The sequence below is a fragment of the Terrapene carolina genome, unplaced genomic scaffold, assembly GCF_002925995.2.
Source record: "Terrapene carolina triunguis isolate 2854851 unplaced genomic scaffold, T_m_triunguis-2.0 Scaffold53, whole genome shotgun sequence".
Taxonomy (NCBI): Eukaryota; Metazoa; Chordata; order Testudines; family Emydidae; genus Terrapene; species Terrapene triunguis.
Window position 1 is genome coordinate 6,380,697 of NW_020664404.1, and position 127,303 is coordinate 6,507,999.

General features: G+C 44.4%; 1 protein-coding gene across 4 annotated transcripts; it reads right to left on the bottom strand.

The window, feature by feature from the left end:
* Positions 1-14,079: 14,079 nt before the first annotated feature.
* Positions 14,080-105,729, bottom strand: DPYSL2 (dihydropyrimidinase like 2). Of its 4 annotated transcripts, none has more exons than XM_024212159.3 (14): positions 105,376-105,729; positions 82,711-82,799; positions 81,314-81,498; positions 49,320-49,484; positions 47,139-47,200; positions 45,704-45,784; positions 44,762-44,830; positions 40,991-41,111; positions 29,186-29,342; positions 28,808-28,949; positions 27,569-27,739; positions 21,727-21,906; positions 19,508-19,673; positions 14,080-16,996 (listed from the first exon to the last, which is right to left on the bottom strand). In XM_024212159.3, exons 1-14 carry the CDS (start codon positions 105,712-105,714, stop codon positions 16,905-16,907), a joined length of 2,019 nt encoding a protein of 672 aa, XP_024067927.1. In that variant the 5' UTR covers positions 105,715-105,729; the 3' UTR covers positions 14,080-16,904. The 4 variants fall into 4 exon arrangements, with proteins under 4 accessions (XP_024067927.1, XP_024067926.1, XP_024067929.1 ...); XM_024212158.3 differs by having other exon boundaries at positions 19,496-19,673; XM_024212161.3 differs by lacking the exon at positions 105,376-105,729 and adding an exon at positions 86,733-87,049.
* Positions 105,730-127,303: the final 21,574 nt, after the last annotated feature.

Genomic DNA, 127,303 nt, shown 5'->3' on the forward strand with positions numbered 1-127,303 from the left:
CCATTATATGGCATGTTAGTAGTGCCTGCCAAAAAAAAAAAAAAAAAAAGAAAAATACAGCATCTTTGATTAATGGTTTCGAAAGCTAAGAGCGTCAGCAAGTCCTCCAAAAGACTGTCCCTGCTCTCCGACAATTTATGTCTTAAAGGCACATGGCCCTGATTAAAAGCTCTCATCACTGTAAATCTAATAGTGCCTCTAGGAAGAAAGGGGCAATTTTTCCCCCTTTCCAAATAGCTTGTGCTTTTCTGGCATTCAGTTCTGCATCCACAACAATAAGGAATCAGTGAAGATTATTGCCGTGCCTTGGGGGGAGCGGGGGTGCTTGGTCTGGCTTTGCAGCAAGATGGAGGGTTTCCTTTCAGGCCTGTGTGTTCAACTTTTATTTTACGAGATTAATGAATTCAGGTGCAGTCAAAATGGTCTACTGCAAACAAACAGCATTCCTCTTAGCACACTGGAAGGATAAAGAAAGTCATGTGTATAAGCACAAGCTAAATGCTATGCACTAACTCAGACTGTTCTGTGCTCATTGTAGCTATTTGGGGTAGTGTTGGTCTAGAACATCATAAGAACAGCCATACTTGTTTGCAGTTGTTGAACCTGCTGGAGAATATTCAGTGGGTTCTACTGACTCAGTGAGGCAAGTGACTCATCTAGGATCTGTCAGCAGGATCAGGGCTGAAGGGAATGCTATGGGTGGGTGATAGTGTGTCTATCCTACAGGAAGCCTGAACAGATCATAAAAAAGGGCCCATTAACTTTATAGGAAGCATCTGGAAGAGACCCCAGCCTGATATAGTCTCATGGCTGATAAAGCCCAGCTGTAGGAGGAGTGGGGCTAAATTTACAAAAGAGGGAAGTTGGTGACGCTGGTAAGGCTGTAAGGAGAAGCTCTGTAGTTGCTATCTAGAGAGGAGGAAGTTGGCCCTGGGAATTTGCTTTGTAATACAGACTCTGATAAGAAGCTAAAGGGGGAGAAGTAGTTTTGGGGAGCAGAGGATGCTCCAGAGGTAGGTTGGATGAGAGGTGGGGAAAGCCCAGGGAACAGTAGCAGAGTTTGAGCAGACTGTGGTTGCTGGGCATAGGGTCCCTGGGATAGAACCTAGAGTAGTGAGCAAACCCAGATTCCTCTACTGGCCACTGGGAAAGTGGCACAGACTTGGAGGTAGATCAGAAGACAGCCTGAGACTGCAGATAGACCATTTGTCCAGTGGGAATTTCCTACCCTAGCAAAGGAGGACTATAGTGAGCTGGCCAGAGAACTAGTCATGGAAGGGGAGCACCTTGAATGAGAGAGACACTATGGGGTGAGCAACTGGAGGAGGTGGCATCAGACAGGAGGAGAGCTATTCCCCAGATGTAGCCCCAAGGAGGCACCTAACTGAGTGTACCCCCATCACAGGGGGAAATCAATGCTTGTGCTTCTAAGCTTGCACTTCTTGTCTGAAGGGGTTAGGAAAGGATGTTTTCACTATGTACAGCTTTGCATCATGTAGGCATCATGGAATGTTTTCTACTTTTCTCTCTGAACCTGCAGGTAATCTATGGGCTCACCTGGTTTTCAACTATCCCCCTAGAAGACTTTCACAGGCAAAAAGCTTATGAGATACTGCTGGGGGGTATTTATTGTAATGTAAACCTTAAAAAGCAAAGCCATGCAACTGTTCAGGCCAATTGCTAGGCACCTCTATTGCTCAGTGTTGCCAGTTCTGCTGATTGTGTTTCAATTATAGTGATCACTTAGGAAAAAGCCAATTAGCGCTATGTAGTCTGGCAAGGTTCTGCCTCATGACCAGACCCAGAAGTTAGTTCTTATGCGGACCCCAGGATATGCATATGAGAGAGTCACACTTAGGAAAGGCGTTCTATCCTTGTAATATCTATTAGCACAGTTAGTCAAATGACAAACCCTCCAACCCAGCAAAGTAGGAAGAGATAATATAGAATGGTCAAGAGGTCTGGCATCAGCAGTTCTATACTTGCACCATCCTTGGTTGAATAGCCCAAAGTATTAGTCCTCACCCTCACCTTTATCACCACCCATGGTTGTCATCCTGGTGTCTCCCAAGGCACACAGGCTGGTTGTGCATAGTGTTGTGCTGACTCCCACTATGCCTAATGCATATTCAGTAGGCGTTTCAGCCCTTTTTGAGTCTCTGTATTTCCTCACCCTACTAATGGCAGAGTGCTCTTTTCTCATAGGTTACTAGGCCTTTTCTCTCATGCTTATTAGCATATATGTTCATTGGTTACCATAGTATTCTTGTGGTCAAACATCTGCTGATGTTCCTAATTTAAAATAGCTAAAGCTGGTATAGACTGGCATCTTGTGGTTACCTGTCAGCTGTTTAGCAACACTTGCTTATGACATCACTTTCTTGTGATCTAGAGTCGCTTATGGGTTAGTTACATCACGTTTTTATGCCTTGGACTTAGTTTGGCTACGCTGTTGTCTTTACAGGCTTGAGCCCTATAGGCTTTTGCTTTGCTGCCTTAGTCCATACCCATATCTTACCTACCTATAGGCTATTATCAGGCCTCTGCTTTGCTATGGAATCCAAAATAAAATGCAGCATTGGCCTTCATATAGTTGAGTCTATTCTGTATAGGTTCTTGTACTGCACTCCTCACCATCGCTGCTCTATGCTTGTTAGAGAAGGCCAGGAAAAGCCATGCACCTGGCACTTGAAGAGGGAGATGGGGGAGGCTTGTGATGGTCCTTCATGGGAGTTAGAGCCACAGTCTGGGACCGGCCCCCAAGATGATTCTGTGTACAGTGTAGTTGGGAGATCAAAGCTAGCTCAAGTAACTATCACAGTGAAGCCACAGCAGCTGCACACTGAGTGCTTGTGTAGTACCAGGGATCCTGAGCAGGTAGGGATAGCTCAGTGGTTTGAGCATTGGCCTGCTTAAACCCAGGGTTGTGAGTTCAGCCCTTGAGGGGGCCATTTAGGGATCTGGGGCAAAAATCTGTCTGGATATTGGTCCTGCTTTGAGCAGGCGGTTGGACTAGATGACCTCCTGAGGTCCCTTCCAGTCCTGATATTGTATGATATGGTAGAAATAAGTGCCACTGGGCCAGAGGAGCAAAGCTGTCATCCCAGAGCTTTAGCTGATTTTCTTTCTTTTTTTAAACTCTGGGCCCATGCTGCTGAATGCCTTGTTGCCAAACTCTTGTAAGAATAGGTGCTCCCACTACAGAAAAGTCCGCTGTGAATTAATAGGGATGAAACGGACAGGGTTCTCTAAGAATCACTCTGAACAATAGACTCTAATAGAACTATAGCCCTGCTGTAGAATTCTGTAGATCAGTTTGAGGTCAACTGTCTATTAAATTCAACAGGATTTTTCAATAAGAATCACATGATATTTCAGCTGCATTTAAACCAGAACCAAAAATATAAGGATCTGATCCAGGAATAAAGTAGAGGCAGAGGGATTCAGTGCTGAAAAGCCCTCTCTTCAACCACCTGCTTTGGGAAGAGGTTCAGATGTCCATCTCTATGTGCATATATACATGCCAAATCCCACTAAATTGCTCTTGTAAGTCATTTCACTGAAGTCAGTGGGAGTATGGGGAGGCAGATAGGGAGGCATCCAGGTTAAACAATGTATTTATGGTGCCCTCTTGTGAGGAAACTTCATACTTCAGTTTTGCTTGGCAAAGGCAGGTTTTAAGGTACCATAAGTCCCTGACCCAATGAGCTATTTGATTTTTTTTTTGTAAAGTGCCTAGCAGAGTACTGGCACTAGGCACTGCCACAATAAAAACAGTAATATAAAATATTAGCATGTAGTGTATTATGGGAGGGTCAGGTTACCTAAGAACATACAGTAGAATCTAAGTATGGTCAAATAAAGCTTCTGTTTGTTTTTGCTGAAGATGGAACAAAAGTGGAATTTATGCCAATCTTCATAGCTGTACTTTGGGTGGCTTCATCTCCTGGCAGGAAGAAAAGCAATTGACATAGTCCCTTTGGAAAGCAGTACATACCCTTGTGACTTTGTGCAGTCTATATGGTTTTATAAAAACATAAGTGAATATAACGTAACTAGAATATGCTTCATGCAAAAGGTCGCTTGTAAGGTATCATTACAAAGCTTATAATCTACTGAGTGTGATCATCCTATTTGTATAAATGTACCACTCTTGTATCTAAAACTAGAAATATAAAATATAACTCTGAGGGCCTATTGTAACTATGCAAAGTGTGGGCCATTAATGGTGATTTGGAATCTTTAGGACTCCCATTAACCAGGACCATTGTCTGCAGATGGCTGTGTTTTACCTGAGTGTCTTCCTGTATGTGTGTGCTGGCAAGTGGGTAATGAAGTCTTGCAGTGACATGTGATCATGTCACCTGAACTGGAATCCATCTTTAACCTGGTGCTTTTCCAGTGAGGGGGGGTGGAAACCCAGAGGGACAAAGGGTTCCCGCCTTATGCAAAAGCTATATAAAGGGGTGGAACAGAACAAAGGAGAGGGAGAGGAGCCATCATGAAGAATCCCCTAGCTACCACCTGAGCTGGAACAAGAGCTGTACCAGGGGAAAGAATTGTGCCCAGGTCTGGAAGGTGTCCAGTCTGAGGAAAAAACTTACTGAAGCATCTCTGAGGGTGAGATTATCTGTATTTAGTTTGATTAGACATAGATTTGCACATTTTATTTTTTTGCTTGATGACTTACTTTGTTCTGTTACTACTTGGAACCACTTAAATCCTACTTTCTGTATTTAATAAAATCACTTTTTACTTATTAACTCAGTATGTATTAATACCTGGGGGCGCAAACAACTGTGCATATCTCTCTATCAGTGTTATAGAGGGCGAACAATTTGAGTTTACTCTGTATAAGCTTTATACAGGGTATAATGAATTTATTTGGGTTTAGACCCTATTGGGAGTTGGGCATCTGAGTGCTATAGACAAGCACACTTCTGTGAGCTGTTTTCAGGTAAACCTGCAGCTGTGGGGCAAGTAATTCAGACCCTGGGTCTGTGTTGGAGCAGACGGGAGTGTCTGGCTCAGCAAGACAGGGTGCTGGAGTCCTGAGCTGGCAGGGAAAACAGGAATAGACGTAGTCTTGGTACATTAGGTGGCAGCTCCCAAGGGGGTTTCTGTGATTCAACCCGTTACAACCCTCATCTGGCAATGGTGTCTAATTAACCATACAAATTCAATTTGATCGAATCTATCCTTGCACTTCTATCATTTGACATATTAACTGTGCTATGCAAACAAACAATTACATGTAAATTCCCATTGACTTCAGTGGCTGTCAAACTCAACATGACGCCCATCACAATGGTTTTGTTTAAACTGTACCTTAAACAATCTTCCCATCTTATAAGGATCAGGAAATGTGAGCAATTTAAAGCTCTCATTTAACATTTTAAAAAAATGTATATTGCAGTAGCAACCAAGGGCCTCAATCAGGATCAAGGCCCCTCTGCACAAATATGTATGAAATGTGCTACATAATCCAACAATGTGCAAAAATAAACTCCTTTCTATGCACATACATGCACCACACCCTAATTACAGATTAATTACTGCAGGCCAATCAAGGTCTGACCCTGATCCATAGAAGTCCATGCCAAAATTCCCAGTGAGTTCATTGATTCAGGATCAGACCTTACTAAAGGACTTGCTTAGCAGTGATTTGTTGAAGAGAATAGCAGCATTTTGAACTTTGGGATTCACTTGAACCAGATTCCCAGCAGGACTGGTGTGAATGCATCATGGAGTAAATATTCCCATGACCCTCTGGGCCTCAAAACCATTGAGAATCTCTCAGCCCTCATAGCAACACTGAAATCTGAGTACTGAGATCTGCCAGGCCTGCCAAACGGCTGCTTCTGTCTGGGTGCAAGGAGAGACCACTAATAGCATCCAACACCTCCCTCTTTCCTCCTGGGCAGTGGAGACTAGGCAGAGAGAAATCCTTCCCTTTCCTAGCTTTGATTTTTAATCTGCCCCACCCAACGATCCAGGAACTTGCTGGCAGCTCCCTTTGATATATCAACTCAGACACCGATCCCCTAGGACACTTGCTGTGTCCTTCCCACCAGTCTCCTAATCTACCCAGGGCTGCCGAAAAGACCCTCATATATTAAACCAGTGTCTCATTACTCCAGGCTAACATCACTATAATTCAAAGAAATGAACAGTATGGGGTTTGCAAGCAGGAGTTCCAACCTTCATCAAAGTGCATCATGTGATGAAGCTCATAAATATTCAATGCAATTTTGGTCGCAGATCTATTTCTGTCATCACACAGTGTGGTGTTCATCTCTCTCCACAGCAGGTACAGAGTGGAATAAACCCAGAATTCTCCTCTCCTAGCTCAGAAGTTGAACCTACTTGATTCAAACAATGCTAAACTTAACTCCAAATAAAATATCAGGCTCCTTAATCCAGCCAGGAAAGGCATAACACAAACCAATGGCTAGACACTAAAGCCAGGCAAATTCAAATGAGAACTTAATTTTTAAGTGAGGGTGGCTTCCTTTGGTTCCTTGTTCTAGTGGTTTGTGGTGGACTCTCAATGTCTCCAGATCAAGACTACAGGAGTAGTTCAGTGGCTTCCAAACTTTTTCACCTACCATATGTGACGAGGTTCACTCACCACTACGGTGCTGCCTGCTGGCTATCCCGGGGATTAGTCTAACCACTGTGCCCTTCTGTTGGTGTCTCGCCACCGTCGCTTCTGCTCTAGGGCCCACCTCACTCCCAGGACCAGAGTCCTTTTCATGACACAGCCCTCCGGCCATGTCACACTCTGTTCTCCCCCCTTCTGGGGGAACTGCAGTCCGCTGTCCAGCCACTTGGCTGTGATGACTGCAGCCAATTGTCTGGCCACTTATTCAGTGGTGAGGTGGGGGGGAGTGGGCGGGCACCCACCTGCTACACCAGGTCCTGGTAGATGGCCACCATCTGCTACATCCCCTCCAACTCCTTAGATTATTTCCCTGGGCCACTTCCCCATGGCTCCCAGAACCCTCTTTGCCCTTACCTGTGGGCCTCGGCCTACGAATCCCTGTAGCCAACCAGGGGGCGTCTTTAGCTCCTCCCCGGTCACTGCTAGCAGCACTGCTCTGTCCAGGGTGCTAGTTCCCTTCTGCTTGGCCAGGAGCTTGATCTTCCCTCATTGAGTTTGTCAGCTACTGAACTTACTCTGCCCTGCAGCTTTTTTTATATGGGCCTATCCAGCCCTGATTGGCTGCTCCTCACAGCCCCTTTCCTATTGGCTGCTTTTTGCACAGCCCTAACAGGCCAATGCGGGGCAGGTGCCCCATCACACCATCTTAAATAATTAAGGGAATGGACGAAACATCAAGCTCACATCCAACGGGTGGTACACTTACTACAGCTTGGAAGCGCTTATCTAGTTCAACCACAAGTTACGGAGCTCAATACAGGAATACATAGATGAACTTCTCTGGCCTGTGTTCTACTACACGTCAAATTAGATGATCTAATGGTCTTTTCTGACTTAAAATGAATCTATATCAGCTTTAACTATTCATGGGCATCATCTTGATCTTCTAGATGAAATTGTGGCTCCTTGTGGTCACTGCAGATCCCACAGCACTTTTCAGTATTAGCCCAGGGTGGGAAGAGACACAGGACCAGGGGTGCTAGAACATTTTTTTTTTTTTTTAGTGGGGATGCTGAACCATTAAACCAAATTGTAAGCCCCGTATATAATGGAAACCACTTCAAGCCAGGGGGTGCAGTAGCACCCCTAGTTCCAGCACCTATGCACAGGACACTAGTTTAATGAAAGCTGGCTGAAAATGGTATGTATTTCTGGCTTTAAAAATAACACTTTAGCTTTCTCAAATTTTCAGAAAAAAATTGTTAAAGTAAAATTCTGAATTTTTCAAGGTTTGACTTTTCAGTTTTTGGGGAAGGAAACCTGAACTCCAAGTTGCTGTTTATTGTTTTAACACCCCCTCCCTCCAGTTTTAGAGAGCCTTTTGTTGAAGAAAAATTAAACAATTTTGTTTCTAGGAAAAAAGGCCATTTATTGTCAAACGTTTAGAATGAAAAAATTCAACAGGCTCTAAATTTAACTTTGTCAAAGACTGTGAACCCAGCATTACCTCACCCTGTTTTAACTAAACTGAAGACAATTTGAGGCCATGTCTTTTGGATTTTCACTCATGTTTTAGCACATATAACACTTAACTAAAACAATTGTGATACTACACACGGTTTGTTCCTAGCTGTGTTTAACTGGCTGCTCCTAGGGTTAAACATGACTAAAATCAAACTCCTGTATCCTGCTCACGCTAAAATTAAACCTAGTCTACATTAAGTTTTGCCAGAACAGTTATAGCAGCCCACTCTTCTAGCACAGATGCACTTATACTGGCAAGCATGTCTTTGGCTGGTATATCTTATACCAGTTCCCTATGTGAAATAAGCCATCAGGCTTTCACAGCATAGAAATGCTGCCAAAAAGAAAATTGCATCCCAAACAGACATTGTCATTCCAGCAAAAATCTCTAGTGTAGACCTGCCCTTACAATCCTGTTTAACACATGTTAAAGCATGACTCGGAAGTGAACATATCCTGATTTGCACTGGGAATGGTTTTTCATTTGTTTTAGGAATTATTCGCAAAATTCCTCTCTGGTCAGACACATCATATTAAGAAAACCATGAATCGTTCCAGAGAATTAAATAGCCTAGGAAAATGCGGTCTCTCCAGATCCATTTCACTTTTTTAGTCTAGGATTTCATCAGCCTCTCCACGATGTAAATGAAACCTTTGTAAACACACATCTCTTCTGTAACTAGTCTGATAGATAATGCTTATAGCACAGTCTTTATTTTATTATAGGAGCACACTGTTGGGGCTTAAATTCTAATAAAACACAAGGATATTAATCTTTCAACGCTGATCTACAATGATAGAATACTGTGCATTTATTAATGTATTCATATGTAATCTATGTCCCCGTAAGAAGCCATGTGCATGTTTCTGCATTTATTATGTACTAAATCAAAGGGATTCTAGTGTTACATATGCCACACTAACCTAGGTAATTTCTATTTTACATGTCTTGCTGCCATCTACTGGAATTAGTTGTGCCTACAAAATTCTTGAGCTGAGGAATACATCGGAATAGAAATCAGCTTAAAATATTAAATCGGTGTAGCTACATTAAACAATAAAGTGAGAGCCTGGAAATTAAAGTTGGAAAAATCAGGAAATTCATAGTTAAGGGCCACTAACTAGCACCTGGCTGTCATCATGGCACCAACAAGTAATCCTATGGTGTACGTACACATACCAATTGCAACGTTGGTGAGAGAGATCTGACTTGTAATGTTGCTCAGCTAGGCACTGATTCAGCAGCACGCCGAAAGTGCATTGCTGAAGTGTCATGAAAGTCGATAGAATTCAGGCATGTGCTTAAATGCTCTGCTGAACCAGGGCCATAGTTCATTGAGGTACCTGGCTGGATTGGAAAAGCGAGGTTAGATACATTCATTCTTTCTAAGTAATAAGTGTCAATCCTGCACTGTATGGGCAGGAGATGAGGCCAGAGCCCAGATCCTCAAAGGTATTTAGGTGCCTAACTAGAGGAGGATCTGGGCCCAGCTGTCTATTGCTGGGTGGGGGAGGGTGTCGGTGAGCCATGAGTGACATAGAAGGCTGATATATCTGCATCTATTCTATTTACGGTAGCTGAGGCTTTACAGTCCCGTTAGAAATGTGAGTAGTCTGGCAGGACTGGTTAAGGAGCCTGTGGTGAGTGCTTCACCTGGGCATGATGGGTAAATGTCAGAGTAGGCTTCCCTCATCCACAGTAAATGACATTCACCAAACAAGCACAGATTTCTCTTCCCTGGGAGGCAAGCCAAGCAACCAAAACAATGCTCAGCCTTCCCAGGCTGCAAACAAAGCTCTCAACAGCCTGCAAGCTTGACCATCCAATCTTCCGAGTTGTTGAGACTAGCATGTCCCTGGCCAGCTGTATCTTTCCTCTTCCTTCTCTAGGTTAGCAGTGCTGTAGCTGAAATGAGCCCCGGCTGGATGTGTTTTGGCCCTACATGTCTGACCCTGACCCAACCAATGGGAAATCTTCGGAGAACCAGATGGGTAATGTACACACATAGAGATAGTAAGCTATGGACTAGAACAGGGGTGGGCAAACTTTTTGACCGGAGGGCCGCATCTGGGTATGGAAATTATATGGCGGGCCATGAATGCTCACGGTTCCCGGCTAATGGGACCTGTGGGGGCGGTGCTTGGGGTGGGGCAGCATGCAGAGCCCTCCTCCCCCTCCCCCGCCGCTGCCCCACCGTAGGAGCCGGAAGGGGAACATGCCGCTGCTTCTAGGAGCCTCGTGGAGCCATGGCACATGTGGAGCAGGGCAAGCCCCGGACCCCGCTCCCGGCCGGAAGTTTGAGGGCCAGATTAAAACGTCTGACGGGCTGGATGCAGCCCCCAGGCCATAATTTGTCCACCCCTGGGCTAGAACTTCAGCAGCTAGACAGCCTGGCTCCATTGACTCCAATAAAAGTATTACCGATGTATACACTCTGGAACTGACCCAATGGATCAGTCTAATCGATCCATTGGTTTCCTCTACTATACTCAAACATTTCCCTGCCTTAGATTCACCGACAGTTGACTTGATTAATCCACATGATCAGAGAGCTATAGCACACAGCAGTGCTTATAGCATTACTGTTGTTCTAGTGGGTTTTTAAGCACTGTATTGATCTCTCATGGACTTTCTCTTCCTCTTTCAGAATGTTGAGCCCCTTTTTTGATCAAATAGTAACTTTATTGAGCTAGCAATTGAATTTTTCAGTCAATGCTGGTGAGATGAACCAAAATAAAGGCTGGCAGTCATGTTGTTTCCGTACAAATGATCTAGCTCATGATGTTTTCATCAAATCAACTGTCCCACATGACTATAGAGTTTCTTTAAATCAACACACTGAGACATTAAGTCTCTCACTGTTAAGCTAAACAGATGGAGAACTCAAAAAAAAAAAAAAAAAAAAAAAAAAAAAAAAAAAAAAAAAAAAAAGGCCTATCAAAAAAGATTGAGCAGTGACTTGATTAGTGCACAAGTAACTTCACAGGGAGAAAATACCAGGCTAAAAAGAGCTCTTTAACCTAGCAGAGAAAGGCATAACAAGAACCAGTGGCTGGAAGTTGAAGACATTCATATTAGAAATAAGGCACAATATTTTTAAGTGAGGATGATTATTAATCTACAGGAAGTGGCAGATTCTTCTTCTTTCTGACGTCAAGCCCAGTCCAGATGTCTCTAGATGTGCTTTAGTCACCACGGGTGCTGGGGATGCTGCTGCACCCCCTGGCTTGAAGTGGTTTCCATCATATACAGGGTTAACCGTTAGGTTCAATGGCTCTCAGCACCCCCACTGTACAAATTGTTCCAGCACCCGTTAATCACACATGTTGTTGTGCTCAGTACAGGGGTAATGATGATATTTAATGGCCTGTATTATACAGATCAGGCTAGATCTAAATGGTCCCTTCTCCCTTAAAGCTTCTGTCCCTCAGCTATTAATAGAATTTATTGAGCATGTCAGATCTTAGTAAACTCTCCAAATCCCATCCCAGCCTACACTGGGCTCATTGAAAATCCTGGGATGGATTCCCTGGGGCTAGCTTCTTCTGTGGTTTCGGAGACTGGAGATGAGAATCCCAAAACGACCACTCATTAGGTGGAAGCCCCATCTATGTGTTTTAACTAAATATTAATGCTGTGGGCTGGCTTCATATTTCAGCTCCATGTTAGTGTAGATACACTTCAAAAGTTGAGCCTATCTAAACCCAGCTTCATATAAATCAATCCCAGAAAAAATGGAAGGGTGTTTCCATAGGTTCTACTGTCTAGTCTAAGGAGGTAATGACCAAATTGCTGCGCTTCGCTGAGACAGGAGAACGTAAGCAAATTAGTCGAGGTGAAGGTCTTTGATAGAGGGCTTTTCCTGCCCACCTGCCTTTTTCAATTCCTAACAGAATATTGTCAAGCCTTGCTTTGCTCGTAGCAGTCCCTCTGTGCTTGATAACCATGGGACTGAGACTAATAGCAAGATTGGGGCGAAGTCTGGCCCTGCTGACAATCCGTGGAAGTTTTGCCATTGACAAAAATGAGGACAGCATTTCATGCTTGTGCTCAATTCCTAGGCTACCACTGCTATTATCCCGATGCAACAAAAATGATTAGGGGGCTGGAGCACATGACTTATGAGGAGAGGCTGAGGGAACTGGGATTGTTTAGTCTGCAAAAGAGAAGAATGAGGGGGGATTTGATAGCTGCTTTCAATTACCTGAAAGGGGGTTCCAAAGAGGATGGATCTAGACTGTTCTCAGTGGTACCAGATGACAGAACAAGGAGTAATGGTCCCAAGTTGCAGTGGAAGAGGTTTAGATTGGATATTAGGAAAAACTATTTCACTAGGAGGGTGGTGAAGCACTGGAATGGGTTACCTAGGGAGGTGGTGGAATCCCTTCCTTAGAGGTTTTTAAGGTCAGGCTTGACAAAGCCCTGGCTGGAATGATTTAGTTGGGAATTGGTCCTGCTTTGAGCAGGGGGTGGGACTAGATGACCTCCTGAGGTCCCTTCCAACCCTGATATTCTATGATTCTATATTACTGCTGTAATAAAGGGTAGCTGCACTGTCAGGGATGCTACCTTTTAGCTGAGACATTAAACCAGGATCCCTTCTTGCCCATGTGGAAGTTAGAGCCCATGGCGTATTCTGAAAGAGATGGAGAGAACGTAGACAACCTAAAGATGAACAGACACATCATGCTTCCCAGAGCTGCGTGGAGAAAGGTAATTGTTTCATGGAGGATTTTGAAATGGGATTTCATTCCCATTTGGAACGAAAACTAGAAACTTTGAAAATTCTCTGCAAAAAGGAAAGTGCTGGGGGCTGTGACTCAGGGCATTCTGGCTGCCCTGGAGCTCCATACCTTGGAAGCTTCCCAGGCTTATAGTTCCCCATCCACTGCCAGGGAGCTGGAAGCCTGAAATCCCAGGCTGCTGAGGAACTGGGCTGCTGAGCTGACACAGAACCAGAGAGATTTCACAACTTGCCTGGCATGCAAGGTTCCGTTGGAAACCTGCCTGAGTTCTACTGCAACTCTGAAATTGCAGCATCTCTGCAAAACAGTTCAACTTTGACAAATCAGCAAATTCCATTCAAAATGGCTCATCAGCATTTTCCCAACCAATTCTAACTCAGTTCTTTGTGTGGGTGCTTCTCTCTCTGTCTGTATCCCACATACGGTCCAAGTGGGCACACATTGGAGGCTTGAGAGCTGTGCCAACAGCTTTAATCTCGTTGGTTCCCCTTTGATTGCTTTAGATCATTGGTCACTGCTTAACTATGTAAACCGAGGGGGGTGTTTTCAGACAAACTATAGTGGGAATTCACACTTCTCTGCTGTGCTAGATGCTGTGTTCATCAGACACCTGGTATGAAAAAAGCAACAGAGGGTCCTGTGGCACCTTTAAGACTAACAGAAGAATTGGCGCATAAGCTTTCGTGGGTGAATGCCCACTTCATCAGACGTCTGACTAACACGGCTACCCCTCTGGTACTGGTATGAAAAGTCTCTTAAATATGGTGTGAATTTGCTTGTGAAAGAGGCTGGCTCAAGCACTGTGGAGACAAGGCCACTTGTTATACAGAGGCATTATAGTAGAACGGCGCAGGGAGCAGTGGTGCAAACTGTCCTTTACTCACATGCCTCTTAGGAGAGAGTGGTAGATTCAGTCTCCATGGACCACTCAATCCTTGGCTTCACCACTGAGATGACAGAAATGAGTGCCAGCAGGATGGGCTTGTTTTGGCAATTCTCGTTGGCTAGGACTCCATCCCTCAGGCTCCCTTCAGCTGTGATAAGCATGTCCTTAGGCATGTGTAGCATGGGGCAGAGCCTCAGCTGCTGTAAATCAGTCTTGATGTCAAACAGAGCTATGCCGATCTATACTAGCTGAGGGCTGCCCCCCCCCCAACCCCATGTACACTTTCACAACACTGATCACCTCAAGACACAGATACACCTAGTGGAACCACAACATTTTGTCTTTATTAGGCGTTCCCATGGTAATATAACACAGTTTGTAAGGAATAAAACACAAGACTTTGGGGTGGGGTTTGCCGTTGAGACAATGGTCAAATATCAATACTTTTGTCTACACACATGATCATCTTTAGCACTTACAGCTCCTCCTCTCATAGTTCACAATCACAAATCCAAGGGTTAAAATCCAGCTAGTATTAAATCCTACACTGTTTATTATTTTTAGAGCTTCAAGTCACTGCGGTTAATTGTCAGTCTCATTTTTTCTTTAAGCATTTACATATGACATTCAATAAACAGACAAAAAGCAAATGAGCTCCCACAGAAAAACATGCTTACATAGCCTGCAAAAATCTTTATATTTTTTCTTTTGTAATGAATGAACAAAACTATCTGAAAAGTCGGTCTGTGAAGGAAAAAAAACAAGGAAGACTTAAGTGAATACTGAAGAGCTGCAAATGTTTTGTAGAATTGAAACGACTGTTTCTTTTTTCTCCCCAACTTGTTCCAATTTATTTCAAAGCACAGGTGGAAAAAATACCTGTAATATATATTAGGTTTTTCTGATTACTTTAACAAAAAAGTGCAATCTCTTTTACGAAAAACAAAAGACCCAAGAGTTAAACCAAAATCAAACATGGCTGGACAAATAAACATGTGTGTTTTTTTTGTTTTTTTTTAAAGGCTGATATTTTTGAAGGAGACTGAAAGAGTTAAGTGTTGAGATCCAATGGGACTTGGGTACCTAAACTGCTTTAAGATCACTGGAAAATCCCAGCTTGGATACTTTACAAAAGCGGATTTGGTTTTTAATTTTTAAAAGCCTGCATATATCTATTTTCCTTAAGAACCTGTAAACATCATTTTAAAAGAGTTAAAACATGGAAAAATAAAGTGAATGCACATGTGAAAATACAAACCGAAGAAGCAGGTGACACCACTGAATACCAGGGGACAAAAAGACAAGGTAGGTGAGGTAATATCTTTTAATGGACCAAGATATTACCTCATCCACCTTGTCTCCCACATATCCTGGGACCACCCTGGCTCTACCAGAGCTGCAGGGGACAAAAAGGCAGTGAAGATAAATGTTGTGACAATGGGTGAAAGATTACCCTCTGTGCAAAGAACCAGCCCAAGGCCCCATGCCCTCAAAATACAGCTTGAGTAGGACTTAAATGATGCATGTGAACCAACTGCCATCTGGATCTGAAACCAGGATCATCCATCGCTTGAGCTAAAGGATCAGCACCCAATTCCTCAAAGGCATCTAACGCTCACTGATTTCCATGGGAGTTAGGCACCTAAATACCTTTGAGGATCTGCGCCTTAGCTCACAGGCACTAAGCAATCTCTATATGGGATTTAGCTAGTATATAAGGAGAAAGAACTACCACTGACCCTAAGTTAGGGTGGGTTAAATATAGGCCTTTTCCTGGGTGTTTCCGGTAGGATGAAATTTGCCCTTGTGCAATGATCTATTGTATAACGATGTCCCAGATCACTGGCAAAATCCTCAGCTGGTGTAAATCAGCATAGCTACCACAAAGTTGCCATTTACACTAGCTGTAGCTCTGGCCCAATAATTGGAATTGCCATTGGTAAGCCCTTTCTTGTATGCTTTCACGAGGGGTCTTTATACAATACTAACAATGTTTATTTCTATCTTAAATGACTGCTCTTGTGAGTTCTACTCTTTTTCTGATCATCAAAGGAGGGGTGGCTATTGAATTTAACATACTGCCAAATGAACCTAGTTTATTGACTAAAATCTCCGCTTATGGAGTTTCACCTCCCCAAATGAAAAGCCTGTTGAGGAAAGGTTTTCATGGGACTTTGTTCCAGATCCGCAGCTGGTGTCAATTAAGTGTGAACTTCAATGGCGCTAGATTGACACCTGATGAGGACCTAAGACATTTTGAGGGAGATCACAGCTTCACTTTGAGGCCTAGAAGTGTCCATGAACTAACACAAGTTTCAAGTGCTTGCTGAAATGATGCTATGAACTCCTACAACCAAATGATTGTGGTGACGGTCAGAAGCTAGGACACAAATGACGCTGGGGAAGGGAAGCGAGAATGGGGGAGGGATGTCCACTCTGAGATGAGACTCTGCAAACAGAATGGTACAAAACATTTTTAAAAGTACTCAATTTTTAAAATTTCCTCAAGGATCTAATTTGCAGAAAAATCCAGAAGGAAAAACACCACAAAACCTCAACCCAACTGGGTAAGATGCATCTTGTCAATTTCTAGCACAGGGTTCCTATTTGTAATAAGATACCCGGTGAGATCACAGAATGGTTGATAGGTGAGAATGCTGATACAAGTTTAGACTTGTGTTCCTCTGCCCTCCATTTAGTTGTCCTGTTGCAGGTCAGGACCCTAAGGAATATCCAGTTTAAAAACCCCTTGAATTACTGCTGGGTTGGATGTCTCGAAAAGCAATTTTAAATTTTATTTTTTTAAAAGGCAGCTCCCGGGAAATTCACTTTATCCTTCCTTTGTCAAAAGAGAGATGTTTAATGGGAACAGAGGCCACATCTCAAACATCCTCTTTAAACTGAATTTTTGCCTGTCCAGCGTATCAAACCGGGTTTGTTTCTTTAAATGTGGTGGGATCGGGGGGAAGGGGAATTGAGTGGGATCGGTGACGATGAGGAGGATGGATTGGGGGGACTGAAAATGGCATCATAGCACACTGGTTGCCCGCAGTAACTGTCACAGGCTCTAAAAGAATCAAAAGGGTCTCCAGGTACCCTGCCCCCTCCCCTGGTCCGCTAGGCGGCCTCAGAGAGGTTAGTTCCTTAACCCAAGCTGGTGATGTTGGCACGTCCACCGGGCGGCGCCACTATGCGCTGAGTAGTGCGGCGGGGGATATTGTCGTCGATCTGTGCACCTGGAAGGAGAGGGAGAAGAGGCCATGTCAGTGCAGTGCTTGAGTTGAGTATCTTTCAACGCAGTAACTTAGATCTGTGACATTTCCTGCTGTCTATGGGCTGCATTCAGCCCATGGGTCTAAAAGAATGCAGCTTCACTGGAATTGATAATAGCCTCTTAGGCCAGGTTGAATTAGGCCCTATGGCCCAGTTCCTCAAAAAGGCATTTAGGCACCTAATTCCCATGGAAATCAATTGATTTCCTGCCTTGGGGAATCACAAAACAGGCAGCTGTTCTGCAAGGTGGGGAATCATTATGCCCTGCTGAATTGCTCTAATCCAAACCCACAGGGACCAGCACTGGAACTGGAAAGTGTAGCGAGTCCTAGTTTTCTCTGCTGAGGCTGCCCTATTAATTAGGATGGTAGGTCCTGAGATGTGGATTAGATTGAGACCTCTAGGTAGGTTGGTGGCCACCAGCTATCCATGCTAATGGCTTTGTGGGGGAGTGAGCAGAACTGCCAACCTAGAAGAGAGGTTCTCTATCCCCGTGCCACAAGGAGGGAGCACTATCTGGCCCACAGTGAACAAGAGCTTTAACCTCCGCTCACTTGTTCTCGCTGCATCAGGTGCTCAATGGAAGGGCTCTAAATTGGCTGCTTGGGACGTAAAGCGGCGGAGACTGCTTAGCAGGAAGTTACGGCTCTGTGCCCATAGAATGGGGCTGGATATAGGACTGACCCCTGGATTGCAGAACAGCAACACTAAAAACAAACAAGACTATGCTACTGTTTCAGTGGAAGCTCTGAGCAGCAGCAGCTGCCCTGGGGCTGCCTGCAGATTCAGGGAAGGGGCACTGCATCGGTTCACACTGTTATGATGGTTCTTTGTGATCACAAAGGGCTAGGTTAGACTGTGCAGAAGCAGAGGGCACTGAGAAAGCTTTCAAGTGGTAGGCTGGTGAGTGGAGAAATTTGTTAGTCTTCCCCCCAACCCCATGCTAACTTGGTTTAATTGCCGATTAGAAGAATCATCTTGGGAGGAAAATCCCTCTCCTGGCTTCCCCTGTTTTAGCTTCTGCTGAGGCATGCTGCTGGCTTACTAGCCCTTTATCAAACACTTGGGCCACCCATTCCTCCCAGCTAAGTTAACTTAGTGGAAGACCTTGTCATATTTGTTGTGGAAGGAGGAATCTCATTAAATCGTCATTCTGATCCTCAACCTATTGCTTCAGCACAAAATGAGATAGATGTGTAACACTTTCCTATGCTGAGAACCTCAAGCCACAAGTGAGTTTCACTAGGACCATGTGAAAGTACTGAAATAACTTTTTAAATGCTTGCTTTCAAGTCCGCTAAAAGCACTACAAGTCTCTCTGAGACACATCTCTCTAAATAAAACGAGTGCATTCCTCAATTGCAGGCAGCCCAAACTGCTTTTGGTCAGGTGATTGCTTTGCTTCAGGGAGTAGAACCAAAGTAGCTGCACATTGTTCCACCAGCCAACATGAACTTCCTAGCTGTCTCATCAGAACTGCTGTCTGGTTTCCATAACTACCTCTCCAAGTTCAAACCCATCCTATTCTCTCATCCAGTTGCTCCAGTGTCCACCCTACAATTCTGGCCTTCAAGGTAGGTACTCTTATTTGACTCTCTCTGGACTAGTCACTGACCTGGACCAAAAAAAATTAAAACTTTCTTTATTTCCCCTCATTTTTGTCAACATTTTGGATTTTCATTGGAAAAAAATATATTTTTGTTGACAAATCCAAAAAAGTTGAATAAGTTTTGGCTTTAATCAAAAATCTTCCATGCAGAAAAAGTGAACTTCCTGAGCAGCTCTCAGTTTAGCAGTAAGGTAGCCTTACCCCCCTTCTCTGGCTCTGTCTCCCAGACACTGAGTCACTGTCTCTTCATACTTCACCATTAAACCCTCTCTTCCCAATTCAGGACAGACAGTCTCTCTGCAGTATCCTGTGATGCTACACAAAACTGCCTATGCCCTACAGAACTGCCTCGCTCTGCACTATATGGGTCAGATTCCACATATCTGATGTACACCAGCATGGCTCCATAGAATCTGGCCCTGAATGTCAATCGCAGGCCCTCTGTCTTTGGGCCACTCAATCCTGATCCATAAAGGAAGCTTGTGTGATTGTCTCCCATTCTGGCCAAGCTATTCATGGCTGAAAAACCTCAGCCATAGACATTGCAAGATAAAAAGTGAAATATACGAAGTGTCAGATCCATAACTGGCAAAACTCTACAATGGCGCTACTTAATTTGTATCCCAGCTTGGGGCCCTGCCCTTTGAAGTGGATGGAGATATCGATTCCTTTGCTTTGGCTCTGAAATAAATCAGAATTCTAGGAGGGCTTCTATCCAGATTTTTTTCTTCTGCTGTGAAATGAATCTCACTGCTGTAAACCCGCCCAGTCCCTGCCTTCTCTTGTTATTGCAACCGAACCCACGGCCCCACAAGAAAACAACCAAGATTTCAACGTAATAATTTAGCCATACATAAGTATGTACCAGACAAGCTAAATCCAGACTGGTGCAGGTTCCTGACAGGTGGGGCCTGCTGTTTGGCTGGAGACGTCTTAGCCGAGGATGCTGGTGTGACAGTCTTCGGTGTCACTGATACTTCGCAGACGGGCCCATCGTACAGGCCCCGGGGGACGCCCCGCAGCTCAGCCAGCTGGAGGAAACACAAGCAATGAGCCTCCAAACAGCAAAGCTAAAGGCAGCGTTAGGAAGAGACCTGAACTGGGACCAGATGTCACCAAGTCAAAGATGTTTGATTCCAGGTTCAGTTTTTGCACTAGAATGTAAAAGCCACGCCTCTGCATGGTGCTGATGCTGATTGAGAACTATGGCTGTTCAACTGCACAAGTGAAAGGGAGACCAGCCTTTTTCCCTCCGGCTGCAATAACTTCTTTTGCATTGAATGTAATTTCACTAAATTGAGAGAAGGTCAACCAGACCTGGAAGGGAAATCAATATTTCTGGTGACCAAGGTATCCCAAAACCATGGTCTCCAGTAGTATAAATCCATTGGCTTCAAAGCACTGCAAATTATTTCCCATCAACATTTCAAAACACATTCACTCTATTCATAAGGAGTATCGCTTGCAATGAATACTTTGACAAAGTATAATCCCAAGCAAACAACTGATTCTATCCAGGAGAGGGCAGTGTTGCAGATACGGCAGTACAGCGTGTAATATTTCCCTTCTTAAAGATTTTGACAAATTAACCTATACATACAATTACGCTACAGGTCCATTTTGAAACACTCTAGGGACCAGATCCTCAGCTGTTGTAAGTCTATATAGCTATGCTGATTTCAATATAGCTACGCTGACTTCTACTGGCTGAGGATCTCTCTAATTACTTCTGTTTTGGCTTTATACCTTTTTAAAACAAATGTTCAAATTTTAGCCTCGGACTAAGTTCAGTATTTTTCAAAAGTAGAAATGTTCTCACTATATTTGTTTCAATTCATAATAGAATGTTGGGCTGGAAGGGACCTTGAGAGGTCGTCATGTCCAGCCCCTTGCACTGAGGCAGGACCAAGTAAACCTAGACCATCCCTGACAGGTGTTTTGTCCAGCCTGTTCTTAAAAACCTCTAATGACGGGGATTCCACAGCCTCCTTTGTAAGCCTATTCTACAGCTTAACTATCTTTGAGAGAGATTTTCCTAATATCTAACCTAAATCTCTTTTACTGCAGATGAAGCCCATTACTACTTGTCCTACCTTCAGTGGACATGGAGAACAACTGATCACTGCCTTTTATCATTTTTGTTGCTCTCAATTTGTCCATCTTTCCTAAAATGTGGCACCCAGAACTGGACATGATACTCCAACTGAGCTCTCATTACTTTTGAGTAGAGTGGGACAATTACCAACCATGTCTTACATACAACACTTCTGTTAATACACCCCAAAATTTTAGCCTTCCTCCCCCCCCAACCATCACATTGACTCATTCAATTTGTGATCCACCTTAACACCCATTCCTCTTCAGCAGTACTACTGCCTAGCAGTTATTCTTCATTTTGTAGTTGTGCATTTGATTTTTCCTTCCTAAGTGTAAACTTACTAAATTTAAATCTTTCAAAACTTTTGAATTTAAACCAATAATGCTGCAAACCCAATCGCAAGAAAATCAAACTATCTGCCTGAAACAAGTGTGATTTTCATTGTTTGAAGATTGATTGATTAAATGGAAAGGGAACAAAGTAAACAGCATAATTAGTTTTACTTTAAAAGTGACAAATTTATCAACTTAAACACTGTTTTTTCTTCCTATTGGGACAGGATGCAGAGTCATTTTGTTGACTCACCCTGACCACCAGACCTAATGGTTCTTACTATGGTTACTAATGGTTCCAAAGAAGTGGGCTGTAGCCCACGAAAGCTTATGCTCAAATAAATTTGTTAGTTTCTAAGGTGCCACAAGTACTCCTGTTCTTTTTACTAGTTCTTATTACTCCTGTCCATCCCTCTAAGACAGAGGGAATTTAGGAGCAGAGACAAAGATTCTGCAGGGATAGCCTAGCTCAGGCTGAGGTTACTTAGGTTACATAGTTACTTTAGAAAATGAAAGCCAACCCAGGGAAGAAAGTAAATTTGGACAATACCAACTGTTTTCTCTACGGAAGAAGTGGGGTGGGGATGTCACCTGTCCACCAGCCCCGTAACATAGACCCTTCATGAGCTAACTAGCATTCATTGATATACTCACCCTGCTCCTTGCCTTGATGCGCTTGTAAACAAAGTCAGGGAATGGCTTCCTGGGGATGTATCGTCCAGAACCCTCAGTTGCATGGAGGTTCCCATCCTCCAACACAATCTTTCCCTGGCTGATAACCACCAATGGAGACCCACGGCATTCCATGCCTTCAAAGATATTGTACTCCAGAGTCTAGGACAAAAAGAAGACATCAGCATCAAGTGTTCATCCCAATGCAAGAAGCCACGTCTTAGGCTATCGTCTAGTAAGAATCCCCCCCCCCCTTTTTTTTTTTTTTTTTTTTTAAGTAAAAACCCATGCTGATTCCCAAATTTTAGAGTTCAGGTGAGAGATAGGTGATAATGTCGATGCACTCACCCCATTATATGTGGTGACATAAAAGCAATAGTAATTAATGTTATGAAGCTAAATCCTAAGGTCTTTATTCAGTTTTTACTCAGGCAAAACTCGCACTGAGGCACAAATTGTCCTGATGAACAAATGCCAACAAGTTCAAACTTGGATGCACTATAGTTTAACCTCTTAGGCTTGGATCCTCAAGGGGCCTAGTCCATGGCTGACAAAGGGATTTAGGAGCTTGATCCAAAGCCCTTGGAAGTCATTCACTATTAGGCCTGATTTTCAGAGGTGCTGAGTACCAGCCCTTCCTACTGACTCCACATTGTGGAACAGAAGGATGGGCACATGGTTACAGCCCTTGACAGGGACTCTGAAGGACTGGGGTCCATTCTCCGCTCTGCCACAGACTCCTGTCACCTGGACAAGTCACTTTAATCCCTCTTTTTGCTTCATTCCCCATCTGTAAAATGGGAACGGTAAGTAGTGTTGCTTGTAAAAATTCAATTTAAAAATGTTCTTGTTTTATTTTGACCCACTCTTAAGAAGTTTTTTTTCTCCCCTCCCACCCTTTCGTTGTCATGTTGGTTTAGACTGTAAGCTCTTTGGGGCAGACACTTTCTCTTACTATGTGTTTTGAGCAGTGCCTAGCACAATGCAGCCCTGATCTTATCTGGGGCCCTGAGGTACCACCCTGATATAGATTAAGTCCTACATTTTAAAATCTTCATTCAGACACTTTTTTTTTTTTAAACCAGATCGTGCCTGATTTAGCCCAGGATAGACCTTCCTACACTATCTATAGAAATTCCTGGTATCTTTCCAGGTTTTTTAAACTTAATTGGATATCATTAAATAGTATATAAAGCCCTGAGGGATTATCCTAAAAAACAATATTTAGTAAATCAGTCCCTCTGAAATATTCCTCATATATCAAACCTGAACAAGCTTTTATTCTAAGTACATGTGAATAAAAGACAAAGACCATGTGAGAGAAGCAAATAAGAGCCTGCTTTATGCTCAGAGTATTGTATGCATTATTATTAATCATATTTGTATTCTATTATTGCCAATCGGTCCTGTAACAGGGTATACCAAACCTCTGAGGCCCCCTGCCGCACCCCACCTCAAAAAAGGACAGTGGAGATGGTCCTCCAAGCTGCCTAGAGTGGCTGGCTGGGACACAGCCAATCAGGGCCTAGCAGCCTAGTATAAGAAGAGCTGCAGGGCCAGAGGGAGTTCAGTTCCTTGCTGGAGCTGTAGGAGCGTGGATGGTGTGTGGCTGGCTGATACAGCTACAGAACCCTGGACAGGGCAGCACTGCCAGAAGCTAGGGAGAGCAAGAAGAAGCCCTGAGCTGGTTGCTGGAACTCCATTAGGACAAGGCCCTGAAGTAAGGGTGAAAATGTGGCCCAGGGAATTAGAGAAGCCGTGTGACATAGTTAAAGGGACACAGCAAATGGCTGTGATCTACAGGGTCCCTGGGCTGGGACCTGGAGTAGTAAGTGGGCCTGGGTCCATTAGCCACTGGGGGGAAGTGGCCTGGACACTGAGGCACCCCAAAGGGGGAACGGAATTGTAGTGGCCCAGCTGGAGAGCTGTAGCCAGGAAGCCCCAAGAGGGTGAAGACATTGTCCCCAGGGAGGGAGCCATGGGGCAGAGCAGGGACAATCAGTGTGTGCAGGTGTGCGCACTTGGCCAAGGGGGCGCTCACGAGAGGGGAGTGCATCCCATTACTGGTCCCAACTGAGAGAAAAGCCCTATTGTTTTAGCTGAAATGCGTATCTTTGAAGCACATCTTCTGTCTAAGGTGAACAGGCTGTGAGAATTTGCTCCCCAGGAGGAGGACATTGATGTTGCTCTTTCCTATTGTACTGTTTTGTCTTTAGACAATAAAATGGCTAAGTTCAGTTATTTGGTGTTTTGAACGCTTAAGAATGAACCATGTGCAGTCAAACAATTGGAAACACCTTTGAGTCACTAATACATAGAGTAGAAGCAAACATACACTGCTCAGTGATGGTTTAAAAAAAAAATCTAATCCTAATCAGATTAAAGCTAAATTGAGGTTTACAAAATGGTGTTTGTGTCAACATTTTGGTTGAGTCAGGGACTAGGCCAATCTTATTTTACTCTAATAGGATTGCACATTCTCAATTAATGGGATTTGAAATATTTGATCGGGGAGGAGACGACAAACAGGCGTTCCAGAAGAACCACTAGTAGATGCTCCACCCCTTACCTGTACTGGCATGAAAGGCTCTACTAATATGTTATTTGGGAACAGGTATTCTTGTGATCATCGGAGAGGAGAGGGGAGAGATAGCAACTTGCTCCAAGTCACTTTTGCGGAGTTAATGATGGAGTCTGCTCCTTAAGTGTGTTTGAGTGTAGTGCTACAATTAGAATGGAGGTTAAACCAAAAAGCAAATGGGATCCAGTCTGAAAAACATTGCGATTGCCCAGAAGAGAGCTAGGATAAAAGCTCAGGACTTAGGTTAGTTCCAAGCACAACAGTTTCCCTCTCTAGCTTTAATGTTTCCTTGCCAGAGAGTGGCACAGCTGCGAAATCCTGGAAAATGCGTGTTGCTCTAACATTTAAAAACAACAGAACAAACTGGTGCCCCATAATCACTAGCTCTGGTTCTGCAGCCGTAATAGCTTCTCTTGAGTTTCAAACCAGCTTTGGTTTTATCTTTTAATAAAATGTTCCTTTAAAATAAAGGATGCTAATAATTCTGCACTTGTATCACTTTTGCCTCCATCGCCAAGTGCATAAAAGGTGCTACGGATGCAAAATAACTAACAGATGCTATGTAGGGCAAGTCCCTGACCTGGAAAGCTTAGTCTTATGTTAAGATGCAACTGGGAGGGGCAAGATAAACAGAAGAGCATTACAATCATGTACAATACACAGCAGTCACCGTTCACCAGGGCCTAAAGTCTATACAGCAAGTAGTACAATGGGAATGGGCTGGGGCTTCCAGTTGCTACTGTAACCCAAATAAGGGATGACAACCATCTAAAGAGTCTCCCTACAACCTCATCCTCTTTCCTCCACCCATCCATCTTTTTATAACCAAGTGTGGAAGCCTTTAAGGCAAGGGTCACCTCTTTACTTCATGTTTATACAGCACCTACCATGATGGGGGATTTGATCTTCCAACTGCAGCCTCTAAGTGGTATTGTAATATAGAAAATATTAATGAAACCTGGGAGACTTTTGGGGTGATAAACATGCTATTTAGAAATGAATGTCTATTTTAGGTATTGCTTGTACCTATCTGGACAGTGACAGGATCTCTGTCTGGATGGGTAGATACCTGCATGAAAATTAGATATTTGTTGCCTACAAGTTAGTGGTTTGTGCTGTTTGTCTTCAGTTGAAGTCTCTCCTTTCTTGGGGTTTTAAAAGGTAGCTTTTGAGAGGTATTGGACTAGCAGCCTGAGACAATGCGGTCCAGATTATCAAAGGGATTTAGGCACCTAACTCCCATGGATTTCAATGGGAGTTAGACACCGAATTACCTCTAAGGAGGTGGGCCTGAGGTCCTCCAGCTGCAGGGCTGATAGGGCAGTCCCACAAACATGCTTTAAGCTGATATTGAGAGGCCATCTTCGGGAAGAGGGTCACTCACTGAGTGCTTGACAGCCAACAAAGCCAGAAATTCACAAACGCACCCTAGTAAGTAAGGTGCATTGGTCCTGTTGAAAATCAAGGGGACTTGTGCTCCTAAATCAGTTGAGTTTTCTGAAACTCTCTCCAGTGTGGGCCTAATTCTCCTCTGCTCTATACTGGCTGTATACTACCCTAACTCTGATGGCACTGGCTAATTGGATTGAGTTAATCCTGATTATACTGGTGTAAATCCTAGTAAATCAGGTCCTGTGTGTTTTGTGATATGGACCCATGCCTTTTGGGAACCCACCATACTTGTATCACATAGACCAAAAAAAAGCCATCAGATGGCAAGAATTTTCACATGCTACCAACCGAAGCAGGACTTGATCCAGCCCCTTATAACCATCTCTTGATCCACTCAGTCCTTGTAAGCTTTGTTTTATATAGGATCTTTCATCCACCATAATGAAGTTAATAGCCCACTTACCAAGTTAGATAGCGTTAAGGAACACAAAAGCCAGCCAAACTTATTTTTAAAAAGCCTTTGTTAATGTACCCAGGGGATCCAATCTGTGTAGGAAAATTTTGCTGCTTCAGCAGTGGAGTGAATAAAGCCATTCATGGGAAAAGCACAAGGAGGTTTTTCCAAGGAAACATTCCCCAAGTTTTTAGCCAGCAGCTACACCAGTTGTAAACAGACCCACACAGTGGTTGTTCTCTCTCTCCTGCCCTACTGCAGGGTCAGGGGGAACTTCAGCGGGCCCTGCCTGCTGATAGTGGTCCACACTGTCTCATTTCGAATATGAGACCTACTTAGTCAACTGCTGGAGCGCATGCTTAAGGATGCATAGGACTCTCGGCTGCTGTAAATTAATATAGTATCAGTAGAGCTCTGCTGATTTATTCCAGCTGACAATCTGGCCCATAGACTTTCAGGCCAGAAGGAACTACTCTCATTCATCTAGTCTAACCCTTTGAATCACACAAGACACAGAAATCCTGCAGCCAGCGGAAAAGCTCCTGGTTAAACTAGGCTGCGTTTTTAACTGAGAGGAGTTCAGTCTGCAAAATGTGAATCTGTCATTCAAACTCTCCAAAGTTCAAGAGTCCGCTTGGATCCAGACGTCTGATTCCGCCCACTATAATGACTAGGGGTCATTGGCAAAACTTAAGTCTCAAAAATCAGCTCATAACTGTGCTCATCTTAGGTTTAAATTGAACACTTCCTCCCTCCCCACCCAAAAAAAGACATTGCATCATTTATTAGCTGAAAAATGATCCCCAGAATGCAGACCGTCCTAAGTGTGAAACCAGTGTTCCTAGTCCTATGTTCGTGGGCCAGTAAACACTTATTTGCTCCTTCACACTAAGGGTGCTGCTGTGGCAGTGTGCACATGGGGTGCATGGTCTCAGTAGGACTCTACAGGAGAGTAAATTGTAACGGTGGATGTAAGTGTGAAGGATGGGGCTTTATGGCAGATTTTTCATCTTCCCCTGGAGTGCCAAGGAGGGATCATGCATCAGAATCAGGTGTGCATCAAACACACTCAATTACCTTTCATCAGAGGGAGCTGTAAGGCACATTATGGAGAACGCCAGACTAGAATTCGCACTATGCATAGTGCTCGGCTACAGAGGCCTGGTCTAGACTTAAAAAAAATTAGCTCAACCTGGCTACGTTGCCTAGGGAGGTGAGAATTTTCACACCTGGAGCACTGTAGTTAGGTCAACCTAACCCCTTGTGTAGATGCGACTATGTCAGTGGAAGAATTCTTCCATCGACCTAACCGTGGGAAGCCTCTGTACTACAGCAGGCCGGCTGTAGCTCGGTGCAGAAGGGAGGGTAGGCAGGGCTCAGCTGCAAAAGGTACTCACTATGTTATGAGTCTTGGCAGAGATTGTTTTGATACTGTCAGGATCCCAGATGACAAGGTCAGCGTCCGAGCCCACAGCGATGCGGCCCTTCCGTGGGTACAGGTTGAAGATCTTAGCAGCGTTGGTGCTGGTCACAGCTACGAACTGGTTCTCATCCATTTTACCAGTCACCTGGTGAAGGAGCAAAGAAATCACTGCATTAGCAAAGCACAAACCTGCACTAACAGCAACTAGCTAATAGCACCTCCTGCTGAAAGGAGATTCCTAAGGGCCTTGTGCTAGACAGAGATTTGTTACCATTGGATGGAGGAGGGGGCTGGCTTTGTACAGACAACATTACTTATTAATTGTAACAACCAAGCTCTGTTACTATCTTTCCTTCAAAGATGTAAAAATGCCTCGTTCTTATTAGCAGTAGATCTCAAAACACTTGAAAAAAAAAAAGGAGGTCACTGCTATTATCCCCATTTTACAGATGGGGAAACTAAGGCACACAGAGGGCAAGTGGCCTGCCCAAGGTTACCCAATGAATCAGTTGCAGAGCACCTGTGTTTCCCAAGTCTGAATCCAGTGCACTATTCACTAGGCCACACTGCATCCCTATAGCAGTGCAAATCTTAATCAAGCAGCACACAATGTGCCTGTGGGATCAGTTTATTAGACAGTTTACAGATGAGGAATCGGAGGCAACACAGAGAGAATACAGGTGGAAAGAATTACATTTCCTCGATGAGGGCTGGAGAATTTTGAGCCAGATTTTAGTCTCTGATTCAGCCCCCTGAGAAGGGATATCTAGGACCCTACATTCAACTCCTGTGCAGCCCTGGCATAGTGGCATTGTTGGGGCAGGGCCAGAGGAAACATGCAAGGGACCAGAGGAAGAGTCACCAGCGTGCTCTACACTGGCACTTCTAGGCTACAAAGCAGCCTGTAAGCAGCTATTAAGGGTGCTCAGAGCAAGTGCTGCTATAACTCACTCCACACCCCAATAGCAGCCCAGAAGTGGGAAGGTGCAAAGGTGGGTGATCCACCTCTAGACAGAGGCAGACAACATTCACTAGATTCTGTTTTAAAAATCACTTTCACTTTTTTTTGTTAGTGCCCTTTTTAGAGGCTAAACAGGGACATCAAAAAAAAAGGGGGTGAGGGGTGGGAGGGGCCCAACAAAATGTAACCCAACCATGTAACTGACCACGTCAACTAGAGAACAGATGGGAATCAGACCCCTGAGTGACATACCACAGCCTTATCCCAGATGATGGACATTCTTTCTTCAGTCCCATTGGTTCCTTCAGGGATCAAGGTAAAGTTGTCCTTTCCAACAGCTTTCTGGGCAGTGTTGAAGGTGCAGTGGGCACTGCCAGTTACCTGCAGGTCTCCGCTGAAACCCAAACAGGAGGGGACAATTACTTTATCTTCACAGCAAATTAACAACTCATGTCCTCAGAGAGCCCAGGACCTTCTGCATCATCGCACAGCACTCTCCCCCTTGAGCTAAAGCTGGAACTCTGTTAGCAGGCAGCACCAGGAAGTTATCTTTGGTGACCACCCACTAGCAGAGAATGCGTAACGTGCTTAGGCAGCATGTTCTATGAAAACGCAGCCTCGTCTACTCACCAAGCCAGCAGGGAGTTGAGAAAATCAGGAGTGGTTGGGTCAGGGCTCAGTGGTGGGGAGGTGACAAAGGCTGCAGCCTTGACCCAGTTCTTACTCCAGTAATGAGATCCATCGGTCCCCAAGCTTGCTGTGATGGGCTCACCATAGACCACGGTGCCTATGGGGCAGAAAGACACCAACAGGACAGCTGTAAGCATCACAATGCCAGCAGAGCAACATGCATCTCCAACCTCTCTGTGGGGGCCCTGCCATCCTTCTAATTAAGGGAGAACAGGGAGATAACTTGCTCCTAGGGACATTATGCCATAACTACAGCAGGATTTCTTACATCTTCCTCTGGCGTAGCTGATAGTGGCCCCTGACAGAGGCAGGATACTGGATTAGCATCGCAACTGTCCCATTCTATCCTGCTGTTAGAACCCAACCCAATCTATTTGTTACAACAAATTAGATGAGGCCAGGTGCTATAAATGCCCCAGAATTAAGGCTGGTGAAATCTGAACCAACACAAACTGTATGGTTTGGCCAAAAATTTTATCTGAAACAAAATTCTGCCTCTGTTACCCCAAGCTACCCCCACCCCTTGTTTGCAGTATCTCCAGTATCCTGGAGTGTATTCAAATGTTAACATTTCATTGGTATGGACAAATGGCCACCCCCTGCTAGTGGAAAAAAACGATGTAAAAAACGAGGTCAGTGCTGCGTATGAAATGTAGATTTGCTGATGAGATGACAACCATACAATTCCCATTTCCACGGCATCTCATGCTTGAGGGACCAGCTTAGATCAGCGTCATTAGACAAGATTGCCTGGTTAAGAGCTCCCTCAGAAGTACTCATGCTACCACTGCCTGCCATTATCTTATCTATGACCTAAGTTTTCACAAGCCACTGGTGATTTTGCGTGCCCAGCTTGAGAAACCTTAATAATGATACCACCACCTACCTCTTATATAGAGCTTTTCATCAGGAGCTCTCAAGGGTCAGTATCATGATCCATTTTACAGATGGGGAAACTGAGGCACAGAGCAGTGAAGTGACTTGCCCAAGGTCACCCAGCAGCCCAGTGACAGCAGAGATGGAAACCGAGCCCATGTCTCCTGAGTCTCAGTCCCCGGCTCTATCACTAGGCCTTAGGGTGACCAGACAGCAAGTGTGAAAAATCAGGGCAGGGGATAATAGGAGCCTATATAAGAAAAAGACCCCAAAATCGGGACTGTCCCTATAAAATTGGGACATCTGGTCACCCTAGGCCTTATGGCCTCACAGAGGCCTGATTTTTAGAGTGTGGGTACTCAGCATTTTCTGAAACTCGGGGCCATTTATGGCAACTCGAGTCAGGCACCCAAAACCACTAGTTACTTTTGAAAACATACGCCCTTCAGTATTTGTGAGTTAACAGTGAAAGTCTTGTTCTTGATGAGCATTTAGAGCAGCAAATGTTGCCAGTTTATTAGATGCCTCATAATGGGACCATAGAGATAAGAGCTGGGAGAAAAAACAGAGTGTCTGAAGGCCCATTACAGGATAAATCAGAAGGGATCTGATAAAAAATGTAGCAGAATGAAGATTTTGTTATATTTACAGTAACGCTGTCATAAACTGAGACTGGGGCCCATAGTGCTAGGTGCTGTACATACACACAGAGAGAATCTCTGCCCGCAAGAGCTTAGAGTCTAAATAGAAAGGACAAAGGGTAGAAGAAAGGAAGTATTATCCTCATTTTACAGAGGGGGAACTGAGGCACAAAGAAGAAAGATGTTTTCCTCAATGTCTGTGGCACAGCAAGGAAATGCAACCAGATCTCTTGAGTCACAGTCCAGTGCTTTAACCACAAGACCTCTTTAGAGAAGTATTTTTAACCACAGGCAGGAACAGCCCATGTTTCAGGGCATGATTCTTTACATGGGTGGGATCCACTATCATTGTCTGCATACAGAGCACATACTGGAGGCTGCAACTTCAGAATCCCTGACAGCTGCTAGTGGCACTGAACTATTAACCAAATGAACCCCTCTGAGCTCTATCTAATGCATCCCTCACTGTGGCATCCAAGCACAGATCCTTATTGTGCTACTACTCACGTGCAAAGAAGGCATCTGGGGCTCTGTGGGTTTTCAGACACCAAGAATAGGCAAAAAGCGGGGCAAAGACCATCGAATCTGGCCACTTTCCTGTGACAGAATGCTGAAGGTGCATCCTAGAGAACAGGCCTTAAGTGTGGATCATAATGGCTTGGCCTCCTACCCTGTCACTGGGACTGTTTAAGAGACAATTCTCCAGCAGAAGAGGAGCCTGCCAGGGAGTACTCGCAGCAAATAGGTTCAGGGGTCATGAAACCGGAACAAGGCAAAGGGCACGCTGGATATGAAAGGGAAGCCTGTTTATACCCAATACATTGGAGAAATTGTTCTCGCAAGCTATCTTTCATCTTGCAGGGCTGCCAAGGACAGTGTCTGCAGGGAATATTCACCATGCAATTGCCACCATGTGCATCTGGCTTTACATAAAGTTCTTCCCCCCCTCCCCATTAAGAAATCAATTACCTTTTGTTCATTCATCTGGACGTTCTTCAGTGACTCACTCTCTACCCTCTCAGGGTTGTGGGTGCCAGCTGTGTGGCCCGCTCTCTGTTGTGTAACTCTGCTTTGCATGCCATGTTTTTAAGCTTGTGTAACTTGTACAAAAAGTCACCTACTAGGGGCAAATGCCATTTTGCCCTGGAATTGTACATAAGCTACCACCAAAGAGAGAGGATGGCCTAGTAGTCAGTGCTCTCTCCTACAAGATGAGACAGACCACTTCAATTCCCTGCACTACCACAAACTTTCTGTGTGACCTTGGCCAAGTCACTTAGCCTCTCTGTGGCTCAGTTCCCCATCTGTAAAATGGGGATAATAATTTTTCCCTACCTCCTAGGGGTACTATTAAAAGATTGTGAAGCACTCGGAGATCTACTGAGAGATAACAAACAGGAGCAGCAACCAGGGGAGTTTTGTGAGGAGCGACGATGAGATCCTTGGCGTGAGTTTGAATGGTAGCTTATTTGTTGCGTGCTTGCTTGCCGTGTGCCTGCTTGACTGAAGATTGTAGTGTTGTCTGTTGGTGGGGCTGGGTGCTAGGCAAGACTCAGAGCTTCCTAACAAGGCAGTAGCCATCCATCCATTAATCTCTACTGCCTTTAGGATCCCTTGACAAGAGGCCACGGCTAACTCAGGGAAAACAGGGGCTTAAAAAGCCAGCTCTTAAACAACCAGAGGAGCTAGTGAACAGGTGAGTTTTATGGGGGAGTTTAAAGGAGTGGGAGAGCCAGATACACCTAAAAAACACACTCTAAACTTAGGCCAATAAACAACACAACCCCAAAAAATAAACAAAAAACCCTGCAAGAGTCAAAATAATGCAGGCAGAAGTCTAGCAGCAGAGTGGGGACTATCCGGTTTATTGCAATGAATGCAGCACATACGATTACCTGCCTTGTGGACAGGTGGCATATGTCTGCATTCAGTGCAAGCAACTCAAGGCCCTCAAAGACCACGTACGGGCTCTTGAGAGTGGCTGAACTGGAGAGAGAGAAGTACATAGATGAGACCCTCCTTCCAAATGATGTCATGGTATCCTCTCTCACTGAGGATACCCCTCCAGGGGAAGGGACCTCAGTTATTAGGAAGAGCAAGGTAATAGTAATGGAGGATTCGATCATTAGAAAGAAAGATAGTTGGATTTGTTACAACCGGGAGAAATGCAAGAACTGCCTGTCAGATGCAAAGGTTGTGGATCTCATGAGATATCTAGACAGACTTATGTGCAGTTCTGGGAAGGAGCACTGTAGCTACACAGAGACATGGGGAAAGATAGAGAGATCCTGGAGGCCAATTTAGGCTCCCAGGCAAGAGATTAAAATCCAGGACCTCCATGGTAGCATTCTCTGAAATGTTTCCAGTTCCATGTGCAGGGCCAGTTGGACAGGCAGAACTGCAGGGTATCAATGCGTGGATGAGATGATGGTGTTTGGAGGAGGGATTTAGGTTTATGAGGAACTGGGGAACCTTTTGTGAAAGAAGGAGCCTATACAGGAAGGATGGGCTCCAACTAAACCAAAATGGAACCAGATTGCTGGCATGTAAAATTAAAAAGGTCACAGAGAAGTTTTTAAACTAAGGGCTGGAGGAAAGTCGACAGGTGCAGAGGAGCACACGGTTCGGACAGACATCACTTAGGCAAGGATTTATTAAAGGGGATGCTCTATATCCTAGTAAACAGGAGAGGATAGAAGCTGATAAAGTACAGGTAGGAACTGTGGAGAAACAGTCAAATGAAAGAGTCCCATTCAATATTGACAAATTTTTAAGTGTTTGTATTCCAGTGCTTGAAGTCTAAATATTAAGATGGGTGAACTTGAGTGCCTGGTATTAAATGAGGATATTGATATAACAGGCATCACAGAAACTTGGTGGAATGATGATAATCAATAGGGCCCAGTAATAACAGGGTACAACATATACAGAAATGACAATGTAGGTCGTGCTGGTGGGGGAGTGGCACTACATGTGAAAGAAAGCATAGAGTCAAATACAGTAAAAATCTTAAATGAATCAAACTGTATCACAGGATCTCCATGACTAGAAATTGCATGCTTGAATAAGCGACAAAGGGTCCTGTGGCACCTTGTAGACTAACAGAAGTATTGGAGCATAAGCTTTTGTGGGTGAATACCCACTTCGTCAGAAGCATGTGGTGGAAATTTCCAGAGGGAGATATAATATGCAGGCAAGAATCAGTCTAGAGATAACGAGGTTAGTTCAATCAGGGAGGATGAGGCCCTCTTCTAGCAGTTGAGGTGTGAACACCAAGGGAGGAGAAACTGCTTTTGTAGTTGGCTAGTTCTGTTAGTCTATAAGGTGCCACCGGAACCTTTGTCGCTTTTTACAGATCCAGACTAACATAGCTACCCCTCTGATGCTTGAATAATACTTGATTGGCACAGTATAGCAGTAGGAATATATTACTGAGCTCCTGACCAAGGATGGTGACAGTGACTATGAAATGCTCAAGGAGATTAGAGAGTCTACAGAAACAGAAAACCCAATATTAATGGGGAATTTCAACTCTGCCCAGATTGACTGGGTGCATTGCCAGAAGTTGCGACTGGATGACAGAGGGAGGAACACTTGATAAATTGCCCTGTTCTGGTCATTCACTCTGAAGCATCCGGCATTGGCCACTGCCAGAAGACAGGATACTGGTCTAGATGGACCACTGTTCTGGACGGTATGGGAGACTAGTAACAGCCTCTAGCACCTTTAATTTGTAGGTTGTTGGTTCAATTCCAGGCCAGTTCCACAGCAACTGAAAGACTGTTTAACAGCCTGAGTGCAATGAATAGGCAGTTTCTATAGTCTATCAACCAGATTTAAAAACAAGTCTTAATCAGTTAGGCTAACCCATCAGTTAGAAAAATGTCATTGCTATCACGTTAGGCACATATCGGGTGGTCCTCACCAGAGTGGATGTAGATGCTAGAAATGGTGCAGTTTTTCTCTGTCATGTAATGTTTAAATGTTGTCGGGAATTCTATCTGAAAGAATTGTAAAAATCACAAAAAAGGACCACAACTCGAAGAAACAGTCTAATTTTGACCGAAATTGGTAGAAAGCTTCTAAATACAACTGATAATGCAAAAAATTTGTCATTATTTGTAGAGTGGACGGATTTGAGAAAAAGTCCAAAGACTCCTGCACCAGCAACTGCTGTTAACATGGTGTACGCCACAATGAAATATTTTCAAGATACATGTCGCTCTCTGGGCCAGGACTGAACCTGTAACGCATATGATGAAGGAATCTACTGCAAAGCACAGTTGATTAAATGGAGGAATCACAATGAATTTGACAATGATCACCTTGAGATGGAAGGCATGCATCATGCAAAGAATTTCATAGGTCATACAGGCAGTGTAATGCAGGAAAGTGAGTTTCAAGACACCCATGTGGAAGTCAGCATCCATGATGCTTCAGTCATCAGCCATGCTTTAAGAGGAGAAGCATATAACCATGGTGTTAGAATCCACAAACTTATGAGTGAGGTAATGAGTTGCTTGAAATGGATGGAACTTAGTGATTCCATGAACAACGATGTTCTCCCAAAAGATGCAAAGAGATGCATCTTAGAGAAAGCTTGAACATGAACTAAAGCATTTGAAGATGTGGAGAAGGCACATATAGGAACCAGAGTGGAAGCACAGAATGATCTTTCAGGCCTTATGAACCATCATTCCACCAACTCATGGACACTTATGTTACCCAAGGAAAAAACTGTTTAGATATATTTCTGTTCTGGAAAAACTATATAGCAGATTTCTCCTTTTTACTGATAGATTTCATAGCAGCAAAAATAAAAAATAACAAGTCCATGGAGCTTAAGACATTTGCAGAGATGATTCCACTTAATATCCAGTGTGGTCATATGAACTGGGCTAGATGGGATTGTGTAAAATGTAGCAGAAGCCAGACTTCTGGCAGAGGAGATGTATCATGCCCTGGTTAATAGTCAAGAAGCAGTATACTGGACTGCCAGAGCCTTCAGAGGTGTATGGTATGATATGGCCATAGAGCAGTCTCTCAACAAGGACCGTGGGAAGCATCAGCATCTTTGCACAAAGGATAAGGCTCTGACCAGGGAATACCTGACTGCACATTTTAAGGCAGCTGTAACAACTATGGCCAAACAAACGGGTGGAATACAACCTTCAGCAACAGAGTTCCACAAAGAAGCTGCCCCAAAGTGCCTGGCTGCAAATGAAACTGCTGGCCAAGATATTATAAAAGCCGTGACTGAAAGAATGACAAATCCGTGTTGCACTGAACCTGGAAGAAGCCCAGACAATAGAAAGCCGCTTGTGAACATTGCAACATTTTCTGTGGCCCACACTTGAAACTGCACGAAGTTTGTGTGTGATAAGAGAGAATGGCACACAAGGAATGAAGCAGCTTGTAACCAATAGGCTGCAAAGGGGTGAGGCAGGCCTCTTTGATTCCATGAAAAGGCATCATCTCAAATTGTTTGGTAAACTCAACAAAACAGATGAACAAAAGAAGACGCAGACAGCACAATCAATAACTATTGATAGTCAGCAAGCTGACAGGTATTGCCCAGTTCAGAGATGTTGATATCCAGGGTTTGATGAAGTATGTCCTGGCACCTGTCCCACTTTCCCTCTTCAACTTGGATGGATCTCTAAGAAAGACCCAAAAGAGCAACACATTGTCTTGGCTGGAGAAAAATCTGTCAATGGTTGAGTTAGCCAACGTTAGCTATTATTGACCTCCTGATCCTTCTGCAGATGGTGTGCACTGATACTGCCAAGTGCAAAACTTTTGGCGAGCTGCTTGATCAGCTGCTAAACATTATCCCTAGACTAACATGTCAATTCACTGCTGCTGTTGGTGACAACTATGCAGATGAAGACTCAATCAAATCTGGTGAGCAAGCCTATGGGAGGAATGTCCAAATGCAAGAAGTTTGAAACCCCACTGTGTTAACACCATTACCAAACCAACGCTTGAAGAGCTCATCACATTCAAAGAACAAATCTAACATTGCAAACTTCCTCCTCAGTGACTGGATCGTGAAGTGTGAACAGAGTTTGTTGCTTGATGCTGAAGCATACCTTGCTGGTGGGTTTCACGACCTCTCACGAGCAGTGAAAGTAGTGCCAGGCCACCATTCTGCAATACCAGAACTTGAGGCAGATCACGAGGAAGCAGATTCGCGCATGGTTTTTGCACATTGCTGATGCAAAGCAAACACTTGGAGTAAACTGGGTGCTAATGCAGAGCTTGGACTCAGAGGTTGCATCTACGTGCCCAAGACATTGCTCTGTTCTTGGGGTAGATGAATTCTATTTCAAAACTGGAGTTGGCCCAAAGAAGAGATTCGTTCCCATGCACAGCGTAGCTAGGGAATGGGGAACAGACGTGTGTCTTGTGTCACCATTCATGCTGTCAATGGATTTGACTGTACTTCAGCTTTCAGTGACATGGGAAAAAGAGATGGCTGAAGCTAGCAGCTGAGCCCCCGGAGAAGCGGGTGGCGAAGGAATTTAGAGCTCCTCTCTCCCTCCCCCCCCAACCAACCCACCCACCCACCCTGAACAGCAGGAATGTGCGGGAAGGAACGCTCCAGAATTTTTTTTATTTTTTTTTTAATAATAATGGAGATATCCTATCTCCTAGAACTGGAAGGGACCTTGAAAGGTTATTGAGTCCAGCCCCCTGCCTTCACTAGCAGGACCAAGTACTGATTTTGCCCCAGATCCCTAAGTGGCCCCCTCAAGGATTGAACTCACAACCCTGGGTTTAGCAGGCCAATGCTCAAACCACTGAGCTATCCCTCCCCCCCCCCCCCACACACCCCCATTTGGACATCCCAACCCTCAGTCTCGGGGCTCTGTGTCTATGGCAGGCATTGAGACTGCTTGTTCCCAGTCCCCCACTTGGTCTTGGGTGCAAGGCTGCAGCCTGCGCTGATGGGATCTATTCTGCATCCCCCCACCCTGTGCTTGTGGCATTCCCCTTCTCAGCTCTCTTACTGTTAGTGATGTGTCTGTGGTACGAACCAAGCACATCCACCCTCAACAATCCCTCTCCTCTGGCCTCAGGGCTAATACGTCAGTGGCATGCCCATTCTCAGCTCCCTTTTGGCCACAGTGCTCTTCGCAACGTCTCTCCCACTGGATCTCCCGCTGCATTGCGGACTGTTATGCTCTCTCTGGCATTCCCCCACCACCACACCGGGAGTCATGGCCCCGAGGGCTCATGCCGCCACGGCCGCTTTCCTTGTTGACTTCCCGTGGCAGGACATTGGCCGGGCGGCCACTTGGTCCTCCGTCCATACCTTTACAACCCATTGTGCCCTTGCCCCTGCGGCGGATGCGGCTGTTGGCCATGCCGTCTTTCAGACTGTGACTTCTGGAGAGCCCTCGTGCCCACCCCCACACTGTGTACTGCTCGGCACTCTCCCACCTCTGGAATCCACATAGGGACCAGCACTCAAAGAAGAGGAGAAGGTTACTTACTGTAACTGGAGGTTTCTTTGAGATGTGTGGTCCCTATCTGGATCCCAATCCTCCATCCCCTCTGTTCCGGGCTCTGCTCCTGCCTGGTAAGAGGGAACTGGAGTGGCATCGACCCTCATGGCCTCTTAAAGCCTCGGACGCACCACGCGGTGGGCGCACGACATACGTGTGGGTCAACGAACACCACTATGAACAGTTGCGGCTCTGAGGCACGGCGAGAATGCTCAAATACATTTGTTAGTCTCTAAGGTGCAACTCTTGTTCTTTTTGCGGATACAGACTAACACGGCTGCTACTCTGAAAACCCACATTTGGAATCCACATAGGGATCATCACTCGAAGAAGAACCTCGGACCATTACTTTGAATTCATGGCATGGACCAAGCTGACCTAACCAGAGAGTTAATGAAGAACCAACGAGCAGCTGAATCAAGTAGTCCTTGCTCAGTAGCACTAGCAAGGGCAGTAACTGAAGACCAACCCAACTGCAGCTTTTTCAAAGTCAACAGTGGTATCTTTTCTATATTGTGGTAAGAAGCTAGTATCTAGATAACACGCGCTACGAGTTGTTTGCCAAGAAGAACAAAACAAGTGAGAAACCCTTCAGGCTGCACAATTATGTGCAAATCATCAGCTATACATATGGACTCGTGCAACAGTTCAGTATCTTCAAGTGTCCCCTGTCAAAACCAGATGGGTGACAGACAGCAAGGGACATCTTGTTCCTCAAATGATGGTCCTCCACCTGCGCCAAAAGTCATCCTCGCCTTTGGGCAGCATTGCTGAGGAGATGGAAATGCCGCAGGGAAGATTTGATGTGATCCTATGCAGGCAACTGTGACAGTGATGAATATAGGAACACATCAGACACAGGTTGTGAGGGGCAATAGAAAGATTTCAACTATCTGACTATTTTTTTAAGTAAATTATAGCTCAAAGTGGTGTGGGATTAAACATTTAGTAACTCATAGTTAGTTATATGTAGGGATTACATCAGAGTACGTTATTCACACAGTATATTCATGCAAAACATTCTACAGATCTTCTGCTAAGAATCATTACTGTAATATAAATAGTTTACATTTATTGTCATTGTATTCAGTGATACTAAGAAGATAATTACAGTTATACCATGTGGGCATTAGACATACAGTTTTGATGTTGTCTGCTCGGCCTGAGGCATGTTTTATAATTAGGAGGTAGGGGTCTTATTACCTGCATCATTTGATAAAAGCAGCAGACAGATATCAGTCAATTCTACAAATAATGACAAATATTTTGTGACAGAGAAAAACTGACCCACTTCCAGCACCTACATCCGCCCTGGTAATCACCACCAGATATGTACCGAACATGGTAGCAATGAAATTTTTCTACCTGATGGGTTACTCCTTAATGCCCAAAATGGGTCTGGGCTGGTAGACTGCTAGCCCACATCCCAAAAACTACCACCTCTATTGGCTGTCTTTACAATTGTGACCAAGGGTCGAGGGATGTTTTTTGTGGTTAGTGCACATGACTAGGACTCGAAAGAGCCAACTTCAGTTCCTGACTCTGCCACAACCTCCTTGGCCAAGTCTTTTAATCTCTCTATCACTCAGTTCCTGGCCTATAAAGTGGGAATAACACTTCCCTATCTCCCAGGGGCGTTCGGAGGATAAATTCAGTCATTGGTTGAGTGCTCAGACATACAGTCTCATCATTGTGTGAATTTATTCTCTCATTTCTAGGTATCTCTCTCGGTCCCAAATGAGGCCTGATGCTGCTTGTGCTGTCCCAGTTCTGTGGCTAAAAGAGAACCCCCTCAATCCTTCTGACCAGCTCTGAATTAATTTAAACGGGAATCATGGGGTCTAAGCACTCACGAATTCTCTCCCCCCGCATTGGAGTTTGCTGCAGTAGGAACTAATTCTTCCAGCACCTTGCCCCCACATGGAAACTGATGTCATTTGTGTATTTGTTTGGTTTTTATTTAGATTGCATCAAATTAAATCCAATCCTTGAGTGCAAAGGGAAAAAAAAAATCCTCCCACTTCAACGCCCACCCTGGATGATTTAAATGGAAATTAACAAGGCTTTAGTAGCAGAATAAAGGGATGAAACCGGAGATCTCTCCGCTGTTTAACTGTAATTCCACTGAGGCTGGAAAGCAGTGATGTCATTTGCTTGCCCTGCTTAAGCTAATGCCCTTCTTAAGAGCAGCACCGCTCACTTTTTCCTCCCCCATTTGCCCGAGAAGCAGAAGATAATGAGCCAATGCCAGCGTTGAATTTGGACCAACGCAGCAATGTGGAGTATAGACATCAGGAAGGTGAGAATACTTCTCTCTGTTGAAGCTGCCCCTGGAATATTGTGTTTATTTCTGGGTGTAGAAGGGAGCCGTACAAAAGAAAGACAGGGGAGTTGGAAGGAGTGAGTTACAAGGAAAGAGGTTTGTGTAATATGACTAAATGATTAAAGGCAGGGCACCTGATAACTGTCTAATGGAGGAAATTACTGAGGGTAATGGGATAAATATTCAGAGAGAGAACATTTGGGCTGAAGATCAAGAAAAACTTCCAGACAGCCTATCAGGCTTCCCACGGGAAGTGATACAGAGCCAGTTGTTTGGGACATTTAAACCCCAACCTGGACAATACTAGAAAAACGTCCTTCAGCGAACAATCCCGGCTTGGCAGGGAGACAGGCTGGATGATCTCATAGGACTTTTCCATCTATGAATAACTTACCCTTTTTCCTGGCCTGAGCAATAACATCTGCGGCACTTTTGCTCATCACCTTGGTGATGTACAGAGGGCAGTTGGTCTGGTTGGCGATGGTTATTGCCCGGTTCACTGCTTCGGCCTCCACCTAAAAAATAAAGCCAGCTGTATGTAAGAACAAGCTCGGCTTAGCGTGGCCAGCTCTTCCGACTCACCCAGTTACAACTTTGTTTTCTTAAGAGCAGAGGGTGCGGGGGACTCAAAGGAGTGGGTTTGGTGGCTTTAAGCCATTTAGATTCCAGGTGCTGTCGGGATTGGATTGGTCCTTGCCATAAACTGGGGCAGCCTCGAGAGCTGCTCCAATTTAGAGCCTCCATGCACACAGGCTGCTCTGCAGCATCTCAAATCCCCATCGCTGGTCCAGTCCTGCCCCCAGCTTCCTCCTACCCTGCCCCCTCCGCTGGGAATTTTCCTCAGTTCCTCCCCAGGTTGGATCCAGGGTTTACAGCTTTCACGGCACTCTGATCCCTTTACCTGATTTACAGAAGCTGGAACCGCAATGCCAATTTCACCCACAGGATTTTTCCGTACAAGGACAGATCACATGCCTAATATTATCGTTATTGGTTGAGTGCACTCAGTGTGCTCAGCACTGCACCGAGATGGTCCCTGCCTTGAGCACTTTACTATCTAACATCATGTCCTTCTATCCTTCCTCGGGAAATACCTGAGGCATTGGAGAAAAGCATGTTTCCCCATAAATGATCCACCAGTCATTAAGTGCTGTACATGGGAGAAAATTCCTTCCTGACCCTTGCAGGCAATACACCCTGACGCATGAGAATCAATTGTCCTTATTATGCATTACTACACATTTTAGTCAGTTTCTTTATTCAATCATAGGCATATCAGTGAAATTCACCCTTATGCAGAGGGCCAACACAATGCCAATGCATCAGTTAAGCCCTAAAATTTCATCCAATAGGAAAAAGGACACCCAACAAAATAAACAGCAACCCATCCCCTTAATGCCCACACCGGGGAAAGGGACTGGCCTTGAACACTGCAGGCTCTGGTAAGCCGGTGGGAGAAGTCAGTTCTAGAGCTGACAGCCCTGCCACCAGATGGTTACATCTTGCAGGAATTAGGCCTGTTAGATGTTGAGCCCCTTCAATTCAATGGAAACTTCAGCTCCACTGCCTCTTTCAGGATCAGGCCCTTCGCTAAAGCTTTGTTGTTATTGGGCTTGCAAGGGAGCAGAACATGGCCAAGGCACCATTAACTGCATTGAAGCAGCTGACCTCAAGTGAAAAGGTGGCTCTCTATGACTTGGGCTGATTCTCATTTTAGGCAGCAGCATCACATGCAATGTATCCTAATTACGCTGAAGGAGGAACGAGCGTCTGTGCATCTACTTCAAACTGCAGGAGGGAGATGTAACAAACAAGCCAAATAAGGGAACGGCCCCGTCCATTACATCAGAGTCTGATTCCTGCTTAGGATGCACTTCGGAAGACTGAGCTAATCCTCCATGATGCTGGGCATCCTCTTTTCCGTTTGAAGTCAACGGGACTGGAGGGTGCTCAGCAGTTTGAGCCCAAGTGTCATGCAGTTTTCCTCCAATGCCACCATCTGTTATTGTTTTCCTTATGCAATCAGGAAAATATGTCAAGGAATACAAGGGTGGATGGGAAATTTGGATGCAGATGTTTGCGCACAGCATCCAGGAAACAGTCCCCATCCCCAGAGCCAACAATAGGGGAAAAAAGGAGAGGATTTGTGTTCCAGTCCGGCCGGGCATTGTTCCTCTCAACCCACAACAGCATTTGAAACTGAAAGATTTATGGCTGGCACTAAAATGCCTTTGGATGCTGCTTGACTGAACAAAGTTGAAGGGAAGTAAATAAAAAAGGGGGGAGCTGTGAAAATGATCTCACCCACTGGGCTTTCAGCAGCACCACATCTGGCACCCTTAGCAAAGCCCTGAGACTTTGGAGGAACAATCAGAATCTCCTTGTACAGAAAGGACGGCCCTCACAGAGCTAAGATTCCATGGTGCAGTGTCCAGCCCAGAGATACTGAAAGCTCAGAGGAGTACAATACAGCGGGAACAGAATTTAGGACCAAATCCTGTGTTGTTACTTATGCAACAATTTTCAAAAGGACCCTAAGGGATTTAGGTATCCATCTCCCACTGAATGTCAGTGTGACATGGGCACCTAATCCCAGCGCAATCAATGGGAGAGGAAGGATGGTCCAATGATTAGGACACCAGCCTAAGTCCCAACTCCACCACAAACTTCCTGTGTGACCTTGGTCAAGTCACTTGGTCTCTCTGTGCCTTAGTTTCCCATGTGTAAACAGGAGCCTTAGCACTTCCCTACCTCACAAGAATATAAATACCTAAGATAGATAGAACTTTGTCCCTATGTACAAATTCCCACTGACTTCTAAAGAAGTTTTGCCCAAACAAGGACCAAGTAAACAATGAACAACAACTTGAGGGTTTGGAGCACAGAGAACTCAGCTAGAGTGAAAATCCAATGCAGAGTCAGATCCAGAAACCTTTATTCAGACAAATCTCCTGAGTTAATGGGAATTTGCTGAGGTTTAAAATATGCAAGAACCCCAGGATTTGGCCTAAGTAAAATCAGAATAAGGGCTTCAAAATCAGGGCCAGAAGGAAAGTTCTGAATAGTTTCACTTTGCAAGCTGCAGATAGCAATTCCACTTATAGCTCAGCTTTCAGTGAAAATGAGGATGTTCCAGGAGGGAAGAGGTTCCAGTGTATTGAGGATTCCTTGGGGACTACTGTGACATTTTGAGAAAGCACAATCCAGTGGCTGAACCAGAGAGTGATGAGTCACGTAATCTGGGTCCTCCATCATCTACAGCCCCCGCTGTGTGACCTTGGGCAAGGATCTCAGGCCAATAAGTGTCCCCTAATCTGGGCCTCCCAGTTTGAGGCACCACAGGCCTGATTTTCAGAGTTGCTGAGCATCCACGACTCCCATTGACTTGAGAAGTCGTCATGGGCTGCAGTGCTTCTGCTAACGAGGCCAGGGCATTTCAAGTTGGCTACCTAACCGGTGAGCCACCTGACGTTAGTGAGCGTTTTTGAAATTTGGAGCCTTTCTGCTTCCCAATTACCAAGGGTACGTCTACACTACCCGCCGGATCGGCGGGTAGTGATCGATCTATCGGGGATCAATTTATCGCGTCTAGTGTAGACGCGATAAAATCAATCCCCGATCGCTCTGCTGTCGACTCCGGAACTCCACCGTGGCAAGAGGTGGAAGCGGAGTCGACGGGGGAGTGGCAGCGGTCGACTCACTGCCGTCCTCACGGCCAGGTAAATCAACCTAAGATACGCCGACTTCGGCTAAGCTATTCACATAGCTGAAGTTGCGTATCTTAGGTCGACCCTCCCCCCTCTCCCCAGCGTAGACCTAGCCCAAGGCTGCAAGATGGGGCTAATGATACTTATAAGGGTCTTCAGCTTGAGGTCTCCAGACATATTTCTGTCGTGTCAGATCTTTGTCATAAGCGCTACAGTAATTCAAATAAAATATAATGGTCATCATCATTATCTAGTATTTATTGCACGGACAGAACAAGCAAACACGAACTTCCAGTCGCAATATCCTCTCTTCCCTTCCTCCCATCTGTCTGTGAAGCCAATATTTCCTAGGGCACACGATGTGAACCATATTCATGGCCACATTAATCGAGGCATGAGGCAGTATATGACATGACCCAGAATAGGGGGAATTAAGTGAAAATGTGTAACGTCCTCACCTCTTCAGGTCTACTCAGTACATGCCCTTCAGGGCCTGTGATTCCCAGGTCCAGGATCCTTTGCTGCTCCTAAGGCAGGAAAAAACAAGAAGATGGCTCAAAACAATGTCATTTCTAATTCCAGGAGCTGGAGAGATTTGGAAGAGATGTAAAACTGAGATCCCGGTCATCTGTGCTCTCTAGATATCCCACGGTACTTTCACAAAGGCAGGAGTAGTAGAACCAGTGTTCAGACTAACTCCCAGTGTCTGGGTAATTACCAGAGCTCTGCAAACCCTTGCCATTTCATTCGCAGTGTTGTCATGCCAACCTTTCCTCTGATTTCACTTCACAGCCCTGCAAGTTGCAGGTTTGAAAGAACAAAAGAAACTTCCCCCAAAACTATCAGGCTACGTGCTGAAAACCTATGCAACTCCAAGTTGCGTGATCTAGGCATGACGCATAAAATAAGTGTGACCTCAGCCTCAGTACCCAATTATTTATTTATTTATTTATTTATTATATTTCTATTGCAATAGTCCCTAGAGGCCAACCAAGTCCAAGTCCTGTTGTGCTAGGTGCTATACAAAACGTATAGTAAATGTTTCTTCACTTCCTGTCCTAAAGTGCTGTGTAATATTAATATACATAGTGGCCGCCTTCCACCCCAGAGATGGCTGCATTTCAGCGATGGGTGAAGAGATTTATGTATCGTTCGCAACTGTTATGGAATAAAACCTGCTATATAAACCTGAGGCATTGTTGTTCTCTTACTGTGAGCTACAGGGGCTGTAATCTTGAAGTACAGCTCTGTTTTCTATATGGAAATGTCTATGCTACTTGATACAGCGCCTTGACATGTCTTAGTGATTTCCTGCTGTGGGTTTTAAGAGAGGGATTTGGAGTTTGAACACCTGACAGCATAATGCCACTAAAATTCCACAGAGCAAACAGATAAGATACCTCAGCAATGATGTCACCGTTCTCAGCATGAACTTGAGCTATGGCACCTATATCACGGATTACGCTCAGGACCTCGTATATCTAGGAGAAAGACAGAACACCATTTGATATATACCTTTTGGTCTTACAAATACTCCAGTAGCTTAAATGTCCTTTAGCTTAAACTGTTATGTAAAACCGAAACAAAAGGAAAGCGACCGAGACAGACAAGCTCTCTTTAGCTTGCCATAAAAGATAAGGCAGTAGACTGGGACTCAGAGTTGGGTTCAGTTCCTGCCCCGGCCATTGATTTGCTGAGGAGCCCTGGACAAGTCACTTCACCTCTCTGTGCCTCAGTTTCCCCATCTGTAAAATGGGGATAACAATAACGGCCTCCTTTCTAAAGCACTTTGAGACTCACAGATGAGCAGCATGATATAAGAGGTAGTATTATTAATTATTATTATTATTATAATGGAGCATAAAACAGGAATTGGTAGGTTCTCCAGGGCATCATCAGTAGAAGTTCTAAGGGCCCAAATTTTCAAAAGTGGCATCTTTAATGCCTCACGTCATGGGTGTCCAACTTGCAAAGCACTGGCCCTGATTCTCAAAGCTGATCAGCGCCCACAACTCCCACTGCATTGATGGGAGTTGCTGGAGCTCTGCCCCGCTGACAATGAGGTGCATTGGGTCTCACGCTAGCATCCAAAGATGGGGCTCACAAAATCCGTGACCACTTTTGAAAATTTTGACCATGTTCTTAGATAAAAGAGACAAATTTTTCTGTCACCTCTTACTCAATTCAAAGCAAACTTCCGACACTGGCTATGTTTCATTGTTGGGATGTACAAACTGCAGAAGGTTTTACTTCCAAACGTGATGTGATGGAGATTTTCCTCAATGACTGACGAGTGCAGATAGAATTGCCACAGGGAATTTTTTCTTAAGGTCCCGGTGATTGTAATAGTAAAACCAAGAAGTGCTTTCCCAGTTAAAATCAGGCACTAGGTCCCAGAATAGCGTGTGTAGCGCATGCTAACCAGTGTGTCTCCCTCTAATGGCTAGACCACATAGAGAGGTTTATGAGTCTGGTCCTGCCTCCAAATTAAAGGGCCTGGGGTAAAATCGTGGCCTCGCTGAAATCAATGCGCATTTTGCCATTGACTTCAATGGAGAGAGACTTTCAGCGCTGCTCTTTTACCTCCATCAGGAGAAGCTCTTGCTTTTAGATCCAGAGGCCTCCGGTTCAATCCCGGCTGACGGCACAACCTGAGTCATTGATACAGGCATAGAACATCGATTCATAGAGTTTAAGGCCAGAAAGGACTATTAGACCATCCGGTCTGACCTCCTGTGTAATACAGACCATTAAATGTCATCCAGCTATTCCTCTATTGAGCCCAAAAACTTGTGTGTGGCTAAAGCATCACTTGTGAATGTAAAGCCCTCCTACCTGAGAATCTGTTAGCTGGAAGTGATCTTTGAAGGCCATGTAAACCAGGAAGGAATTCACACCTAGCAGAGACAAAACAAAGAAAACGCCCAGGATGTACAAGTAATAGGCATAGATAACGTCCACCTTGAAGTTACAAGTGAGCCAGCCACAAGTTACATAAACAAAGTGATCCATACAGAAGTTAAATTAATAGATGGGCTGTCTGGCCATAACAGCTCAAGAGCCTGATTCTCCTGCCACTCATGTTGGTGTAAATCAGGAGGAACTTCAGTGAAGCTAATGGGAATACACTGGTGTGAGTGAGAAGAGACTCAAGTACAAGGTTCTTAGAGCTAAAACTGACTATACGGTTTGGAAACTGCAGAATAAGACAGTCCTGGCCCTGTAAAATTCCACCTGTCTTGAGTAAGGAGGACCCTCCCCTTCCTGCCAGAGTGGACAGATGCACCATTGAAACAAGTATAGACATTGGCTGGCTTTAAGAAACTTTTAACCTCTTCCCAACAAAATGAACTGATTTTGCATCTGTTCAATGGAACGGTCTGCTACAGACGGCCCAATCCTTCTTGGCTCTGAGGGCCAGATCCTCGGCTGGAGTAAATCAAGGTACTGCCAATCAAATCAATGGAGCTATGCTAATTTACACCACCTGAGGATCTGACCTTTTGTGCCTCCTGGGAAGTGCGCAGCATCCTCAGCTCCCGTGAAAATGCAACATCAGGTTAAGGTGCTCAGCACCTGGCCGTACCAGCCCCTTAGACTGTGCGCTATGCATGACAATGGACCTACCCCCACTGGAGTCAATGTGAGTTTCTCACTGACTGCACTGGGAGCAGAATCGATCCCACAGTTTAGAATGTACTGAAATACACCAGAGTATGACCAGACAACTGACGAGCCCTGAAGATGCTCCTGGAAATAAGATGTGGACCTCTCTGGGCTCTCCCAGAGAGCAGAAATAATAAAGAAATAAATTCAATCTGCTGTGAAACAACACAACACTTAATAAATCACAATTAAAGTCCACCATCTTCTTAGCCATGTGGCATTTAATAACTCCGCTAGTAAGAATGATGGAACCCACCCTGTGGCAGAGAAGAGAGCTAAGCCTTTAAAGCTCCACTCAACACCAAAAAGGAATAAATCTTTTGGATTCAGCTTTGTGGGAGGCTGAGCAAAAAAATAAGCAGAATACCTGAAAAATGGGTACTGGCTGCCTGGTTTCCCAACTCCTCCTGCTAGACGGCTGGGGAATTACTAACAGAGCGTTTCTACAATTCATGCAAATCGGCCTCCCCTCCCCTGCACTCTATAGCACATGACAGGGTAAAAATTCTTAACCAGGATGTGTAGGAAAACCACCATTAGGATGTAAAAGTTTGTTGGTGGTGGTTTTTTTAAACCATAAACAGGATGGAAAATCCTTCCAGCCCAGGGATGAAAGGTCAAGGAAATCGGAGATTGGAAAGACCTATTCGATCATCTTATCCTCTCCCCTACCTTCGCTGGCCATTGAAGGATTGTTCTTCCTGAGCCAGATTCTTTTCTCGCTTATACTAGTTTAACTCCAGGCGTTACTCTGGACTTACACCATTGCAAGTGAAAGGAAAGTCAGGCCGCCTCTATCTCCCCTGGATGACTTACAGCTCTCTTGCTGACACTGGCCAACGGGGAGAGAGACGTCCTACAAAAAAGTGTCGCTATCACTCCTTTAGGGAGATGCCCATCTCCAGAGAAGGTCCAGATCCTCTGTTGCTGCAGCTCACCAAATCTCCATCGAAGACAATGCAGCTATGCCAGTTTAGACCATCTGAGGATCTGGTATGCCTTGTTCTGAATGACATGGGCAGCGCTCCACGGCAGCCATGGGCAGCGCTCCACGGCAGCTGTCACATCTTACCCCCTACACATGGTCAGTGCAGTCTCCCTGCCCAAACGCCACTCCAGAGGGAAGGATTCAGAACGGCAACACTGGATTCCATTCCCACCCTATACACTAACCTTGCTTCTCCAGCCCCCCTACAACACTGCCTCCTGATGTACCAAGCCCCAACAACAAAAAAAAAAACAGACCCCATTCTGAACTCTGATCTGGCCGTTAATTTGACCAAAACAAATAAAAAAAGAATAAATTTGAATCAGTAAAAACATATCGATTTAAATGATCCCGAAACTTACCGTGGTCTTTCACCAGGGCTTCCATCTCCTCCTGAACCCCTTTATGCCACTCCGTGATATCCACATGCAGAGAGTAATCGCAGCAAGACTTGCTATCCGCCCATTCTCGCCACTGGTCAAATGCCGTGATCAAGCTGGTCCCTGGTTCCGGAACTACGTGATCAACTAGAAAAGACATAAAACATTTGCACCCGTGAACGTGTGTCCAAAGGCCTTTAGCAGCCATCCAAGACAGATAGCACTTTCCACTGACTCTCTGAAACAGGATGTTTTCCCCCCTCTCTAAAGAAAAATTGGAGTTTGAAAAGATCTGTGTGTTTCCAAAAGCCCAGGGTTCGAGAACCCACTCTGCCATTCGATTACAAGCAAAAACTAAAGAAGGAAATCATTCAGTTACTAGAGTGTTTCACTGCAAGTATATGTGAATGGAGCAGATGAAACTCCTAGTTCAAAGCCAGTGCAAATTCAAACCATTGCAGTTATATGTACAGTTACTCCCGTTTCCTATTAGGGTTACAAACAATGACAGAGAATACCGCCCCGCCCCCATAAGCATCAGTGAGTAGCTTTCCAGTCAAACTGAGGGACATCTTTGTCTACTCTGTGCCCTATTAGACGCTGGATAAGGTACCCCAAAGGGCTTGGGATGTATTTTTGTATTATTATAACACCTCGGAGGCTCCAGTTACAGACCAGGACCCCACTGTGTTCAGCACTGTACAAACACAGACCAAAAGGACTGTCCCTACCCTAAAGAGTTTTCAGTCTAAATACAAAGATGAGATATTAAAAGATCCACTTTCTGCACCTATTCTCTGATTTGCTGCTACCATAATCCCACAGTTAACACCAAAAGAGGGAGCAGCAAAGCTTCCAGCGAGCAAGTTCAGCTCTTCTTTAAATCCACCAAAATAACTAAGGCTACAATTGTCTTTAAAACCTGCTGATAGACCCCCAATTTGCATACTGCAGTCAATGCAGAGACCACAGCAATCTGTATATATTCACACATCCCTTCAATGAACTTCTTTTAAGGTGCCATTTGTAGATCCAGGGTGATAGTTACCCGTGTGCAGAGGGGCCCAGCCAAGATCTATGCACCACTTATGTCCACCTTCAGCCCAAGGTTCAAGTGGGGCTTAAGTGGTGCACAGTAGACCTTGTGATTGCTCTTGGCACAAGGGTGAGCTTCACCTCAAATACGTATGCACAAGGGAGGCCTTCTGAGTGTAATCTGAAAAGGAGCCCCTAGTCTACTGTATTGATTTTTTTAGCACCACCTGTATAACCTAGCTGTTAAAAACAACAGTCAATGCAAAAATTTCAGATTAAAGCCCTGTCTGAGCTGCCGATATTCTGATATTAGCCCACCAATAAGGACTCCAACACAACCCCCCTACATCCCAGTTCATCATCTCCCCAATGCCCAAGGTGGGTTCTGCAGCATGGCCAGGGAAGTTGGCAAATCTGGGTTCCGGTGGATGAAGAAGGGGCGAGTTCTAAACACCTTCAAGGAGAAGGTGCTGCCAACCACCTCTTCTGAGAGTACTCCATTTCTAGGGCCTCCACTGATTGCAACTGGAGCAGCATCACGTGAAGGAGGGAAGCAGGTCTGGAGCCATTAGGAACTTGACAGATTAGAACTAACACCAACGTCGTAGGTACAGGCAGCATGGTCCAGTGAACTAGGAGATCTGCATTCTATTCCTGGCTCGGCCACCCGGCAAATCACTTCCCCTCCCTATGCCTCAGTTTCTCTGTCTGTAAAATTGGGATAATATTACCACCTTCCTTTGTAAAGAGCTCGGAGATCAACAGGTGAAAAACCCTAAAACCCCGAAGCATGACGTTTAATATCCCCTCCAAAAATTGTTTAAAATGTAAGTACTAAGAGGAGCTCTCTCTTGAGTCAGCAAGCCCTGAGGACCGTGCAGTCAGAAGGCTCCACATCCTGGAGAAAAAACACAAGCATGGAACAAGGCCACAAAACCAGAGTCTGAAAGACTGGGCAGCTGCTCAAGGGAGAAGAAAAAGACATATAATCTCATGGCTTCAGAGGTCACAAATTGAACTTGTGTTGGGGCTAGGGGAGGGAGGAGAGCTTGGCTGATTGTACATTGGCCAACAGGGGGGGGGGAAATACATGAAACCTGCTTAGTTATCAGCAGAGAAACCAGAGCAGTTTATTTTTAACTATATTGTTAAATAGCTGGGTTGCAATCAGCCCAGCATTTGGCTCTAAATCGTGACGGAACCGCTGAAATGAGAGACGGAGTCCTCAGGCCCTGTTAGCCTTTGCCGTATCACAAACCATCCCTTTGCTCTTACTCAGAGCCAGACAAACCATCCAAGATTTACATGAGCAGCTTGGTAGAAACAGCGTCGCTTCCCTGAACGCCTCATTAGCCGCAGCCAGCCGTCTGAATAAGTAACAATGTCCCCAAACTGCCTGAGACGAGCGAGTGTTCCAGGAAGTAAAGAAGATTACGTAAAGCAACCATCTTTGTTGCATGAATTAAAAGCTTTGGCCATCGCTTCCATTTTTGTGACGGTGGCGACGTGACTGTCAGCACTTCACGGTTACAATATTTGTGCCCTTCAGATGAAGTTGTGCCTGCAGCTAAATGTAGCAAGTCATTCTGCAAGGCGGGAGGGTGTGACGCAGAACAGTTTGCCTCCGCATCGCAAGTTCAACTCCAGCTTAGATCCGTAGCCACAACAACTTCAACGGCAGCCTTTTGTGAAATTAGTTGGTGGGTCTCAACCCGTCGTGAAAACCAGCTGCTTCCGCTCTGAATAGCTTACGCCATATCTGAAAGCCTCGTGAACATTTAAGAATGTAACCTCCAATGCCCTGGTGAGATTGCGTCCCCATATTGCACATTGGGAAATGAGACACAAAGAAGTTAATTGACCCAGGTCACAGAGGAAGTCTGGGAAAGGGACAGAAATTGCACCATAATCTCCTGAGTCCCAGTCCAGTGCCCTTCCCACAAAACTGCCCTTCCTTGGGCCACTTATTTATGTGTCTGAATATGGATTTGGGCATTTTACTTTTAGGCACCCAAGTCTTAAAATGTTGGTCGGAGTCTTCCTGAACCTCAGTGTGCACAATAATAAAAGGGCACAGTTACCACCTAACACGCCATGATGCTGAGAAGCTTAAATTGTTGAATGCTTGGATGGAAAGGGCTACAGAAGTGCAAATTAGAGCACAAAGGGATCATTAGGAAATCTTGCCTCCTGGCCTGAAAGGGTTAAACACCACACAGCTGTAAGATCCCGGCGCAAAGGATCGACTCTGGTGTCTCGATCAGAACTTTGTCGCTCTCTTATTTCATGTGCTGTCCAAGTATGAGTAATGGGGGAGGGAGATGGAGAATCTCCATCTGATCTCTGACAAAGTCAAAGCACAGCTGGTTATAATAAGGCTATAAAAATGGAGATGGTGGCACATCTGTGAGAGAAAGTCAGCACTAGGGATTAGGAACATCTAGCGTGGAAGCAGCGTTGCTGACGCATCGTGTACAGCTTTCTTTGATGGTTTAAGACCATGCAAGCCGAATCTTGCTCTGTTTATGCACTCAGATCAAAAAGCTGCTGTCAGTTGATCATCATCATCGAGAGAATACAACCCCTTTTGCAAGAGTATCTCAGGCTTCTTTGCAAACCACATATTGCTAATTACCACAATGCCTAAGGACCAACTGAGACTGCAGTCCCACTTCTCTAGGCCCTGCACAAACACAGAGTGGTAGATGGACTCGGCCCCAAAGAGCTTACAATCTAAATAGACAAGACAGACACAGGGTGGGGGAAAGAGGTATAACCCAGAGTAAACAGTGTGATAGTAACATGGGTATGGTAGCAGTCAGAGACTATGGTAATGGGTACATTATAAACACTGGATAGATTTAGATTAGACAGCAACGCCAGACAAGACATATTTGCAAGCAAGCGCAGCGTTACAACTGGTCATTACGGCCAGGCATCAGCAACAAAAGGGCAGAGACGAGACAGATCCGTTGGCTGTTTATTAGGATGGTGCCCTTTCCTCTATTTAAGGTCTCAATTAAAAACTATGCCCTCTGCCACAGTGGAGAATTGCTAGCACCGAACAAAGACCACATTTACTGCAGGCTACCGCATGATGGTCTGATTGTTGTAGAGATGCAGCAGGAAATAAAAAGGCCCCAAACTCGGAGTGGAAAACAAATCTAGAACCCCCTCTGAACGAGTTTCCAGTAGGGGACGGGAGTGGAGACTCAAATCTACCCTTACAGTTTTGGTTCAAAATCAGACCTACGCATAGCCTACACACAGGTTTGTACTGATGTAACTATTTTGGTTAGCGGTGTGACATTTCTATCAAAATACACCTCTACCTCGATATAACACTATCCTTGGGAGCCAAAAAATCTTACCGCGTTATAGGTGAAACCGCGTTATATTGAACTTGCTTTGATCCACCGGAGTGCGCAGCCTTCCCCCCTCCCCCCCCGCCCCCAGAGCATTGCTTTACTGCGTTATATCCGAATTCATGTTATATTGGGTCGCGTTATATCAAGGTAGCGGTGTAGTTGAAATCAATACAGCCATACTGGCCACACCGTTATACTGGTATAAAGGTGCCTTATATTGGCATCCCTGCAGGTATAACTATAATAGTACAAGGCAGCTTGAATGTGTCCACACTGGTGGGGAAGGAGAGAGATCCAGCATGTTTTGTGCTTTTGGGAAGATGGCCAATTGAAAACCAGACCAGTGAGGTCATGGCCCAGTCCCCCAGCCTCTAGGGGCTCCCTCAACTGTTCTTTAAAATGAAAATGTAAGAGCCAAAGCTCCAGCTGGTATCAATGAGCCTATGTCCATCTAAAGGGTACGTCTATACTTACCTCCGGGTCCGGCGGTAAGCAATCGATCCCGGATCGATCCCGGAAGTGCTCGCCGTCGACGCTGGTACTCCTGCTCCGCGAGAGGAGTATGCGGAGTCGACGGGGGAGCCTGCCTGCCGCGTGTGGACCCGCGGTAAGTTCGAACTAAGATAGTTCGACTTCAGCTACGTGAATAACGTAGCTGAAGTTGCGTATCTTAGTTCGAAGTGGGGGGTTAGTGTGGACCAGCCCATAGTCTTTTAGATATCAGGGTCAGACACCAGAATCAAACAGGAAAGAACTAGGCACTGTCCCTGGATTAGTGAGTTGCAATTGTCCCTTGCCAGATGACCCCCCACTCTCATTAGCACTAGTGGGAGTTGTGTACATGCATCCAAACAGGAAGATTTACTTCCAGGCCTCAGACAGAACTTGCTAGCACGGAGGGAAACAAAAGCTTTTTCTTTAAGGTTGCCATGCTTCACATATCTACAGAGAAGTTTATGAAAATCCATCTGCCTCTTCCTCCCTTTTTCCCACACTTCTAGCTTCCCGCATTGACCTTTGGGTATTATCTGCTAGCAAACCACGGATGCAAGGGCTCCTGACCCACTAGAACATGTAGAAAACCCAGTCTCGCAGATCACCCTGGAAGCTTCACATGTGAAATGCAGCGTCCCGTTCTGACCCTACTGAACAATTTGTCTCTTGGGAACCCCGCTGCTTGTACTGTTGTTAGTTTCTTTCCTTTGTTTTGGAAGCATGAGATGTTCAATTCCTGAAGCAGTGTGTGGCTTAGCTACTTCAGGATGGATTCAAAAGAAACTCTCTCAGCAGATGCTGTTATCACCCCCTTACTTTGCATTTGTTTATTGCTTTGATTTTCTCCCTTCCCTGACCCAGATGTTTTCATCCTGGTCTCCATTATTACTACACAAACAATGCCAAATTCTAATCTTTAAAGGGGAAGCTGTCGACTGTGTTTAAGCTCAAAGTTGAAAAAAGTGGCTGATGACACAGCCCTAAAGCACTAAAGTTGAAATTCTCCCCTGTGAAACACATAACTGCCTGCAAAACAGGACCTGAGTGATGCATAGACTTTGTGCTGGCTCTCTGAACTGGAGTCAATGTCATCCCTAATCCTGAAGGTCGAGATCCTCAAAGGTATTGACGGCACTTAACTCCTATTGAAATCAATGGGAGTTGGGTGCCTCAAAAATTTCAGGATCTGGGATGAAGTTCCTACTCGTTTGTAAGTCAGGTCTTATTCAGGCCCATTTTCAGTGAGGTAAATGGAAACCCAAGGTAAGGACCTCAAAAAGTGGTCCACTATGAACAGAAATCATTTAAATTTTAACCTTCTCCAAAGCAGAATTGGGAACCCCAAATGCAATAGTGTTGGGTTACTGTGTGGGAAGCAAACGGTGAAACTGACCAAAATCAAAAATGAAACTGACCAGTCTCTTCTTACCATTGCTGAAAAGAGCAACACCACCACAATTCTACACTTAAGTGCTTAAATATATACATATGTGCCCAGATATCTGTCTAAAGCTCCTAGGGCTGAATGCTCAAAAGAAGATAGGAGGCTAAATAGAAGCTAGGAGCCTAACTCCTTTTGAGCATTCGACCCCTCAGGCTGATTTAGCACCCTAATTTAGGAGTCTGAGAAAATTGCTCCTTTGAGATGGAGAGAGTGACTTTTGTGAGGCACAGCTGGGGAAACTGCAGCAGAAAGGTGAAGAGTGTCCCCTCTGAAGTTAATGGCAAAACTGCCATTGACTTCTAAGGGGCCAGGATTTCACCCGAAGTGTCTTGCCAAGGTCACAAAGAAGGAAATTTGCCCTAGCGCAGAGGGCTAGCATGGGCCTATGTGCACCACTTCAGACCTCAAAATAAGGCTTAAATAGGAGTTAAGTGGTGCGTCGGCCTTGTAACAACCCCATCCACAGGGGTGAAATTTCACCCACAATAAGTGGCAAATTTGGGACCAGAACACTGATCCCCAGACTCTAGGCTGGTGCATTACCAGCCATCAACTCGTCCTTTTTATCCATGTCTACAGCATTGAGAATAAGCATCTAGTTAAAAAGATTGAATTGCTAAAAAAAAAAAAAAAAAAAATGCTTTTCCCTCTCTTCTTATGGCAAAACGAAGACATCAAACAAAGCACCAGCTGCTGTAACCCAGTGTAGCTCCGCTGACGTCAAAGGGCAATGCTTTTTTACACCATCTGAGGAGCTGGCTCAGAGATGATGGTGTTTTTGTTTATAGCATCAGAGAAGTAGCCATGTTAGTCTGTATCCACAAAAACAACGAGGAGTCCGGTGGCACCTTAAAGACTAACAGATTTATATGGGCATAAGCTTTCGTGGGTAAAAAAAACCACGTAGTCTTTACGGTGCCACCGGACTCCGCGTTGTTTTTGTTTATAGCAAATCTTTATATTTTCCCCCTATGATCTTGGGGTGTTCAAAAGCCTCTGAATCTGAAGCATATTTTTCCCCTGGGCAAACAAGCTAGAAACCCAATTCCCATGGAAAATCAATGGGATTTAGGCACCTACCTGCTCTGAAAATCCCAACCATAACCCTTAAGACATTCTCTTTAATTGCCCAGGTCTTCTCGGTCATTCTATGCGGCTTACAAGGTGCATCTGTTCTTACTCCCAACACATTCTGACCGCCACCCCCCTCACCCGCGTATCCACTGTCGCCTTTCTGTCTCTGTCACGCTCCCTTTGCTCCCTCCTGGTACAAATTAATCAGCTCAAGATTAAAACCAGACAATAAGCCAAAGTGAGACAACAACACTAACCACTGTTAGCTTATCTGTGTGGCTTTAATGTGCCAGAGCTGGCATCTAGCCATGATGAAATGTTGCGTGTCCTCCAAGCACCAATGGTGGAACGCTGTGGGGGGAGATGACAGACATTAATGTATCTGACAGAGCAGAGCCATAACAGAGCTCTGTGCTACATAAAGTGGGAAAGCAGAAAATAAGAGAAGCTGATCTGAAGGGACATTTCAAACACAACCATTTACAGTGGGGGGAAAAAAAGAAAACATAACCACACATGAGCATGAAAATCCAAGTAGGACAACTGAGTTATGATGGCAAATGTGCCCCTTTGCTAAATATTGCCATGTACTTAATAAGGCATCGATCAGTTAAAGTTCCTTTTAACAAAACTTGCAATTGACCAAGTTGCATTGTTTTCCCCCAGCCCTATCAAAATTTTCAAAGACAAAGTGATCAAAGGGTTAAATAACATGCTAAAATAGTAAGGATACGTCAGTCTGTTTTTAAAGCATTCAGCTCATAATGTGTTACATTCTGGTTCCACGTCCTGGCTCTAACACAGAGTCCCTAGATCTTGGGCAAGTTATTTAGGGATAGATTTTCTCAAGTGCTCAGGCTCAGAGATCTCTCATATAGGCACCAAAGTAAACGGCCTGATTTAGATCGTGTGTGCCAGCCAACTCATAGAAATTCTGGTCTTTAGGAGACACTTCTGAAGATCTGAGCCCCATTGTCTGCTAGGTGTCCATCCATGGCTCTCAAAGTGATTAATGAATCACCCTGCACTGCACCCTGGCATTCTCTCCAGTTCACAGCTAGGCATGGGGGGGAGAAAGAGGCAGAAGTGATCACCAAGGCTTTGCCTATACTAGCACTTTTGTCGGCAAAACTTTTGTCAATCAGGGGTGTGAAAAAACACCCCTCTGCCCAACATAAGCTTCACCAACAAAAGCACTGCTGTGGACAGTGCTCTGTTAGCGGGAGAGCATCTCCCACCGACATAGCTACTGCGGCTCGTTGGGGGTGGATTATGATGGCAGGAGAGCTCTCTCCCACAGGCATAGAGCGGCTACACGGGAGTCCTTCTAGTGGCACGGCTGTGCCGCTGTAAGGTCTGTAGTGTGGACATGACCTAGGGTAAAATTTTCAAGAGCACTAAGCAACCTAGAAGCCCAAACCACCCTGACTTTCAATGGGACATGGGGCTCACCGAAAATTAGGTTTTAATTTTTAGAAGAGCTGAGAAAGCCCAACCCCCACTCCTTAAATCAACAGGATCTGCAGGTACTCTGCAACCCTGAAAAAAAAAAAAAAATCAGGCCCTTAAGCATCTCAAGTTGGACACCTCCCCGCCCTCACTGAAAAGAAAACGGGAGGCATCCAAAATTAGCGGCCACTTCTGAAAACGGCCTTACACACTTTGCATCTTAGTTTCCCCAGCTGAAAAATGAGGCCAACAACACTTCGCCCTCTCACAGGGCCTTTGGGAGGGTTAGTCAATATTTATAAAGCCCTTTGAAGAGGGAGGGGCAAATTCATTCCTGAAACAGCCTGAATCTATTTGGCCTGGAAAGCGCCAGCTAATGCAATCTTCTTCTGCATGGCAGTGGGAAGTGTTGGCTTTCTTTTAAAAAAAGAAGTTTTATTCAAGTAACTGGTGCACTCTGAATGGAAAGGCTAGTTCTGCACAAAGACATGGATGTTAATCTGATCACATCTCCGGCTGTGTTTTCAAGATGCCACAGGCATGACTGTGCACCATTCCACCCTGTATGAAATGGAACAACTCATCTGTGCCATCACAGAAGGACTGCCGAGAATCATCCAGCCCTCTGTCTACTACCACATGCTGTTCTCCCATGTGGGCACTAATGATACTGTAGGGTATGACCCCGAGCAGATCAGAAGTGATTACAGGGCTCTGGGTGTGAGGGTGAAGGAGCTGGAGGTGCATCTGGTGTTCTCGTTGATCCTTCCGATCAAGGGTAAGGACCCAGGCAGAGACAGCCACATCCTGAAGGTGGATGCATGGCTGTGCTCACGAGGAGGGCCTCAACCACAGGATGCTGTTCCGAGAAGAAGGATTGCTGAGCAGAGATGGGGTCCACCTATCAAGGAAGGAGAAAGTATCTTTGGATAGAGGAGACTGGCTAACCTAGTGAGGTGGGCTTTAAACTAGGTTCTACAGGGACAGGAGACAAAAGCCCACAGGTAAGTCCAAACCATGGAGACCTGTGAGAAGGGTCAGAATTGGGGGGGGGGGGAGAACATGGGCAATCGTAACAGGGACAAAGGAGAGACAAGAGGGAATACAGAGGGGAAATCTAATGAACACCTTAGATGTTTGTATACTAATGCAAGAAGGGTGGGGAATAAAACAGGAAGAGCTAGAAATACTAGTGAATAATCCCAACTTTGACATAATTGGCATCACAGAGACTTGGGATAATTCACATGACTGGAATATTGGTATAGAAAGGTACAGCTTGTTCAGGAAGGACTGACATGGAAAAAAGGGAAGAGTTGCTTTGTATATCAACGATGTATTCATCTGAGGCTGAGCTAGAGGTGGAAGGCAGACCTGTTAAAAGTCTCTGGGCAAAGGTAAAAACAAGGATGATGTCATGGTAGAGGTCTAGTGTCGAGTCAGACTACCTAACCTGAAAGAATAGGTGGATGAAGCACAGGACTTGGTGGTGATGGGGGACTTCAACTATCCAAATACCTATTAGGAAAACCACACAACAGGGCATAGATTATCCAACACGTTCTTGGAATGTGCTGAAGACAACTTTTTATTGCAGAAGGTGAAGAAAAAGATAAGGGGAGAGGTTGTTCGGATTCTCACAAATATGGAGGAACTGGTTGAAAATTTGAAGGTGGAAGGCAGCGTGGGTGAAAGCCATCATGAAATGATGAGTTCCTGATTCTAAGGAATGGTAGAAGGGAAAACGGTAGAATAAAGACAATGGATTTCAAGAAGACAGACTTCAGCACACTCAGGAGAATTGGTAGGTAAGGTCCCAGGGAAAGCAAGTCTAAAGGGAAAAAGAGTTCAGGAGAGATGGCAGTTTTTAAAAGAGACTTTAGTGAGGGCACAAGGGCAAACCATCCCAATGTGTAGGAAAGGCAGTTTGGTAAGAGACCACCTAGCTTAACCAGGAGATCTTCAATGACCTGACACTCAAAAAAGAGGCATCCAAAAAGTGGAAACCAGGTCAAATTACGAAGGATGACTATTAAAAAAAAAAAACACACAACACAAGCATGTAGGGACAAAATTAGAAGGGCCAAGGCCCAAAATGAGATTAAACTAGCTATGGACATAAAGGGTAACAAGAAAACTTTTTACAAACACATTAGAAGCAAGAGGAAGACCAGTGACGGGGTAGGCCCATTACTCAATGAGGAGGGAAAGACAATGACAAAAAATGCAGCAATGGCCAAAGTATTACATGCCTTTTTTTGTTTTGGTTTTCACCAAAAAGGTTAGCAGTGATCAGAGGACTAAGTCTAGTCTACACTACCGCCTATGTCGGCAAGACACATATTGCTCAAGGATGTGAATATTCTACCCCCCTGAGAGACATACGTTATGCCAGTGTAAGAGATAGCGTGCACAGCGTTATGTCGGCGGGAGAGCATCTTCCACCACACGCGCTGTAAGAGTAGCCATACCCTAACACAGTGAATACCAGTTTAGGTGGGGTAGGATGTGAGGCTAAAATAGAGAAATATCAAGCTATGAATTACGTAGACAAGTTACATGGCAGGCCCTGATGAAATACATCCTAGAATACTTAAGGAACAGGTTGCTATAAAAAGGAAGGTGGTAAATTGTTCTCCTTAGCCACTGAGGACAGGTTAAGAAGTAACGGGCTTACATTGCAGCAAGGGGGATTTTGGTTAGACATTAGGAAAAACTTCCTAACTATAAAGGTTGTTAAGCAAATTACCAAGAGAGGTTGTGGAATCTCCGTCACTGGAGGCTTTTAAGAACAAGTTAGACAAACACTTGTCAAGGATGGTCTAGATAATACTTAGTCCTGCCTCAGTGCAGGGGACTGAACTAGATGCCTATCAAGGTCCCATCCAGGCCCCATCCCATAGCAGTCCTACATTGCTATGATTCTTCTACACAACAGCATGGATTCATATAATGGTGCTAGGCTATTTCTAGACATCACCTACATCCAATTCATAAACTTAGCTCCAGGGATTTGTCTCTCTAAGGCCTTGTCTACACTTACCAGGGATCGACACGCAGCGATCGATGCATCGGCGGTCGATTTAGTAGTTGACCACAGATTGCTCTCCTGTTGACTCCTGTACTCCACCTGAACTAGAAGCACAAGGGAAGTCGACGGGAGAGTGTTTCCAGTCGATATCGCATAGCGTGGACCCCGCGGTAAGTAGATCTAAATACACCAACTTCAGCTACGTTATTCACGTAGCTGAAGTTGCGTAACTTAGATCGATCTCCCCCCATAGTGTAGACAAGGCCTTTGGTACTTATGTGGCCACCTTTACCATAGTATCAGAGTACCTCACAATCTTTAATATATTTATCTTCACACCACCTCTGGGAGGCAGGTCAATGCTATTATCCCCATTGTACAGATTGGGAATTGAGGCACAGAGAGGCTAAGGGGCAGATTTTTAAAAAATATTTAGTCATCTAACTCCCATAGTCATCTAAATAGCCTTAAAAATCTAGCCCTAAGTGACTTACCTAAGGTCCGTGGTGGAGCAGAGGTATCTGGGTCTCCCATGTCCTATGCTAGCTCCCCTAACCACTGGACTATCTTTCCTTTCAAGACCTAGTCTTGGCTGATCACAGAAGCCACACACTGCACAAGTGTAAATGACAACACAATGAGCAAAGCAGTGAGGAATCTAGGCCCCAGGGAGCGACACGTTTTAGGATCCAAGCTATGTTCGATGTCTGTAAAGCACTTTGAAGTTCCCAGAGGAAAAGTAGCATAACATCCAGAGTGTTTTCAATTGTGCTGCCATCAGTTAGCTCACGAGAAGCCCGATGGCCTCTCCAAGTCTTAGAGTGACAGATATTCGGCTTCTTTCAACCACAGCCCTTTAATCAGCAGCACATTTTTTTGTGATGGGTGGGGAATAATGGTTTTATCGTTTCCTGCTATTGTGGCGCAAGCATTTTTATTTTTTAGCACCCTGCTTCATTTTTCAGAGATCTTGCTTTGCCTAACCACCTTTTCCTGACATTTCTATTCATAGCGTTCAGTTCGAATTTCCACCCACAAGTGCTTTTCAACAGGACTAAGCATCTGTCTCATCTAGAACACATGTGAAATTTCCCCCAGTGTTGAGCTAATGAACAATACTGAAAGAAGGGGGAGGAGGGACAGAAACTGCTCAATACTAAGGTATAAAGTCCAGTTAGGATCTTCAGTTAGGGACCATGTCAAAAGTTCTGCACATAATAAAAACACGACTCTGAGTTTCTAACTCCCATGTTAAAGACCTTCCTCCTAACAAGCCAGATTAAAGCTCTAACTAACTAATATGTGCATATTGCTTAAGAGGAGTTTATAATGTGTAAATCCTTAACAGGAATGAACTAAACTATTACCAGGCATCCCGCCCCAAACCAGATTTTAAACAGTGGCTTGGTCATTATAACATCCACATTTAAGACTGAATAATGCTGCTTAATCTTCCCAGCAGCAGTTCCTGCTGCATCTGATGAAATTTGGTTATTTTACTGGGTTGTACATCTTGCTGCAAGCCACTTCATTGAAAAGCGTAATTAAAAGCTCTATTGCGCCTACAGGCACGATACTCACGAAACAGGTGCAACACCCAAAAAGTTAACAGAATCACCCCAGCGTAAGTTAGAGCAAAACTGGGCCCCCACCCCCCAGTTTCTAAAGCGACTGCTGGTTTAAGGGGTCTCAAATTTTTGGATGCTCAGCTTGACTCACCTTACAGGAGCCAGATTTTTGGAAAGTGCTGGGCATCCACACCCCTTTAAGGTATCTGACGTTGAGCACTCAAAACATGAAGTCCCCAAAATAACTAGTCCCTTTTGAAAACTTAAGCCAACATCTTTTTTCATACCATGAAAATACTTTGCACTTTTAAGACCAAATTCTAACCTAAGATTCTTTCATGGGCACCGAGTACCTTTCACCCAGACACTTCAAACTCTGTACTAATACATCTTCACAGCACCTTTATGAGGTAAGCGAGTACCACTATCCCCATTCCCCAGATCAAGAAACTGAGGCATGAATAGGTTCTGGGCCTCGTCCAAAAATCACACAAATTAGCACAACAGCCTGGAAAACCTCTCATATTAGCCACTGGAACATGATTCCCTCACAGCGCCATTTAGCTCCACAAATACTGTGAACAGGGAGAGATTCAGTGACGTTTGACATAAAGAAGTGACAGAATGGAATTTAGCACAAAGTCTCCTCCCCGAAGAATGGGCAACTCGGCACGGGGAGGTGTGCTAGGGATGAAGCAATAGGACGTCCTCCAAATAAACCCACAAAACAACCACGGTGGCACAAACATGATGTTTGCTGCCATCACATTGTACACGCTGTGGTATACCCCTTTCCCTCCTCCTATGTCTGCCTTGTCTATTTAGACTGTAAGCTGTTTGGGGCAGAGACTGCTACTCTGTATTTCTGCAGTGCCTGGCACAATGGGGGCCCATTCTTAGTGAATTCTTAGGCATGACTGTAATAAGCATGATTAATAATACACTTCAGAGACTTATAAACCACAGGCCTGACCCTCAGCTGATATAAATCAGCTTAGTTCCAGTGACTTTAGTGGAACGACATCGATTTACACCAGCTAGAGATCTGGCCCAATATTTCTTACGATGCTTCCCAAAAGTTTTCAATGCTCTGTTACAGTTGCAGCCTAGAACGGAGATGGCTTTTTAAGTTTATCTAGATCTTATATATTTTACTCATTTACACCGAATTCCACAGTGGAGAAACAGACCCACACAAAACTGTCTCAACATACCGTACCTCAAACGCTTCCCACTAATTGACATACCCCCACGGAGGTCCTGCCGAAGGTCTAACATAAAACAACAGGGATTTTTTTTTCTTGCACCTTTCTATTTCCAAATCCTTTTTTAAAAACGTTAACTGCTTTATCCTAGAGTCCCATGAGAGTTTATTAAAAGCCCTACACACAGTGGCTTTCGCTGTGCTAATACAATTGTGATACAATTGTTTGTTTGTACGTCTCTGATAGCTAGTCCCAAGGAAAGAAAAATAAATGATGTCACTTTGTTTCGTGTCTGCCTAGAGCCAAAATTAGACTTTTTTTTTTAAATCAGGAACTGGACCAGATTCAGAAGAATAAAACGTGTCTGAAGGCTGAGAATGTACCATAATGTTCTGTTATCCCCTAGCCGACAACATAGAGGGCAGTGGATATTTCATTTGTCTTTTCAGTTGTCTGATTAGATCCAAAATACAAGAATAATAATGTAATGCCTTTTGGACCCAAATTGAAAGAGTAATAGGAGGCCATATGTCCAAACAATTAATTACCCTTTTCAGCTGTGGAAATTATTAAACGTTCAGATCACAGGCCAAATAAATCCCTGGTTTCTTTAGAGTAGGAATGTATAGTGCCTCCGAGTAGGTTTTATATCTCAGGGAGTGATCATGCTAAAAAGAGCAGGGGAGGCAAGTTCAGATGGGACCTGCAAGGGCTTCAACTATTTCTTATTTTTAGGCATATTCCACAGTTGAAGCTCATGAAAAAGCACGTAACACTTCAAAGGATAATTCAATATATAAAATGGTCTGCAAAACCTAGAGGGGACAAGTGGGAGAAAAAGCAAGAGATTTACTGTTTGTGACCTTGGATTTAAAGTCAAGGTAAAATACACTTAACAATATCCAGAGGGCAAAAGTTTGTTTAGAAAGAATCAGCTGGTATAAAAGTCAGTGTAGCTCCACTGAAGTCCACAGAGCTTTGCCAGCTTTTTCCCCAGCTGAGAATCTGACCCTAATTTTGCTTTCCATCAGTGCAGTTGTTCTGGATTTAAGGCAGTGTTAACAAAAACAATCTCCTTGGATTCTGATCTCTATTTCATTCTCTGGTGTTGCCTCCTGGAGCATTTGAGCCAAAGCGGGACAGACAAGCAAGACAAGATTTTTTACAACGAGAGTTTTAAATGGTTCTGACAGGGTTTTAGTTCTGCAGGAATAAGAAGATCAAAATTATTTCTAAAAAAAACCCAAAGTCTCAGGGAGATCTGAGGCACATATGGCATCGCATTTTATTGGCAATGTAGGAGATGCTACAAAGAGATTTTATCAGAACATTCCTTTGTCTCTGTACAATCTCCACAGAAATCTCCCCTCACCGCACAAAGACCAGAAAATTCCTCTTTCTGTGATTTTGGTTAAGCGATATCACACTTTAAGAAGGGGGGCTGGAAATGTGTCAATATCAATCTCTGCTTCTGTTAACAGATTCAAGGCCCTGGTTCAGCTCTCAATTAAACTAGACTTCAGTGCAGTTAACATCCCATTTACACCAGGGAAAGCCAGAAGATGGACCCAAATTTTCACATGTGCATGAACGTTGGCATTTTGGTAGGATTCCAGCTGTGGGTGCAATAAGTATACGCGGTATAAACAAAGCACAATTTTCAACCAGGGGGCCGTAGGACAACGTTCAACCCAACACTTTAGCATAGCGAATACCCATTTTCTGCACCAGTCAGCGTTTCCATCGCCTTCTGACTTATAAAGCCCTAAATGGCCTGGGAGCTGGTTGCTGAGGACATCCCCTCTCACTCCATGCAACACTGCCACCATAGTGATCTTTGGAGGCACTTTAATTGGGGGTGCCCTCAGTTTAAACGGAAAGGAGTTGCTGGCAAGACACTTTCTGTGACATGCCGTTGACTTGGGAACTCACATCTCCCTTTTCTGAAATAGCCTGAATCTCTTGACCTTTTGAGCTCACTCGTGTGTTTTCTCAGACTCCTGGGGAATTTGAGGAGAGAAACTTCCATGATTTTGGGATGGGAAGAGGATTTGGTCCTGCAATTAATTTGATCTGATTGATTTAGGGATAGAGTTAAATATGGATGTGGCTCTTTCAATTGATGTACAAGCCCCCAGACCTGCTGGGTAGAGCGTAAGCTCTTTGAGGCAGGGAATATGCCTTCTTCACCCATCTTCTCCCACTTTACTTTTTGCTTGGGTATCTCAGACTATAAGGCGACGTCTCAGTTGTGGCTCAGTAGCCCTGACTGATTAATAGCAGTTCTGAGCACTCTACAAAAAGCTTTATTTTATGCAACTTTGATTCTGGATGAGTTGCACCAGTTCTGTGTAGCCTCCCCCAGCATCTCTTTAGTGTTGCAGACCTTCATGCTGATGCCCATCTACTACGATCCTGGACATCTCTCACACATTAAAGATGATCAGGCCGAGTCAGTACCTGGATGGAGCTACTGGATCCCCGTTTCTGCAGAGAATGGTGCTAGCCAGTGTCATGTGGTTGATGGTACCATCTTTTTATATGTGGCATAAACCAGAGATTCCAAGTACTTTTAGGAACGAAGGATGCCATGAAACTTTTCACAGCAGTAGCAGGCATTAGTTCTGGATCCTGGCCAAATTCCAGGTTGGGTAAGTACAGATAGCCCCTCTAAAGTTTCCCCCCAACCTAAGCTGCACCGTAGTGATATGGTGTACTGATAAAAACATTGCTGTTTCATGTTAATGCTGGATGAAATGATCCTTTTGCATTCCAGAATGTGCAGAACCTAGGGCCCCATTTGGAGAAAAGATACTAGATAATGGGCTTAAATTCTCCTCGCTTACACTGATGTAAATCATGAGTAATTTACCTGAAGTAAATGGAGCCATGGGGGGGGGGGAGGAGAATCAGACCCTTTGTGCTACATACAGCTAAGGAATTAGGTTTTTAGAATAATATTACATGACTCGATTCCTCACTGTGAAATGCTATTGAAACTCTCCCCGCTTCCTTTACACAAAGTGGTGGTGTGTAACAACACAAAGTGGTGGTGTGTAACAACAGAGGATCATCCTCAAGGAACTCTGACTGACTTACCCTCACGTCGCCACTACAGCGTGCCAGAGAATTTCATTCATTTGTAAAAAAAAAATCGCAGTGTGCCCAGGATTCCAAATATATACACCACACATACATGACAGTGCAAGCTGCAGGGCCAGATGGGTGATCTGCATAGAGCACAATGCAGGATAGAGGCCTTCCACTGTAAGTTTTTAGGGGAAGGGACCTTATCTGATATATATATGCGTACAGTGCCTAGCATACTGTGGCCTGGTAAGTATTTCCGCCGTGCAAACAGTCAGACCCCACCAGTGCAGCTTGCTGACTTCAATGTTTCCTTGTTCTTCCTCTTCTGTCTGTACCCAAGTGCTGTCTCCTTTCATCTGTACAGCACCTAGCACAAGGTCCCAATCCATGACTCGGGTTCCTCGGTGCTACCACAATAAAAACAACTGATGTATAGTAGCTGCGGATCTGGCCCAAAGTCGGCAGAATGGAAAAAGTACCCTGGAATAGTGCTGCTCTAGCTTTCTACCTATGCTCCATATTGTTCATAAGGAGAGGGCAGCAGCAAAAGTACTTGAGAGCAGCTCTCTTTGAATAACACAGCATGATCCACCCCCCTCCCCCCCCCCCCACACACACACACCACGCAGTGAGAAAGCAGCTTTAGTGAACACTAGGGATTAAGTGCTATTGCATAAACACACAACATCGGTTACTTCTCTAGAGCAGTTGCCAAATCCCTCTTTTCGGATGCATGGAAAAATCTAGGTTAGCTATCCACTTGCGTTTGCAGGGAGGCCGCTGCACTGTCAGTAATGTTGCCATTTCAATTGTTCCTAGCTAAAAGCAAAGGTCCAACTACAGCACACATGACACAGATTTCGGTCATTCCTTCCTATTCTTCCCTATACAATCAGACAGAGCCGCACTGAGTCCTGAACAGAGCTGGGCCAGTCAGAAACTGAATCGAGGTCACATTCACCTGCTCTTTAAAATTTGGTTACAAACCTAAAATTGGCCAAAGGAGTCGCAACACCTTCAGAAGATTGGGGGGGGGGGCAAGATTCCAGGCTAACTGAGGGCAGTGGGAAGGAGGAGAGGAAATTCGGGGAAGGTAGTTGCTGATTTATAAGCAAATCACACTAAACTCGGTGGTTTCACAGGATTTTGATCCGAAACCAGACGCTGTGTTGTTTTCACAGGAGTTCAGCTGAGCATTCCAGAAAGGAAGGATGCTCCAATGGTTAGGGTGCTAATATAGGACTCAGGAAACCTGGGTTCAATTCCCTGCTCTGCTGCAGACTACCTTTGTAACAGAAGACAAGTCACTTAGCCTCTCTGGGCCTCAGTTTCTCATCTATCAAATGGGGGAGACTAGTACTGCCCTGCCTCACAGGACAGGGTGAGGATAAATAGATTAAAGATTAAGAGGAGCTTAGATATTACATTAACGGGGGGCCAGATAAGTATCTACATAATTGTGGGGTTCAGCTCCAACCCAAAATTCAAGGCAAAACATGGGGTATAAAGCCAGGCAAAGTGAAAGCATAAGGAAACGTTGCACTAACCCCAAAAGGCACCTGTCGTCAAGTTCTATTTATCTACAACTGCCTTCAATGCCGGTAACCACTAAGACAGACTCTCTGATCCCCTCCTCTCCGTAAGAGCAATGTTTGAAATGGACAGAGTCCTCGCATGGCAATATCTGACGTGCTGCCACCGTCCCTTTCATATGAGCAGCCTCCGAACTCCTCCTTGCAGTGGGCTGAAGGATGGAACCACAACAAAGACTGCACATGGCCCGATGCAAGAGAAATACACACAACGTATGTTGAGAAATAAACAGCTGTTCCCTTCTGTGCTAACTGGCAAGAGCCTCTAAGGGCTCGGTGGATTAGTACTTTCATTTCCAGCGGGGCCCCTCATGGAATCCCACCATTAGAATGATACATACAATTCCACAGGCTGGAAACTAAGTAGCCTGAGAAATATTTGGATGCACAAATGGCCTCAGCAAGTACTCTGCTGTCTTTGCACGAGCTGTGTTGCTTAAAAGCAGCCAGAGACTCCTAATAGACGTGGCAGGGTTTAAAAGCTTGAGGCTAGGTCTACACTACGGGCGGGGGGGTCGACCTAAGATACGCAACTTCAGCTACGTGAATAGCGTAGCTGAAGTTGCATATTTTAGGTCGACTTACCTGGCTGTGAGGACGGCGGCGAGTCGACCACTGCCGCGCCGCCGTCGACTCCGCTTCCGCCTCTTGCCGCGGTGGATTTCCGGAGTCGACGGCAGAGCCATCGGGGATCGATTTTATCGTAGCTTCACTAGACGCGATAAGTCGATCCCCAATAGATCGTTTGCTACCCGCCGATTCGGCGGGTAGTGAAAACATGCCCTGAGACAAAGAGCTTACAATGGGGAGTGCCCAGGTCTGGATACAGACAGGCTTTGGTAGTGAATAGCTGAAGGCTGCCATGATTGAAAGTAACACACACGTCAGCAGAACCCGGAAGTTAAAAGTCACAGCAACAGGCAAGGTTGAGTGTGAATCCATGTGGAACCCAAATGGAAAGAAAATGAAGTCACCCTGCTCCAGTCAATCTGGGATCTTCATTGTTCTACACTTCAAGGGACACTGTCCAGATAAGTCTCAAAATTTAGCTTCTGTACAGATTTTTTTTACCCTCAGAATAAACATTTTTAGGCAATTTATAGAGGAAGATTTAAAAGTTTCCTTTCAGCACTGGAACCTCAAACATGACAACGCAGTGCCGGTGCACAGCTGCCAGAAAGTGAACTGACTGGAAAGTGCAGGCCAGTGTGTATTAGCTACCGGTTCCCCCTGGACACTCAGCCAGTTCCTCTCTGGTTTCTGAGCGTCTACCAGGCAGCAACAATGCAGAGAAAACAAAGAATGTTGGTGAAACACTGCAATCCAGTGGACAGTGCACTGGACTGGGACTCAGGAGAGCCGGGTTCTATTCCCAGCTCTGCCACTGACCTTCTGTGTGCCCCTGACCAAATCACTTCATCTCACTATGCCTGTTTCTCCACCCACCCTTTGTCTCTCTTACCTATTTAGATTGTTAGTTCTTCAGGGCAGGGAAGGACTCTTACCATGCGCATGCGCAACACCTAGCATGGTGGGGCCCAATCTTGGTCGGCCTCTCTAGACTCTATCATAACATTATTAACACCACCCTTGCTTAGGCAAAGACTCCCAATGCTTTGCTTGAGTAAGGTTGCAGGATCAGGCCCAAAGGGTGAAAGTGACCAATCTAGTTTCGCTGCCCAAGTTAAGTGACGCGCAAAGATTAAAAAAAAAGAAAGAAAAAAAAGAAAAACCAATTAGAAACTTTTCAATATATAAATATTGGGTGTTTATTAATTATCTATGGTAATAATAATTTCATTCATAATCTAAGGTGTTATTAGAAGCACAGGCCAAAATATATATATATGGCTTATTAATACACTGCCTTGCATATTGTGGAATCATGCAAACTTGTGCAAAAACACTGCCGTCATTTAACAGGGAACGGCATTTACTATATATTTGAACAGTGCCTAGCACAATGGGGACACAACTTGTGTGCTACTGCAATAGCAGTAGTATTTAATATTAAATAAGGACCGTTGAGTGATCGCATTTTGCACCCTGGTGGAAGGAAGTACATGCAGTGCAAAGTAGGGAAGAATGACACCCATTACTTTTAACCTGACAGTGCTCCTTTGAAGCTCTGATGCCACTGTGCATCAGCTCTTGTAAAAGCAGATGCTTCTGCCCCCACTTCAAACTTTTCATCTTCATTGACCATTCTACCCCTGGAAGGAAATAGCTCAGAAGTGATTTAAGATATTAAAATGGTTACGTTTAGTGACCGTTGCACTATCAAGATTAAACCTGAGAGCTGATCCTGCAACCCTCACGCACACAACCCAACCCTCTTTTGAGCAGTCCTTCCCAACTTCGTTTGCTTAGCTGCTGGCTCTCGCTGCTCCCATCCTGCGTTTGTCCCTATTCCCCATTGCTTCTCAGATGTTCACCCTGTTAGGCTATTAGAGCCTGATTCTGAACTCATCTGGTGTAACTATATTCACAACAACTGAATTACTCCTGGTTGACACCAGTAAAAGCTAAGGGAGCATTCAGACTTAAAAATTACATAAGAACAGCCCTACTGGGTCAGACCAAAGGTCCATTTATCCCAGTATCCTGTCTACCGACAGTGGCCAATGCCAGGTGCCCGAGAGGGAGTGAACCCAACAGGCAATGATCAAGTGATCTCTCTCCTGCCATCCATCTCCACCCTCTGACAAACAGAGGCTAGGGACACCCTTCCTTACCCATCCTGGCTAATAGCCATTTACGGACTTAACCTCCATGAATTTATCCAGTTCTCTTTTAAAAATTCCCTTGCCACTGGTTAGATATTTAGGGATTTTCAAAAACAGCCTAAAGGATTTATTGCAATTCAATGGGAGTTGAGTACCTGACTCTTGAAAGTCACTTCTTCGAGGTACACCGGCCCTTTAATTGGAAAGCAGGCTACAAGCCATTTGAAGTGTCCATTCATTTTATAAACCTCCTAAAATACAAGAGCTCATATCCTAGTGTATTTTCTCCATATTATTAGAATAACTGGTAGTCAAGTTCAAAAGGCAGCTGGCTTCCAAGTCGCCAAGCCAGAAAGAGCTATAATTCCTACTCACTGTAATTCTTCCCTGTGATTATAACAGTGGTTGACTGAGTCAATGCATGGAATGTCAGCAAATGATTTCACTCAAGGACAGCAAAGATACAGCAAGAAGTAGAGACCTCTTAAAAAAAAAAAAAAAAAAAAAACGGCCTCAGCTGAAATATGTGTGGGGGCTGGACTGGATAGCTTCAGTTCTCGTCAGGATATGAAACAGGCCAGGTTTATCAGACAAGCAATAAATAGATGTAATTAATCATAATACATCAGAAAAAAATAAGTGTGCCAATAAATAGGGTGAAATCGTACCATTTGAAATCAATGTCAAATCCCCCACTGATTTCAATGGAGCCAGGATTTCACCAATAAAAATCAATAGGAGTTTGGAAAGGAATCCTTTGAGCCGATATAGAATCTTCTCAAGACGAACCTTGTTCTCAGTGTGTAGTACCTTATTCCATAAGTAATCCCATGACTGTTGTCGTAAGGTCCCACTCAATCTCCGAGGGTACAATCTGGCCCAAAGTACTTTGCAAACAATGGGCTGAATTCTGATTTTAGTACATTCAGAGTAACTTCAATCAAGTCAATTGAGTTACTTCCAGGTACCCACCCTGGGAGCTAAGATCAGAGCCTGACCTGTTAATTGCATACGCTTCCATTTTACAGATGGATGAACCAAGGCCCACAGAATCCTCAGGTGGTATAATTTGTCACAGTGAAGTCATCAGGGCTATGACACGTTACAGCAGCTGATGATCTGGCCCCCACACAATAAGTGACTTGCCCAAGATCCACAATGAATCAGTAGCTGAAATGGGAATACAACACTGGAGTCCTGACTCCTTCCTGTAAATACTAGACCAGTGGTTCACAACCAGGGGTCCGGGGCCCACTGGGGGGCTGCAAGCAGGTTTCAGGGGGGCCACCAAGCAGGGCCAACAGGGTAGGAAGTCAAAGCCCCCACGCATAGGGCTGAAGCCAAAGCCTGAGCAATGTAGCTTCATGGGAACCCCTATGACAAGAGGGCCTGGGCAAATGCCCTGCTTGCTACCCCCTAACGCCGGCCCTGGCTTTTATATGCAGAAAACCAGTTATTGTGGCACAGGTGGGCTGTGGAGTTTTTATAGGATGTTGCGGGGCAGGGGAGAGGTCTCAGAAAGAAATAAAAAGTCTGAGAACCCCTGTACTAGACTATGCTGGAACCATTCATCCAAACTCACGAACAGATTAAGAACATCTAAATGCTATTTGGTAGCATTTGAAAAGAACAGTAGTCCAAACCGCGACATGGGTAAACACACCCTATAATATGTCTGATAGTCCAGTGTAGGAAACAAAGGCAATAACATATTCCACAAAACAACACGGGTGCAGCCAGAAAAAAAAACTGTGCAGAGAGCATCTTTTCACGCCACCGACCTGCTCCAGGAGTGTGTGCAAATCATACCACATATGCTTTTCCATCTATTCACCCTGGAGAGTGAACACAGCTAGGGGAGAGCAAGCAGTATTCTATTCTGCCTTACAACACCAGCAGAGGACTCGTCGCGAATCTTTGCTGCTGAAGATGTCAGAGGCAAAAGGACCATAGCCGGACTGTCAGAGCCCACATGATACATCTGCAGGACCAAAAGCTAGAAAAAGACATCTTTGACTTTCACACTGAGCAAACTGGATCAGGGCTCGGGGAGAAGGAAGAATTATGGAACCCTACAGTGGTCTTTGTACAGTCTGCCTTCAGCACACTGTATGGTAGAAAGGAAAGGGCCAATTCAGAGATCATTGCTATTAACCATTCTTCTTCCTTTCTACTGACTTGTGGAGGAGCTGAGATGTAGAGAACTAGAGCCAGCTCCCCAGCTGGTGTAAATCAATGGAGCTAAACCAATTTATTCCACAGGAGGATCTGGTCCTTAGTGCTGAGACACTATAGTAAAGAGTGCATTTAGAAAGGAGAACAGAAATCTATGAGAAGACAGTACAACCTGGAAACAATGCATTACATTTTTGAATTTGTCTATGCTTCCCTTGTACATGCTTCATGTGAAAGCAAAAGGGACATTATCAAAATAAATTTGAGAGGAGAGGAAACTTCAGTTCAGTGAAACCAAACCAAACACACAGGGTGAAATCCTGGCCCCACTGACATCAAAAGACAGAACTATCATTGACATCACTGGAGCCAGGATTTCATCCGCAGATTTTACAAAACGCAAAACCAGTAGAAATTTTTCCAGGCTTTTTTTTTGTTTAATTCCACTGGAACACACAAACACACACACTCCTGCAGTGTTTGAAACAGATACACTTCAGCCTTGGGGCACCCTAAGTGCATGAGAACTTGAAAGTGAACTTGACATGTGAAACTGACCGGTCTGTTTTTTTCGGCCAAAGCTGTTGGATATGTATAAAAGGAAACAAACAGCGTAAGTGGCCAACAGTGAATTAGACTTCTGCAATTATTTCATTTTTAATCATCTTGGATGTTGTCTATAGCATAAGTAAGGATATTTAGGTGATCTTTAATCTAGTTTGGGTCCCTTGAAGAAGGAATTTCCAAAGGAAGGAAAAGCAGTTAGACACCCAACTCACTGAAATTTAGCAGGTGGCTAATTTTCTTAGGTTTCTTAAAAAAAATTCTCAGGCACAATGCTTAAAATAAACAGATAAAATTCTTGCATGGTATTTCAGACTGAAATGTGTTTGCAATATTATATATCTGGTTTATTAAACATAATCCAATTTAAAAGGAAATCTTGAAACGAACAACGGCTCCCACCTGCTTTGGAAAAAAAAAATCAAAGGCCACCCACAGGGAAGATGTTCATGAGGGCAGCAATTCCATGCTTCCTTGTGGAGAAAACTTTATGCGAATGTATAATTTTGCAGAGACGAGAACAGCTGAAGCAAACCAGCATCTACAAAGCTTTGAAGTGTGGTAAGATTATTCATCCTTTTTTCCACTGTTCAGCTCCAGTTGCTTAAGTCTGCCAATTAGAAATGTCTCCCTAGCCTTAAGCTGTATGAAAATATTAGTGCAGGGACAGGGACAGAAATGATGCAACATCAGCCATTCTTTCAAATGTGGCCATTGATTTTGGGTGCGCAACTCAAGACACTTTAGGAGGAAGGACGGCATAGTGGAAAGGACACTGGCTTGGGCTCAATACATAGCTCAGCTACAGACTTCCCAACCATGGGCATGCCACTTAATCTACACTGTGCATTAGCTTCCCATCTGTAAAATGGAGATAATACTTCCCTACCTCACAGGGTGTTATCAGCATAATATAATGAGCATATGAGCATCAGTGATTGTGAGGCACTCAGATACTACACTGATGAGGGCTATATAAATACATGGCTGTAATATAATATGGGCTTACGTTTCAAAAATATCGCTCCCCTTCACTTCTACACAACTGTCGGTTTGGGGCTTTTCTGAAATATCAGATCCTAGGTATCTCAAGTTGGGCCCACAAAATCAGTAGCCATTTTGGAGGGGGAAATATTTTTAAATAACTACGCAAGCTAGAAGTGCTATTTAACATTTGTGTTATTACATGAACAGTCCATTTAACAATCTAAATGCAAAATGTTATTTTTTTACCTACCTTAGTTTAGCGAGAAAGAATGATATAAAACAAGCAATAATGTGGACAAGGTAAATCAAGTGCTCTCATAATACAAGTGAATTTAAAGTCAACAAATATGAACCTTAAAAGGAAACACCATTTCATACAATATATAATTACCCTGTGGAACTCATTGCCATACGATATTATTGAGGCCAACAGCTTAACAGGATTCAGAAAAGAATTAGGCATTTATATGTACAAAAACATCCTCAGCTGCTTTAGATAGGATAAAAATGTATACAAGATATAAGCCTTTATACTTCACAGCTTAAGTCACCACACTTAGGTATAGGAAGAAGTTTTCCCATGGGCAAGTTTTCCCACTGCAAAACTCCCAGTGACAGCATTTCTTGCACCTTCTTTGAAGCATCTGGTTCTGACTATGGTAAGAGACCAAATACTAGACATGATAAAGCAGGGGTCTCATCTGGTTTGGCAATTCCTGTGTTCTATGTATGGCATTTCCAAGATATTAGCTCCTTGGTATCTAAATTCTTTGGGGATCAGGAATTTGGTTTTTTGCTCGTCGTGTTTTTACCCCTGGTGCGTGCGACTATGCAAAATAAAAGCAACATCAGGATTCTGTTCTCTGTCTCCTTGCCAGTCTGCAGGAAGGCAGTGCCATGAATCAGCGAGCACTATGGTCACCCCTACCCCACTGGTGACTTTATATTGGTTCTTTCTTGGCCGTTTTCCTTCGGCAGAAAGGAAAGTCACTCCTACTGAAAGCCCATGTTTCGCTTTGGTGCATGGGGAATAGACAGGACAATGAGGAAGATTTTCGAAGGCATAAATGGCAGCTAGGTGCCCAATTCTCATTTGTGCCTTTGAAAATCCCCCTTGATATAAGTTGTTATAATATCTTATCATTACTGCCAGTAATCATCTTCACATCCTGGCTGCTCTGCCCAGGTCAGTCTCCTCAATCCCGTCCTTTCAGCGCCCCCACATCAACACAGCTTTGTAGAGCATCGCCCCATCCCAGCCCTCACTTCCTCCTGCTTTCCCTCTTGCGCCTCCCAAGATTCCCTCCTACTTTTCTCCCTTGGTCTCCATCTCCTACTCTTGTTTCTGTGTCTGCTTCCATGCCTTCCATTAAGCCTAAAATACCCTTCTCCTTTCCTCACACCAAATGACCCACCTCCATTCGGAATGTGCACTAAGCTAAACCCAGCCTGTACCATTCACTACCCATATTACAACATGTTCCTTACACGCTGAAATGGCAGGGAAGACTTGCTTCTGGAGACAGGGAAGCGTGATTGCGGCTTTTGCTCGGTTTAACTAACTAGTTGCTTAGGATCTAATGGAGCACCTATCCCTGGATCTATATTCAAGGAAAGGTGAACAACCACCCATCCCTCTTCAGTAGGGGGCATTCCTGGCCTAGAGATGGATCAGCAGGTAACCGCAATAGAGCCAGTCTCACATTTTATTAGAAGACCCATGAGAAGGATTTAGAAACAATTGGCATTCCCCTACCCCAATCACTTGCCCTCTGCCCATCCCCTCCACCATAGGAAGCAGGTGGAGAACCCCGGAGTCCTGCTTCCCAGAGACTGCAGCTAGCCACAGTGGAGTCAATGAGTGTGTTATCTCAGTAACAATCAGGCATGTTTCTTTGATCTTTACAGCTACTTCTATATCAAAGTCAATTTAAAGCGTATTAAACAAAAGGAGAGAGGGATCAGAAAAGGAGGTAATGAGGCGAACCACAGAGGCTGAAGATGGGACAGGCCTACCAGGTCACACCAAGTACACCCAGCCTTTCACACTGAACCACTCCCCGCCCCTTGAGCTGCATAACAGGAGAAGCCACCAATAGATATGCATGTATAGGGGTATGTGAAAGAAAGAAGCTGAAAGATCAGGCTCATGTCTGAACCCCACTTTGTGCCAGACCGGTTTGAGGATCTATTTATATACAATTGCATATTTTGTCAAAGATGCTGGCTTCTTGCCCCATTCAAGGCTTGAATGGGGAAGGTTATGAATGGAGCCGTAGGCTGCATTTCTCCAAATCCATATTCCACAATGCTCTCATTGTCGAAGAGGAAAATTTGGGTGAAAAGCTTTGTCTGATGACAATAACATTACTTTGCCATGCTGACATGTTCCCTTCATTTTTCCTCCAAATGAGGAGCATTACCTATACTATATATGTTACTATTGGGGTTAGTGCAGAGCTCTGGGAATCAGGACACCTGGGTTCTATTCTCAGCTCTGGCCCCAACTCACTGTATGACTTCAAAACAGGTCACTGGGGAGAGTATGGGATTCTCACTGCACTAGGGCAGCCAACTCCCACTGAAAGTCAGCAGGAGATGGCACTAACTCCAATTCATGCCTTTGAAAATCTCATCTTCTCTGTGTCCGTTTTTCCATCTGCAAAATGGATCTAATACCAAATAACTCTTAGCTACCCCCAAATGCACATTCTTTCTGGTACTTACATGGACCCCATTACTGTAGTATCTGAGCACCTCACAACCTTTAATATATTTACCCTCACACCACCTCTGTGAGATGGTGGAAAAGGCTATTATCCTTACTTTACAGATGGGGAACTGATCCACATAGAGGCCAGATCCTCAAAGGTATCAATGGTTTCAATGGAAGTTAGGAACCTAAATACCTTTAAGGGTCAGGGCCTAAAGTGGAGTGCCCAAGGTCATATAGAAGTCTGTAGCCTCCCAAGTCCTAGGCTAGTGCCCAATTATTATTCATCCCAATTAATCATCTGGGGAGAGGATTAATTAATAACATGAAAAATAGCAGGTTAAAAAAGTCACCCTTTAAAAGGCAAATTTCCTTACCTGTGTCTCCAAGAACTCATCAGGTAAACAAAATCAAAGAGAGTTCTGTAAATGTAATGTTCTCCATGTAGCTCAGTTTGTGCAAGGAAAATAAGACTAATAATATTAGTACTTAGCCCTGATCCAGTGTGTTTCAACTCATGGATCTCAAAGCACTTTATGAAAGGGTGATATTTTCCCAACAGGAGAAATGGAGGCACAGATGGGTGAAGTGGCTGGTCAATGTTAGGGGAAGAGCTAAGAACAGAACCCAAAGCCTCGTGATTCCCAGGCCAATGCTATACCCACTGGGACCACCACTGCCTGCTAGTACAATCTACCTAGTCAGTGTTTCTAGTGAATGATTACACAGCTGTTAAGCCATGACCACTGCTTCTCCTGCTGACCGGTATCATCTCATTGTTAACTTATGCTCCCCTTTCTGTCTATGATCAGTATCCATCTGTTGTTTCTTGCCTTATACTTGGACTGAAAGTTACTCAGGGCAGGGGCTCTCTTTGGGTTCTGTGTTTGTACAGCGCCTAGCACCATTGGCCCCTGTTCAGTAACTGGGGCACACAGGTATTATCACGATGCAAATTAATTATAATAATGGTCAGTTTCACTTTCTGGTTCTCAAATTAACTCAGCGCTGCTCTGTTTGGGTTGCAAACATGGCAGGGGCAGGTTTAAATCCAGACAAGAAAGCTGTTTTCTCTGAGACTGGGTGAAGATGAGGGATGGAGGGGAAGGATGGTTTTGTGGCTAAAATGCACAGTCAGGACCACTGGGTTGTATTCCCAGTTCTGCTACTAACTTGCTGCATGCCCTCAGGCAGCAGCAGGGATGCTCTGAACCAACACCTCCCACTGGCTGATTTCCCACTGGGAATTTTTTAAAGAACACTCATGATAGGGGAAAAGGAGTGGGTTTATAGGTTCTATATGAAAATAAGTGCTTGGGCAGCTTTTGTAGGACTCAAGAGACCCTGATTCAATTCCTGGCTCTGTCACAGACCTCCTATGTGGCCTTGGGCAAGACACTTAGGGCTTGTCTACACTACCGCGGTAGTTCGACGGCTGGCAATCGAACTTCCGGGTTCGATTTATCGCATCTGGTGTGGACGCGATAATTCGAACCAGGAAGTGCTCGCCGTCGACTGCGGTACTCCACGTCAGCGAGAGGAGTACCGCGGAGTCGACGGGGGAGCCTGCCTGCCGTGTGTGGACCGCGTCTGAACCGCGGTAAATTCGAACTAAGGTATGTCGACTTCAGCTACGTTATTCACGTAGCTGAAGTTGCGTACCTTAGATCGAATTGGGGTGTTAGTGTAGACCAGGCCTTAGTCTTGCAGCTCCTCAGACCACCATTAGAACAATGGGGATAATACCATTTCCCTACCATAATATCAGAGCATTTCACAATCTTTAATGTAATGGGGGCCCACACAGGTACCTAAGATAATCATTTTTCAGCCAGTAGTGGAGCCTCTACCTGCATGCACTCACGGTCACAGGAAGTGTTGATCTCATTCATAAGTTTTGTTGCAGAATTCTCTTTCCCTTTCTAAAAAAAAATTTTGTTCCGAGAAGCCAGAATTCTGGCAACGTGAAACACGTACGCTAGCACAGGGGTTCTCAACCTTTTTCTTGCTGAGGCCCACCCCAACATGCTATAAAAACTCCACAGCCCACCTGTACCACAACAACTGGTTTTCTGCATATAAAAGCCAAGGCTGGCGTTAGGGGGTGGCAAGCAGGGTAATTGCCTGGGACGCTGCCAAAGCTACGTTGCTCAGGCTTCAGCTTCAGCCCCAGATGGCGGGGCTCTGGGCCCCAGGATTCAGCCCCATGCAATGGGACTTAGACTCTCTGGGGCCCAGGGCAGAAAGCCAAACACTGGCTCTGCTTAGCGGACCCCTTGAAACCTGCTTGCAGCCCCGGACCGCTGCTCTAGCGTATGCCACAGCAGTAACCAGCAGAGGCAGTATAGAAGAGCTTGCAAAGCCAACAATGCTCACATAGGACAACAGACTGCAGGATGTCCGATGGCAATTCACAAACTAATCAGTTGAACTGAACTATATTTTACCTTTTTTTCTCAACTAGAACAACATACATATGAATGATTCGTGTATAGGGGCAGATCCTCAGCTGATGCAAATGGCCACAGGTACCAAGAACTACAGCCATTTAGACCAGCTGAGGATCTGGCCTAGAGATTTTAGTCAGTTTCACTTCCTGATTCCCACACACTAATATGATGGTGTAATTCCAAGAACTAGAAAGAAGGTTTAATTATTTGGAGGAAGCGGGGGTGTATTTCAACTGAATTTTTAAAATCAGGAACAAAACCTAGGGCCAAAACTTTTGAAACTTGGATGCTTAAAGCTAGGCACCTACCTCCACATTTAGGCACCTAAAAAAGAGGTCTGGTTTTGAGAGCTGCACAGTACATGTAATTTGCATTGACTCATTGTGCCTCATCAGTATGATCAGCCTCTACCTCCCATGAGGACTAAAATATTTACCCCAAGAGGTCCATGTGAAGTGCCCCCATAGTATACTTATACCGCACAGCACCTCACGCCCAAGAATGACAAAACACTTTACAAACAATACACCAATTAAGCCTCACAACACCCTTGTGAAGATGTTGTCGTTATAGCAACTACAAAGACAGGGAGACTGAAACCCAGAAAGGATAAGGTCTGACCCTGCAGCCAGTGACATCAATGGCAAAATCCCCACTGAAAATTCCTCAACGTCCCACAGCCAGCCTGGGTGTGATCCTATCCTCATGGAAGTCAATGACCCATTGACTTGAAGGCTACATGATCCAAGTAGGAATAGAACCCTGGAGTCCTGTATTCCACTTCCCAGCCCTGAGAGGGAGTTTACCCAAGGGGCAGAGGAGGGAATAGAACCCAGGTGTCCCAACTCCCTGTCCCCTACTCTAGCCAATAAATGACACATACACTGGGAGGCGAATACACTGATATTTTTCATAAATTATGTTCCCTGCTTATAGATATGGTTTGTTCGAAAGAGCAAAGGGAACCCCCCCTCCTAACTTCCCAGGGAATACATCTCTCTCAATCTTACTGAGCATCGTGGTGCCTCCAGCCAGGGCAGCCTTGGTTCCATGGAAGAAGTCATCCGCAGAGATCATTCCCTGGCCTGGCATCTGGAAGCGGGTATGGACATCAATTCCCCCAGGGATCACCATCCGGCCATGGGCTTCAATGGTTTTCACTCCCCCTGGCACAATCAGATTCTCTCCAATTTGCCTGGGTAAACAGGTGTCAATCAGTGAGTGAGTTACAAATGTTAGACCACATGAATATAATGAGAAACTTGTCTCAAGTGAGCAACATGTTCTGCATACAATACCCTTTAACAGGTGTCACTGATACAACACAACACAACACAGATACAAGACAACACAACAGAGCAATAGCAATAAGCAGGTACACTGCTGTGAAGCTGGCATTCAGTGTATCACATTTTCTTTATTTTCTGCCTAGTCAAAATCCCACTGGAGTCAGTAGGAGTCTTGAAATTGACTTCAAAGGGAGTTGAAGTGGGCCCTTAACTACCAGTGCAATAATTCATTCTGGGATGAAACAGTGATTTTTAGATTTTCATGATTTGGAAGGGACTGCAAGAATTTCTGCATGTATCCTATCTACTTTATTTCACACTAAAACATATGTACAGCAACCACAAAAATAAACCTGCACATATGTTAGTTACCAAGTTCCTGATGAGACTCCAAAGCCCCTCAGTCTGGCTTTTGCAAGGATTTATTTTTAAACACCGAACTGTGGATGGCACATCACAATTAATTAGGTGTCTTTCACTTGCTCCTCCAGCTTCTATCCCTGATTAAGAAAGCAGATGTGCTGATTATATAGCCAGAACAAGCAAAATTCCTGGTTTGTAACCTTTGGCCAGTCCATTTTTCCCTAGGAGTTTTATTCCAAGGAAATGTGTAATACATTTAATGTGCCAGAATTACATGCGTAAGGACTATAAACATAAAAGGTGAGCCTGAAAGGGGCCTGATCCAATGCCCCTTGAAGTCAATGAAAGTCTTTAACAGGAAGATTTGAGATTTGGTTTGGGCTTCAAGTCAGTTTGCTAGGCTCTGGATTGAGAATTTCCTAGGCCTCAATGCAGCAAGGTACTTAAAACACATGACCAGCATAAATTAAGCATGTGAGTAGTCCCACTGAACTCAAATCATTCAAGTACTTAAGTACCTCGTTAGAACAGAGCTTTAATGGCTATGTTAATTAGAATGTATAGTACTTTTTTATTATTATTTAAACACCTTGGTTTTAGAATCCCTCCAATCAAGCACCCCATTATGCATTACATATTCATTTATTTCTGCACTCTAATATAGCTCTCAAGACTGAGTTATTCTTGCAGTTCTGCAGTGCATTTACATTACATTTGCTAGTTTCAATCACATCATTGTATCAGGCTGCACTCACTTTATCAACCCATCTTCCATGTAAATGTCTGCATAGAAAGACTGGTCATCATTAACTATTTTACCACCCTTGATCAAAAGACGATCGCTCTGAAACAAAAAAACATGGAACAATACATAATTAGTCTGTAAGTAAACTGACAGTTTGCAGCATCAGTTCAGAGATAAAAGAGGAGAGGGAAACAAGCTTTGCATTATTCAAAGGGCATGTCAAAAAACAAGTCAATTACAGTACTTTCAACTGAAAAGATAAAATATCATTTCATTTGCAAGTCCTTTCATCGCTCTAATGATCCAAGAGCAAACTATATTCTCTATGTAAAAGAAGTTTGGTTTTGAGGCTTGTTTGTTTTAACTACACCAGCAACCAATTAAAACAAAATCATTGACACCCCCCCCCCCCACAAAAGCACTAAACACCATTTCCCAAAAAGCAGAGAGTGGTTTTTAACCACATCTCTTATTTTTAACCTTGTTGTAGGCGTAACTGCCTAAATCCACCCATCCTAAAGTCACTACTTGGCTAATTGAGTCACACTTGCAGTCTGGAGAAATTGACCAAAAGTCTGTTGCCATGGGATACACAACACAAACAAACCCATTTAGTCCTAGTCTAGCAAGATTTTAGTTCAGTGGATCTTTTACTGTGTTTCTACACAGCTATTGCATAATCTAATGAAAATAAACACACATTAGCAAATTAACTTAAAGATAAGGATTTAAGAAGCCATATTATTAAACCTCCCTCAAATTAGATTGCTGTTTGGTAGAAACAGAAAGATAATTCCAATGAGGCAGCTTTCAAGCCATTCCTTCTAGATATTCACTTAGGTTACACATCTCCTTTGCAGCTACGGTAAGTGAAAAACAAATGCATCATTTTGTAGTACTTGTGCACAATATCAAAATACATACTCTAAAGATCTTTAGGTGAGAAGGAAAGTGGGACATTAGCATTATATTCATCCTCTTTCCTCAAAACACTAAGTGCATATATATTTAATACTTAATTCAAAGTGCACATGTATCATGCAGCACTAAATTTAAACCTTACAAGTTCTCCTTTACCTCTCAGAAATGTATCTGCACATATTCTGAAAAGAAACTGTTTATACTTTCCCCGTTTCCTTTATACAGAATCAATGACATTTCATAACCCCAGGCCTAACATACTATTGTCCATAGAGGAAATCCAAGGCTGATTTAAAAGAGGGGAAAGTGCATGACTTTAACATGTGGATGCACAGACCATAAAATTAGAATACATGCTTTTAGCTGCATTATTTATTACTCTTATAGTGGCAGTCAGGGGCCATAGTCAGAATTGGGGCTGCACTGTGCTAGGAACAATGCAGGCATATAGAAAATGGCAGTACCTGCCCCATAGAGACTACAATCTAATTTAAGATAGGGGACCAGATTTCTCAGGTGTTATAAATTGGCATTGCTCTTTGGAAGTCAATGGAGCTCCAATGATTGCACCAGTTGAGAATCTGGCCCAAGGCATTTAAGATTCACATTTACAGCTAGTTTTATATCATTGTACAAAAATCGTAAAAGTTTTTTTTCATTTCCAGTCCTTTTTTCTTATTTAAGGCAAAAGTTAATGGAGAGCTTTGGCTTTTGGTAAGGATGGTAAAATAAGCTGTGCCAATAACGCTTAACGAAGCAACATGGGGCTTGAAAAACTTGCTTGTTTTAAATGCCAGGTTCTTGTACACGACAACAAGTTGTCCCACACCTTCATCATTCCTAGAATCACCTCACTAATTCCCTCCAATTCAGCCTTCTTGTGCCCTTCAAGGCCTGATCCTATTGAAATCAATAGGAGTTTTGCCACAGATGACAATGAGAGCAGAAGAAAGTCCTAAATCCACTGTCACTTGGGAAACATACAAATAATGACAAAACTGAGCCTTGGACATTGTAATGCTGTTCTATAACCTACTGCTAGTAAACACCTTTCTCTGAAGCTGATCCAAAGCCCACTGAAATCAACGGGAGTCTTTCCATTAACTTCAATGGGCTTTGGATGAAACTACATATGCAGTTTGTATTTGTCGGAAGGACTGGTACCACACTTGTTCATATTTACCTTGCTGATTCGGGTGAAAGTCCCCTACCCATTGAGCCAGATTCTGATCTCTTTACACAGATAGATCTCAGTGGAGTCACACTGTGTTTATACCAGAGTAAATCAAATCAGAATCTGGCTCATCTCCTATTCTTTGTCTTAAGCAACAGAGAGTCCTGTGGCACCTTTAAGACTAACAGATGTATTGGAGCATAAGCTTTCGTGGGTGAATACCCACTTCTACATCTGTTAGTCTTAAAGATGCCACAGGACTCTCGGTTGCTTTTTACAGATCCAGACTAACACGGCTACCCCTCTGATACTATTCTTTGTCTTGTTATTCACCCCAACCCAAATAACTGCAATGTTCATTCATGAAAAAAAAAATACACCAGTTCACTTAAAACCCACAGCACCATCCATCAGTAATGTTCACCTTTCTCTAAATCTAGACTAGCCTTTTTAAAACCTTAACACACCGGACTCTCAGTGAGAGGTGACTAATTTTTCTACCAGTTAAAGATTCAGTCTTATCACATTCCAATCAGTAAAATACACTGGCCTGCATAAATGCTATTTAACATAGCTACCCAATTCAACAGCTCACATCCAAATGTCATACTTAATATCATCCATCCACTACTGCTGATCTTTCACTTTTCCACCTCTAAGGCTCAGGAACAAGATTTACGATGGGTGTGTCCTTAGGTCTAAGAGGAAAGCTTTTACACTGATACAAATAGTGCAAACTTGTATGTCAAAAAATAAACATGTAGCATTTTTAACTGCCTCGCTTATGCTGCAGAAAGTTAGTATCCCTGAATCTGTGATACCTGCACTGTGATCAGTTCCCATAATAATGGGGAAACGTAGGGTTTTATGTAACTGCTCCTTTTCTTTTCCCTTCAGATTTCATTTAGCTGTGGACTGAATTGTGTGTTGCGAGAATATTCCCGGTGCAGAGAAATAAATCCTATTTCATTTCTAAACCTAATCTTAAAGAGGGGAGTTTCTCATATACCAGTACAAAAAACACAACCACCACCACCAGCTCTTTCTAAGCATTGTTTTCGCTGCACTGGGAAGAAGGATGGAAGATGAAAAGAACAAGCCCCATCTGCTCATCTCATCGGAGCAGCGCCATTACCTCCTGGAGGAACAGCACAAACACTGTCCCCAGCTCCTCACAATCACAGCCCTCTTTGTATAAGCAGAGGGGGGGAAAAGCTGCTTCAATCATAGGGGGGGGGACCTCAGAGTCCAGCCAAATCTCCCCTCTCCTCCCACAAAACCAGCAAATAGAGGAGAAGCTCTGCCCTGCTGATATTTCTATTCCTGAGCCATATTTTAAACCCAGATTGTAAAATCTGGTTTATGTTTAATTTAAAATCTCCTCCATACCCTCTTCCCTACCCAATCCTACCTTCTTCCACCCCAACCCGCTGTCATTTTGTATCTACCATTAACTTCCTCACCCACCCCCATCCGCCCTTTTTATTACAAACAGAATGGATTGCCATAAAATATCAGATACATTTTCAACTCCGCTATTTTTCCCCAGTCAGTGCTTATGAAGACAGCCCCATCTAGATCATACACCCACGAGCCAGCTTTTCTTAGTCTATTCTTCCCACCCATGCATATATAAATCTGCCATCCATTTGCTAGGATCCATGCTAGGGTAGCAGCATCCCTGAGCTGATAAAACACAAGACCAGATCCGGTTCGACTTTTATTAACTCATGCAACTTCCAGGCAACCATTGTTAGCCCCACATCCTCTTCTTTTTTTGATATAAGGCTTCGATCGATGCTGCGGCAAAGGAAGCTTTTTGCACGAGAGCGTGATCTTATTATCTTTCTGCAAAACCCCTGCAATCACCTCCCAAGCACACAAAGGGCTTAATCCCCACCACCCCTCCCCCTCCTTCCCCATGTAGCTAAACTCACCGTGATCCGTGGAATATTTTTCTTCCCCTGATAAGACATGTCTCCTGGCAAACAACCCCCAAAATAAAAATTGGGCTGGGTTTGTTTTTTCTTATTGCAAACGTTTTATTGAAATAAAAAAAATAATATCAATTGCAATCAAAAGGAAGTGGATGGGGAGGGTTGGGTCTGCAGGGGAGGAAAAGTGCAATCGGTGGAGCTTGCCCGGCTCTTTGCAAATCGCAGGAACGGGGACAAATCGGAGCCCCTGCGTGTCTCCCTTTCTTTGCTCCGCTCCAAGCCCAGCCCCAGATTTAGACCAAAGGAGAGAGCGGAAAAAAAAAAAAAAAAACCCGTTGCAATAAAAGCCTGAGCACAAGGAGGCAGCGGGAGCGCATGCGCCCTCAGCCACTCCCTTTTACTCTGTCGACTGGGGGGAGCCACCCGGCTCTGGCCTGGATTGGCTGGCAGTCTCCTGGATATGCAAACGAGCCCCGGCCGCTGTGCAATGGGAGGGGAGAAGAGAGGTAACATGCAAAGTGGCGCAATGAAGGAGCCGCCCTTCCCGGGGCGGGGGCGAGCTCGGAGCTCGCGCCGCGGCGGTGCACAGCGCCCTGCAAGCGGGGAGACAGGCAGGGATGCTGCCTAGGCTCCAGAGGCGGCAAAGCCAATGGGGAGCGGGGGCTTCGTTGCATCCCCCCTCCCTGGATGCTGCTGAGCCATCCTGGTCCTAACAGGGCTTTGCGCCTGGGCTCCCCAAGATCCAGCCCCCTTTGCCTGTGCAATGCCCAGATAGCAGCTGTCAGGAATTGGGCAAAGCAAAGCCCCTTGCACGGGGCCAGAGCTCCGCAGCCGCCCACGCCCTTTTCCACCAGCCACAGCGGAGTGGGATGATGGTGGTGGTGGGTTTCTAAACCTCCCCCCCCCCCCGCCTTTTCTGCTGGCGTGGCTGAAGATGCTGCTGCGAAAGCTTGCACGCTGGGCGGTTGCTGGATGAGATCAGGCAGCAGGTTTGCAAGGGAATTGGGGGAGGGGGTTGCATTTTTTTTAAAAAGGGAAAGGAAAGATAATGCATCACCCTGGGTTAAAGAAAGCCTTGCCCATCAGAATAGGGAGCTGGCTTCTAACTGAGGTCTGGCCTGATGTTCAGGGATGCTGAGCACCTGCAGGTCCCAGTGGGAGCCACCGGATGCTTGGTGACTTTGAAATTCAGATCATTATTTTGAAAGGAATATGCATGTGGATGCTACTATTTTGTTTCACACACACACAGCCCTCCCCAGTGCCGAGCCAGTAAATCAAATAGGAAAATTCTTCCTGGAGAGCGGGTGCAGCAGGAAATACGGCACACTCTGTCCTTTGGGCTAAGGAGAAGGTGCTGCTTGAGACTTAATAATAGCAACAGGGCTGGGGAAAGGGGGCTAAAGGAGGGACAACTGTACCTGGGGCCTGAGCTCAGGGCTCTCCCAGAAAAATCTGTAACTGGGGTGAAATGGGAGGGGGTGGGGCTCCAGCAAACTTTAAGTACCGTGGCTCCAAAATTCTTGACAGGCCTGAATAGCAACCCAAGGAAATACAGGGTTCAGACTTGACCAGGCCTTCCCCTTTTCCACCGGGAACACCTACATCGTCTGATGCCCTTTTCCACTCTTCCCAAAAAATACCCAAGTAGCTAAGGGGCATCCACATTCTGCATCTCTGGCTCCCTGGAAATCTTCAAGAAGCAGGGGTTACGCTAAGGGCCATTGGTCCATCCAGATCACATTCATTATTACAGCATTGCCAACCCCAAGTGTTCAAATACTGTGAATCAAGCCTCAAAATTCGTGAGATTGGCTTAACAATCATGAGCTTTTATAAAACAATAACTCCACTTAGGTTCTATTTCTTTGCTTCTGGTTTCTGAGTCTTAAGACCATTCTCGGGTCATGTTTTCAATGTTTTCTCTTTGCCTGGGAGCTAGAAACTTACTTTAACAAAAAATGAAAGCTGAGATTCTCGCATAACCATCAGACTCCGGGAGTTGGCATGCGAAGGAAAACAATAACTAGAGCAAGTGCTGGTGACACTGTTGTTACGCACAGCATGCTCAGCACTGTACAAGACACAAAGGAAACATACGATTCCTGTCCACAGCATCTTACTATCTCAAGCCATTGGAATCACCATTCCATATCATATCAGTGGTCTATCTAACCATCCTAGCCACCATGGATGTGGAGGCTCTCTACACAAACATCCCACACACAGATGGAATACAAGCTGTCAGGAACAGTATCCCTAATGATGCCACAGCACAACTGGTTGCTGAGCTTTGTGACTTTATCCTCACGCACAATTATTTCAAATTTGGTGACAACATATACCTCCAGACCAGTGGCACCTCTATGGGCACCCGCATGGCCCCACAATATCCCAACATTTTTATGGCTGACCTGGAACAACACTTCCTCAGCTCTCGTCCACTCACGCCCAGTCTCTACCTATGCTACATTGACGACATCTTCATCATTTGGACCCCTGGGAAGGAGACTCTGGAAGAATTCCACCACGATTTCAACAGCTCCCACCCCACCATCAACCTCAGCCTGGACCAATCTACACAGGAGGTCCACTTCCTAGACACCACGGTACAAATAAGCGACGGTCACGTTAACACCACCCTATACCGAAAACCCACCGACCGCTATACCTACCTTCATGCCTCCAGCTTCCATCCCGGACACACCACACGATCCATCGTCTACAGCCAAGCGCTGAGGTATAACTGCATTTGCTCCAACCCCTCAGACAGAGACCAACACCTACAAGATCTTCACCAAGCATTCTCAAAACTATGATACCCGCACGAGGAAATAAGGAAACAAATCAACAGAGCTAGACGTGTACCCAGAAGCCTCCTGCTGCAAGACAAGCCCAAGAAAGAAACCAACAGAACTCCACTGGCCATCACCTACAGTCCTTAGTTAAAACCTCTCCAACGCATCATCAGTGATCTACAACCCATCCTGGACAAAAATCCCTCACTTTCATAGACCTTGGGAGGCAGGCCAGTCCTTGCCCACATACAACCCACCAACCTTAAGCATATTCTCACCAGCAACCACACACTGCACCATAGTAACTCTAACTCAGGAACCAATCCATGCAACAAACCTCGATGCCAACTCTGCCCACATATTTACACCAGCGACACCATCACAGGACCTAACCAGATCAGCCACATCATCACCGGTTCATTCACCTGCACGTCCACCAATGTAATATACGCCATCATATGCCAGCAATGCCCCTCTGCTATGTACATTGTCCAAACTGGACAATCCCTACGTAAAAGGATAAATGGACACAAGTCAGATATTAGGAATGGCAATATACAAAAACCTGTAGGAGAACACTTCAACCTCCCTGGACACACAATAGCCGATTTAAAGGCAGCCATCCTGCAGCAAAAAAACTTCAGGACCAGACTCCAAAGAACATTTGCAAATTTGACACCATCAGTTCAGGATTAAACAAAGACTGTGAATGGCTAGCCAACTACAAAAGCAGTTTCTCCTCCCTTGGTGTTCACACCTCAACTGCTAGAAGAGGGCCTCATCCTGATTGAACTAACGTCGTTATCTCTAGGCTGATTCTTGCCTGCATATTTATACCTGCCCCTGGAAATTTCCACCACATGCGTCTGATGAAGTGGGTATTCACCCACGAAAGCTCATGCTCCAATACGTCTGTTAGTCTATAAGGTGCCACAGGACTTTTTGTCGCTATCTAACCCAGTATCCCATCAGTGCCAGGGACAGCTGCTTGAGAGGACAAGGCAAGAAACCTTTTTCATGGACAGAAGACACAAATCCATCTCTGTTTACAGGTCTGTATGGGCCAGGTAATGACTAACAAAGGATATTATTTAAACTCCTCAGTGACAAGTGAATTGCACCTGTTAAATTCAGTACAAACTATAAAAGCCCTATGGGTCTGAACCTGCAAGTCTTGTTACTCACAGGAGTAACCCGTTTGGGGCAGGGACGTCATTGCAGAAAAATTCCAGGGGGAGAGAACAAAGTTGTGCTAGCGTATAAAACATTGTATATGATTATATTATATCCTGCAAAGTCTGGGGAGAGGGCACAAAAAGTAGAAGACATAATGGAGCATATAGATCTATGAAAAGTCCAGGGCGAAAACTCAAGGTTGGGTGGGGGGGAGCAACTGCCCCATAGAAAATGACACCTCTGATTTGGGGTCTAAGTCCATGAGTAGGGGGGTTGCAAGAATCAGGCCGTTTGGATCACAAGATCCTTCCAGATAAAACATACAAAGCACGAACACAAGAGATTAAAAACTGCTTTAGAGTATCACTGCAGTGCATCTTTTTAAAGGGAACACCTGCTCAAAGAGATGAACACCAGGACCTCTCTTGTACATTAGGCTCTAAGGTTGCAGGGGAAAGTAGAGTGGAGAGAGAAAGAGACACCTTTTCCTGAATATACCAGGGACATAGAAAGCCTTAAACTGGTTAATGCTCCAATCCGCTAATACCCGATCAGTAACAAATGATAAAGCAGCTCGTTGTCACAGTAACAACATGATTAACTTGTTACTGTGCTGTGTAATATTTTGTTAACAATTTGAATAGAAAACACTAAATGCATTAACTTGCCCCTCCCTGGTCTGCTGCACTGGGGGAAGTTTTGACATCTCAGCACATTTTTAATGGAGACCTGGAAGTAAAATGCTGGCATCAGCAAACCATGAAGCCAGGAAGCTGTAAAGAAGCAGAAGCATGTTATTAGCTGCAAAGTCACATACACAGTATACCATACTAAGTACATATTAGTAGCCTTGTTTTATTATTTATTAAATGCCAAAGCACTCAGCCAGGTACAGGACACAATGTGTATAAACCTCAGATCGGAACACTCCCATAATTCAAGAGGTTTTGAATTTGAGGTTATGGTTTCAAGACCTACATAAATTATTATTAGTATAGCAATGCCTGGAGGCTCCATCTGAGGTGAGGACCCTATTGTGCTAGGCACTGTGCAAAGTAAGACATAGTGTCTATCCCCAAAGAGTTTATAAAGGCAAAAGAGACAAAAGGAGGGAGAGGAAACAGAAGCACAGAGGTGAGGTGACATGCCAGCATCATACAGTAGGTCAGTGGCACAGCCAAAATACAAACTCAGTTTAGTGCCCTACCTACTAGACCACACTCTCTCTCTCTAATAAAGATACCCATAATGCTAGTTTTCATTGGCACTTCTATTGCCGATATCATGGAGATGCTCAGAGATTCTTTCCCATCACCATATTATAAGAACCTTCCTAGCACAGAACAACACAGATGAAGAAATTAGATAGCTGGATAATAGGCTGATCCCAAACACAAGATCTGAACAGCGCAAAAGACATCCAGATTCTCATCCTCTCCCAGATCACAACCCCATCTCTAACCCTTATGTGCAAAGTTGAGAGGGCAGACCCTCAGCTGGTGTAGCCCCATTACACCAGCTGAGGGTCTGGCCCAAGATTTTTCCTTCTGGAAGTTAAAAGACCTCAGAAGATAAATGATTTTAAAAAACAATTATTAAACTTCCTTGAAATAGTAACTTAGAAAAGAAAATGTAGCTTATGAGCTGACAGCCCATGCCTTTCTTCACACTGACCATCTTAAAAACGATGTGTCCTTGTTCTTAATGGATCATGGTAATTAGAAACCAGTATTCTCTGAAAGATGTTTTGTATTGGAGTCTATTTTGTTTGTTTACAGGCCTTAGTTTTGCCTAAATCCACACGCTTTAAATTAAGACCAATAAATCCCAATGAAAAGTTAACTGTGGTCGTGAATTACTAGGTTAAAATGAATGGACTGGATTAATTTGTGACGTCCTAGTGGCTTGTGGCATAGCCCTGTTGTGATACAACAATGCTATTACCAAAAAATAAATCCTGCCCACGCACTGTGGAAAGGGAAGGAATGCATCCAGCTCTGGAAGACTTAGACAGCTGAGGAATTCAGTCTATTGATTCCTTTTGTACTCCAGAGGTGGGGCTCTGCCTGCAGCAGGCTGGGAAACTTAAAATTAGAAGACACCGTAATGAACAAGCTCTTTGCCAGATCCTTCTTGCCAAATGCTAAGCAGAGGGGAATTGCCAGTCAGCCCAAACCCTAAATGCCACCTTCCCGACAGCAGACAAAGGAGTGGGGATGCTTAAGGTCATTGATATCACCCAAAGTCCTGGAAATTGCTGAGTGAGGGATAATGGAAGAATGTTAGTATCCCAGACCTATCTCTGCCAGTGTGGCCCTATGCATCCCTCATCGAGGGTGGAATTACCCAATGCACAGAGCCTAGGCACCAATTAAATCCCAAATTAAAGGGTAAATGTTCTGCCTCCGCACCCAGGCTCGTGATAGGAGGAAGGATTCTTCCCCAAGATTGGAGAGTAGCTGCACTGCTGTTCCATGGGGGCTATTCTTGTCCAATAGCTGAAATAGCCTCTGCAGGGCCTTATGCAAGCCCTCTTCTCCCCCTCGAGCCCTCCCCCGCCTTCCCAGTGTGGTGGGGGATGGGAGAATAAACACAGAAGCAGATAGTTGTGCCTCGCCTGTTCCCAGGCCTGCCCCCACCCACCCCATGCCACGCAAGGAGTCACGCCTTGCAGGAGGTGCATGGCCCTTGACAGCCCCTAGTAATCCTGCCCACCCTTTGCTCAGCACGGTCACAGTGGTTTGTTGGCCACTGGACCTGCCATGCTGCAGTCAGGTTTTGCCTCTATGAGGCTTAAAATGGTGCATAAGGGCTTGTGCAGGTCCTTTGCACAAGAGTGCATTTCATGTTAAAGGAACACTGTCCAGTAGATAGGCCAAACCCTACACGGAGTTGGAGGTGCCCACAATTCTTCACGACTCCTTCCGGTCCCTGGCATGGGTTCGTAGGTCTTCAAGTTCCAGGCCTTTTCTCTTCAAACTTCCCTTGACAGAGTTTCCATCCTACCCTCAGTCTTCCATGTCCTGTCTTGCTGTCCTCTTCCTCCCCTGCTTTCTTTGCTGGTCGTTCTTCTCCCATTGCTATCACATGTCTCACCCACCTCCAACACGCGCTCTCCAGGTTATCAATGAGAGTGACAAGTTCATCTTCTTCCTACTTTCTTCCATGTGTACTTTGTCTACCCTCTGCTTGCCTGCCATTGCCTTCCTCAGTTTATTATTTCTACTACCTGTGTCTTCTTTTCTTCCATCTCTGTAAGACTCCCTCTTTCCAAACAATAGAGCAGGCAGAGCCTACGCTTCTTCCTTTCAGTTATTTACTTAATTGCTCCTGCCAATACTTAAAGTACTCCTGCCACCTTTTTCACTGCCACCCATGCACACTGGGTTCTTCCTTTCCATGCCCCAAATCTCTCTCGGAGGCACTACGTGTTCTTCCCAAGTGCACACAATCTTCTGATTCTGCTTCTCTCCTCAAACCTCACTCACCAGCTCTTCTTCCATATCCCCTACTTGCATAACGTCAGTCTTCTTTGTGTTTACCTTCAGACCACGGTCTTCAAACGCACATGCCCACTCTGATACCATCTCAGGTCCTATCGATAGAATTTAATAGAGAATGAGAATCTCTTTCACTTCCAGATCCTCCGCTGGTGTAAATCAGCATAGTTCAATTGACTTCAATGGAGCTACACCTATTTATACCAGCTGAGGATATGGCTCAATAGGTTTTTTTTGACTATCCTATCAAATGTAGTAGAGAATTACATTCCCACTATAAATTACAGGATAGTTCAAGTGAAAAGGATCTCTTTATTTAAATCTCTAGGATTTTTGAGTAATTGCAATAGGACCCTGCTGAGTTTCTACAACAGGGGTCGGCAACTTCTGGCACACGACTCGCCAGAGTAAGCACCGTGGCGGGCTGGACCAGTTTGTTTACCTGCCGCCTCCGCAGGTTCGGCTGATCGCAGCTCCCACTGGCCACGGTTCGCTGCTCCGGGCCAATGGGGGCAGCGGGAATCCGCGGCCAGCACATCCCTCTGCCCGCGCCACTTCCCGCAGCCCCCATTGGCCCGGAGCGGTGAACCGCGGCCAGTGGGAGCTGCGATCGGCCGAACCTACAGAGGCGGCAGGTAAACAAACTGGTCCGGCCCGCCAGGGTGCTTACCCTGGGGATCCACGTGCCAGAGGTTGCCGTCCCCTGTTCTACAACATGTTGGTTTTATCCCTATTAAATTCTTTACAGTTTTTCCCATAAGGTCATCTTGTGATGGCATGAGAACAGCAACATATATTTTGAAGTGGAATGAAAGGAGGTATTGGGGTGGATTTAAACCTTCCCTGGTAGTTCTGGAAACTCCACAACAGCATCAGTCTTAGTATGTGAGAAGCAAGTTAGAAACAGATTGGTTTCACTCAACAAGCTTTATATTTTTTTCCTAGGAAAACAGACATGTGAGATGACAGATAAATGCTAATAAGCCACCCCCATTAGCGGCTCCTACTGTCACCTAAGTCAATGGGAGTCTTTTTATTGTCTTCAGGAGAAGCAAGGTTGGGCCAATAGACTTTTCACTCATTCATAACTAGGGCCCTGATCAGCACATGTAGATTGCTGCACCAGCACAGCATTGACTGGCATGCCACGTGAGTACAACATTCCACCCACATGCTATCAAGTGCTAGAAGCATTAGAGGTAAGTTGGTAAATATCTGTAGGGGTACGTTTGTCCCTCCCAAAAGGTGATGAAAGAAATGTCTACCGTTAATAGCTATCAATTACATAGGGGACCTTCTGTCACTAGTGAGGGAGGGGTTATTTTCTTTTGACTGCTAATAAATGTTACAGCATAACTTAAATGCACACGGGGGTCAAAGAAGCTATGATGATGAGGTACAATCTTATGACTGTTTTCAGCTTCTACAGTCAGACATTATGAATAAATAGTATTTGAGGTTTTGAGTGGAGGGTTTATTTTCCATTTGTGCAAACAAGTGGATAAAAGCAAATCGAAGTGTTTGTCTCTGGATTAATTTTTTGTTGTTGCCCTTAATATCATGAGAAACATAGACGGTTCTGACAGACCCTTATGTAAGGGCTGTTGTCGCCAAGGTTTGAACCTACCACCTCCAGAGTTAAAGCCTGAACCTCCCGAGGCTGAGCTGAAGCACTAAGGCTGGGAGTCAAATTTTCTATGGCTTTCAATGGGAACCGGGAATCTAGCTCCCTTAAACCCCTTGGAAAGTCCCAGCCCTCTGGCTGGAAGATTTCACAGACATATATGCTCTTTGGATCAGGCATAGAGGGGCATACATAACACACCCAGAATGGTTTCTATGCCCATATTCCTAGGACAGATGAAATTTATCCTAAGCATTTCAGGCCCACCGCTGTTCTAATCACATAAGACAAGCTCCCCCACTTTTGTAACTGTTGTTATTATTACTACTACTTACTAATACTTTGTATGAACTAGTAGGCGAGGGGTAGAAAATAAGACAGAAAATATCATAATGCTACTAACTAAATCCATGGTGCACCCACCCCTTGAATGCTGTGCCCAGTTATGATAGCCTCATCTCACAAAAAATATATAGTGGAACTGGAAAAAGGTTCAGAGAAGGGCAACAAAGATGTTCAAGGGTATGGAATAGCTTCCATATGAGGAGAGATTGAAAAGATTAGGGCTGTTCAGCTTAGAAAACAGATGATTTAGGGGGGATAGGATAGAGGTCTATAAACTCATGAAGGGTGTAGAAAAAGTGAATAGAGAAGTATTATTTACCCTTTCGCACAATACAAAAACCATGGGTCACTCAAAGAAATTAATAGGCAGAAGGATTAATACAAATGAGGAAATACTTTTTTCACACAATGCACAATTAACCTGAGGAACTCATTTTCATGGATTGTTGTGATGGCCAAAAGTATAACTAGGTTAAAAAAAAGAACTGGGTAAGTTCATGGAGGATAGGTCCATCAATGGCTACTAGCCAAGATGGCCAGGGATGGAACCCCATGCTTGGGGCAACCTTAAACCTCTGACTGCCAGAAGCTGGGAGGAGAAGTTTGCCAAAATTGCCCTGTTCTGTACACTCTTCCTGGAGCTCTGGTACTGGCCACTGTTGGAGGCATGATACTGGGCTAGATGGACCATTGGTCTGGTCCAGCATGGCAGTTTTTATGTTCTTACGTATTGCAGAAGCACCTCAGCGTCCCAGTCAGAGATCATGGCCCCGTTGTGCTAGGCAATGTACAAACATCATAAAAAGATTACCTCTGCCCCGAAGAGCTCACAATCTAAGTACTGTAAGGTTGTCATTTTGGTCATCACTACAACTGAACATAGGTCTTCCAGAGCTAAAGCATGTGCCCCTACAGCTTGACCTAAAGAACTAGCTGGGAGTTGTAGCAGACTCATGTCATCTGTGAATATGAACAGTGGATTCAACTACTCTGCTATATTGGGGGAAATTCTGACTGCGTGACTGAGAAGAAAAAATCTGGGTAGATCTCTCCACCAAAAAATCATTTGGTATCAATGCCATGGAGTTTATCTTTTCTCTCAGATCTTCTGAAGAATGGGAATCTCCTTTGTGTTTGACTCTTAGAACAAAGATGGTTGATTCTTGCTATATTAGGCCCAGATCCTCAAAGGTATTTAGGAGTTGGGCCTTGGATCCTTTCGCAGTTTTGCTCCCAAATGAAGCCTACCTTTAGGAGTTCAAATGAGGGAACCATTTATGTAGAACAGGGATATTAACGTTATTCTAGCTGGGATGCAGAGTTTGCTGCCAAAATAACGTCTCACCTCTCCAACAACCCTACTGGATACGGAATCAAATTGAACATGCCGCAGATATGACAAAGGATATGAGGAATTAGACAGAGCCTTGTCTGTAACAGATTTGGGCCAGACCTGGAAGACTGCCTTGTAGCTGATCAAACAAGTTAATCATTTAAAACTATGTTCATATTATTTGTATTGCGATAGCACAAAAAGCACTCGATCACTTCCCCATTTGTGCCCCATCAGCACTGTAAATACACAAGAAGACAAGGTCTGTTCCCCTAAGTGTTTCTTCAGATGGTGTAAAGCTCCACAATAGATCAATGCCAATTTACACCTGCTGGCCCAAACAGTGGAGTCTCTTTAGTCCAAATGGTATTTGTTGGCACCATATCAAAGACCCTGGTTCTTTTCTGCATCAGAAGGAATGATGAGTGAATTGGTAAATTTGTGATAAGCACTTAATAGAAGACTTTATGCTCTCAGAATGTGTGGCATCCCCCTAGCATGTGGATTGGTGTCTTAAAGAGGGATCCGGGAAGCTTTCAGGATTTTGTTTGGTTTTTCAGTAGCCAGACAAATTATTATGATCCATTGGGAGAATATGCAAGTCATTTCTCTGTGTAATTATTTTGCAAGTAGTTATTATCGAAAAAAAGGCTAGAGAAATTACAGGAATTGTAACAAATTAAACTTGGAACAGCATTTCCAGCTGTTTGGAACAACCTCTATTGTGCTTTGCACAATGGCTCCATTAGCATTCCAAAGTCTAGGATTGTTTGTGCTCTGTACAATGTCCCGTTAGTCATTATTTGTTGCCGGGATGGGCAAGCATGATCATGAGGGCTTGAGAATTTTGCAACAACCCCAGTTATTTGGCAGGTTTGCAGGACTATTTCTGGAACCTCCTTTTCCTTGCATGTTAAATCCACTTTAGTCCCTCCGTGTTGATACAGTTTTAAAATAGAATTGCTTTCCTAGTCTGTGTTTATTAACTATTGTTATTCATTTGTATTACAATAGCGCCTCAGGGCCCCATTCTGCTCCGTGCTGTACAAACACACAGTATGAGCCAGGCCGTGCCCTAAAGAGCTTACAGTCTAAACAGATAAGAGAGAAAAAGGGAGTATTATTTATTCCCATTTTACAGATGGGGAATTCAAGCACAGAAAGATTAAGACAGTTGCTTCAGGTCACCCAGGAAGTCTGAAGCAAAGCCACAAAGGGAGGAATAAACAACTCGCATCTTTATTTGGATTAGATTGAACAGAGAGATCATCTGTCCCAATCTAGTGCATTTACCATCCTTCCTACCTATGCTATGTACTGGATTGACAGGTGCTGTGTGTAAATTATTTAAATTAATGCCCTGATTTTCAGAAGAGCCAAGTACCACAAAATCCCACTGTAGTCAATGGGACCTGCAGGTGCAAAGCAACGCTGAAAGCCAGGCCATTTATTTATGTATTTATTTCTCTCCCCATTTCTGCTCCTTTACCTTGATCATCACCCCTTGATCCTTTCTCTCCCAGTCACTCCTAATCAAAATGCAAGCCCGATCGTATTTGAGTGACACTAACTAGCTCTGTGATCTTGAGCAAGTCACTTCTGGACTCTGTGGCTCAGTTTTCCCACCTGTATAATGGGGATAACAAACTGTTAAGCACTTTGAGATCAACAGATAAAAAGCTCTATGTATCAACTCTCCCCAAATCAGGGGCAAAGCAGGGCAAAGTTTTTTAGCCAAAACATTTAGGTGGAAAGTGCAGATTCAGCAACACCAAAACATTTTGTGAATTTGGGTCAGTTTTGATAAATTGTGTAAAAAAAACCCAAACCCCAATTTTGATTTGTTTGGTTTGAAACAACTTTTTGTTTTGAAATTTCCTTCAATTTTATATTTTTAAAAAGTCAAAAACCTTTAACATGGTCGAAATTGAAATAAAACATTTTGTTTTGGGTCAAACAAAACATTTAGTCTGACAAGAAAGGTTTGGGGTTTTTTTTAATTTTCAATTTACTGGAAATTCTGAACAATTTTGTTTTTGGCTCAACGTGAAACTATTTCCCCCCCCCCCCTTCATTATTTTGGAATTGCTACATCAGCCGAAAAATGTTATTTGCAGACTCTAATCAGGGGCCCACCAAAGCTGCTGAATTCACAGGTCCCAAAAGCTGGCTGTGCCAAAACAAAGTGATGGTCTAATAATCCTTGCAGCTAGGACAGAAGTTTTGGATAACTAGACATCTGGAGCATCCAACTTTCCTTCGGTCAGCACTCAACAAGCCTGACTTCAATGGAAATAAAAGGACTGCAAAGGTAGATCCTGAGTCTCTGCCTAATGGCAGCTTCTTTCATACAGTGCAAAGGGAAGAAGCCACAAAGGGAGAAATAAATAACCTTCATCTTTATTTGGATTAGAAGCTGACCTCCATTAGTAGGAGCACTTTCACCATAATAGTGCTTTGCTTCATAAAGTCCTGTTACAAAGGGCAAACACTGATCGCCTAAAACCTAACAACCTCCCCCCACTTCTGAGATAGGGAAGTATTATTATTCCCCTTTATAAAGGAGGAAACTGAGGCAAAAAGCGGTCACATGGCCAAGCCAAAGAGGGGCAGCATGGTCCAGTGAAAGGGGCTCTGGAGTGAGAGTCAGGAGACCTCAGTTTTATTCCACCAGTGACTCTGGGCAAGTCACCTCACCTCTCTATTTCCCCTTGCACTCTTTATCTGTAAGACTGTAAGCTCTTTGGGGCAGGGAGTGTCTCTTACAACGTGTTTAGACAGTGCCTACCACAACGGGGGCCCAGTCTTGGCTGGGAACTCTAGGCACTACCATAATAATTATTATTACAGGAGGAGTTTAGAATTTGCCTTACAGGAAGACCAGAGTTGCAATGAAACCAGATTCAAACAGTTTTTAATTTTAATTAACCTTTCCAATGTGTTAGCATAACCAAGAGTTTTGGTAACAATAAATGGAGCTGCCTGGTATTTTCAGATCTCTCTCTAAGCAGAAAAATCAAGTGAGCAGCACACACAAGACCATATATATTTTTAATTGCAATTACATTGTATTGTAATTGTCTGCTGCAGCATACGCCAGTTATTCCATACAGACTAATGAATGACTGATAGAAAAACTACATTCTATCTGAGAGTGGCAGTGTGAGGTGTTGTGGGAGGCAGTGTGTTGTAGTGGATAGAGCACCATACTAGCAGTCAAAGTACCTGACGTCAAAATCGGGACATCTGGTCACCCTACCTAGCACAATGGGACCTGATAGGACCTCTTGATGCTACTATAATACAAATAATAACTATATAACCACTTTTCTGTATGGAATCATCACACATTATATTAGCAGCCTCAAAACTTCAAATTGACCTTTTTGGGGGACAGATCTTTTATTCAAATGCCTGTTCTTTAAAGGACTGGAGCCAGTGGTGGAGAAATTCAAAATCCAACTGTGAAGTTAAATCAGAAGCCCTGATTTTTGATGGACTCAAACAACTATACATAGGATTGGGTTTTAAATGACCATTAATAGTAACAATACTTTGCATTTTATAGCACCTTCCATCTGAGGACCTCAAAGCACTTGACATAGCAAGTTTAATAATTAAACACCTTAGATTTTAAAATATTCTCAACATTTATTTTTTTTTAAATCTCATTTACTTTTCATGGTTTTTGTTTGCTTCTACTCCTTGCACTTCACTCCACTTAGGCGGCAAGATTAAATTCATGATTTCACTCTTTGGGCTTCACCTGGCCATCTTTACTCCAGCAAATCACTGGGACTTTTTACCTGAATTGGGGTGTTGTTATTACAACGATACTTTGTAGAGGGCCCTACTGAGATCGGGGCCTCATTGTGCTAGGTGCTGTACTAGCACATGCTGTGACAGACCCAGACCAGTGGGGTACAGGAGTCTGGTAGAGGGCAAATATACTGGTCACTGGATGAGTAGTTTTCTGTTCCCTGAGTGACCAGAGCAGGGGCTGCACTAGAGTAACCAGGAACCTGCTAGAACCAGTTAAGGCAGGCAGGCTAATTAGGACACCTGGAGCCAATTAAGAAGAAGCTGCTAGAATCAATTAAGGCAGGCTAATCAGGGCACCTGGGTTTTAAAAAGGAGCTCACTTCAGTTTGTGGTGTGAGTGTGAGGAGCTGGGAGGAAGAGGCGCAAGAAGCCGAGAGTGAGAGGGTGTGCTGCTGGAGGACCGAGGAGCACAAGCGTTATCAGACACCAGGAGGAAGGTCCTGAGGTGAGAATAAGGAAGGTGTTTGGAGGAGGCCATGGGGAAATAGCCCAGGGAGTTGTAGCTGTCATGTAGCTGTTACAGGAGGTACTATAGACAGCTGCAGTCCACAGGGCCCTGGGCTGGAACCTGGAGTAGAGTGTGGGCCCGGGGTTCCCCCCAAACCTCCCAATTGACCTGGACTGTGGGTTCTTCCAGAGGGAAAGGTCTCTGGGCTGTTCCCCAACCCACATGGTGAATCTCTGAGGCAAGAAAATCCGCCAATAAGCGCAGGACCCACCAAGATAGAGGAGGAACTTTGTCACAATGCTCAGACATATTGGGTACGTCTACACCGTGACAGGGGTGTGAATGGCAGCTTGTATAGACCTACCTGCGCTAGCTGTACTCCCACTAAAAATTAAAATGAGGACACCATGACCCGGGCTTCACAAGCCTGTGTGATTCTCCTGGGTACATACTTGTTCGAACAGCTGGTGTTGGAGTCTTGTGCCACAGCATCCTCCCCGCTATTTTTAGCGAGCTAGCGCAAACACAACAACATGAACTACAAATCCCACTGCTAGCTGCAATGTAGCCTTACCCATAGCGTGAGTCATTCTCTGCCCAAAAGTTAACAAACTAAGTAGACAAAGAATGGAAGGGGAAACAGAAAAGTGAAGTAACTTCCCCAAGGCCATACAGCAAGTTAGTGGCAGAGCTTGGCACAGAACCCAGATCTCCCACGGTCTGCCCTGTTGATTAGGCTACGCTGCCCCTACTGTGAAATGTTTTGTAAAGTAGGATGGAAACTCTTCCTGATGTCTCTAGTGGTCATTTTAAGCCCGGAAGCATGGAGCACCCTCTCAATAAGATACTACTGTGATAGATGCCTGTGGAATACGATAGGGAGACAGAGAGAGATTTGATTACTCTTAGTCTGCAGAACTACACATGCCATTTAATGCAGAACAATTAAATTCCCTTTTTATCCCCTGGATAGTTAAAAGTACAGAAAAATACCAAATGCGCTGGTCCTAGTTGCCTCGCTAATAATGTAGGCTGAGCATAAGGCAGGATCATTCTACACATCCAAAGAAAAGATGACTGTGCTTTAATGTATTTTGGATCAGATCCTTGGCCAATGTCACTGGGCAGAGCTCCACTAACTCCAATAGAACCATCGCCCATTTATACCACCTGATGATAGGGCCCTTTGATTCCTGGACCAGAGCTCACACCATCAAAAATATATGGGTTCTTAAGAATATTGGTTGTGGCCATAATAATTCTCAAGTCTCCAAGCTAAAGATAGCTGAGTGTTAGGACATCTTGGCTTTTGTTAGATAATCTACATTTTTCATAACTTCAGGGACTGTGAATGAATTTATTATTGTTTGATATGTTGCACATTATCATTATCTATACAGAAATGTAGATAGGCTGTCCTTGGCTAGGTTATACATGATTATAAGTGTGTTAATAAAACTATGTTGTCCAACTGAGGTGTGAAAGTAAATGGCCAAATTCAGACTCCAGATAATCAAACACAAATCCACTGAAGCCAGTGGGCTTTTAGCCTTTTAACACAGGTCTGAATTTAGTCTAGTATCTTGAAGTACTTTCTTTCCCCTTTCTTATATAAATATATTGAGCCTGATCCTCAGCTAAGGTAAATAGATGAACCTCCATTTACTTCAATGGAGCTACGCCAGTTTATATCAGTTGAGGGCCTAACACTTCAATTCAATACAATACACAGATGCAGTCACCTGGGAAACCATAAAAGCTACAGCATTCCTGCTAATGAGTACCAATTTCTCTTAAGTCATTTACCGCAGAAGACTTCACGCCACCATTAGGAAAAAGAACACCATATTGGTGCCAGCATTATGCACAGCTAATGGGACACAATTCAAAAATTCTGGTGGATCATGTAATTATTTTGTGCCTTCTTAATTAAAGGTATAATGAAAATGTGACTATCAAACTGATAAAATGCAACAAAACTTTTTTAAAAATACAGTTAAATATTCTGCTACAATTCCTGATTAGTCCTCCAAATAATCCCATATTGACTGTTTTCAATTAATATTTGAAATAGATACTTTTTTTCCACGCCAGACAAAAATTGCACCTTATTATTATTATTTACAACACATTCCCAGTCTTCTATTATTAGTATTGCAAAGCATCATGAGTTACGGTTTGTATGAAAGATGCCACACAAAATTAAGTCTTGAATTGCAAAAACTTTCTTGAACCCTAAACTTGCAAACACGTATGCAGATGAGTAATTGTATTCCTAAAATTAATCTCACTTAGTTAAATGGGACTACTTCATTGAATAAAGTCATTCACAGGCATCAATGTTGGCAAAATCAAGCCTTGGGTTTTTGCAGTAGCAGCTGGATATAGGCTATGATTTTCAGAGGTGCTGAGTACCCAACGCTCGCATTAGATTTATGGGTGCTGAAGGTCAAGCCCATATGGACACTCTCACCCAAGTTTTTTGCCTTGAATGTACCATCCACGCCATTGGTGAATCAGCATCTGGGTACCAGCTATTCAAATTAATTCTTAAGAGAATGGAATTGTTTCGTAAGCACCTTTGGGGTGTGGACGTGGGGGAATACTTGGAAGAACTCTTTCCTACTTTGCTATTATAAGTTTGTCAAATTCCGGGTCCACTCTTCATTCACCTTGACGCTTCAAAGCTAGTGTTTGTCAAAGGAAAGCACAGAGTGACAATATTTCTTGATTTAAATCTAAATAAAGCTTGTTTGAGTTGATTTCCTTTAATTTACCTGAGAAATTATACATGATCAGCCAGAGCTATGGCTTTCAATATTTTGTTGTTAAGGGACAAAGAGGTGCTTAATTATACATGGTTTGACACATTAGCAGGGACCTGGGACTAAGGGCCAGGACCAGGATTTTCAAAGAAGTCTAAAGGAGATAAAATAATTTAAATGGGATTTGAGTTGCTCTTTGACAATCCAAGCCCAGATTCCTACAGTTCTATACAAGATTTACTCAGGCAAAATGCCCATTTCAGTCAACTGGCCAATTGCTAAAATTCTTCCTCAGCCAAAATTCCCACTAAGAGCATTGTCTGAGTAAAAAAGCTGGGTCAGGTCTTCAGAATTGAGCCCCAGCTGAGTTTTACCTTCAGTAAAGTGGCAGGGATTTGGCTATCAGGGTTGCTGCCCAATGCTCTTTTGCTTACAATTGCATTTTATCTTGTTGTGAGCTGCATTAATCAGATGGGTGGGGCACTGTGCTAGAGTAGTGCTTGGAAATGCCTAAGAAACAAAAAGTCAGCTTCCATCAGCAGATGGAAAGCAGGCGGGGGGGGGGGGGGGGGGGCCCCCCCCTCATTCTCCCCCCCTCCCCCCCCCCCCCCCCCACCTGCTCCTGCAGAAGAATACAGGGACATAGTCTGGCGATAAGAGGCTAGTACCAACTGCTACCTCAGTGAGCACATGCAGCAAGTTGAATGCAATGAGGAGGCATGATGCGAAATGGAAGCCAGATCGGAGATCACCTTCCCCCCCCCCCCCAGCTTAATTCGTGTGTAAATTGCAGATCTCCCTCTCAGACACACCCAGAGCCATCTGCACCCACCTTGTCATTGAGGTTCTGCAGCGCCTCTTTGCCAGCAGCCGCCCTGATTTCCACCTTTCTCCCGAATTCAACAGATGGCTCCCCTCCCTTCCTGCCCTGCCTGGAAGAGAGGGACTGGGAATCCGAGCCCAAGTGGGCCACATCCCTCTGCTGGGCCACGATCCTGCTGGCTCCCCGTCCCACCGAGAGCGAATCGAAATCGATGGTCTTGTTCTCCAAGGAGCCTTCCACCGGGCAGAACATGCCACAGAATTTCTGCCGGGGCTTGGGGCTGCCTGAGCCCAGGTTCTTGAAGAAGGCTGGGACCTCCTCTTCTTCATTCTGCCTCCTCTCGGCCATGGCTCCGGGGGTCTCCCTGCTAAAGAAAAACAACAACAAATAGGATCAAAATCCCCCCCAGAGAGACAGAGAGAGAGAGACCAACAGGGGTGTGCCTTGCAAGGTTTGTATGTCCTGCCCTCATAGAGGAGAGACTGGCTGGCTAGCTGGGTCCATGGAGAGGGAAATGCAATGCAAAGTTGAAGGCAGGCGGCAGCTCCTTCTGCAATCAGGAGAAGAGATTTCAAGTTCCCAGCCTCTCCAGATGATGAGGGAGGGGGTGAAAAAAAAAATCCCTCACTCTGCAGCAGAGATTGGGGCCTAATCCGGAAGTGATGTGGGGCTGGCGAATTGGCAAATGGAGCCGAGCTGGGTTGGAGCAACAAGCCTCTCCCCCCCCCCCCCGAACGTGCTGCTGCTACAAGTTGCTCCGAGCAGCGCCCCGCCCCTGCTTGGGGGGGGGGGGGCGTGTTAGCTGAAAGGGATCTGCCCCCCCCCTCCTCCTCAGCCCCCTTCCCCTACCCCCTTGCAAATGAAGCGTGGCGTTAGCCTATTGTTCCTCACTTTCTCCAAAGGCAGCAGCTGGAGGGTGAGCACCGCAGGGGAAGGGAAGGGCGAAATGCTGAATCATATACTGGGGGGGGGGGTGTCAGCGGTGACCCGGCTCGTGCAGTGTCCCCGGAGAGGGGGGGGTGAAGGGAGAAAGGCGGAGAGGAGGCCAAGTGGCATTGGAGACAGCCAAGATGGGGGAGAGAAAGAGAAAAGGAAATTTGCCCATTAATCAGGACTTACCTCCGGAATTAGTGACCTTGCAAGACAGGGAAACACCCAGCAGTGCCAGCCCCCCCCCCCGATCTCACTTCTAAGGGGGGGTCAGCGGGGAGGCACTAAATGGCTGTTGAGATTTAATTATGGTTAAAGGCTAGAGAGAGCGCGCGATAAACCCTCCCCCCCAGCTCCTGCCCATGAGAGCAGAGCCCTGGGGTGGGAGCGTGGAGTGGGGTGGGAGACACCCAAGCCCAGCTGATCAACTGCTCGCTCCGATAAAAGGGAGGCGCCCAGCCCCGCTCATCTTGGGGGTTTGCCCAGCTCGGCTTCCCAGGCGCTGTCCCTTCAGCACCAGCCTGCCCTCTGCATGACTCAGAAGAGATGCGGCTGCTATTGTTATGGGGAGGAGGGGATCAGCCACATGCAGGTACTATGGGAGCTTGCAAGATGATCATGTCCGTATTGCAACGCTCCCATCCCTTCACCTTTTTATTATTTAAGGTTGTTGCATTCGCTGCTGGGTTACAGTCCACACCCCCCTTGTAACATACTGAAGTCCTTGGCTCCCATGCCTAGCTCCCAAGAGAAGGTGAACAGATTTTTTTTTTTAACAAAATTCTTATTCTATCATTTTTCATATCTAAATGAACCGTTCAACGGTCTGAAGAGAGAAAAAATGTTGCCCTGATAATTCCTCAATGATTGATTGCAGCCAAATACACTGAGTGTGTGTATGTGGTGGGGAAGAGGGGAGGATAGATACTTCTATCACAAAGATAAGTGGTGCAACACACAATAGGTTTAATGTAGCTGTAACCATCTGGTACATGTTATTAATAATGCTGATCTGTGTTATTAAGGCTAAATCCATATTCAATATTGTTCTGAACCAAATTCAGTTGCTAAGCTATTAATTGCTATGCATTATTTATTAATATGCATCTATGTATATGCACCCATGAAATGTTAATTTAGAGGCAACCATGCCCCAAAGGGTAGCAAGCATCTTAGCAAGAAACACATATTTAAAAAAAAATCAATATATTGTCACATAAGGCAAAGTGCCCAAGTAAAGCCAAGGTCAGACACAAGAGAAGGCATAAAATAAATGCACAACTCAGTTATAAAAGACTCAACTAAAAAGGAAAGATGTAAACCTGGAGTGTTGCCCTGAAGGATGATGGTGATGTGCTCTGGTGACTAATGAGGGGGAGAACATTCCAGAGACACGGGTCGTCAAGGGAATAAACCCCACTCCTCCTTTTCCTCCCAAGATTGTATCTGGGGATGGTCCTGGGCTGTAGCCAGGCCAATCTCAGGTGCCTTTATGGGACTCAGGCCAACATATGGTCTATCAGGTAAACTAAATCCTGTATTATTTAAGGTTTATAAATATTAATAGCCAAACCACTGCTGAACAGGCAGTCGATACAAGCCACAGAGAGCACTGACAGAGTCTTCAGCATATGAAAGCTGCGGAGCAGTTGTACTTACACAATCTGCAGTTGCTGCCATTTATGTGATGGTTTTCAGGGATACCTCTAAATAAAGCTCATTCATCGCTTAACGCATCCCTGGAAGTTAGTTACCACAGTTATGACCACCAACGAAAAATCTAAATAGAATGAAATTCCATAACCCAGCCTACGGGATCATGAAGGCATGGAGGGCTGTGAAGAGACCTGGGTCTTGAAGAAAAGTTCACAACTTCCCAGTGTTTCAGAGCTGATCAAGGCTACTCCTACAACCTAGGCTTCCACACTGTTCTCATGCTCAGAAATGGCCCCATTCTGCCTCACCGCGGCAAACGCCAACAATACATAGAGCAATCACAGATCAAGCAATGTCCCACAGCCATTTCCCCTTTTCCACAAGTAATGCCATTGTCTTTCTGCATCGGTATGGCACTTCTGGGCACATTCAGTGTGGACTTTAATTGCTGTGCTGTGTTTAGGTACCTTGGTGATTTATGAGAATTATGAGAGAGAGATGCTTACCAAAATTTGGGTAGGATGTACTGCCCTATTCCATATCTAACTAATTTTTGGTTTCACATGCATACTGAACCACTGAGGCAATAACATTTACTCCTGCAGGATTCCATGCACTCCAAAGAAATTACAGAACCCCTCTGAAGCAACCCAATTCTGGCTCCATCAGTCTATATGCTGTCAGGCCTTATCTCATCTCTTGATCAAAAGGTTCCATAGGTAACTAACAATAACCATGTGGAGACCTTTCTCAGATTCATCATGCACTCTTCCGTCATGGTCTGAAATCAGACTTGAAGATTACAAAAATCTAGCTACCCTTGAGTGGCCCAGCCATCACCTCTGTAACCTCTTTCCCCCACCATCCCATAAACAAAGGTTGATCTGACCTCAACCTTTCCTGAGCAGCAGTCTTCATACATCAGCTAGTCGGGCATAATCAATGCCTCCTTTATCAAGCACGGAGTATCAGAGCCCATCCTACAGAATAACTCCCCATGATTGGCTTTGGGGAGCTATGGGTGCAATCTTCAAAGGATCCTAAGGGTGCAGGCACATCACTTCCTTTGAAAATCCAAGTCTATATGGTTATGTTCTTCAGTTTGGTTATTTCTGGGACCTTTGGTTTACAATTTTGTCACTTTATGATCTTTTTAGTTATACTGGAAAATGGTGTGTAAATTTTTTTAGGTTTTGTTATGACCTGTGAAATCAACCAAGAGTCAGGCCTTTAAAAATGATAAATTACAGTCACTTTGTCTTATTCTTTTTTGTACATTTGTATTGTAATTCTTTGGTAAACCTATGTAACTCCACTGCTTTATTGCTACTCAGTTAATTTCTTCCTTTATAAAAAGTGCACTCATAAACCTACATCTCTTTCACATTCATTCACTACAGATCAGAGAGCTATAAACATAAACGTCAGCAGATCAAATGCAGCTTGCCGGTTTGTTTTAATGTTTACAAAACAGAAAACATGGAAAGTAGTGAGGGAGCAAAGGCAGGGAATCTGAGGACGTCTTGGGGAAGATGAAGACCAGTCATGGACCTCAGAGGTTTTGTCTGCATTTCACAGTTAAATCGATTGTGCTTAATCCAAGTTATGTAGCTCAATGTAAGCCAACAGGTCTGAGCACATTCAAGCTTGGTATTCACACACATGCTTAGCACGGTTTACTGTTTGCAGTGTTGTTGTAGCCGTGTTGTCCCAGGATATTACAGAGACAAGTTGGGTGAGGTAGTATCTTTTTATTGGACCAGTTTCTGTTGGTGGAAGATACAAGCTTTTGAGCTACACAACGCTCTTCTTCAGGTCTGAGGAAGAAAGCAGAGTGTCTGAGCTAAACACAAGTTGGGACAGATTGTTAAGCAGAAGGGGTGGGAGGTAGTCACTTGAAATGAAGTGGGCAAATGGGGGTTATATAGTTAAGCATAAAGGGTTTGAAGTGAGCCATTAAGGGTGGTAGGCAATGTGGTGTGTAACAAATTGCTGTAATGAGCCATAAGACCAGCCTCGCTGTTAAGCCCATGGCTTTCACTGTCTAGAAATTTAAGTTCCCAAGGTCACCTTGTGATGGTATTGTGCACATCTCCTTTGAAGACAAGCATTGAAAGATCAGCTATGAAGCGATTGCTTAGTGAAAAGTGTTCGCCCAGAGGTGATATGATATATTTGTCTTATTTTTCTGTGTGAGTTCATTTGAGAGCACAGTGATTGTCTCATTTCACCCACCTAGTTGTTATTGGGGCATTTTGATTCACTGGATGAGGTACTGGTACCCCATGTTGTGATAAGCATGTGTAGGACCCATGAATCTTGAAAGGTGTGTTGTGGGAGGTACTGATCATCATAACAGTGGAGATATGTCTGGAGGTTTTGCATCTGTTGTTCTAACAGGGTCTGGTCACACTTTAAGTTTGTATGTCTAGGTCTGTGGGGAGTTTGCTCCTGATGGGTGAGTGGGGGTTATTTGAAGGTTAGAAGATGGGGGGTTCAGGAAAGATCTCTTTCAAGATGTGATCCCCATCAAATATGGGTGGTAATAGTTTAATGAGACCCTGTATGTGTTCCAGTGTGAAGTGGTAGGTGATAATGAAGAATCTGTGGTCAGGGTTGGTTTTTTTTCCCTGTATTGAAGCAGGTTCTTCCAAGGTACTTGCAGAGACTGTTCCATGACACAATCTGCTTCTCTCTGGTGGAGTATGCTTGTTTAGTGAAGGTGGTTTTAAGTGTGTTTAGGTATATATCCCAGACTTTCTCTTGGGAAAAAATTCTGTGGTAGCTGAGGGTGTGGCTGTAGATAACAGATTTGTGTGTGTGTCTGGGGTGATTATTGGATTTGTGAAGGTAAATATGGTGATCGGTGGGTTTCTTGTATATCGTTGTTTGTAGAGTTCCATAGTTTAAGCTAATCTTAGTGTTGAGGAAGTTGCTGCTGGTGTGGGAGCGTTCTAGAGAGAGTTTGGTGGACAGCTAGTAGTTGTTGAAGTTGTGGTAGAAATCAATGAGGGATCTTAGGTCTTCCCTCCAGAGGATGAAAATATCATCAATGTATCTCAGGTATATAGTTGGCTTTGTGGCACATTTTTCCAGAAATTTTCCCTCAAGGTGGCCCATGAAGAGGTTGGCATATTGGGGAGCCATTCTAGAACCCATGGCTGTTTCCATGGTTTGGACAAAGTGATGGTATGGGATATCATCAAACAATTACAACCCATATTTGGTGGGGACCAAATCATGAAAGAAATCTTTCTCACACTCCCTCTTCTGGCCTTTAAACAACCCTCCCAGCCTGAGCACACATTTACTGTCTCTAGAACATTTACTGTCATGCGTCACATTCACACTTGTGAAGCACCCAATTATGTTAGACACAATTGTATCCTAGTGGCCAGTGGATGATGTACATATCCTCAGAATCCAAACCAGTGAGGCTATGGGTCTTGTCCAGCTCTTGGTATGACAGCCTGGTTCTTTACCTCAAACTGTAGAGACTCATGCTCTGGTTGTCCTCAGTTCAGTGCCCAAAGTTGGTCAAGATGTCGGCTGTCTCGCCGGTGGGGACCTGTCTTGGATCTCAGAACTCCCAGATTTGGAATGATTTCAGAGCCTCCCAGGAGACCTCATCTGTCCACAGGAGGATTGTGGGAGGAACGGTCAAACTCTCAGGTGTGCAAGAAGAATACACTTTTGACTGTTGGATCACCGAGCAGCTGTGGTATCTTCAGGAAGACCGTCCTAGACCCTCAAGCCCAGAACAGTTAGAGATGCCCGCTACTTGTGTACAAAGGGATTTATTGCACCAAACATCAGCTTGACTTTCTATGACCAGTGTATCTGTGGAGTGTTGCTATCCCCTCATCATGTATATTCTGTATATCCATTTATATCTTTTGCCTACATAACCTTTGGCATAGTTTCTGTGCCGCCATGTCACTCTCCCTTTGCCTCACAAACAGACAGTTGTTTATCAAAAGAAGTAGAAAAGCAAATGGCAAACAAACAGTAACTCCTTGAAAAATTGCAAAACTGTCATACATATACTGTACCATGTGATGTACACCTCGACCGAAACCAGTGCACCAATATGTAGATTCCCTATATGTTACACATAAACCAGCATGTATGATGGGCCCAAGTCTGCTCTCATACCACTGCAAAGAGAGAGTGTCAGTGGCACTGCTTTATAAAACTGGTGTGAGATCAGAATCAGGCTAAGACTAATTCATATAGTGTCAAATTCTGATACACTTACTCATATTACCTTTCTCCTCAGAGGATCCTGTTGATTTCAATAGGACTATTCTAGGATTAAGGTACTACTCGGTGTAAGTAAGAAGTTCACAATCTGGCCCCTAGAGATTATGGGCCCAGATCCTCAACTGGAGTAAATCAACCTGGCTCCATTGATTTATCCCAGGTGACAATCTGACCCAATCATGCACAGTGAGGGACAATAAATCTTACCATTTACTGTACCACAGCATTATCCTTTTACCCATATTTGTGGTATTTCCTGCACTTAACACAGGAGCTCCATAATCACCACCATAAATTAAGCTGCTGCAAGTGGAAGTGTCAAGATTTTTATTACTCCCATTGTAGCATATGTAAAACAAAGTTTCATTATGCATATTTTAAATACAACATGATACAGATCAAAAACGTGACTTGTCACTGAGTGGCATTTGCATCAAGGATATGAGGCCATGCTTATAAATCAATGTACAATATCACATACACACATCGATCTGTTACCATATCCCATTGACCATGGAGACAAAACTGATATTTCATCAAACAACTACAGTAATTAATAGATACAAACTCTTCTGTTGTCCATTCAAATCATTAAAGTGGACCAAATTTCCCCCACTTGCATTATGTGAAAACAGGGCAGTGCTTACAAGTAAGACTGTGCAAAATGGTCAAACTAACCCCCAAACTGCAAAATACTCACCTGGTTTTAGATTTTCTTGCCACCTAAGTTCAGCCTAGGTTTGTCAGCAGGTTCTCGGATTCTGAGGGGAGGTCCCAGAGCAAGCCTGGTGTCAGTCTATGATTTTGAATCAAAGTAATGTAAAATTCATGGTTTTACATACGAACGGCCATACTGGGTCAGACCAAAGGTCCATCTAGCCCAGTATCCTGTCTTCCGACAGTGGCCAATGCCAGGTGCCCAGAGGGAATGATCAGAACAGGTAATCATCAAGTGATCCATCCCCTGTCGCCCATTCCCAGCTTCTGGCAAACAGAGGCTAGGGACACCATCCCTGCCCATCCTGGCTAATAGCCATTGATGGACCTATCCTTCACATGATTCTGATGTGAAAGCAGGTGAGATTTCACCCGTTTTTTATGGGGGAATTTTTGCTCCTGCCTGAAACTCAGACTCATGTAAATCCATCCAAACCAAAAGTTAGCCCCAGCCCTTCTGAAGTGAAACACAGTGATACTTAGAACCAGAGATCAGTCCCAAATATGGAGTTCAGAGCCTAATCTGAACTGCTCCAGAGTGCTATGTTGCTCATATTCCTTGTTCACGTTCTAGCCCCCCACAGAACAGCTAAATAGCTGAGTCTGGATCTGGAATCCAACTTCTCCAGAGTTCACTTGTGTTTGAAAGTCATTTTCCAATTCAGATCCATCTAACAGCATAGCATATTTAAACCTGAGCCTGTGTGGTTCCCAACACCATTTATCTTTGATACAATTTTACTTGGATTTATTATTATTTATGCATATTTAATAGGGAAAAATATATTCAGACTATCAACCAATACTCTAGAATATTTAGAGCAACTAATCAGTTTACCGAGTTCATGAAAAAGTGCAGATACCATGATCAAGAAAGGCATGTCTATTAAGAAAGCAGTTAAGTACATGCTCAATTTTAAGCACATGTTTAAGTCCCATTGACTTCAACACAATTCAGTTCCTGAATAGGAAATTTAAGCACATGCTTAAAATTAAGGGTAAATTTTTCAGACGTCCTTAATTACTAATGAAAATGGGGCTTAGGCTCCTAAGTTATTTTAAGGGTTTGTCTACATTAGTTAGATCACAGCAAGATGGGGTGCAAATCTACCCCACACTAGCCTGCCGCAGATTAACAGTCGTTCCTCAGCAGTTTGTCAATGTACTTTGATCTAGTCTTCTTTGAAACGGGACTTGATCAAAGCACATTAACAAACTATTAATGCGCGTCAGCAGGATCCACACAGCATGGCAGGCTAGTGTAGGGTAGATTCACATCCCAGCTTGCTGTGAATTAATTGTTCATGTAGACAAGCCCTTAGGGTCAGTGTTTAGAAGCTTAGTTCACATTGAAATCAACAGAAGTTGGGTGCCCAAATACCTTTGAAAATCTGGTGTTTAGGAGCCTAAGGGCTGGTCTACACTGGGAACTTACATTGGCATAGTTATGTCGCTCAGGGGTGTGAAAAATCCACACCCCTGAACGATGTAGTTAAATTGATCTAACCACTAGCGAAGACAGTGCTAGGTCAGCAGAAGAATTCTTTTGTCAACCTAGCTACCACCTCTCGATGAGGTGAATTATCGATGCTGACAGGAGAACCCCTCCTAACAGCATAGGTAGCATCTGCACTGAAGCGCTACAGCTGTGCTGATGTAGTGTTGCAAGTGTGGACAACCATCAGACTTACTGCAAGTTGTTAGATGCCCAAAGCCTTTTGAAAATTCCACTAGGTGCCTATCTGCATCTTGGGGCAACCTAAATACCTTTGAAAATCTGGCCCAGACTTGGATTTCACATAGAATCATAGAATATCAGGGTTGGAAGGGACCTCAGGAGGTCATCTAGTCCAACCCCCTGCTCAAAGCAGGACCAATTCCCAACTAAATCATCCCAGCCAGGGCTTTGTCAAGCCGGGCCTTAAAAACCTCCAAGGAAGGAGATTCCACCCCTCCCTAGGTAAAGCATTCCAGTGCTTCACCACCCTCCTAGTGAAATAGTGTTTCCTAATATCCAACCTAGACCTCCCCCACTGCAACTTGAGACCATTGCTCCTTGTTCTGTCATCTGCCACCACTGAGAACAGCCGAGCTCCATCCTCTTTGGAACCCCCCCTCAGGTAGTTGAAAGCAGCTATCAAATCCCCCCTCATTCTTCTCTTCTGGAGACTAAACAATCCCAGTTCCCTCAGCCTCTCCTCATAAGTCATGTGCTCCAGACCCCTAATCATTTTTGTTGCCCTCCGCTGGACTCTTTCCAATATTTCCACATCATTCTTGTAGTGTGGGGCCCAAAACTGGACACAGTACTCCAGATGAGGCCTCACCAATGTCGCATAAAGGGGAACGATCACGTCCCTGTATCTGCTGGCAATGCCCCTACTTATACAGCCCAAAATGCCATTAGCCTTCTCGGCAAGAAGAGCACACTGTTGACTCATATCCAGCTTCTCGTCCACTGTGACCCCTAGGTCCTTTTCTGCAGAACTGCTACCTAGCCATTGGGTCCCTAGTCTGTAGCAGTGCATAGGATTCTTCCGTCCTAAGTGCAGGACTCTGCACTTGTCCTTGTTGAACCTCATCAGGTTTCTTTTGGCCCAATCCTCCAATTTGTCTAGTCCCTCTGTATCTGATCCCTACCCTCCAGCATATCTACCACGCCTCCCAGTTTAGTGTCATCTGCAAACTTGCTGAGAGTGCAGTCCACACCATCCTCCAGATCATTAATAAAGATATTAAACAAAACCGGCCCCAGCACCGACCCTTGGGGCACCCCGCTTGAAACCGGCTGACAACTAGACATGGAGCCATTGATCACTACCCGTTGAGCCCGACGATCTAGCCAGCTTTCTATCCACCTTACAGTCCATTCATCCAGCCCATACTTCTTTAACTTGGCGGCAAGAATACTGTGGGAGACCGTATCAAAAGCTTTGCTAAAGTCAAGGAATAACACATCCACTGCTTTCCCCTCATCCACAGAGCCAGTTATCTCCTCATAGAAGGCAATTAGGTTAGTCAGGCACGACTTCCCCTTGGTGAATCCATGCTGACTGTTCCTGATCACTTTCCTCTCCTCTAAGTGTTTCATAATTGATTCCTTGAGGACCTGTTCCATGGTTTTTCCAGGGACTGAGGTGAGGCTGACTGGCCTGTAGTTCCCCGGATCCTCCTTCTTCCCTTTTTTAAAGATGGGCACTACATTAGCCTTTTTCCAGTCATCCGGGACCGCCCCCGATCGCCATGAGTTTTCAAAGATGATGGCCAATGGCTCCGCAATCACATCCGCCAACTCCTTTAGCATCCTCAGATGCAGCGCATCCGGCCCCATGGATTTGTGCTCATCCAGTTTTTCTAAATAGTCCCGAACCACTTCTTTCTCCACGGAGGGCTGGTCACCTCCTCCCCATACTGTGCTGCCCAGTCCAGCAGTCTGGGAGCTGACCTTGTTTGTGAAGACAGAGGCAAAAAAAGCATTGAGTACATTAGCTTTTTCCACATCCTCTGTCACTAGGTTGCCTCCCTCATTCAGTAAGGGGCCCACACTTTCCTTGACTTTCTTCTTGTTGCTAACATACCTGAAGAAACCCTTCTTGTTACTCTTAACATCTCTTGCTAGCTGCAATTCCAAGTGCGATTTGGCCTTCCTGATTTCACTCTTGCATACCTGAGCAATATTTTTATACTTCTCCCTGGTCATTTGTCCAGTCTTCCACTTCTTGTAAGCTTCTTTTTTGCGTTTAAGGTCAGCAAGGATTTCACTGTTAAGCCAAGCTGGTCGCCTGCCATATTTACTATTCTTTCTACACGTCGGGATGGTTTGTTCCTGCAACCACAATAAGGATTCTTTAAAAAACCACCAGCTCTCCTGGACCCCTTTGCCCTTCATGTTATTCTCCCAGGGGATCCTGCCCATCTGTTCCCTGAGGGAGTCAAAGTCTGCTTTTCTGAAGTCCAGGGTCCGTATTCTGCTGCTCTCCTTTCTTCCTTGTGTCAGGATCCTGAACTCGACCATCTCATGGTCACTGCCTCCCAGGTTCCCATCCACTTTTGCTTCCCCTACTAATTCTTCCCTGTTTGTGAGCAGCAGGTCAAGAAAAGTTCTGCCCCTAGTTGGTTCCTCCAGCACTTGCACCAGGAAATTGTCCCCTACACTTTCCAAAAACTTCCTGGATTGTCTGTGCACCGCTGTATTGCTCTCCCAGCAGATATCAGGGTGATTAAAGTCTCCCATGAGAACCAGGGCCTGTGATCTAGCAACTTCTGTTAGTTGCTGGAAGAACGCCTCGTCCACCTCCTCCCCTTGGTCTGGTGGTCTATAGCAGACTCCGACCACGACATCACCCTTGTTGCTCACACTTCTCAACTTTATCCAGAGACTCTCAGGTTTTTCTGCAGTTTCATACCGGAGCTCTGAGCAGTCATACTCCTCTCTTACATAAAATGCAACTCCCCCACCTTTTCTGCCCTGCCTGTCCTTCCTGAACAGTTTATATCCATCCATGACAGTACTCCAGTCATGTGAGTTATCCCACCAAGTCTCTGTTATTCCAATCTCATCATAGTTCCCTGACTGTGCCAGGACTTCCAGTTCTCCCTGCTTGTTTCCCAGGCTTCTTGCATTTGTGTATAGGCACTTAAGATAACTCATCGACCGTCCCTCTTTCTCAGTATGAGACAAGAGACCTCCCCTCTTGCACTCTCCTGCTCTTGCTTCCTCCCAGGATCCCATTTCCCCACTTACCTCAGGGCTTTGGTCTCCTTCCCCCGGTGAACCTAGTTTAAAGCCCTCCTCACTAGGTTAGCCAGCCTGCTGGCGAAGATGCTCTTCCCTCTCTTTGTTAGGTGGAGCCCGTCTCTGCCTAGCACTCCTCCTTCTTGGAACACCATCCCATGGTCGAAGAATCCAAAGCCTTCTCTCCGACACCACCTGCGTAGCCATTCGTTGACTTCCAAGATTCGACGGTCTCTACCCAGGCCTTTTCCTTGCACAGGGAGGATGGACGAGAACACCACTTGAGCCTCAAACTCCTTTATCCTTCTTCCCAGAGCCACATAGTCTGCAGTGACCCGCTCAAGGTCATTCTTGGCAGTATCATTGGTTCCCACATGAAGAAGCAAGAAGGGGTAGCGATCCGAGGGCTTGATGAGTCTCGGCAGTCTCTCCGTCACATCGTGTATCCTAGCTCCTGGCAAGCAGCAGACCTCTCGGTTTTCCCAGTCGGGGCGGCAGATGGATGACTCAGTCCCCCTGAGGAGGGAGTCCTCAACCACCACCACCCTCCTCCTCCTCTTGGGAATGGTGGTCGTGGAACCCCCATCCCTAGGACAGTGCATCTTTTGCCTTCCAATCGGTGGAGTCTCCTTCTGCTCCCTTCCTTCAGATGTGTCATCTAGTCCACTCTCCGCATTAGTACCTGTAGAGAGAACATGGAAACGATTGCTCACCTGTATCTCCATTGCTGGTACATGGATGCTCCTCTTTCTCCTTCTGGAGGTCACATGCTGCCAAACTTCTTCACCATCCTTCTGTCCCTGCTGCGGCTGCTCTGAATCTTCAGAACATTGTGGCCGTAGAAGCATCTCCTGACATCTGTCCAGGAAATCTTCATTTTCCCTTATGCAACGCAGAGTCGATACTCGTTTCTCCAGACCTCGAACCTTCTCTTCCAATATGGAGACCAGCTTGCACTTTGTACAGACAAAGTCGCTTCTGTCCTGTGGAAGAAAGACAAACATGGCACAACCTGTGCAGGTTACAACAGCTGATCGCTCACCTTCCATATCACCTTCCTCTTAAGAGCTTCCTCAGCTGTTGCAGGAACTACTCAGAGAAACCTGCAGATGAAAGCCTCAGTGAGCTCCCCCTGGGCGAACTCCCAGGCAAACTCCCTCTGTTAGCCTCTGCTGTTCGCCACTCAGCAACATAAAGCAATGTAAATTGGGAGTAATTCTATAGCAGTCAATGGATCGAATTTCAACAAACCTTGGTGTCAACAGATGAAACTCCTTTAAAGTAAATGGAGTTACGCAAATGTAAAACCTGCTTTGAGTAAAGAACTGGTCCCATTTGATGTGTGAGATTAGAATCAGGCTGTAACAGTCTTTAGCATTTATGCAGCACTTCCCATGTTCAAAGTGTTTTATGAGCATTAATTAACCCTTGCAATATTGCTGTGAACACGGTTAGCAGAGTTAAAAAAAATGTGAACAGTTATTTGCCAATAATTTATTTGCCAATTGACACAGAAACTTAACTGAATACATTAGTCCACTGACATTAGTCAATGAACTAATAGAATTGCTCTAATAATGGAAGGGAAAATATTTACTGAATAATTTAAGGAACGAAAACTGCATTGAAAGTATTTTTAGCCAATATTTTTCAACTCTCTTTAAAGATAAATAGTGTTATCTCCATATCATAGATGGGGAAGTTGAGGGAGAAAGGTGGGGAAGGTGAGGTCATGTAACTTGCCCTAGGCTACAGAGTGAATCGGTGGCAGAGCTAGGTTTATACTATTAATATTATGGTAGTGCCTAACGGCCCTAACTGAGATGAGGGCCCCACTGCGCTAAGCTTTGTACAAACAGAGAGCAAGATACAGTCTCTGCCCTGAGTTTACCACAAGCTAAATATGTGTCAACAGTGTGATGCTGTTGCAAAAAAAGCAAACATGATTCTGGGATGTATTAACAGGCGTGTTGTGAGCAAGACTCGAGAAGTCATTCTTCTGCTCTACTCTGCTCTGGTTAGGCCTCCGCTGGAGTATTGTGTCCAGTTCTGGGCATCGCATTTCAAGAAAGATGTGGAGAAATTGGAAAGGGTCCAGAGAAGAGCAACAAGAATGATTAAAGGTCTTGAGAACATGACCTATGAAGGAAGGCTGAAAGAATTGGGTTTGTTTAGTTTGGAAAAGAGAAGACTGAGAGGGGACATGATAGCAGTTTTCAGGTATCTAAAAGGGTGTCATAAGGAGGAGGGAGAAAACTTGTTCACCTTAGCCTCTAAGGATAGAACAAGAAGCAATGGGTTTAAACTGCAGCAAGGGAGGTTTAGGTTGGACATTAGGAAAAGGTTCCTAACTGTCAGGGTGGTTAAACACTGGAATAAATTGCCCAGGGAGGTTGTGGAATCTCCATCTCTGGAGATATTTAAGAGTAGGTTAGATAAATGTCTATCAGGGATGGTCTAGACAGTATTTGGTCCTGCCATGCGGGCAGGGGACTGGACTCGATGACCTCTCGAGGTCCCTTCCAGTCCTAGAATCTATGAATCTATGAATCTAAATAGACAAGACACAGAAAGGGATTTTGCTATTACTTCTACAAGGAGGTACTTGGATACTATTGTGATTGGTATTAGTATATAACCCTAAGATATATAGATGGGGAAACAGTAAAATTGACTTGCTCCTAGACACACAGTAGGTTGTTGCAGAGTGGGGTATAGAACTTGGGGCCTCCTGACAGGCCAGTGCCCTGTGCATTAGACCCAACTGTCTCAAGAAAACTCAGGACATACAACTGTGTACTCATTCTTCTAGATCATGTTGCATCTAGCTAATAACATGATCCTACATATTTCAGATCCTCCATTTCACTAGATTGCAACAACCCACCTGACTTCTCAAGCACAAAACAATAAAAGTGTAATTCCTGCTTTATTAAATTCTCTTTCCATAAGTACCTACATGTGTAATGTGCAGCTGAATGATCAAACTTTATTTGAATTACTTTAACTCCCCTGCAACCTTTAGGTGAGACCCTTACCCCCAAATACATCATTTGGTTCATTGTTTAAAGATTAAGAACTCAGACAGAAATTACAGCAGAACATTCTGCCTATGTCGCCATTATTAAAAGCAAATGACAGAGACTGTCTCAAAAGCTGGAGCTTTCATTATTAAAAAAATTAATTATTAATATCTTCAATGTACGCTAAATTTATCATGCAACATAGGACTTTGGCGCCCCTCAAATATGTATGTTTGTGAAGGCAAAATTCCATGAAACATACATTTCTTCCTAAATATTTGCAAAAGACAGAAGGGTTAATATGATGGAGCAGGGGTGAAATCCTTAGCTGGGGTAAATTGAGGTTTCATTGACTTCAGTGAAGCGATGCCGATTTGCACCAGCTGAGGATATGACCCCAGATATTCAATGATTTTAGGGGTACAATTCATGCTTAATTTACATTTGCAACCAAACATGAATATTAGGCACTAGTGCACGTACATGCTTAATTTGTGCATGCAATCATGGTAATTGCAAGCACAAAAAGCCATACAAATTCATGCACAGTTGCATGCCAGATTTCTTTCGACATCTGAGGTGAAACACTGGCCCTACTGAAGCCAATGGCAAAACTTCCATTGACTTCAATGGAAGATTTCATCCCGGTGTCTTTATTAGCCACAGGAATACAGATTTATCCTAGATTATTAGACCATTAAGTCAATGTTAGGTTTTTGGCAGTGCCCGTCAGGGAAAAGAATCTAGAGTACACTAAGATATGTATTCTTGCTGAATTTGAGGGGGTATTTCTTTCTGACCCCTGTGAAGATGAAGATTGAGATTTGATTGCTTCATTTTAAATGCTGTTTTGAGACGAGCTGAGCCACAAGGCTTGGCTCTAAATCCACATCCAAATCCAAACTCCCCAAAGTTTGGGGGTGATCAGATTCAAGGTTTTGATTCGAGCCCATCTCTGCAAACATTATTGATCATAACATTTTGCAGCCGTTGGAATTATCCACCTTTTTTATGCAGTTCTGTAACAGCCTATGAATATTACTACCTGAGCACCTGCTATGGAAGAACTATTTCCTTTTATTGGTTATTAGTTTAGTTACCGCTGATTTAATCAAGCGACCTCATAATTCTCATATTATGGGGCGATGGGGAAGTATCAAGAGGAGGAAGCGAATAGCTTTCACGACACTTCAAAATCGTACACTAACATCAAGAACCAACCCCTAAAACACTTGATTAAATGGGAACTATTCTGGCATAGCATGAAAACTGAAAGACCAAGCTGCAGCCAGAGAAATCATTAGCCAGCTTCCCTTTGGGATACGATAATTGCTCAACTGTTTGACAGCCTCTCCTGACACTGAGCACTCCAAAAGAGAATGACGGTAATTTGAAAACATTAAAGACCAAAAGAAAGTCTTTGGACAAATGAGTTAAGTCTGTTCAAATGCTCGAAGCTCATTTATTTTCATGCTCCTTTTTTTCTTACTTACCCTTGTTTTCCTTTATGGTTTTTGTCCTCGGCAACCTCGACTAATGTAAACCAGTCTTGGTGAATTTCTGCCAGTCAGAGTTTATTGCCAATGAGTTTTAGTCCGTGAAAACAGATTGCCTGAAAGCTACATTGTGCCATCTTGCCCACAGCCAGTAGGACAAATATTTAGTCATTTAGGAGTAGATTTTCCAAAGGCACAAATGGAAATTAGGCACCTGATTCCCACTGATTTTGGATGGGAGTTGGAAATCAAACTGCCCTTTCAAAAACTCACCCTTCAAAATGATTCTTTAAAATATAAATTAAATGTTTGTGAAAAGTGCCACACTACCATCTCTGGAGTCTAAAGTCTTTCATCTACCCCCACAATGGTAAAGCGTGGACAGCAACAGTGCAAGCTCTTTCACCCCAGCTCCTGAAAGTACCTTGTAGAGAGATTCTGCCTTTGAGATGAGACTTCAAACAAAAATACTGACTGCATTTATGTCATTAAATAGGCCTTTGACATTTTCACAGGGGCCGGGGTGTTAACCGCTACCATGCCAGTCAAATTTCAATTCAAGTAAATATATTATGTCAACCTCAGATCTTACCTGTATATGGTATTCTTTTCCACTTGTCTGAAAGATCGCTGAATGTTTGGTGTGCAATGTCAAACAGCAGCCCTGTTCCACACCAGAAGGGGCTGCATTTCAGTTGTCATGGAGGTGAACTTCAGGTATAGTCCGCAAATCAGAATGTAAAGCACTTTGAGAGGGAAGTTGCTATAAAAGGCTTTAATTCAGCAAAGCACTGAAGCACGGGCTTAAATTAATGGGACTACACACATGCTTAAAGTGAAGCAAACACTTAAGTGACTTGCTGAATCAGAGCCTAAAGGTGAGATCCTCATCTAAATCTCTACTCCTATTCCTCCCATCTTCTCTCTCCCTACACTTTTCCCCATCCTTCTGCCTTAATATTCCCTTCATCAGCTCCCATTCAAAGCTTAAACCTGATGCTTAAACCCCAGCACCACTCCTGAATGGCCTACAAATTGGGAACATTTTATAATCTTGCTATGGAAGAGTTTTAGATTTCTGCTGTCCCTACTAGCCCTGAAACCGCATGAATTCCTAAGACTGTAACTGACTGCCCCTTTAAGAAAGACAAATGCAAAGTAATGCCTCAAGGGAATTACAGTGCATCTCGTTAGCAGAAAGCAGGCGTAAAAAGGCAGATCCCACCAAATCACTTCATCTAGAGAATGCTGCTAACTCTAATCATAAGAGAGCTTCCCTGGGAATACACTGCTATGCAATGCATTTTTACTAAACCAATGGATTTTCTGTGGATGGTAAGTTCTTACCCTACAACTGAAAAAAAAGATTCAAAAATACATTTGTGATATCAGAGGTATTTGTTTTAATTAGAGCTGTGTGAATAACTGGTTTTTTGGTTTACTGGCAGTTCTGAAAAAAAATTCATTTCAGGTCAAATCAAACATTTCATTTTGATTTTGAGCTTCTTTTAAAATGTTTTTTTTAAAGATACTGAAAGAAATTTCAAAAGAAAAAAAGTCATTTTGAAGCAAAAAATCAAAACATCTTGTTTTGAAAACGCCAGAACAAAACCTTTTAATTTTTTTCAGATTTTTGACCAGCATGGAGAATACCAACTTACATGTAAAGGTCAGGAAGGATTTTTTTCCCTCTCAAGTACAGCATTGCACAAATGCCCTGATGCATTGTGGGGGTTTTCAACTTCCTCCAAAGCATCAAGCACGGACCAACAATCTGATGCACCATGACAAATCCTATGTTCCTAAACATGGTCTACCATGTCAGAACATGAACCAGATGGTCAACTGTAAAAAGGGAGACAGAGCAGGATTATTGATTCTAAAAATTTAGTCATTTTGGTTAATAAATGGACATAGACAAATTTCATTAGACATTAATCACCCACTAAGTTAATATGCACCAGATTTGGTCACCCAGTCAGTATTACCCATATTAATAACAACTACTCTAAATGTATTGGTGCTCCAGTCCATCCCATAGCTCCTGAACTGCTGAATAATGATGCACCAAAAACAGATTTTACAATAAACATTAAATCCCCGAAGAGAACCAAAGCTCAAAAACTGAACAAACACCACAAAGCCACCAGGATACACAGCCACCAGGATCAGATCTCAAGGTGGAAAAAAAGAAGCCGGTAAACTTGAAGGATGTTATGACTGAATGTATCAAGCAAGAAAGAAATCCACCAACTCTTGGTGCAAGACCCTTCTCCTTTGCACCTCTGGCCAATTAGCGCTGCCTCCCTGAATCTCTCAGTCTTATCAACTCTTTTACCTGTATAAAAAAAAAGCAGGTGGTTTTTTTTCTCCGCAATGGAAATATTTAACATGGCAAAGCATTTTTGGATACAACTTATCACAAAAAGCTGCATTGTACTCAGCAACTTACCTACAATGGAACATGTTTATGCTCTGTTTATCTGGTTTGTTTACTGGTTACAAGAGGACCTTATCTTTAAGCAGCTTCACCTGAGTAGCTCTATAGTCTATGATGGCTTTGAAGGCTATTTTAAACTTGGCTAACTAACAGAGCCATAGCATTGGAATGATGGGCATTTAGCAAAACAGCTCTGGGTCCATTTTTTTCCTCATTGTTCATCTGAGCAGAGTGGTTTATTTGGGGAATTCCTGGAGAGAGAGAGACAGAGAAGGGGAAAGGTCTTGAATCCGCTGGCAAAGGTAAATAGATTGTCATCCTTTATTTAGGGAATGGAAAGGAAAACCAGAGACAACTCTACAGAAAAGAATGCATCCCTTGGCTAGAATGTTATTGAAGACACAGAGCTAGATTGTCCAATCCTCCCTCACCTGAGATGAGCATTTACAGAAATAGTCAATGAGTCCCAGAGTGTAAGGACTCAGTAACCCAGCTTTTCCTGGCTCCCTCCTTCTTCACAAAGGGCCCGATCCTGATCCCACATCCACCAGCAAGAGTCAGGTGTAACTCCATGGAAGTCAGTTGAGTTACACTGGTGTAAAACTTGCACAAATGAGACATAGTCAGGCTGAAAGCTTCCCAATATGTTCAGTTTTATTATAATTCATCAGTTATTAACTAAGATTGGGGCCTCACTAGGGGCTGTGCAAATACATCATAAGAGACAATCTCTGCCCCAAAGCGCTTATGCCAAGATTTTCAGAAATGTCAAGAGATTTTGGGTGCCCAACTTGAGACAGCTTTCAAGGGGCCTGGTTTCCCGAAGCTATACTCAGGCCATTCTGAAAAATCAGGCCCTTAAAGGTACCTCAAGCTGGGCACCCAAAATCATTTGTTATTTTTTAAAATCTTGGCCTCACAGCCTGAGTAGGCAATGCAGACAAAGGAAGTATTATTAGCCTCTTTTATGGATGAGGAATTTAGGCAGAGAGAGATTAAATGGTCTGCCCAAAGTCATAGCTGGAATCTCTAGCACAGTCAGAAATAAAACTCCACTCGCCTGAGTCCTACTGCAGTGATTTAGCTACTAGACCACTCCCCCTGGGAATATAAGTGCCTAGGAAAGACTATGATCGAATAGAGGAGGAAGACAAGGTTGTCACAGTTCTGAAATGCCAAGCTTGACCTGGCAGACTGAGAAGTATTAAACTAAAAGACCACCTCCTAACCCTACAATTCAGAAGGAAAAAAAGAAATGGAAAAAAATCAGACCAGTCTGCGTTGCTTCATAAAACCCATTAGCTCTGGGTGTTTTTTAGCTAAGGTTAAACTTGAACCAATGCCTTCATGCTCTGCTTATTGAATAAATCTAATCTCATTAAACCACATTATGACCTTTTGTTTTATAAAATCTATGTGCTTCCCAGAGCTTCCAGAGAATTAACTCATGAACTCACCACCAAATCTCTCCCTCTATCAGCTCTGCAGTGGAAACTCTTCCAGCACTTGGGTTAGAATACTAATACCTTACGATTACATAGCACCCGATGACCAGAAGGATCTGGAAGTATTTTACAGCTATTGCCTGGATCCAGCTGGCTGCTGCATGGCTGCTGCAGGAAAGCTCATGCAGGGGAAAGGACAAGACCCCAGTGTAATGCCTAAATTAGGGAGACATTGTAGCAGCAAGGGTGTCACGGAGTGTGGGGGGACTCAGGGCCCTGTACCCCCAGCTTCCTGCGATTCACCGTGACTCTCAGCCAGCCAGTAAAGCGGAAGATTTATTGGATAACAGGAACACAATCTACAGCAGAGCTTGTAGATACAACCAGGACCCCTCAATCAAGTCCTTTTGGGGAGTGCAGGGAGCTTAGACCCCAGCTTGGGGTTCCCTGCGTTGCACCTCCCAGCCCAAAACTGAAAAATCCCAAATCCCTCCAGCAGCTTTCTCCCTCGTCCCCTCTGCTCCTCCTTTCCTTTGTTCCATCTCCCGGCAGAAGGTGTCACCTCTCCCACCCCCCTTCCTGGCTCAGGTTACAGCTCAGGTAGCTCAATGTAACTCCCAGGCTACATTCCCAGGTCAAATCCACTCTGCTCCGTCACAAAGGGGGATCCAGAAGGAGATATGCAGGGCCGGGGCTTCCATTTAGGCGACCTAGGTGGTCGCCTAGGGCACCAGGATTTGGGGGGGCGGCAATTCGGCAGCGGGGGGTCCTTCCGCGCTCCAGGTCTTCAGCGGCAATTCTGCAGCGGGTCCTTCACTCGCTCCTGGACCCGCCGCCGAAGTGCCCCGAAGACCGGGAGCGCGGAAGGACCCTCCCGCCGCAGAATTGCCGACGACGACCGGGAGCGCAGAAGGACCCCCGCCTAGGGCGCCGCTCCTGGAGATATGGTTAGATCCATGCTAGCTAGCAAGCATGCTTTATACATACAGGGCCACTTTACCCACCAGTGAAATGTGGCCACCTCTGGGGCAGAACGCAGCAGCTGTTTTAATGGCGCACAGCAACGCTGCACAAAAGCGGAGGACTGGAAGTGAAGAAGTTGGTGGCTGTGATCCTGCCTTGGCTTACACCAATATAAATCAAGAGTAACTCAGGTTTACATTTGTTTAAAGCCAACATGAGAGCAGGATCAGGCCCACTGTAGCTAACTGAAATTGCAGTTTATTAATATG

Bases quoted from the DNA above. Each gene is read 5' to 3' on its own strand.
- DPYSL2 (XM_024212158.3), bottom strand. From the start codon at position 105,714: ATGGCCGAGAGGAGGCAGAATGAAGAAGAGGAGGTCCCAGCCTTCTTC. The intron at 82,800-105,375 runs GTGGGTGCAGAT...TTTTTGTTTCAG, and splicing joins TGCAGAACCTCAATGACAAG to AGCGATCGTCTTTTGATCAA. The intron at 21,907-27,568 runs GTGAGTACCTTT...TTTTTGTCCTAG, and splicing joins CTGCCAAGACTCATAACATA to ACTCTGGAGTACAATATCTT.